The sequence below is a fragment of the Mangifera indica genome, chromosome 19 (assembly GCF_011075055.1).
Source record: "Mangifera indica cultivar Alphonso chromosome 19, CATAS_Mindica_2.1, whole genome shotgun sequence".
Classification (NCBI taxonomy): domain Eukaryota; kingdom Viridiplantae; phylum Streptophyta; class Magnoliopsida; order Sapindales; family Anacardiaceae; genus Mangifera; species Mangifera indica.
Window position 1 is genome coordinate 7,018,006 of NC_058155.1, and position 144,179 is coordinate 7,162,184.

Genomic DNA, 144,179 nt, shown 5'->3' on the forward strand with positions numbered 1-144,179 from the left:
TTTTAAGGTGTAGTTTTCATAAGGTTCGTATCATTTAGTATCAAAACTAATATCACATCTTTCAATTGCAATTGTGCAGTGCAAGTGGTATGTCAACGCATGGGTGCAGACACCGGAACTGTGAAGGGCGATGGTATGTTACATTTCCAAAAGCAAAGTATGAGACTTAGATCTCATATCGGAAAATATGCGCTTCCGGTGTGGGCAAGAAGCTAGTGCAGAACCAACTCGCATGAGTGCCAACATTGTGACTAGAGAGTATAATGGTATGTTACAATCTCAAGAACAAAGTTTGAGACTTGGATTTCACATAAAAAAAGTATACGCTTCTGGTGTGAAGTTTATATGAAAATTTCAATAAATAACTTTTAGGGTGTGGTTCTTCCTAGGTACGTATCACAATTCTGAAGGATGAAAAACTTGTTGAGTAATGAGCCAAAGAGTGAAGGAAACATCTTTGAGCCTATCTAGGTAACTCCAATGGAACTTGAAAAGGTTGCTGAGGAAGTTGCAAGTCGAGAAGAATATCTTGAGATGAAACATGAGCAAAGCAACTTCAAGCCTCTTGTGAATTCATTGTGGATTTTTCCATAGTCTATAGATCTTATATAAGTTTTTTGTTACATAAACATTGTTGTCTTAGCCCCATGCTGCTATGTAGAATAATCTCGATACTATGAATCAGCTATGGTGTTATTTTATTTGTTGGAAACATCCACTAGGTTCTTTTCTTTTCAGCTCTTTTAAGAAAGGGGTTGATGCAGGGGAAATAGGATTAGATTTTAGGAGTGGTAATTTTTAGTATTATTTCAATAATGCTCTCATTCAATGTTTCATTGTTTAAATAGGATTAGACTATTTCATATGAAATTTTTTCTATATTGTTGTTGTTTTCCAATTCTACTAGTCTAACTTCTCCCTGTTCCTCTATATTTCTTTATCTATTTTTTAATTCTTGATTATCTCTCTGTCTTATTCGTCTATCTCCTCCATTCTCCCCCACTATGACTTACACTGCCTGAAAAATTTTAAGTGCTATAAATAACTCAATAGAATTCACATACGATTTAAATACAATGAATATATAGGTATGGAACATGTTAACAATTCACATATCTTTAAAGTTACTTTGCACACAAAATTCTTGAATAAGCTTATGATTGGGTTATGTGATTGTTTACTTTTTCTCTCCCTTCAAAAACACCTAATTATATGTTACCACATCAAGTTGTACAAATTTGTTTATACATATAGTATTATTCAAAATTCTTCTTCAGTAAAAGTGACAAATCCTTTCAACTCCAGATGCATTTTCTGGTAGTATATTATATTGTAAATTGTGTTACAACATGGTGACATGCCGGTGACTTGGAATTATCAGATAATGGAGAACCATTCAGATACCAGAAACCACACAGAATATCTCTAAATTTTGAGCGAGAAAATTTTAATTCAATTTAACATTGTATTCAACATGTAAAATCCTTAAAACATAGATAAAAGGGAAGGCAGAAATTGGTCAGATTTTAAGGCAATACCTTGGTGGACTCATTGGTGTATAAGGATTCCATGCCCGGTCACGCATTGGTGTCCTCATGCCATCATGAATTGGTGTTGCTGCAAGATAAATTAATGAAATAATTAAAGAAAATTTTACAGAAAAACGAAAGATCAAGAAGATTTAGAAGATAATACCTGCAGCATCTCTCATTGGAGTATTGTATGGATGCAGTGGAGTTCGCGAAGGATGCATTGGAGTTTCACTTCCCATAACATAACGAGGAGCATCACTGGCAAAGCACAATCAGACATAGAATCAGACTGAGAAAATTACAACAATGTAAAACAGCATGAGACATAACTCTACATACCGGTACGGTGTTGAAACAACCACATTGTCAGAGATATAACTCCGATCAACTGCAAATAATAAGTTGTTAATTGTCCATACAGAGAAGCAGGAAAAAGAAATGAGATCATTTAGCAGAAACTTGCCTGTAACAATCTTCATTTGTGACTCCAACTCAACACGAACTGATTGTCCCTTAATTTCCACAACCCGACCACGGTAGCCCTTGAAAGGACCTTGGCGAATTTTTACCGTAGTTCCAATAAGAGGATCATGCCCTCCTCTTCCACCTCTATGCCTTCCTCCATCTGAAACATTCAAGCAGAAGGTGAAAAACTATTTCCACAGTTCTTCGGCCACAAGGTATCAACTTAGAAAAAAAAAGTCCACTGATGATATAATTAGTTAAACAAGCAAGTTATTAGCGTCAAGAACGATACAATCATTTTGATGGCCTCCTCTAGGAAACCTCCTTGGAGACTGGGGCACACGAGGTGGAGGTCTATGATTATTAAATCTAAAGGCATCAACCTGAAAGATTTTGAAACTCAAGTGAGCTAAAAATTGCCTATAAAATAGTAACCAAGACAATACTTTCAACATTCATAGTAAGAGCATAAAAGGCTTACATTTCTATCACCATTGCCACGTGATCCACCCACAATAGTACAAGAACTGGCTTTAGCACATATAAAGCCAGCATGTTCAAGATGATGTCGATCATAGATGAACAGAACTCCTCTAAATATGTGTTCTACAGGACCTTGCTTGCCCTAACAAGGTGAAATGGGGAAACATGTTAACTACATGCTCTACAGTAATACTAATACAAATCAAATGAGACAAGAATCCTACTTTGCATGGACCCTCAAGAATCCTAACAACATCTTTCACTGAGACAGTATTCTTATTCTTATCTTGCACGTTAGATTTCTTTTCAATCTTGTATTTTATTTCTCTCAATTTAACAAGAGCAACCTCTGGTCTATCAGGAACTCCCTTCAAAACCTGGAATAAATATAACATGCTTAGAAAGTTCAAAAGAGAGTCGCCAACTAGCTTTTAAGTATAATCACTGACCTGAAACGCTTCACTTTCCACACGTATGATAACACCGAAGCTATTGTTACTGCACCAAGATAAAATAAGCGCATTAAACACAGATGGAAAAGAAAAAAAACAAACATTTGATTCATCAACAAGCAAGAGCATACTCCAATAGCACAAGGTCATGAAGCTCAAAGTCCCCAATTTTCGTTACACCAGTAGTAACCTCAGAGCTCTCCACAACATCATCGGCAAATACACGGATCTGAAGAGAACAGATATATTATTATTATTATTCATTAAATACATCCATTTAAACAGTTATCCCTGAAGAAATGAGTTTGCCTCTCACATGTTCCTTGGTGGTATCAGACACAATTATCAGAACATGCTGTTCAACCTTTACAACCATGCCAGTAGCACCTTCCTGCGTCCCCGAGACAACTTTTACATGATTCCCAGGTTCAAAATACTTGCATAGTTCTTTTTGATTGAGAGCAAGAGTTTTCTGCACAAACCCAGCCAAAAAATAATCAATCAATGTCCAATATGAAGAAAATTATTTGCCCACATATAGTAGACAACTAATTTTGAAATATAACCAGAAAATCATATACTGGGCATCTAACAAGTTCTTACAGGAAGTCCTCTCATTTCTGGTCTGATATGCACATTTTCTTCATCAACCTTCTCAACCCATCCTTTCAAATTTTTTAGATCTCCCTTGATGACAATAACTGCATCACCCTTCATAAAATGCCCTTTTTTTCTGTTTGCAAATAAAGTTGAAAGACTAGCTATATCACTTTCTCCATTCTCTCCAGGTGTTTGAAATTTTTCAAGTTCATCAAAAGTTGGTTTTATGTTCGCTGCACTAATGGATTTTGTTGACATTGTTTTGTACAAAAATCCATCTTTGAACAGCATGCCACCAATATTCTCAAAATAATCACCAGTGATTGGATCTCGTCTACGCTCTACGCGTATATGCAATTCCCTAGAAAAAAGCAGAAAACAACGGGCTCAATAAGTAACAAATTATGCTACAAAACATTTGAAAGTTGATGATTAGAAGGGACACAATTAATAATACCTAGCTTCATCAACATTCATAAAACGTGGAGGAGGGACAAATGCCTTTTTCTTTGGAGCATCTCTACCTTCCTGTGCCCAAAATAAGCTTGTCATTATAACCAGCATAAACCAACAACTATTGCCAGAAAATTCCAGATAAACCAAATAAAATGAAGATCAATGATACCTAGAATATATACGTAAACATTATGAGAATTTTTTTTATTTTCCCTTCTTTGTTTTTTTTAAAGAAACTATGAACATTGTATTAAGTTAGTAGAAGGTGAAAAGATACCATTATTGACCATGTTCCCACTAAGAATAGAAAAACAACCAGATGGGCAAAATTCACTGTCATACCTAAGGCCATTATGGGACAAAATTCTGATTTTGTTGATTCACTCATATGCAAGAAGGACCCAGATCGGGTACAATACCAATAAAATGGAAACAGTGCAAAATAGGTAACAAATTTCATACCAACTTATTTGCAAGAGCTTGCAAATCTATTCTTGGAATTAATTTCACTGTTACTCGCTGTCGAACATTGTCCACATCAACAACCTATAAAGCACAAAATTCAAAGATTAGAGAAATCTAATTGAGCAAGAATGTCACAAGGACTATAGGGTACTTATCATACTTTGGCAAGGTCTCCCTTGTAACTTCCAAGCTTCATTCTGACCCAAGTATCCCTAGAAAGATCAATTGCTTTGCTTTCAACTGAAAGAACATCAGTCATTTCTCTTATAGGAACGAGCATTACTTTCTGGGAATATATATTTCGCAGACCTTTGCATGCCTGATGCAGAAGCCAATCAACAATAGATCAAACATCAATAACATCACACCTTTAAACCAAAACAAGCCCACAAGCACCAAAGCCATACCTCCTTCACATGGGCTTCTTTATCTGCTTCAACATATATGTAGTTTTTCAGGTGATCAAGTGCAATAGCAGACCTAATTTGCAGCTCAGCTCCTTTATCTATAAACTTTTGCATTAGACAGACAGCAGCCTCTCGTTCACGGCCAATCTAACATAAATTAACACAGTTAAATGAACATATACATGATATATGTCCCCAACCCAAACCTTCGACATTAATAAGAAAAAAATTACAGAAATGAAACATTCATATACTTAAACCTCAACAGAATTATAATCATACCGCACATTTAACCATCCAAAGCTTTGGATCCCTAACAGATGGCAAAAGTGCTTGCTGCTCCACATCTGTGGTTTCCTCGTCATATTCCGTATGGCTTGACCTCGCATATCTTGCCTGAATTCTTCTCTCAAGATCTTCAACATCTTCTGCCTCATCCTCCCGAGGCAGCAGTGGACGACGATGAATCCCTCGACCATCAACATCATCAGGTAGGTCAGCTCCACCATCAACTATGAAGTCTGCATTTTCCATGATAAATAAATCAGAAATTTCAGAAAAAAGCAGGAATAAGCAGATTGAAAACTAGAATCAACAGAAAAGTCAAACTTCAGCAGATGCATAAGATAAGCAAAACTATAATTATTAATGTCTAGTAGTGAGACAAACAAAATTGCTTTAAGTGAGTGAAATAGACACGTCTTCTAATTTCATTTTCAAAATATAAAAAACTAATGGAGTACTTACACAGCTGCCATCTACAAAATCAAAATGGAACCAAACAGCAGAAATGTCAGAACCATAAAAGTACTTATCAATGATTCTAGTGAAAACTTTCAACAAGAAATGAAAGCAGGTAAACATCAAGAAAACACATGCAAAAGGGCATTAGGCATCGTGAACAATTTCAAGGACCAAATAGCTTCTTAATGATAAAAGAATCTGCAGATATAGAATCAAGAGTCCAAGCTATGGCTACCATGGTAGTCAAACCGTATATCAAAAATCTAATTTTCCGTATCACATATCGTAGGATACATCTTTTAAAAAAATAATAATAAAAATTATAATTGACACATCATCATTTCGAAAAATATAATAAATACCTCTAAAAATTTAAAATTTTTCATATATACCTTTGCTACATCATCATTTTCTCTAAAAAGAGGTATTAATCAATATCGGTAATATGTATTATATCATAATATACGTATCGTATTGTACGATACATCCACTATACATATTAATTCGATACATCTTATGATACATAACGTTTTCCAACTATATTATATCGTATCATAATATACATATCGTGTATTGTGGAATACTAATAAACATGATGACTACAACAACATGCAGCTATAATCAATAATCAATACAAAACTTAAGCAAATTAACATAAATATCAAGGCTAATGAAAAATAAACAAGTCAATTGTAGTTGTAAGGGGACAAACCCTAAGAAAAACATTCAAATTAGAAATCCACCACTTTACAAGTAAATGAGGATTCCCCCATTCAAATTGTAAGTCAAATGATAGAGCTTAAACCCTGTCTATACAAACAAATCTTTCTCTAATTCTACACAACATTTAGGGGTACGTTCGAGCTAAGCTTAAGCTCGGGCTAATTCAAGTTCAGCTCAACTTGAAAGAGTAGAGCTCAAGCTTGACGAACTCCTCTCAAACTAGCTAGATCTCGACTTGACTTAAAGGTATCAAGCTCAAGTTCAACTATAATACTAAGTCGAGCTTTAGTTTGGTTAAAGTACCAAGTCAAGTCATTTCAACATATATTGATCAAAACGACATTGTTTTGGCTCATTCAAATTGAAATCTTTCAGCCTCACAATCTTAGCAAGTCAAATACCCCTAAGCTCGAACTTGACAATACAAAACCCCTTAGACTTGAGCTCGGCTTAAGCTTAATCGAGCCAATGCTCAAGCTTGCTAAATTGAGTTAGTTTCAAGTTCGATCGAGCTCTAACTGACAATCAAGCTCAAGCCAGCTCAGCGTGAATACACTCTTAGTGACATTACACTACTTGGCACAAAGATTCTATACGGCATTATAAGGAAAATTTCTACAGCTTCTTAGCAAATTATCAGTCACCCAATGGAATCCCCATATTCCAACCAATCTATCCATATCACTAATTCACAAAAAAAAAAAAAAAAAAAAAGAATCACTTAAGAATCTCTTAATCTGAAAAAAAAAAAAATTAAACATTACTGCCTGTACGTAATGACAGTTATCAAACCATAACCTCCTAAATTCTAATTTTTTTTTTTTTTTTAACAAGCAGGAACATCGTTCACAATTGCAGAACAAAACCACAAACATCAACATCCACTCAACACACCTTCTTCAGCGCAATTTTATCCCATTTACAACAAATTGTCATTTATAAATACTCTTTAAAGCATAGCCTTTATCCTAATCAATAAAGAATAATTAAAAAATGCTCTATCTTCGTTTCATTTCTACTTACTACTCCATCATGAAGTTTCCCATAATCAATTCTCATCACTTAACCCTACTTCAACACAAAATTCACAAACCAATCCATTTCCGCGCAATTTTTCACTATCTCTAACCTAATTTCAATCACTAAACCTTCTCTCCACTAAATTTCAAATGCCATAGACCAAAAAACCCAAATTTAACCAGAAAAAGAACACATCCAAATTTTCCCGCACCAAATTCAATTCAGTCAAATTCAAGAACACATACCGTCCTCTCCTTCTTCTTCCTCCTCGTCTTCGTCACTATCAACTTGAGCCTCCAGATCGAAAAACTCCGACCCAGTCCGTCTCTTGGCCTTAGGCTTTCTCCCACCGACGTAATCTTCATCATCATCGTCATAATCTTCCTCGTCCTCGTCCTCCTCAGCCACGTCATCAATGAATTCAGATCTCCTGCGTTTCTTATTGGAACGATCGTCTTCCTCCTCTTCGTCTTCCAAGTCGTCCAAGGCCTGCTCGTCATCATACTCGTCATCCACATCGTCTTCGTCTTCCTCTCTTCGACGAGGCATGGGTGATAAATTTGGCGAGTAAGTAGAGTTGATTATGGAGGATTATGTGAAATGAAGAAGAAAGGAAAAAACCCTACGGTGGTTGTAAATTTTAAGAGGGTTAGTATTTTTGGCTCTAACAGACAATTTTGTTAACTTAATTTTAATTTAAAAATAAAATAAAATCTTTAGGTTGAAGAAAGGATATGGGCTTTAGGTCTTCCGTTCCTCCTACTTTCTTCTATATATATATATATATATATATATATATATATATATATATATATATATATATATATAAAATCATAACACTTCTATTGAAGAAAAACAATATTCAAATTTGACAAGATTAAGATCGTTTGATTCAAATTTAAATGAGAAGGAATATTGTATGCATTAGTAATATCTCAGTTAAGAAGGTTATTAATATCTCATTTTTGTATGAGCATTTAGGGCATACGTTTTGTCTAAGATTTTGGATTGATTCATTTTCTGACAAGGGCATATTTTGAGAGCCTTCTTTTGCCTTGCAAAATAGCCGGTAGGAGTTATCTAGTTGTTTGTTGCTCGTTGAGACCATTATGCCTTGATTAGGATTTTTACAAGTTATTTTCAATAAGTTTGTCCTAGACATAACAAGCAATGAGGGAAAATATCACTATTATAAGGTGGATTTAAACTGAATCAAACTCGAATAAAGAATCACTCAAACTCGACTTAAATCCAAAATGGTTAGCATAAGAGTAAGTTTGGTTTGCTTGATTGGTGAACAATATCGTTGGTGAAGAAAACAAAAGTCACCAGAGAAAAAGAAGAATAATTAAAAAAAAAAAGATTCATGAAAAAAAAAAAATCATTCAAATCCAAATGAATCGTTAGTGAATTAGATAAAGAATCCTTGAAAAGATAAGTTATGATATGACAACACCGATAAGAAAAGAGGGTTTGAGTTCAGTCCAATTCAAACTAAAATATCTTTCGCTTAAATTCGCTCATTTGAGTCAAGCAAGAATTCGAGTTCAAGATCCACCTCCATTACTTATTTTATTAGAATTCTAATATGGATATGACTCTATCTTTTTATTAAATTTATTTATCATGAAACATTCAAATTGGGTTTAAAAGCCCATTAAATAAATTCAGCCCATGAGGCTCAAGTTGAGCTTGAATCCTATTACTTACTTTAAACTCAAAATCTTTTAAAGTTTTCGTATCATAATACTGAATATCGAATTATATATCAAAATCTTTATATTTTGAATCATATACTACGTATTGTAATATATAATTTTTTCAATTACCTTATACAATGTAATTTTAACTTCTCTATCCAAATTGAAGTTAGGATCATAATAGTATGTAATATATAATGAAACATATTAGATTTCTAAATTCAAATTTTCAAGCAATTATATTATGAATTTAAAACAAAAATGATCAACACTTAGGCTTAAGATAGTATGTTACCATATGAAATGACCTATAGAGTCAAAAATTCCAAAAAATGTCAATGATCTTTCATATTTATTTTCAAAGCGGCAAAACCTTGAAAGACTTTTGTATTGATGCTCCAGAAAATAAAAATTCTTTGTAATTTGATTTTTTACCCTATTCGTGGCTTTATCTATGTATCCTATTGGTAATTTCACATCATCCTCTACAAGTCTCAAAACATCTATCAATGAATTCACACATTTGAAGTCAAATTGTATTGAATTCCAAAATCTTCAATCATTCAAGATATCATCCACAATTTTTCTCCCTTAACCATCTAAGTATGTCTTCTACTTCCTTGTGCTTCCAATGCAAGCATGGATATAAGAGGTGTTTTTGTGTTCACAATGCAACTCAATGTAAGAAAAGAGGTTGCAAATTGTGTTATTGTCAATTTCGCTAGGCCATTATCTTTTGCAAATTTTCTATATAAATTAAGCATCTATGTATGTCTATAAATGAAGGTTGTGACTTGCTTAGCTTTTTGCAAAAGTATCATAAAATACATATTTCCAATATTCTCAAGAATCAAGTTAAGACAATGAGTCGCACAAAGAGATCAAAATAGTTTTCTCGTCTTTTTTAACATTCTACTACCGTCTACATAATTAGATGCCCCATTTGTTGTCACTTGTATAACATGTTCTTCACCTATCTTCTTCATAATACTATTAAGTAACTCAAACATTTTAAAATATTTTTGAAAAATTCAAAGATATCAATAAATTTAAAAAAAAAAAATTGTCCCTTACACTGTTAACAAGAAAGTTATTCAATTATCCACCCTTTAGATATGTCCACCCATTTGACATTAATGCAAAACCATTATTTTTCTACTCATTTTTACACTTTTCTAGTGTTTTTTCCCACAAGATCAATCTCTTTCTTCAAGCAAGAAACTTTTGTTTTAAGATAAAAAAGGAGATTTCAATCCCCTTCCACAACCACCCACTAACTTTTACATGTGAAAAAAAAAAAAAGAAAAGGACTTTTCCCTAAATTAAATGGCAATGCAATGTCATAAAGACATCTTCATATACCTTCGAATACATTTCCCAGTATTGTACATTTTTTTAAAGAAAATTATCAATTTAATCCTTTTTAGATTTGTATTTTGCCCTTTAAAAATATCATCATTATCATTATTAAATTTTTCACTGCTCCCAACATCTCTTGAAATTTCATCTTAACATCTCTAAGGATTTGACTATACAAATTAACTTGATTATGGGTTCCATGAAAATGGTTTTTCATTCTTATGAATACACCACCCCAATATGTTGTACCACAATAGTGACATGAAAGTTGCAACCTATTTCCTCATTCGCTTGTTTATAATGCTCCAATGTTTGACATTCTAAGGTTTAGACAAACAATTACACCAGTTTTACTATGTTAGGTTAGGTGATCATCTCCTACCTAATTTATTATAAAAAGTTATATTAGTTTATATCGATAAAATTATTAATATTGACTAATACATATTATATAATGTGATACGTTCACTGATACATACTAATTTCTAATATACATTAAGGTATACATCATTTTTTACTAACATCATATTATTTCATACAATAGCCTGATTTTTCAATTATTCCGTATCCGAAAATTTATGACACAGTTATCTACAAGTGTACTGGAAATCTGAGTCATTGATTAGTTCACACCATCTACTTGGACTGATGTACCTCGGACAAAAATTAACAACTTCCTACAACCTAACAGAATAAATGGAGTTTGAAGAATATTTGAATGAACATGTCATCTTCCATTAAGAAGGATGCCCAGTTGCCATAATTTGCAGATAATGATACCAACATGAGCTTTACTATGAACTATTTTAGCCACTTAGCTAACTTCAGCTACTCCATATTCTAAAGATAGTAAGCTATTTACTACAAAATGCCAATTTCCAGCTAAATATTAGCCTGCAATTTCATAACATGACGACTTCTAACGACTTTGTAAAGAATACCAGAAAACAGCAGTAGATTGTTTCTCCTAGTAAGACCCAGAAATAGACATTTCATTTTCACATGTATAACTCAGCTCTATATGAAGATAGAGCACTCAGTTTCTTTGGTCACCATCATCTTTCAATATGTTGAATTGCAATTCGATGCATCTGCTTTTTGCTCTCTTTATCATTCATATCCTATTTTGTTCTTCACGAGGACAACTTCTAGTGGGTTTCTATTCCCAGACATGCCCCACTGCTGAGTCCATTGTGCGCTCTGTTGTTGATGAAACCATTAAACAGGACCCTGGAAACGCTGCTGTTTTATTAAGGCTTCAATTTCATGACTGCTTTGTTGAGGTCATCATCTCTTCATCTCTTTCTCCATCTCAATCTTTCTCTCATACACAGTCGATTGACTCTCTTATTTCAGGGCTGTGACGGGTCAATTCTTATTAATAATGGTGCTGAAGGCGAGGGAGGAGCAGGAGGAAATTTAGGAGTCGGCGGTTTTGATATTATAGAAGATGCCAAATCAAAGCTGGAAAGCGTTTGCCCTGGAGTTGTTTCTTGTGCGGACATTGTGGCTTTGGCTGCTAGAGATGCCGTGTCTTCGGTAAAATTAAAATATATATAATTCATTTCAGGCTTTTGAGTTTTGTCTTCTTATAAATTACACATTACAAGCTTTATTTTCAGGCGAATGGACAATTTTATGAAGTTCCAACTGGTCGAAGGGATGGACGAGTTTCAAGTAAAACTCTGGCAGCAAATCTTCCCGACGTTGATGACTCAATTCAGCTTCTCAAATCCAAATTCTGGCAAAAGGGTCTTTCCGATAAAGACTTGGTTCTTCTTAGCGCTGGTATATATGACATGTGCATGCTTCATTCTTTGTAAGTCCTAGAGCGGGCCGAGTTGTGCAAGGTTGATCTCGGTATGATCCACCAAACCCATGTCCCAGGCTGCGCCAACACCCACCACTGGCAAGCTTTCATGTTGGGGCAACCTAACAAATTTGATGGCCTGAGGCAAGGCTCAGGTGCCCTAGATTGTGCCCTCATGGACCTTTAACGGGATAACTCAAGAATCAGTTTAAAAAATAAAAATTTTATTTATTTAATTATATAAAATTAAGTTTTATAATTATTTTGGTTTGATACAAAAACAACATATCAAATGAGTCAACCCATTCAAAAATTTAATTAAAAAATAAGTCATTATTGTACTCGATTGGCCTACGAGTCTTATCTCACGGTCTAAGGTTTTCCATACCATGCATAAGCAGGCCAGGCCAAAAAAATCATGTCTGGTTGGGCTATGAGCCGCTCGATCCATTTAACACCTCTATTTGTATCTAATAGATCTTGCTTGTAATGTTGTGCATGGTTTCAGGTGCGCATACAATTGGCCTCACAGCCTGCTTCTTCATGCAAAAACGACTCTACAACTTCACCACGACCGGTGGCTCTGATCCCTCGATCAATCCTGGCTTCCTCAAATTACTTAAGGCAACATGCCCTTTCAATGGCGACCCGAATGTGAAAATACCTCTTGACCCGGTGAGTGAATTTACGTTAGATGATCAGATTTTTCTCAACATTAAAAATGGTTTGGCAGTGATTGCGTCTGATGCGAGGCTCTATGATGACAACAACACAAGGCGGATTCTGGAGTCTTATATTGGCTCTGAACGATCTTTCCAGGCAGATTTCGCTGAAGCAATGGTGAAGATGGGGAAAATTGACGTCAAAACTGGTTCACAAGGAGAGATTAGGCGAGTCTGTAGCGTTGTTAATTAAGTGGTTTAGTGATAATTAGTGTTTGTTAAAAGTGATGTCTATGAGTCGATCCATTAAGAAAATAAAATAAGGTGTTTTTAATATTTGAGCTTAACAGATTTAAAATTATTGGACTAAATCCCATGATGCAGGTTATATTTGTTGTTGAACTAATTAAAACTCTTTGTTCTTTATTATGTTTAAGTTGTTTATTTGTTTCCGTCGTACTTTAAATATTTTGTGTGAAAGGGGATTTTTTAATTCAAACAATTTACTTATACATTAATTGGGCTCCCATATTATGTTCACAACCACCCAGTATCAGATTCGATCCCACAAAGAAATGGAGAATTCGTTGGAATTTGACAATGTGAGGTCTAATAGTTTATTGCTTCTGCTTTTGCTTCTTTCACCTGAGTGAAGAGAGTCTCTGCAGTTGGATTAAGAAAGAGAAAAGGCCTGAGGAATGTATACCACTTGGTTTTCTTGGGTAGACGTTTTTGGTTTCTCATATTCTCTTTGCAATGCACCTTAACATGAAAAGAGTTTCGGAGATTAGAAAGAAAGATGATCTCTCATGTGAATATAATTTTGCAGTTTTAGAAAAAAATAGCAGTTGTTGACAATAAATATGCCTTCCTAATTACTGAAAAGAGGAAACTGTCAGCCTTATAAGTTAAAGAGCTATGGCCATGTTGCAAGGGTTTTCTACATCAAAAGAATTTTTACCAGTCTTCACTCAACCATGTGTTTTTATGAAATTTTGAATTTTTTTTTTAGTAACGAGGAACTCTCACCAAGCTGAATCACTCCTTCGAAGTCAAACCAACCACATTGAGTAAAACCCTAGTTCCATGTATCGACCTTATAACTATTAAACTAAATAAGTCGAAAGTTTATTCTTGGAATATTATCGGGGGATTTGAACTCATGCATTTTTTTATATGAAATCCCCTCCATTTTCACTTAAACTACCCTCAAGGCGAAAATTTGAAGTGGTAGCAGAGAGATGGTAATATCTCCAATGCTGGGAAAGGAAGATGTAAAGGGTACATTTTTTAACTTCCAATTTGGTTTTTCAAAATTAGTGTCATGTAATAACTTGTCATGAAATGGTACCATATGGTTTTCTTGTTGCTAGTCTGATTACTTGGCATTTTGGTTCTTTTTATAGTCAACATAGAAGCTTTATGGTATCACAGGATTCTTCACGTATCAACATTGCTTCCCCATGGTTAGGGTTGCATTTGAGCCAAACTTCAAAGCAAGCTCAGCTCAAAAAAACTCGAACTTGAGTCAAAGAGTTAAATATTTTCGAGCTTAAGCTCGTACCTGTTCAGCTTGCCAAGCTCGTGAGCCTGAAAAATCTAATACGATTCAACTAAAATAATGTCGTTTTGACTAATATATATCATAAAAAACGTTATTGTTGTAATTTTTTGCTTGAATATTCAAACTCAAGCTCAACTTTACTCAAGCGAGCAAAACTTAAATAACTTTGAAAGGAGCTCGATGAGTTCAAGTTCAAACTCAACACCATTCAAACCAAGCCGAGCTCAAACTCAAGGCTTGAATTTAGCCCTATCCATGGCTAAAAGGCAAAGAATTCCGTTCTTGTTGGTAATGGAATGTTAAATGGGCTGTCATTTTTAATGTTTCAAGTTCTGGATTGGAAAATTTGGGTGACGGATGAATCCAATATAGTTGGGCTCCCACTTGTTTTTGAGTAAAGTTCATGTGCTGCGTTTGATGCTAAATAAAGTAAAATTTATATCACAAATTTTATTCTTTAATGACTTGGTTGGTACAAGTATCACATCAGTTTGATGCATAGTTTTATTCATAAATCAATCATTCACAAAGAATATTTTGCATTTTACAAATAAAGGTGAGATGGTGGGGAGGGCCGGCAAAAATGGCAAACCCTCCAGCACTTTGAAGAGTGATGAACAACTTGTTTTGGTAAAAAGGGGTGGATGTGAAAACAACTTACAAAGTTTTTTTCGTTCGCATGACATTTGTTATAATTTCAAAGAACCTACCAACCTTCAAAACTAGCTTTCGGTGAAGAGGCCAAAAGATTTTGCTGATAAAGTTTGGCAAAATCTGTCTTGTTAATTGATTTATACTTACCAAACTTACATTAGAGAATTGGGTTCTTCGTATGCTCTAGAATTTGATCAAGTCCAAAGGCCAGCCTCCTCTTTCTTTTCGCTTTGTTCCCATGGCCATAAAGATATCTTTGGTGCCAAATGATAAGTATGCATATCTTTTGTATTTTTTGTTTAGGAATTCTTGCAGAAGGGAATGTTACAGGGACTGCAAAATTGGAAAGTGAAGAAGATTAAGATAACTGGAGTCCTTCTGTTGGTTAAAGTATAACATATCTGCTTTAATGGGTATGTCAAAATTTAAAAAATTCAATCATAACCTCCATTAATAAATGAAAATAAATAATGGTTCTAGTTAATGCAATCCAGAAGCATTCAAAACAATCCCCCTTTGCCTTCATCTTGATAGGATTAGATTATGGTCCACCATCTGTTGAGCTCTTAGCTCAGCTAGCTTTGAGAAGAAGAAATAGAACAATTTTATACAAAGAAGAAATCCTATCCTGTTTCAGAAGTGCCGCCCATATTGATAAATTTTGTTGATTTTCATAGAAAAGGAAGTCATTGACAAGATGTATGATCCTGAATTAATTGCGGGAAAGACTTACCTAGCTCGTAAGATACCAAAAGGAAATAATGATAGTGATGAGAATAATCATTGATGCAAAATGAACTTGCGTCCACGAATTGAATTCTTATGTTTTTCTTGAGTATTTGTATACGCATTTTAGTATATAAATACATATATAAATAATGTTTCGTCTTATGATTGGGTATTATTTTGTTATTAATTTGAAACTATTTAATCATATAAAAACGTATCATCTTTGTATCTAATTATATGTGCACGTCGTTTAATGGCTAAGTTGAATTATTGAATTACATGTTTTTGGCCATGAATTTTTTGTCTATCCCAAGTATACTTGAATGATAAATGCAATGGCTTGTAGCCACTATGTGGAGCACTTTCAACCTGAAGAACTTTGGCAGAAGCCCTATCTTTCAAGGCAATCTAACGTTGTTTTTTGAGCTTTAAGTACCAGCTCTTAATTATAAAATGACCCACATGAAAACAATGGAACTATATTTGTTTTTTTTTTTTGGGGCTTCGTGAATAATTTCTGATATGGTTTGGAAAATATTTTGGCTTATATATGATGGAAACAATGTTCCTTTCTTTTTTTTTTTTCGGTTGAGTTGAAAGTGTTGCAAAAACACGTCAAATCAAATAATAACCATTAGCACTAATTCTAACTCGATCAAAGATAATGGGTTCCAAATACAAGCAACTGGCAAGAGAACACAAAATATTTACGTGGAAATACCTTTTCAATGTAAGGAGTTGAAAACCCATGTAAAAATATGTTTACAATAAAAAAGAGTACTCGTCAATAAATTAGAGTCTACAACATCGTCAATATAATATTTGGTGAAATATTAAAATTTTTAAGAAAAAGATATGAGTTTGAGTCTTTCTCATATATACAAAACTCTTTAATTAATTATTTACAAAACAGAAAAATGATAACTAATTTACAATAAGAGCATAAAGAGAAAATTTTTTATTTTTCCTCTCATACAAAGTTCAGTTTTTGTTCATTATTTCTTGCTTGAAGACTGTTCTTGCTTTTAGCTGACACCCCCGAAGAGAAAGTAACAAAAAAACTTTCTTTTGGTTCAGTTTTCACTCCTCATAAAGGTTGTAAAAGGAGACAGAGGAAGAACACACACAGAGGACGATGCAAGAGTGTATGCAAGAAGAAGACAAAGAAAGCAAAATTTATTTAAGTTGTTTCGGCCAAGTTTTTTTTTTTTTTTCAGCCAACATTTTCTCTCTTCTCTTACGGCTTAAAGCCCTCACTTCCTTTTCTCTCTCTCTCTCTCTCTCTCTCTCTCTCATATGTGTTGTAAAGCTTCCAAAGGAAGCCTTCTATATTAAAGATTTCCTTTATTTTCCTATTATTTGTTGGGATTCTACCACTCAACAAAAAGAATCAAGAAAAAAGAATACAAGAATGCAACTTAATATGATGGGAAACGTGTTTTTGAAAAATATGTTTCATGTTATGAAGTCAAAACTCCTGTTTGATTAAATTCAGAAAAATAATATGGAAGAAGCAATTAGTCACTATATAACACCCAACTATGCAAACAACACACAACAACCAGTCAATCTACCCGTAGGTCAACACTAAGTGTAAAAGAAACTCTTTTACCCAAAAACAATAAGAAGGAAAAAAATTGGCAATCTTGTGATACACTTAATTGTTTTCCATCCTCATATATGATAGATTTGAGATGATAGATTTGAGATAATGGTCATGACATCATTATCTCTCATTTCATTGAGATAATGTGATTAATAGATTCCTTCTAAATAACCAGATTTGATGAAATAGTGTCTAAGGTAATTATCTTATGTAATTTTCTATTTAAAAAATTGTTCGGAGATAGGAGATGAAGATTTAAATAATTTGGGAACACTTCTTGTAAACCATTCTGAGAGCTCAGTTGTAACACTTTATAGTCATTCTATTGAACTCTGGCCACCCTACTCAATAACGTAACGCATATAGGCTTTTGAGCAATAAGTCAAACTACTTTAAAAATGACTATATTTCATACTTCTTTTTTTTTTCTTACAAACGAACATACATATAATTACACAATCAATCCCCCTCATTTTCATCCTTGCATGAGATCACACCCTCTCAATGGTATAGAATTCCTTATCGACAAGTACATAGTGTGGAAATAACTTTTCTCAAATTTTGAATTTTGTTACCTCTATCAAAGCATCATGTAACTAAAGACCAAAATACAATAAAACTATGTGACTAAAGCCCAAACTTTTCAATGTGGGATCAACAGTCCCGACACCTAACCCCGAGCGAACACTACAGTGTTGGTATCACCACTTGCATTGCACGACTACAACTGGAAGACATAATGTTAACTTTGATATCAAATTATATGAATTTTGAGAAAACCATACCTCAAAAGTTAATTATTGAGATTGAAGAACTCAAAGTCATATAAATATCATACTAGAAGTTCATACTTTTTAATACGAGATCCAAGTTTCATACCTTATATTTGGAATTTTAACATATAATTATTTGTATACAAAGTTGTACATATTATTTGTATATATAGCACTACTCGTATTAAGAGAGTTGTTGGACTTAAATTAAATCTTTGTCTATCTACAGAAACTAATTGCACATTATAAAACAATATTAAATATTTGCAAAATATTAACACTAACATCTCACCATTGCAATAGTTGAATTCGGAGCAAAAACCACTTAAATGTCCTTCGAATACATAGTCTTTCAGGTGATACGAATTTAACAGCAAATTGTGACTGTCTCAATTTAAAAATTTGTCACCCAGGGTCGTTCAAATAACAACTTAAATCCATCCTCCCATTAAAGATGGAGACTGAAGAAGTGTAAATGTGAGGAGTTAGGGACCAATAAGTGTAAAGATAACAGTAAATAACATGTTATCTTTAATTCAAAATCGTATAATCATATAATAATACATATTAAATATATTTTGATTTATATAATAAAAATAGATACCCATAATTTTGTTGTTAATAAGTTGTGTTTGTTTTTTATCTATCAAGTTGGGGAAGGACTAAGACATGCATGACAATACATGTAGCGTGCTGAACAAGATGACGAATGAGTTGCTAACTTCAATACAATGGAATTGGAATGGAGTCACATGGGGTGAATTTACATCACAGTGGCTGTTTAATTGCTTCGGTCATAACTAACGAGGCATGTTAGGATGGTTTGATTGGCCTGAATGTTGACAACTTTGAGCACAGAGAAGCCTTTCAGCACTAGGCTGATTGTTAAAAATTGTTTCATGGCATGTGATCGAATGAGACTGAAGCAGAAAGGCCAACCATGTATATCTGCAATTTCATTTCTACGTATGTTTGGGAAGTTGCATATTAAATTTTGTAGTCAATAATAATTAATAGGCCAAAAGACTTATGCCCACCCAAGCTTTAGGGCATCTGCAAACTCCCACCCGTTAAGTTTTAAAATTTTAAATACATACCCATCTGTTAATCTTTACATTACTATTAAAAGTAAAATCGTTATATAGAGATTTTATTTAAAGAAAAAAATTATCTCTTTTGTCCCACCTAAGTTTTGAAAATTAATCATTCCTCTTAATTTTTATTTTTCAGATTTAAAAACTGACCTCCCTCCCCCCAAAAGTCTAGTTTTAGCCTCCCATATTTTTCTCATTTTCATCTGCCCCCAGCCTTCTGAAAAATTTTAGTTTCACCCCCTTTTCAGTTTCAACTTCTAGATATTTTTTTTTCTTTAAATTAAATCTGTAAATGATGATTTTATCCCTGATATTAACAACACAAATTAACAGATGGATGGATATTTGGATTTTCGAAACTTAACAAGTGAAAGTTTAAGATGTACTAAACCTTGGGTGGGAATAAGTCTTTTGGCCTAATTGATAATTGTCACGACATTTTATGTGGATCATCGTATCAATAGGTTGCTTAATTCAAATGTATACATATCATTCATGTTAGGTATGATTTGGAGATACTTAGCAAGAATTAAGTAACTTTCAAACCTTGATTTATTAGTAATCATTCATCTCTTTGACCTCTAATTAAGCAAGAGATTTGGCCTTTTCTCCTACCTAAATTTTTTGCACAAAACTAGCTAGTTGCTTCTCAGCAACAAAAAAATCCCATACGATTCCAGTTGTTGTCTGATTATTAGCTATTTTACAATTAATATTGAGGGCAGTTTGATGCAACTCTGAACCATGTTTATCATAATCTTATGGTACACAATACGTATCATAAAATATATTATAATATAAATAAAAAATAATACATATCATAAATTGTATCAGTATTAATTAACTCTTCCAAGTTTTATCGGCAAATTTCTGATATCTAACTAGGAGCATCAGGTTTAAAAATATAAGTGTTTTCTCACAACAGAAACAATAAAAATGATTTCGAAATGTTTTCCTTATTCTTACCTCCTTCAAGTTTTTCACCGATCACACTTCTTTGGACGGACACATCAAAGATTTTGAAATCAAGGATCTTAAATCCAATTATTCATAGTTTCTTTTTTTTTTATATTATCTTTTGTTTTATTTGTTTGATGCTTTCTTCCTCATCTCATGCCAATCACTTCTCCTTATTCGTGTCAGTATGCAACAGTTTCAGTTCTTCGGAATTGACAATTTTTCCTTTTGCCTTTTCAGTGGATAATGGATATTGGATAGGCCACTTTTTTATTTTTATAAAATTAATAATTACAGAAAATAATTAAGGGATAACATTATCATGCCATCACATTATGTTTATGCAAATTTTAAGACTGGGCAAGAGCAAGAAAATAATAATAACAATCGAAATTAGTACTGTAATTTTATGTCCGTTATATGAGATGATGAGTGGAGTTCATGATGAGCAAATGAGGCTGCGTCAGTGAATTGTACAAACAAGATATTGTGACATGATTTGATTCACTGTTCAAGAGTTTATGTCTACAATTTTGTTATTTATATATCTTGATGTTTATTGTGATACAGTATCAATAAGTAATACTAGAGAAATATTGATGAAGCCCTTTATCTTTGTTTAATCTTTTATATTTATAGGATAAAAATGTAGAGTTAACATGCAAATACGTTTCATTGCTTTGCTAATACCACGATAAATCTAGAGACTTGTTTCTTGTATAATTCTGTGAAAATAAGATAATTACATTATCTCAATTTGATAGTGAAAGTTTTTCTATGTAGACATGAGAGGGAATTGGAAAAATAATCTTGTAGATGTTGAGATGAATTAAACTATCAAGTTGTGTCCTCCTCATTGAATATGGGTGAAGAGACTTTTATCTACAATTTGAGTTGTTGTGTGAGTAGATGATATATTTGGTCGCTAATCCAGTGGCTAGGTGTTGGCTAGTAACTAGTCACATCTTTGCCTTTTTGCACGAATTGGTGGAACGTGGAGACTTAAGGTAGGCTTGCAACACATTGTGATGATAATGTTTGTATCTTTTATTTAATGCGTTGCACGCTTCATGTCATGCACTCATTATGATGTTTCAATCGATGTTGATGTCTTGTTTGAGTATGTCTTGTGTTCTGTCGGAAATATATATTAGAGTTACAAGTGTGAAGATTGAAACTCATATTACACAATTTGTGTTAAGGTTCAATCTATACACTTATATACCAGTCATTTTACTCAAGTTTATTAGATGTGAGACTCTCTTTCTTTCTTTTTTATTTAAGTCTGGTTTTGTGTAATATAAGTTTTAATCTTCACACTTGTATACCACTCATTTTACTTATGTTTATTAGATGTGGAACTCTCTTTCTTTCTTTTTTATTTAAGTCTTCAATACCCCCGCTTAAGTGCAATCACTTAGACTGTTAGACTTATCTTTCGGCTTAGCCGATTTTTGTTTAGGTGTGTTGTTACTTGTATCTAGGAACACTTAGATTGTTAGGTTTGTCATTTGGCTCGTGCTCTGATATCATATTGAAAATATATATTGGGCTTACAAATGTGAAGATTGAAACTCATATTACACAAAACCAATTAGCTTGTGTTCTTTCTTAATGGATTGGCGCGTGTTACTAACTTGACTTGAACAATAGAGGTTATTTCTAGCTTAATATCAATTTGCCTATAAAAAATTTGTAAATGATTATAGTCGAGCTTCTTTACCCTAGAATTCTTCAAAGCTCTCAATATCCTTCAATCTCCCTAAAACTATAGCATCCTCTATCAAATTGACCTTTTTATAATATAGTATCAGTGCATTTTCTACACTTGTTATTTTGAAGGTGAGTTTTTGCCAACTCTATTTGGTTTTGCTCCCATTTTTGTATTGATTGAGTTTAATTTCTAGGGTTTGTTGTGTTTACTAGAATATAAACACATTGTTAGGAAATTTGAGTTGTAATTTTGTCTAGGTTAGATGCCACAAAAATTTGTAAATTGACGTTGATGTTTATGTAGATCTTGCTACTCTTTTTGTATAGATGAGGACACTAGTTTGACGCCTTCTTAAACTAACTAGAGAGCAAACTCGAGGAGACCAACCTAGGGTTATTAACCATGTCACCCACCTCAATTTCAACAATGTGGATGGGCATCTCAGTCCTATTGTAATTATATAGAAGGCAACAAACAAAAATGATTCTACATTGGAATTTGACAAAACTGAATGACTTTTCCTTTAAAATAGTGCATCTAACTTTCAATATGTCAAAAGATCTCTCAACGTGATTTCTTGTTTAAGAGTGTTTCTTATTGAGTATTTCTTCTAATATGATTATTTTTTTACCTTGCCACCAGTCATCTCAATGGTATCCTTACATTCTCTATAGTGACAAAAAAACCTTTTCCGTGGGTGTATCTGGCATGACATAAATAGTTTTACTCCAATTAAATTGTCTAAAAAAAAAAAAAATCATCTAATCCCTTAGTCTACCATTACATGTATTAATTTTATTGAAGTTTTACCTTGTGGAACCTTTAAACTATTTCTCCAACTAATGGTATTTTCAAGTACTTTATTCTTATTTTTTTTTCTCTTTTTTTATTTTTTTGATAACGAGAAATCCTTTTCAAGTTAGACCTCTCTTTCGAGACTGTATCAACCATAATAAATAGGTCAAATATCGGATTTAATAACTAACTCCACAACCTGTATCAAATAAGTTAAGATTTGATATTGATATAAGCTCGTCAAGTTTAATACCCAAAACCTCCTTCTTGGGGATCCCAAACTACGGTCTAATTTATCCTAACATGTGAATCCATCATTATCTCTTTGATTTGTAGCATCCTATGCGTTTGATGTTGGCATGTCAGCTACAATATTTAATCGGAAAATGGCTTTGATGGGACCTGGCTTCATGTATTGCTTGTGTACGCAAATTTTATGATTTGGAATTTTGCACATGGACCACTTATTTTTCATACCATCATGTACATTTCAACAAAAACTTGCAGGTGCTTCACAATTTCCTTCGTTTTCAACAGAGACAGATAAAGAGAGTTCTAATGACTGACCAACACAAGAAATCTAAATCGCTCATTGTCTTTTGTTCAAATAAATACTGATCAACTTTCCTTCTCAATTTCTATGAAACCAAACAGATGTACAAGGCAACAAATGTGAATATATTTTAAAAATTGAATTAACAAAGAATTTGATTGACAATCAAAACAGAAATAAAAGCTGTAGGCGAAAAGGGTTGTGCTTACCGTGATTTGATGGGTTGAATGTATGATGTTCAAATCGTATATCATATTATGCATTAAAACCCTAATTTTTTGTATCATGTATTAAAACTCTAATTTTTCGTATCATATATTGTATATCGTATCAAAAGATGTGCCTTTTAAAAAAACAAAATAATAAAAATTGTAAATGATATATTATTATTTTAAAAAATATTATAAAAACCCCTAAATTTTTTAAAATTTTTTATATACATCCTTATTATATCATCATTTTTTTTTTAAAATATATTGCGTCATATCGATAATATATATTATATTATAGGATAAATATCATATCATACAATACATCTATTATATTATATTATATTAATTTAATATATCTTAGAATGCGTATTATTTTTTACTTATATCAGATCATATCGTAAGACATGCATCGCGTATCATAACATACTAATAACCATGAATGAATGGAGAGAGTGACACGTCAGGTTTTGATTTGGAGACAAAACCTAGTGACGTTGAGGTAAGTTATTTTAATTTTTTTTTTTAGAATAAATAAGGCTAAAATAATCATATTTTATCAAAAATTAACTAAGTAAAAAAATTTTGATTAGGTAGAGACATCCTTCTAATACAAAATTTTTCCCTCTTCCAATAAAACAACAATTTTACCGTTTAGAATTTAGTTACTTCCAAATAAAATCTCTTTCACTCCATTTTTCTTTTTCTATTTAAACCGCTTGCTTCTTGTCTGTTCCTCACCAGTCATATCCATCTGCAAAGAAACTTGTGCCTGTGTTTTACAATAATTTGCCTCTGCAAAACATTTTCTTATTTTGGGTAGTAAGATTCTTAGAAGAAGAAGACGAAGAAAATTACAATGCATATTGCTCATTTCATATTCGGTATTTTTGGTGAGTTTCCCAAGTTCTTTGTGAAATTTGTTTATGTGGTTAATTTCTTTTTCTTTTGCCTTGTGTTTAATTTATGGTTTTCTCTCTGTTTCTTAATTTGCCTGTTTACTTCAGGAAATGCCGCTGCTTTGTTCCTCTTCCTGGCTCCAGCGTAAGATTCAAAACTTTCTCTCATACTTACACGATCAAAGATTGATTTTGTATTGTTTTTTTTTTTTTTTTAATGTTTAGTTATAAAGTAAACTGCATATGAGTTCTTGTTGATGAAAATTTATTTGGGTTGTTCAATTCAATTTGTTGCCTTTCTTGGTAATGTTTGTTTGGACACTTGGCGGATAGTATTTACCACTCGTTTGATCTTTTCTCCAAAAGGGTAACCATTATCAAGATTCAAGAACAAGAAAAAGTTGTTTAACTTTCCTTCTTTTTGGTACAATTTGCGTGTGAATGCTGTTCTGAAGAAGTGTAAATTTGAAACAGGATCACATTCAAGAGGATCATAAGAAGCAAATCCACAGAGCAGTTTTCTGGAATCCCCTACGTCATGACTATGCTTAACTGCCTCCTTTCGGCTTGGTAGGCTTCTCGTTTCTTCTTCAATTGCATTTTCTTTTTGCTTGCTCAACTTCACCCGCTTACCCCTTCAATGATGCAGTTTTTTAACCTACATCAGACAGTTTTTTATCATTTTATGTGGGTATTCATTCAATCCTAATCACCTACAATAAATTATAAAATACTAAATTGAAACTTTTTAAAGTTATAGGAATACTAGTAAAGTCAATATGAATGATTAATTTTTTGCTCCGAAAACATTCCTTTAAATGGATAAAATTATAATGTATTTCAGAGTTAAGACTTAGCCAATATATAATAGATTATTGGACCATATCAAAGATTCTATAAACATTAAGATCCGCACTAATATTGTTTACTTATATCAAGTACATTAAATTTATTTTTATTGATTTTTTAATCACATTTCTAAACTTTTATTCGACTATTCAACTATCAGTTTTATTAAATCAAAATCACAATTAATGTTATTTTACGTTAAAGAAATTTTTTAACATATTTATGTGAAGTTAATAGTAGAATCAGATTTCTTGATGTTGCTTATAATGTTATGCATGCTTTGTCACTAATTTTAATTATTGCTAATGTTTTACTTGCCAACAACATTTTCCTGTTGTTGATACTAATTAATTGACCTTTTTTTTTTTTTTGCAGGTATGGTCTTCCTTTCATATCTGAAGACAACCTTTTGGTTTCAACAATCAATGGTGCAGGTTCTGCAATAGAGTTGGTTTATGTGATAATCTTTCTAATCTTTGCACCTAGGAAGGAAAAGGCCAAAATTTTTGGCCTCTTGGTATCCATTCTCACAGTATTTGCAACTGTAGCTTTAGTGTCCCTTTTGGCCCTCCATGGAAACGCCAGGAAAAACTTCTGCGGTTTTGCCGCAACAATTTTCTCCGTTATCATGTATGCCTCACCTCTGTCTGTCATTGTAAGTAAGATTAATTTACTAGTTAATATCGGTCGCCTTTGGTTTTCATTATTGATTGATGACCAATTGATGGAATATTTGCAGAGAATGGTGATTAAGACCAAGAGTGTGGAGTTTATGCCATTCTTCTTGTCACTGTTTGTGTTCCTTTGTGGCACTTCATTTTTTGTTTATGGGCTGGTTGGTAAAGACCCCTTTGTGGCTGTAAGTAATCTTGACTTATACTTGTTGAATAAAACTATATATCAGGTTGTATCAATAAATTTGTAAATTTGTATGTACATGTAATATTACTCATACTTTTTAACTTCTGAATGATAGAAGAGGAATAGGATCTGTGTTCTTAATTTGGTTACTTAATTTGATGTTGCAGGTTCCCAATGGCTTTGGTTGTGGGCTAGGAGCAGTGCAGCTGATCTTGTATTTCATCTACCACAAGAAGGAGGATGAGCAAAAGAAGCCTGAGGCCGCAAATGTGTGTGTTGAGATGAGCCAAGAGACAAAAGCTGCGGTCAATGGGGCTAAAGTTGAAGAAGTTTAGGCCTTGTGCTGTTGAAGGATTGTAAAAACTTGAATCATAATTTCCGTATCTCATAAGTATGTGACTATGTCTGTAATTTCATTTCTTGTATGTTCTCCGTTTGTGTAATTTTGAATGATGCCAGAAATTGGAACGCCGAATTAGATGAATGAATTGAGAATATGAATGAACAAAGGCAATATGCATGTGGGTAAATGAATCATTTGGTTCTGTGCTTACATATGTACAAGTTGAAATAGTAGTATCTGATCGGATGATTTTAAAATAAGAGAAAAAATAAATAATGATGTTATCCAATCATAAATTGTTACCTCGATTTGTATAAATAAGTTTGTATAACTTGTTTATATGTATATTTTTGTTTGGAATAATAATCTTACAAGTAGCATATTGAAATTGAATAAGTTACGACAGTGATGTGGATCAAACGTATGGGAAAGGTCAAAAAAAATCTCACCCTTCAACTTTTAAAAACTCAAATACCCACTTATGAGTTAAATTCTATTAAAATTCTCAATTAAAATTAAAAATAAAACTATTATTTAACAAAAAATTTAAAACTAAAGTTTTATTATATTTTCTTTCTCAATTTGAAAATATAACAACTTACCCCATTCCTAAAATTTGAAAAGTAGCAATTTTCCCCATAAAGTTTTCTCTTTTCTCCGATGACCAATTTTTTCTTGATCGTCGACTGACCTTCTCTCCTTCCTTTCCCTTGGCATAGCCTCTTAATTCTCTCCTTCGTCAAAAACAAACACTGTCGTCTCTGTCTCATAAAAAGACTCTTCGTCTTCGTCTGACATGAAAATGTTCAAGATGTTCTATTTTTATCTAAGATGGAAACAACGATCTTTATCTCCAATGAATGAGAGAAGAAGGAGGCAACATTGAGAGAGAAGAAGTAGGGAAGGTCAGTTGACAATTGGGAAGAAATCGGTTGTCGGATAAAAAGAGAGAAAACCCTAGAAAAATTTGTCATTTTTCAAACTTTAGATAGAGGGTAAATTGTTGATTTTCAAATTGAGGGTAAAACTATAATAAAACTTTAATTTTTTGTATTTTGTGTTAAATGATAATTTTACCCTTAATTTTAATTAAAAAATTTTACAAAAATTAGTTCATGAGTAAGTACTTAAATTTTCAAGGTTAGAGAGACAAGTCTTTCAACCTATTAGAAATATATATAAATATGTTCAATAATAGATGATCTTGCGATTTGTTGAAAAAGACGTAACATTAAGTGCTCTAGCTGCCATGGGTCAATTTTAGTTAGTACCTCAATGGTCATGTAATGTCGCATATATTAGAGTAATGAACATTTTCCCACCCAAGGCTTGGCCCTAAATTGAAATACATTTATAATGTATTTAGTTTGGATGATATTTTATTAATATATTTAATAAAATTTGATATATTAATAAAAAATTATTTTAAAATTTAATTAATTAAAAGATTGTCTAGAATAAATTGTTAATATGTTTAATAAAATTTGATAAAAATGTATACGTATAAATAATTATTATATTTGATTAAAATAATAAAATAATACTAATATATTATTTTATCTAAATACTTTTTAATATAATTATTATAAAATATATTTCATGTTATTAGTTATGTTAATTGAAAATAACAGTATTTCTATATAAATAAATTAATAAGTAAAAATATAATAGTAATAAAATCAAAATTATCTTGATAATATTTAAACAATAAAATTATGTATATTTATTTTGGGTACGTAAATATGCACACACTTACATATGTCATCATATGATTGAGTGATTTTGAATTAATGATAAAACAATACTCAATCATATGATGACATGTGTAAATATATATTTATATACTCAAAATAAATACGTATAATAATGTTCATATTTAAATACTTAAGGTAGAGATAGTAATAAGATTACTTTCTATATTACTTGTCACATTATCATTAATAATAAAATATTATTAAAATATTTTATTATTAATAAATTAAACAAAATATTCATAATAATAAAAATTAAATTACCGAAATAACCTTTATATAGGGTAGACCAAACCCTCTTTTAACCGTAAGGGGTGTTTGATTTTGATTTTTTTAAGATTACCTTGGTAATCAATCTTTTATTTTTTTGTTTGGTTTGTCAGTAATAAAATATTACAGTAATCTTCTATTACCAATGCTGACATGACAGATAATATAAGTGATAATCTGATTATCACTTTCACCTTAAATATTTAAATATTATCGAGGTAATCTTGATTTTATTATAATTATATTATTATTTATTAATTTTTTGAGACAAAAATAAATTTATTTTTAATTAATATGACAAATAATATAAAAAAATATTTAAAAATAATTATATTAAAGGGTATTTAAGTAAAATAATTTACTAGTAATCTTTTATTATCTTTAACTAAACACAATAATTATTTATACCTATCAAATTTTATCAAACATAGTAATCATTTATACTCAATAATATTTTAAGTAATTTATCTTCAAGATAATCTTTATATTTTAGTAATAAAATATTACTTAAATCAAAATTCCCCCTAATGATTATGAAGCACGCTAATACTGGCCTGGCGATGGCAGAAGAATTTTATAATTTTCTGGCAAAACTAGGACCATTTTCAAAAATGGACCGAGAGCCCAATGAAACAAGTGCTCGTGGTTGCTTCCTCTGATCATTAATATGATGCCGATGCCCCTTTACTTTCTCGTCAAACTAAAGGTGCCTTTGAGTTGCCTTTTTCTTTTTTATTTAAAATCTGTGGCTATATTATAATGCTCGTGGATGGAAGCACTATAAATTATGCTTTCAATTTTCGAACAAGCAAATATATGTTTTATGTTTATTCTTTTGTTTGAAATATATAAAATGTTTTGTAAGATGAAAAGAGGGCATTAACCGGAAATTTTTTTTTTAGATTGAAATATCTAACTTATTAATTTCGGCAAAATTATAGTTTAACAAAGAAAATATATAAAGTAATATAATATGTAGCTATTTTAAGTATACAAATAAATATATATTTGTGTGTCACTATATAATTGAATATTACTTTTAATTTTAATTTAAAATCACTCAATCACGTGATAACATATATTAATGTATACATATTTATATATTCAAAATAGATATACATAGTTTTATTGAAATATATAATATCTAGAATTTTAGATGATACTGTAATGGTCGAATCACTATTTTCACCCAAATGAAAAGGCAATTTTCCATTTTTAAGTTTATAAAGTTTATTTATTTATCCTTTATTTTTTTTATTAATGAAAATTATTATATAAAAGATGGGAAAAATCATTTTGTACGAAGAAGGGCTTTTTAAAATTACTAAACATTGAGAACCCCAAGCCTCTTGCCATTACAATTTCTCCATCATACTCTCCGTGCACCCTCCCCACATCTCCCAATCACCTCAGCTTTGTAAGTTTGTATTCAACCGATATCCACATTATCACACTTTTGGGTTTCTTGCTTGCTATTCTTGGCAACTTTTAGTGGTTCTTGCTTTGTTTATTTTCATAAATCACAATGGTTTTAGGGTGGCTTCTTAATGAATTTTTTGCTCAAATCAATTGACAAAGTTGTTGGGTTAGGCTCAATTAGTTATGGAGCGTGTGGCAGGTTATTGGATGTCTATCTTAAGTGACTTTTTCAATCTAGCTTCAGACTTGATGAGGCAAGCAACTTTCTTGTGTTTCCCATCGAGAAGAAGTTGAACCTAGAATTAAGACATGAATCAACGTAAAAACCAATCTCATGACTATGAAGGTTTATAGAGAAATGATGACATACTCATGTATGGAAAGTCATCATGGCAAATTTTACATCATCATACAAGAGGAGGTGCATAATAACAACAAATATGACATCATATAGACATGAGCCACTTGGCAAAAAATACGATAAATTATCATGGTAACCACGCTTTATATCTTTTATATCTTCTTATTCCATAAAACCTTTAGACTCCTCATAAAACTCAAAAAAAAAAATCGGTTAAAGATAACTTTTGAAGCATTAAAAAAGAGAGAAAAACCTTGTGAAAATTTGCACATTTAGTTCTTTTATAGTAAAAAAAAAAAACATTCATTATGATCGTTCAATCTACTCGTGAACTTATACTAATAATTCTATGATGTAAATAGTGCATATTCAATCGTACTCCATAAAAATAGTGTAGCGATAATATGGATACATTGTAAAAAATTGTGATAACACCAACTTATGTAATCCAAAAAGATATAACAATATCTCTATGTAGCAAAAGATTCTCAAAGTTCTTAAAATCTTTCTCACACTCCATTTAGAGGCAAATGTTATGCAATCAAATTGAGCACTCTAAAGTCAACCCTCAAAGTAAAACCAGACACAATGACTAACGAATAACAACTAAATAATTTTTCAACCTAAAGCTCACAATGGATTTGAGATTCAAATATCATGATAAGCGACTAGTGACTTGATAACACCAAATCTACAATTTATATTAAAGAATGATCTTTTGCAAACAAATTCTATGGCACAAAATTTTCATAAGATGTTTACTTTCTCATAAATAAAGATATCGTTGATGCAAACATTACTTTTTTCCATTTAACTTAAAATCATGGGTCAAGACCCTAAATTAAGGGAGTTTAAAAGGTACATTTCCCTCCAAAAACTTGTATATAAGGAGAAAGAAGAGAGGAGAGGGGAGAGAGACAACACATATAATTTTATATCATTCTTGGACTATACTTAAACTAGTGAGAATATAATTGACAAAGGCACTCCGATCATAAGGCCAAACCATATAAAAACTCATGTGTTATATTTAATTCTTTTACCTTTTTCAATTCATCTTTTCACATACCTATAGCAAACTGACTTAAGTATTTTCAAATTTTAATTATTGTTATCATGGTTACTCTTGCGTAAAACTCTAAATAGCGTATCTCAAGTGGTAATCTACTATCAGCTGATCTAGGTTTGTTACTGGTTAATAGGTTATGAGCTATACAATATTGAGAATAGGTAACTATGTCAAATCTTATGCATGCTACTTCTTTTGAATAATCTTCTCATGTAAGTGATTGTAGAAATTGATTCACAAAACAAAAGTGTTGTAGAGAAAAAAATATTATTCCTCAACCATTGTTATGATGATCCAATGGAGTATGATACTTAATTTAAGAATAGTGTTATATATATAATTTTTGTATAAATAATAAGGTATCATTATATAATTAGATATTTAACAATTAAATATAAAATAATATTTAATCATATAATGATACATTATTATTTATATATAAAATTTTACATATAATTTTATTATTAATTTAATTTGTCATTTCATAATGAAGACAATAATTGTGTGACCAAATTTTTTTTTTAATGTGCAACAAAAATATCTGTCTTGAAAATATCTTAGCAATAGGATACGATAATGTTTGATTATTGTGATATTTTCGTTCTAAATGATATGACTGAAATATTCATTATAAATTTTTTATATAAAAAAATAATAATAAAAGTTTTGATCAATATGGTATTTTTCTAGAGATAATGGAACAAGAAATATTTGCTTGACAAAATTTTCTTTATGAAATCTACAACTCAATAGTCAATCACTATTATGAATTTTATTTATGTTAAAATTGTTGTACATAAATAATACATATAATTTTATATATAAATAATAATATATTATTATATAATTAAATATTATTTTATTTTTAATTTAAAAATATATAATGGTATAATAATATATTATTATTTATTTATAAAATTATATATATTATTTATAGACATAATACTATTCTATTGTGATAAAATCATACATTCAGAAAATATCAAATTACTGTGATAAATTTATCTGAATATAGTAGGAAAAAAATATTTAATATGCGACAACAGAATGTTCATATGATAATTTTTTTGAAAAGATAATGTAATTTCTTTCTAGTATTTATGACAACAAAATCTTCAATCAATATTATAAACAAAATTTTATGTTCAATTTGTCAAACGTTTTTGTTACCAAACTTTATAATAAAAATAACAATAAAACTATGTATATTTATTTTTGATACATAATTTATATACACAGATGAAGTATTATCATATGAGTGAATATTTTTTTATCATATTATGATACATGTTTTAAAATCATCTAATTATATGATGACACATAACTGTGTATATGAATTATGTACCAAAAATAGGTACACATAGCATTGCTCTAAAAATAAAATTATATGTATAAATAATGATGTATCATTATATAAATAGTTATTATTTTATCTCTAATTTAAAAATACATAATCACATAATGGCATGTTAGTATTTGTGTATAAAATTATATATATTATTTGTACACGTAATATCACTCAATAATAATTAATATGCAAATTTGATAATAGTTGGTCATTGATAAGAAAGAACATCATTAATAAAATAAAATGAGCAAAAATAATTTTTTAAATCTCGATTCAATTAACTATTAATTTTGACAAAATAACAAAAGTTACTCTCACTTCAATGATACGGGGGAAATTTAATAAGCTTTTTGTATATTTAAATTATAAATAATTTACAATTTTGATAAGCTAAGAATTTGACCTTAAAATATTATTAAAAGATATTTGAAACTTTGATCTTAAATTTGGAATCTTTTACTTTGTCACTCAAACCACCGAATAAGACCCAATAGATATACTGGAGTCTCTTTGATCTTCAACTTGCAGAATTGGACTCCTCAAACCATTCAATCTTCCTGAAAGTCGCTATCCTTGAACTCCCAAGCTCGCTTCACTGCTCCATGGATGGGTTGCAGACCCTAAACCATCAAAATTATATCCTTCAAACATTATACAACGAAAGATTAAATTTAGATGAATTAAATTTGATACCTCCAGAAATATCTTCAATGCTTCCTCTGGCGTGTTACTATTAATCACTTTCAGAGCTGCTTCCTGTATTTAACATAAATTTTAATCCAAAATGCAAAAGCAATGAAGCAATAATATTTGTATATATAATTCTGCAGACCCTTGCGGAGTCCAACTCCTTCTCAAACAATGTCTTGGGTTCAGTGTCGATGGATGATTTCCTCTCTAGTTTTGTTTCAGAAGACGCAGCAGGCTTCTCTTTTTCCATTCGTTCTCGTTTCAAACTGAATGGTTTTGTTTATATAAAAATAAAAGAGAACGTGAAATTTCATGGTTAGGTGGTGAGGATGCAAAAACGTGGCAACCATGGTGGAAAAAGACAAGAAAAGACAATCAGATGGCAGAAGCATCGATTGTTGAATGTATAACCGTCGTCTTTACAGCCAATAAAGGAGGCGTTTCTTTCAGAATTTCTAGAGAGGATGAGAGGTTTGTGCAGTAGCAGTGCCAATCAGTAACATCTATTCGCTCCACGCTGTCTGCTTCTGATTCAAAGTGTAACTCCACACAAGGCTATATTGTCTCTATATTAGATATACCCACACGCATAGTTACCAGAGATCCATAAGGAACGCATTCCTTAATCCCGTCTCCGTCCCTGCAAGAAAAACTTTTCTATCCTCATCCTGTCTTGATATGGGGATAACAAGACTTCTCATCCTCTTTCTATAGGAAAAATTTTTCTACCATTTTCCTCCTGTCATTGTTGGAAAAATTCTCCTCCCCTCTCATCCCCATTCCTACTAAAAATATAATAAAATATTTATTAAAAATAAAAATATATTTATAATAATTCAAAACTTTCAAAGGTAATTCAATATGTAAAGGTTTAAAAGATATGTAAAGAAAGAGACAAACTGAATAGGGTATAAAATATATTTATCATCGTACCTATCCTTATTCTTATCAGGAAATCCTCTCTTCATTTGAGTTAAGACAGGCTAAAGACTTGATTTGAATGTTTGAATTGTCATCTCTACTTGTACAACATTACCTTATGTAAGGTCTGTCATTGCAAGTTTATTTATTAGCTAATAATATTTTATAAATTTAACTTGATATATTGATCTAGAAGTGATAAATAAATACTAGACAGAACTTTCACATTTTTCAAACTAAACAATTTTTTTTTTGCATAAAAATTAAATTTTTATAAACTATGCTCTAGTAAGCATTTCTTATATAAACTTTACTCAAATAAGTAGTACCAATTAAAGCCCCAAAAGATCAAATTTTACATTATTTAGTAAAAAAATATATCACTTAACATCACTCATATGGTCATTTTTTAAACTTAACTGGCCAGAGTAATGGTCATTGGATATTCTTATTGGAAGAATTATATGCCAACCTTCCTATAAAGTATGAGTTATGGGATGTAGTGAAGGAAGAACCCTCTTGTGGCTACGAATGAAGTTGATGCGAGACAAGTGCCTAAAACTGTGGAACAATTAACCCCTCAAGATGAAAGTAACATTGTTATTAATGCTTGGGTCATAAATGTCTTGTATTATTCCCTTTATGAATACAATGCAAGCTTGCAACTTCAAAAAAAAAAAATTAGGAACTATTGATGGTGTCAAATGAGGAAACCTCACAAGTAGAAACACGAAAATTAGCCTACGACCTACTTATATAAATTATTCAAAATGGAAAAAAAAAAAAAAGGTGAAACTATTAGTGACATTTTGGTAGATTTATTGCAATGGTTAATCAATTAAAATTTTCTTGTAAGGTTTACATAAATTAAGAAAATGTCAAAGAACTTCTTAAGTGTTTGCCTTATTTTTTGAATCCCAAAGTGATGGTAATTGAAGAGGCAAAAGTTGTCAAGACCCTACCACTTAAAGAACACTTACGACATTTGAGCTTACCATGAAATAATGAAAAATTAAAGTAAAAAGATAAAAAGAACATCGCCTTCAAATCATCTATTAGAGAGAATGAAGAATTCTTAAAGAAAAAGAGATATTTGAAATGATGAAAATAAGGAAATTTCAAATGATGAAAATGAGGATATTAGCTTATTGACTAGAAATATTGGAAAGTTATTAGGAAATAGACAGTCAAAAAGAAATAAGATCTTCATCAACAAAGAAATTATTAGAATTGAAATGGAAAATTAAAGTAAGAAAAAAAAAAGAGCATCACCTTCAAATCATCTATTAAAAAGAACGAAGAATTCTTTAAAAAATAAGAAGAGATTTCAAATAATGAAAATGAAGATACTGTTTTATTGACTAGAAATATTAGAAAGTTTTTACAACATAGAAAGTCAAAAAGAAATGAAATCTTCATGAACAAAGAAGCTACTAGAATTGAAATATAAAAGAGGCAAAGAATGTGACAAGTGGTGTGTTATTAATACGAGAAATTGAGACACATCATATATGATTACCTATTTCTCAAAATGGAATATTCAAGAAGAAAACAATGAAGACTATATAAAATAATAGCAATGAGAGTGAGTTCGATGATAAGGAAAATTAAGTAACCAACATGTGTTTCATGCTAAGTACAAACGACAAGGTAACTATATCTAGCTTGTCTTATACTTTTAATTATTTAAATAATATAAATGATGAGAAAGATGAAAGTCCCACCTATGATAGCTGTGTGATGCACTTAAAGAAATAAACAAAGAACTTAGTCTTTATATGACTAAATATGCAACTCTTGAAAGGAAATTTTCAAACTTGACCAAAGAAAATGAACCATTGAAAAAAAATGACAAATCATTAAAGAAAGAAAATGAATTACTTATCAAAACTCTAGACTTAGAAGAAATGATATTAAAGAAGGCAGGTTACCCTTTTCGAAAAAGAAAAACAAATGTTCGAAAATAATCTTAGTATAGCGTAAAAGAAAAAATAAAATGTTGAAAATGAAACTATGTCTGTAAAGATAAATGTAAAGAATTTTAGTGAAATAACTTTGAAATTCTTCGTAAAATTATCAAAAATACCATTACATCAGGTAAGTCAAGAGTTTAATTTTGAAATATCATCGAAGAAATTTGGACTCTGACTTTCTTATACATTAAATCTTCTTTATTGGTAACTTCACCATGACTAGGTGACCTGTTTCCTTTATTTATTTGGGTCTGGCTTGTCTTCTTTTGGACCTCCAAATCCTCACTGTTCTCTTCTCAAGCCCAGCTATCATCCACCGTTCATTAACATCTAATCGTCGTCGCATCATACTAATCTACACCACTTTACATCTTAACACACCACACTAATCACTATTAAAATATAACTCTTTATCTATCCTGCATCGCGAGCCACACAATTAACTAATCCAGCGATTTTCCCATGTATTTCTCTCAATCTACACTCATTTTTATAGCCTATGGATATCAAGTCAAACAAAAGTAATGAAATCGCACGCTTTCACAGGAAAGTTGCAATGTTATTAAAAGAGATGTGACGCAGTTGATTGGACCTCAAAAAAAATTATTTTAAGAGAGAGAATCTTCTTTTGAAGCACTTGAGGTCAGTGTCCAACTGTCAGCTGCTGCGCAAGCTGATATCAAGCTTCGAAACGGCCGTTATGCCGTTTTATCTGAACAACCCAACGGTGTTCTTTCCGTTAATTCCAAGTAGCACGTGACTCTATGTGTATCACACACATGATACATCAAAAACATATCATGTCATGTCATTTCATGTCATTTATCATTTCAACTCATCATATCATATTCAATTACATGTATGTATATACATCTATGCGCATTTGCATGTACACGGCATATATATATGTATATATATATATATTGATGTGATAATGTAATTTCAATTTTTAAGTGCAGGATGTTGTATTTTTAATTCATTCAGGTTAGGATTTCTTCCGGTCCATCTCTACATGGCGTCACATAGGTTAATTTTGGAAAGTGTTTGAAGTTACTATTTTAACCTTATTATGTGTTTATAATTGCTATACCAATTGTTAACATGAGATTATATTCATGTTATTATACCAAACAATTTTTAACCTAACTTATTGATCTGGTACGATACGAAACAAAAAAAAAAGTTAGTTAAAATTGAGTTCTTTGAACAAAGAAATTTATTTTAGATATTTTTAATACAATTCAAATTTAAATTGAATAATATTTAAGTTACATGAAAGTAATTCGAATTCGGAAATACTTAAAGTAATATTACTTTATTAAAATTTGTTAGAAATAAATTATAGAATTGTTGAAAGATAATATCGATAATAATTGAAATCCTTATAAATTATATAAGTTATTGTTTTATCCGAACCCTTTTAGATTTAAAAATAATATATTGTTTTTATATATGTAAATATAAATAGATTAGTGTTATGTACACAATTTTTATGTATAATTTTAAACGCAAACAACGATATATTGTTATGTGATTGAATAATTAAAAAATAAAGATAAAATAATATCTAATTATATAATGACATATTATTATTTAAGTATATAATTTTATCGAAATAAATAATAACAACATCCCTACAAAACCTTTCAATATATAGTGTGGTTCTCTTAACATTGATTTCCTTCTATTTAAATTATTTTTAATTAATTCAATGCATTTATCCTAATGTCTATTTTTAAAGCATAATTTTATCACATTTTAAACATGATTGATAACAATTAATTCTACATTCTTACTACAAGTAGTAAGGGACAGTGATTGATATAATGTTTTAAAAAAATATGAATCCAACATATTGTAACTAAATTGAGATTAATCTTTAATTATACCCATATTGCATTTGTATTATATATTACTAATTGTGTTGGAATGGAAAGAGCATTAACTTGATAAAGACATGATTAATTAATTGAAATTAATTTAATTAATAGTTAAATAATTATTCAACATGAATGTAACTCACCACCCAATTTATTTTAAAAATAACATATATTATAAATGTATCACCCATTTAATAATAATTTCTTATGTGGGAAGCATCACCAACTCAAGTATTGGCAAATCTATCTTGCTGAGAGATGGATATGGTTTAGGTTGAGCCTGAACTTCTTTTGATTTGAATAAAAAATAATCTTATTTCAATTTGATTTAAGTTTATTGAGCTAAAATTAAAAGTAACTTTTAGCTTTAAAAAAAAATAATTCGATTTAGTTCAAATCAAGTTTAGCTGGAATTTATAACTCAAATAAATGATTTGCATTTATGCCTTGGTTCAGTTTGAATTCATGATTCATTAATTAAATAAATTTTTATTCAAACAATATACAAAATTACTGATTCTAACTAAACCAAACTGAACTATGAATTCGAACTGAACATTTATTAGCTCAAGTTCAATTTGATTTAAAAAATAAGTTAAATTTTTTTACTCAAATTCAAATAAAACGAATTTAAACCTATTCAGTTTAAGTCTAATCCTAATCTTGCTACCCTAATATCAATATAATATTAAGATGGTCAAATGACTATTTCTCACCCAAGGTTTGATGCAAACCTAACTTTCTATCCGTTAATTATCAAAAATTTAAATAGCCACCCGTATGTTAAATTTCATTGTTACTGTTATGAGTAAAATTGTTATTTAGAAATTTTATTTAAACTTATATTTTAGGATTATCCCTAAGTTTTTAAATTTTTATTTTTACTCTATAAACTCATATTTTTCAGATTTAAAAATTAATTTCCCCGCCCCCTCTAAGCCTAGGGTTGCAAAACTCTATCCTTTTGTCATATATGTCACCCTCCCAGATTTTCAAAAAATTTCAGTTACACCCTAGTCTTCCTTTCTCCTTCTCTCTGGCAATCAGTCTCTCCATCCCACCTTGTTGATTGCTCTTCTTTCTCTCTCTAGTTGTCTTTGCCTTTGACAAAGATGAAGTCATTTTCATTTATATAGTTGCCCCCCAGATTTTTAAAAAATTTCAATTACATCCCAATCTTCCTTTCTCCTTTTCTCCAGTGATAATTCATCGCCATTAGCCGTCAGTCTCTCCCTCCTGCCTTGTTGCCGCTCTCTCTTCCCTCTCCGATTATCTTCCTTTCGATAAAGATGAAATATTTTTTGTCTTAGACGATGATGACGAAGACTCTCAGATGAATTTGTCTTTGTTTTAGACGAAGACTGCTAAAGGGGGAAGATCAGTCAAATAGAAAGGTGGGAGGGAGAGAGTTGACTTCTGGTGATAACGGTTGGTCACTAAAGACGAAAATCTAGAAACTGAAGTTGAATAGGGGTTAAACAACATTTTTTAAAACTCTAGGGGTGGTTGTTTATGACAAAAAGATGAGAGTTTTACAACCTTAGAGTTGGGAGATAAACAAAGTTAGTTTTTAAATATGAAAAATATGAGGTTATGAGATAAAAATAAAAATTCTAAAATTTGAGAGTAATTTAAAATATGAATTTAAATAAAAATTTTAATTGATAACTTTATCCTTATAATTATAATAAATTTTAATAGATAAATAAATATTTAAAATTTTAAAATTGAATAAATATGAGTTTAGGTTTACAATAAAATTTGAGTGGGAATGACTCTTTTGGCCTATTAGGATTATGCAATACGGTGAAAAGGAGAGATCAGTGCAATAGAACGCTCCACGTGGCATTAAAAAATGGTTATTAATCAGATGGTCCAGAAGCCGTTAGATGCATGGTGATTTGGGACTGGGTGCGGCTCTTGATTTCTCGTTATCACAGATACTGTGTCTAAGAATGTTCTTGCTCTCCCAAATAAAACCTTGACACTCTCCACCCGCCACTTTGCCGTACTTCGCAAAACCTTGCCACAATTTCCAACTTTAAAAATCGTTTCAAACGTCACCGTTTTGGCGAACAAAAGTTAGTGTATGTTCAAACTCAGAAAAATTCTATCATATTCAAAGTCAACGAAACGTTGACTTGTTTTAAGTCTTGGTTGACTGTATATTAGTCTGGGTCAGACTGAAGTCTTGAATTTATATTATAATATCTGGAGCCAAAAATAAAAAGTATATATTAAAAGTAAAATAAGAAATTAATGATGGCTTCTCTCTTTGTTTATTAACAGTGGCCGACCTTATAGTTATAATTGAGTCGGTTTCTGCGCATGATCTGTAGGACTTTATTGTGCACCCAATTCCTTTTATTTCTGATCAATTTATTTTGAATATATATATAAAAGTATATGTTTATATATATTATTAAATATATATATTTATATAATCAAAATAAATATATATAATTTTATTATCTATTTATATATTTTTTATAAGCTCCTCTAAAGTTTAGATAATTTTATTTTCACCCTTGAATTGCAAACAAACAAAAGAGTTAGATCATGTATACTAAAATTTTTTTGTAACTTTAACCAAAAAATTTCCTGGTCATGAAAAAAAAATTAAAAACTCTCTTGAAAAAAAAAACATACGATCGTATATCATTATAATATAATTAGATAATTTTGAATTAAAAATAAAATAATATTTAATTATATTATGATATATTATCGTTTATATATAAATTTATACATATTATTTACGTATATAATGTTATACAAAGTATATATGTATATCATACCATCTTCCAATTCTTGGTAGAGAAGCCCCATTTATTATTATCAATTAAAGAATTATAGGGGTAATTCCTTATTTTCTTGAAACCTAAATGCTCCAAGGGTAATTTGCCAAAAGTTGAAGCCATGTCGTAAACGTTAACACAATAATTTATTCATCTACTTGGCTGACTCTGTTTAGGGGTATATATGTAATTTCGCATAGTGAGTTGAGATATGGAGATATGTGGGCGATATCATGATTGGAAATGATTCAGTTGATAGCAGCTAATATACAGTGGATTTAGTGTCTGTATGTGCACATGAGGCCATTATCGTCATTCCAAAATTTTAAGACGTGTTCTTCGGCAATTGCTTATGCACAAGGATAGTGAATTTTGTTTATCTCTAGAGCCTGTGTGGCCAATAAAATTACGTATATTTATAATAAATATATATTTAATTTATATGATAAAATAATTAAGAAATTTTTAAATATTATTTTTAAAGTGTGTATTATATACACATATTATTACTTATTTATATAATACAAATTATATGATAATATTTAATTAAATAAATTTAAAATAAAAAAATAAATAATAACACCAGTCAATTATAAACTATCATATCGGTTTATACAGATGAGTTGGTATAATTTTTTTATAATAAAAAATCTTATTTAAATTAAACTTTTATATTAAATTATTATTAACTATATTAAATAAAATAAACTTATAAATCTATATTTTTTTATATATAATTTTTTTAATTATTTATTAATAATTTATTTTTGAGTAGGAGGTTTTATTCCACTTTTAAATAGCATCTTTCTTGGGTCTACTTTCTGTTTTTGGTTATATGTCATTTAGTGGAGGGGATTTCTGTGTGTGTAATCTGCTTACACTTTCAAATCAACTCGTTGACACGTGGCTAACGTTTCACACATGACCTCTAAATTGGAGATCAATGGTTGTCTTAACTTAAAGCTTAAGTTGGTAATTCAATTTTGATGATAATCAAACGGTTGGCAATGAAGAATATTTTTTTTTCTTATTTTAAAAATTGTAACATTAAATTTCTCATAAGATAGTACATTTTAAATTTAATTATTATTTAAACATATCAAAATTATATGATAATAACAAAACTCATCAAATTGTATAATATCACATTTTATTTATCAGTTATACAGAGAACCCCAATCTATACTAGCATAAAATGAAACTCTCTATCCAAAAGTATATACTCTTAGGAGAATTCGTGTCTGAAGATAAAGTGTTAGTTTACTTTAAAATCATATATTTAAATTCAAACTTACAACTATATGTAACACCCACAAGTTCATCTTGAGGACATTCTGATCATTTTCTACTATTTCAGTTTATTTAATTTTATTTTTAAGAAAACATATGATGATAGTCATTTGCTTTGGATGAACATCCAAACCATAACATTAATATCCTTCAAGGTTGATGAATGATTGCTCAAAGTTACAAAAGTAATTTTATCATAAGAATGCCCCATAATGTAACTCCCCATGGTGTCATCTCTCTGGTTGATATAAATTAAAAGTATATAAAAACCATCTAGAATGAGCATTTCAATCACTTTTCCTAGTAAATGAGTAATATTATGCATATTTATTTTAGGTATATAAGTAAGTATATATTTCTATGTGTCATCACGTAATTGAGTATTATTTTATCTTTAATTTAAAATTATCTAATTATATGATGACACACATAAAATATATGCCCATAGATACACGTAGTTTTATTGCCCCAGTAAACAATCCACTTTGGTGAATGATATTCATGTTATAGAACTAGTGTTCATCCAAAGCGGAAGACCATTCATCCACTTTTTTCCGTTTTTAATAAAATTAACTTATCTTAAATAATAAAAAATTACCAAAATATTTTTAGAACGTACATGCGGGTGTTACAAACACTTGCAACTTCTAACACTATAATTCTGTCATATCTTAAGGTATTTAAAAAATAACATCTCTATAATATATATTCTTAATTTATCAACAAAATCATATTTAAAATCTTATTGTTTTTTTTATTATTTTACATTAGATTCCATATTTATTTAGTATATTTCTCGTTGGTGCTAACCTTATTGTCAACAAGTTCAATACAATTTAAAATGATTTGTCATCAGGGTTTGAATCAGATAATTAATGTTTTTAATTATATAATAATAAAATTATGTGTATCTATTTTATATATATAAATAGATACATATTAATATGTATTATTAAATAATTAAGTGATTTTAAATTTATAAAAAATAATATTCAATTATATAGTAATATATTTTATATAAAAAAATAAATATCTATAATATTGTTTCTTATATAATTATGGAAATGGTATAATTTTGATTCTTGAAGCTTAAGTAGAAATAAAAAACAAAAAGCCAAAAACTGGAAAAAACAGGAAGTGACCCTTCAACGGCCATGATGGATACGCCCAAACAAATAATGAGTGATTGAACGTTCGATTTTACATTATGAAATGATATGATATGAGTCATTAAAATAAGTGTTAATATGTACATGCTAAATTTTGAAATATGAAAACACATTTGATCATTAATTTATTTTCAACATGATCATTTGGGGTGTCGTCACTTTAAGGCATAGATTATAACTTAATTTCCAAATAAGCGAAAAGGACTATTTCCCACCCAACTTTTGATGCGTTTTTAAAGTGTCACCCACAACAGATGAAAATCCACTTTTTCCACCCATGAGCCGTTAATATGGATGATATCTATTTGCATAGGGATAAAATATGAAATGACAAAAATACCTTTCAATTTAATCTACCAAATTGGTCCCAGGGTTTTACCATTCACCCCTTTAGGTTTTAGAAACTAACATTTCACCTTACTTAAAGTTTTTAAACTTTGAAAACTAACATTTTCACCCCAAAACCTAGGGTTTCCATATTTTTCAAAATGTAGTTGCCCCCCGTAACTTTCAAAACTAGCAGTTTCACCCCCATTTGTCATCTCCCGACGTCGTCACTGGCCTCCTCCTTTTCCTGGTGCGACGACGATGGTGCGATGAATAGATCTTCATCTCCTCGTCGCACGGTGCGACGAAGAGACGGAGATCTCTTCATCGCACAATGCGACAAAGAGACAAAGATCTCTTCGTCGCACCGCCGTGTGACGAAGAGGTCTCTGTTTCTTCGTCGCTCCACCCAGACGACGAAGGACGACGCTTTGCTGTCCTTTGTCGCTCGTCGCGTCTGGACGACGCGACGACGAAGGACGATGAAGCGTCGTCCTTCGTCTGTTCTTTCAGATCTGGACAACGCTTCATCGTTCAGATCTAGGCTACGAAAGGTCATCCTTCGTCGTCCTTTGTAGTTAGAGATGGGAGATCGGTCGAAGGAGTAGGCCATCGGTGGTGGCCAGAGAAGGAAGCAAATCCTAGAGGTGAAATCTAAACTTTTCAAACTTTGAGGATGGGTTAGTTATTAATTTTTAAAACCTGGAGGGGGGAAATGGTAAAATTTTAAAGTTTTAAGTAAAATAACTATTTTGCCCCTGTTCCTAACTGAAAAATTGGATAACAGTTTGCTCATAGATGGGAAAAGTGGATTTTCATCTGTCGTGGGTGACACTTTGAAAACGCATCAAAAGTTGGGTGGGAAATAGTCCTTTTCCCTCCAAATCATTAATAAAGTAATTGCCTAGTATTTGAAAAAAATTATACGTATAAATAAATTATACAAATTTTTTTATACAAAATTAGCAATTTATGATTATCTGATGAAATACATTAGATTGCGTACAAAAGTATGTACAATTTGTTTATACACGTAGTATTAATTTTAAGATGTGCCAATATCTAACTGAAAATCAATGTTTGATATAAAAAAGCGTTTGTTATCTTTTGATGAGACAAATCTTACTCATTATCCAAAATCAACTTTGATAATAGAACAAATTCTAACATGGTGTTATAAAGTTAAATGACTATATTATCCTCGTATCACCCTTTCATATATCAAATTTACACCATCACATTTATTCTTCCCACCACCGTGATTGCCACCACTCTTTTACCTTTTACGGTCTCACCTCTCTAACACAAACTTAATTACCCTTGCATTTTTTTCCTTCTTCCATTATCGAACACTCAATTGGCACGACACCATCATTGTCTCCTTCTCCTACCATCTCTCACTTCTCTATCGCCTTCTTTTTTGCACGTGACTTTATTAATACTAGAATTAATAACCAATGGGTTGTAAGAGATAAGGAGTACGTGCTAACAACCCATTTCAACTATTTTGTCGATTTTGGAAAGTGTTAACAAAATATTTTTGCTATTAATGAGGTCACTATATGTGGTCATCATAGATCGCTATCAATCGTTGACATGTTATGGTTATTTAAAATGACAAGTAAAGTTTCCAAAATTATAAGGATTGAATTTTAGGTTTTTTAATTTGTAAAAGAGTCAAATTATCATATTTAAAACATGAATGTGAAATCTATTAAGGGGTCATTATTTTTAATTTTTTTCAAAATTTTGAATGATAAAATTACTATATTATCCTTATAATGCTTTTTTTTTTTAAATAAAGGTTGATTTTAAGTGAAAAAGTATGATTTATGCCTAATAATATTTTTTTTAGCCAAACCATGAGAGGGAAAATATAATTAACTCAAATATAAAAAATGTATGTACATAACATTGCCCTTTCTTTTATGGCTTGATATCACACCATAAATTTGTATGAATAAAATACACGCAAAGCTTTTCTACCCCACGCCAAAATCATATTATTAATGCATGATGGATGATGACAATAAGATATTTATACATACATGATATGACAGACATACATAAGATGACATGGAAATACAGGCAGCACAAACAACACAAGGGAACAAAGAGAAAGAATAGCATTTGACTTCGTTTGAGGGGAGAGAGAGAAAGAAGAAGAGAAAAAAGGTGAACAAAAGAAAGAATGAAGAAAATTCAATCAGATCGAATACAATTTTGACGTCCGCAAGGACAGACACATAACACATTCCCTTCATCCCCCTCTCTCTTTTTTCTTTCTCACTCTAGCGCTTTCTCTCTCTAGATTATACACCAGCTAAGAACCGGGCACACTTGAAAAAACAAAACAAAAGAGAGTTTTTTGAGTAGAGTTAACCAGTTTTGTTTAGGTGATTGTGTTCTGAAGAAGAAGAAGAAGAATAATAAGGAGGAGTTAGGAGTAAAAGGGAACTGATTGTCGTGATTTTAGTTGTTGTTGTCATGTTGTTTTGGAGATTCTTGAAGACTATTAAATATTTGTTATTGTTCATTCTCAACTTTTGGTAAGTTTATTTAAAGTCTTTAGCTTTAAACCTTTTGGTATTTTTCTCATTTAATGCAATACCATTATTTTTTGTCAGTCGTTTGTGCTTCCGGATCGTTGATTTATTCCCTTTAGGACTCGATCGAGCTGTTATAGTTTTGTTTTAGCTGTTTGGTGGTTGTTTTTGCAGTAATTATGTTTTGTGTGGTTAAAGTTTGTGTTTTGGAGTTGTGTTAAGGGGTTCTTGGGGTTGGAAATTTGAGCTTTTGGTGGTGAGTTAGAGAGTTTATTTTGTGGGTTTGGTTTAATTTTGATAAATCTTTTGTGGGTTCCTGAGTTTTTGTGATTTGGGTTTTGTTATACATTTGATTGAAGTCGATTTGTTTATATGAACCGAGATGTTGATAGTGTGGTCATGTTGGGATTCAGAAGCTGTATTTTGTACTGAAAGTTAAGATTTTTCTTTTAATCGTCTGTTCACTTGGAATTTTTTGGTTATGGTGGATCTAAGAGTTCTTGTATTACGCAGAGAGTCATGCCAGAGCCTTTCATTTACTGCTTGCCTGGGGGAGATTGTACAACTTTAGAATGTTCAGAATCAAAGCTTGTTCCTTGGTTTTGGTTCTTTTTAGTTTGTGGCTTGTCTATGGTAAAACTCAACACCATATGCTCAGGCACAAAACATACCCTTTTCTTTGTGTGCACAATGAGGACTTAGAAGCCTATAATCTTGGATGCTTGGATGAAATGCTAATTGAGTTGAGCTCTTTGACCAGTATTTCTCATTTGTTTGTGTAATTTCTTTTTTGAATTCATGTCACTTTAGATAAAGTTGTAGTTTTCACGAGTGTTTGTAGATTATTGTTATTCTCGAAAAATGGTACTACCAGGCCAGGCTCCAATTGGTGGTGCCCAGTCTGTTACTCCTTCTCTCTTGCGCTCAAACTCAGGAATGTTGGGAGGTCAGGGTGGCCCTTTGCCTTCTCAAGCAGCATTCCCATCACTTATGTCACCAAGAGCACAGTACAATAACATGAATATGCTTGGAAATGTACCCAATGTAACTTCACTACTAAATCAGTCTTTTGGAAATGGTTGTCCAAATCCAGGGCTTTCTGGCCCTGGGAATAATCAGCGTGGAGGTATGGATACTGGGGCTGAGTCAGATCCACTTTCAGGTGTTGGTAACGGAATGGGGTTTAATGCACCTTCATTGTCGTTTGTACCATCGAACTTGGTGAGTTCTGGTTCTTCTGGTCAAGTTCAGGGACAGCAGTTCTCAAACCCTTCTGGTAATCAGTTGCCTGATCAGCAGCAGTCGCAGCAGCTCGAACCTCAAAATTTTCAACTTGGCCAGCAACCATTGCAACAATTTTCTGCTGCTCACAACACCCAACAGGTGCAGCAGCAACAACAATATCAATCGATTCGAGGATTAGCTGGTGTTGGATCAGTTAAGTTGGAGCCACAGGTGGGTAATGATCAACTTGGGCCGCAACAGCAGCAGCAGCAACAATTGCAACCCTTGAGGAACCTTGGTCCAGTGAAATTGGAACCACAACAAATTCCCACAATGAGAAATATGGCACCAGTTAAAATGGAGCCACAACATTCAGAGTCGCTGTTTTTGCATCATCAACAGCAACAGCAGCAGCAGCAACAACAACAGCAGCAACAGCAATTCCTTAATATGTCGAGGCACTCCTCTCATCAGGCTGTTGCCCAACTTAGCCTTTTACAGCAACAAAGATTCTTGCAACTACAACAGCAGCAACAACTCTTAAAGGCAATGCCTCAACAACGGCCCCAAATGCCACAGCCATTTCAACAGCAGAATTTGCCTATGAGATCTGTGAAACCTGTATATGAACCTGGGATGTGTGCCCGGCGTCTGACACATTACATGTATCATCAACAACATAGACCTGAAGTAAGATCTTATATACATGATGAGTATATTTTTATCTTATCGTGCATGGCTATAATGGTTGCTAATTTGTTCAATCATTTATGTGCAGGACAACAACATTGATTTTTGGAGAAAATTTGTTGCTGAGTACTTTGCTCCTAATGCCAAGAAAAAGTGGTGTGTGTCTATGTATGGAAATGGCCGGCAAACAACTGGAGTATTTCCTCAGGTCTGCTGCTTGAGAAATCTAGGGGATTGGACTCTTGCTGTGTAGGATAACTAGATACTGTTGACCTCATCTTAGCTGGATTCTTTAGTATAAATGATTGAATGAATATAATTTAACTTACATGGTTATTCCTTTTACTATCTTCTTAATGTTTTATTTGAACTATTTTGTTCTGTTTAAGCACTTCTATCGTTTTAACTTTTCCTGTCACATGGATCAAATTTATCTTACTACCTGTTTTTTACTTGCTTAAAAATGTCAACCGCAGGAGTATCCTTTAAAATGATAATCACACTCGCTAATTTTGCAGGATGTATGGCATTGTGAGATATGTAATCGCAAGCCGGGCCGTGGTTTTGGTATGTCTTCGTCACCAAATTTTCAATATTTTTCTTTTTCTCTGCATTTTTTTTGGAGTCCTGGGGCTTGAGAGCTTAACTTGCCACTAGTTTCTACTGTTTTCCTTATATGTGTTTTGTGTTTAACAGAAGCAACTGTCGAGGTTCTTCCAAGGCTCTTTAAAATCAAGTACGAGAGTGGTACTTTGGAGGAGCTTCTTTATGTTGATATGCCCCGCGAATCTCAGAATTCATCTGGTCAAATTGTCCTGGACTATGCAAAAGCAATACAAGAAAGTGTTTTTGAGCATCTTCGTGTTGTTCGTGATGGTCAACTTCGGATAGTTTTTTCTCCGGATCTGAAGGTACAGGGTGAACTAATGACTTTTTGTTTTTTATGATTCCTTGTGGGCCTTTGTTACTAAAATTACTTTCTTCCATTTCTTATCATATCATGCTTTCTGCTAGATATGTTCTTGGGAGTTTTGTGCTCGGCGTCATGAAGAGCTTATCCCGCGAAGATTACTGATTCCACAGGTTATTGCTCAAGCTAGTCCATTTTTCAAAATTTCACTTGTATCAACAAGAAAATTTTTAGTGTTGCTTGATTGTTGAGTGAAATATTATTTTATTGGAGACATATTATAGTTGGCTAATAAGCTGGGTTAAAGTGCTGATTATTTCTTTCAAAATTTATATCGATCAAACGATTGTTTCCATATGAAGCTTGGGAGGCATGCTCCCCTACAAATATATTATTCGGGCCTAGTGTGCTGAAACAGTTTAATATTATTACATTGAAGTCTATGCGTGCATTGTACCAAACCCACTTCAGTGGTTTCTATAAGTTAGGCACTTTCTTCATGGCTACTTGATCACCTTTACTTGGGAACAATGACAGTGGTATTGATACAATGATATGTGGAACATCTCATGTATGTATATATAGACTGGAGAATTATTAATCACCCATGTTCTACTCTGGTTTTAATGGAATGGATGTGAAATGCTCGTAGTGTACATTGGATGGTTAGTGAAATGAATTAAATCTCTATTTCATTGCTTTTGGAATCAGTTGATTAGGAATTATATGTCTAGTAAGTTCTAGGATTTAAAAAATATAATGCTTAATGTCATTAATCTTTTATTTGATCATATGATTAAAACACCAACCCTTGCTATAACTTCATTTCTGTAACACCTGCTTGTGTGGATTGTGTAAATGGATTGGGTTATTTCAGAGAAAAAGGGCGTGGATGTACTACTGGTCCAATAATTAAGGTTTCAATCTTTTCATTTAGGGATTGTAAAGAAAGCTTTTAATGAGCTGCAAAGCAAGATGCTCCATTAATGATTTCTTTTTTGGATAATTTAAACTACTTTTCCTTTTATATTGTGATGCTTTGTTGTTTCACTTTTTCAGGTTTTCGTATTTGTATTGGATCATACCTAATACTGGCAGTAATTGTTAATAATTGTTATATTTGTTGATTTTGTATTGGATTCTGTGGATAGCATTGATATACATCTTTCCTGAGTCTGGACCTATATTATTTTAACAACTTGATTGCATTTGCGTTTAAAGCATGCTCAATTTCTGTTCACTATTTGAAGTTTAAAGGTTTTTACCGGATGCTATGATGCAAGAGGGTGTGGTTCATATCTGATCAGTTATTGAATGTGTGCAGGTTAGTCAGCTCGGGTATGCAGCTCAAAAATACCAGGCTGCTACTCAAAATGCATCATCAAGTTTATCTGTGCCAGAATTACAGAGTAATTGTAATATGTAAGTCTATTGGTGCTTTATATACTTGTTTCTATAATTTATCCAAACCTCTGTGCTGTTACTGCTGTTTTTAAGTTGAAAGTTGGAAGTTTGATCACACATGAAACTGTCGTTGTTATGTAATTTTTTGGACACTTTGACTAGACTAGTATAGTATGACTACACAATTGAAATTGAACAATCAAATTACATGTTTGCTAACTCCATATAATTGATCAAGTTAACCTTGTTTTGTCTGGACTTCTCTGAGCATGTGCCAGAATCATTGGGGAATAATTGTCATTTCTCTTCATTAATGGCATATATTTTTATTTGCAAACACTGTGCTTGATAACTTGTCAGATTTAAGAGCGATTAAATATTTGGGAATGGGTCATGTTTTTAATGCACATAGATGATGTCGCATGCTAGGAATATAGGTGGGATTCAGTGCAGGAAAGGCGCACCCCCGTGGTTACTGTCTATTGTATGTTGGAAGAGAAGTTTCTTGTTAAGGACATTATGATATATTAAAGGCCTGTTGCTCATAAGTAATGGCTGTTTGAATTTATTTATTTTTTTTGTAATAATGTCTGATCTGTAATGCTTTACTATGATTATGATGAGTTTTTCTGCTTAGGTTTGTTGCATCGGCTCGACAATTGGCAAAAGCATTAGAAGTTCCACTGGTTAATGATTTAGGGTATACAAAGAGATATGTTCGATGTCTTCAGGTGATGTCCTTTATCTTTTATAGTCAATATTGGCATTATGATACCTATATTGGTCCTTATCTATTAATTTGGGTATTTTCCTCATTTAACAATACCCAGTTGCTGAGTAACAGGAGATGTTTAACTTCAGTGCTATTTTTGTGAAACATAAGTATCTTTAGTTTTTACTCATTACTTAAGTTCAGTGAATCTGGGTTGAATATTTGCTTTTCTGCCGCTTAGGGAGAAAATTACTCAATGTTTGCTTGAGACTTACTGCTTATTATTTGTAAATATTTATGATATAGTCAATTTAATAAACCTTTTTTATATTGATGAAAAAGAAAATGTTCTTACCAGTATCAACTTTTCATGTCTGATTGTATCAGTTGATTATTTATTTAGCTCAGTTTCACTGCATCATGGTTTTTTCTTAATTTTTATTTTTGGTTAGTCATGGATGTGATATAAATGATTGGCCACTAGAATTGTTGTAAATTTACTTTATGTCAAGAACTATATTATCAAAGTCTGTTTGCTGCCTCATTGATTGTTTTGTCATTTCATGGGCGTGTTACAGATATCTGAAGTGGTTAATAGTATGAAAGATTTGATTGACTACAGTCGACAGACGGGGACTGGACCTATGGGTAAGAATTGAGAAAACATTATCATTATCCTATTTTTAATCTGTTTACTTTTTTTCGCTTGACGAGAAGTAGTGAGAAGGTAGTTAGATAATCTCTAAAGCCTCTTCATTCTCCTAGCCTTGATTCATATACTAATTATGATTTGTTGGATTTAGCTTCACTTCTTTAAGTGCTAGTAAGATGCTACAGAAAGGATTGCTTTCTCCTAGTTGTTTTGTGAAACAACTTTCCACACCATCCATCATGGTTTTTTTCTGTAATATAAAGAAATAAATAATTCTGTGACTTCTAAACTGGATAAGTTTTAGTTTTACACTACATGTCTCAAGGCAATTTCAGGATTTATTAAGCATCATGTGGTTTGATTCTTTGCAGAAAGCTTGGCTAAGTTCCCCCGACGAACAAGTGCTTCTTCTGGGTTTAACAGTCAAACACAACAGCCTGAGGATCAATTACAGCAACAGCAGCAACAGCTATCAGTGGCTCCTAACTCAAATGAAGATCAGAGCTGTGTCCAGGCCAACGCAATGCAACTTGCTGCTAGCAATAGTGTGGCTGGTGTAAATAACTCACTCAACCCTGCATCTGCATCTGCATCCACCTCGGCCAGCACTATTGTTGGACTTCTTCACCAGAATTCAATGAACTCTAGACAGCAAAATACTATGAATAATGCAAGCAGTCCTTATGGTGGAAGTTCATTACAGATTCCGTCTCCGGGATCTTCTAATGCTATTCCTCAGGCACAAAACCATTCACCGTTTCAATCACCAACACCCTGCTCTTCTAACAATCCCCCACAAACATCTCACAGTACCTTAACGTCTGCCAATCACATGAGTTCTACAAATTCACCAGCCAATATCTCAGTGCAACAACCAGCTCTATCTACTGAAGCTGACCCAAGTGACTCTCAAAGTCATGTCCAGAAAATTATACAAGAAATGATAATGTGCAGTCAACTTAATGGTGGGGGTGGCATGGTTGGTGTTGGTTCTATGGGAAATGACGTAAAAAATGTTAATGGAATTTTGCCAACAGGTAACAATACAGTTCTTAACGGTGGTAATGGCCTGGTGGGAAATGGGACAGTCAACAATAATTCAGGTATTGGGAGTGCAGGATTTGGCAACACGAGTGGCGGACTTGGCCAGTCTGCAATGGTTAATGGAATCAGACATGCAATGGGTAGTAACTCCATGATGAACGGAAGGGTAGGCATGACAACAATACCTCCTCGAGATCAAAGCATGAATCATCAACAGCAGGATTTGGGGAGCCAGCTACTGGGTTTTGGGGCTGTCAATGGTTTTAATAATCTTCAATTTGATTGGAAACCATCCCCATAAAAGGATATAACAGTCAAATGATGTTCTGGGGTTTTTGATTATGGCTGCTTATGCAGCAGCAACAGCAGGCATGTGAAAGAGAATCAGAATCGGCAAATTTGCTTGGGTGGTGGCCCTCCAGATATCGTCACGGGTACATGATATAATAGTTAAGGGCATCCATTCCCTCCCACTCTGTACTAATTCCAATAGTATAACATATAGCATAGTGTTTTATCAATGAAATGTTAAGTCATCCTGAGTTGCTTCATTTCTTCTAATTGTTTTTCCTGATTTATGATTCAATATAGTCACATAATTCCACTAACAATCTTTGGGACGGGAATTCAAGAAAGAAGGTCATCTATGTTTTTGGTAGTGGTGGAGCTTGCGCTTTTCTTCTTCAATTATTTCTATGTAGTCTTTTGTAATCTAGGGAGTGTATTTTCTGGCTTTGTCTGGGATCACTATCAGGATACAACTACTTTTCTCATCTCTGCTTTAGTGCTATAATATTTTATAGATTTCTTCCCCTTTTCGCTGTATCACTACTCTTTTCAATCCCATTATCAATATTCATTCGGTTGCTTCATAAATGTCTTTAAACTGTTAATTCATGATGTGTATGCTTTAATAGAACTGTAGCCTTCATGAGAGTTTATTTTTGTGACTCTCTTTTGGCCTTTGGCACTATGTCCAAACATCAAACCTTAGGTCAAATTGAGAAGATTGACATGACTATCTCCTATTTATAATTTTAAGTTTAAATATTATTGTAATTAATTATAATCTTATAACAACATTAGAAGTCCAAATAATTGTGGATTTTTCAAAGAGAATGCTTGTCACTGCCACTATCAAAACTAACAATACTCTTATTGTCACCAATCCAAAACTGCATCAATGATTATGGACAAGGAGAAGATTTTGAAGGTTAGTACAATTGATTGGTGTTGTTGAGTTTGTTTGAGCGGTATATCATCACGATCTCAAATGGGAGAATCTCTGTCTTCATGAAAACAGTGATGTGAAAATTTAGAATTTGGGGTTGGATGCATTGGTTGATTCTAATGATGGTTTGGTGATTGTGATGGTGGTGATGGGTGGAGATGAGATGGACTTAGATTGAGTCATCAGATGATTGGTGACTTGATAGAGTGGGTCTAGGTCGAGAGGCTCATCCTTTATAATGTTGTCTTTAACAGTGAGACCATTGAACTGGGAATCTTGCCGTGGCCAAACTTGAGATTAGATACAATAACATTGTTAAACTCATGATTGGAGACAACAACATTGCCAATCCTGCGGTTGGAGATGCTGTTGCCAAACTTGTGGTTGGAGATAACGATGTCATCACCAAACTTATCGATAGAGATGATGGCATTGCCAGTCTAATTCACGACTAGAGATGATGATATTACCAATCTTGTTTAGCTTAAGGGTGAGAATTGTTTGAAAAAATATTCAATTGAGTATTAAGATAATCTATTATTATAATAATATTTCATAACATTATAATATATTATTTGAATGCGTAATCGAATTATGTGTAGTTCTACCGTAGAAATTTTAAAATCGGACCCATGTCACTTGAACTACATAGATATTGGGTGTTGGCTTGCTGCTGCTTCATAATTTCTTCTACGAAAACAAATTCTAGTGAAAATATAAACATAATCCCACTAAATACACAAAAATTATATCAAGAAAATGAAGTCAAAAAGAGAGAAACTCCTGCACTTGGGAATGATTGATAACTAGCATTAATGTCATTGATACAAACTTAAAAAAGATTTTGATATATATTTTTCAATTCTGTAGATATTTTTCTACAGTTGCAGACAAAGTAGACTTGGGCACAGCTCCAATAACACTCTCCTTCTTCTCTCCATTTTTGAAGAAGAGCACTGTAGGAATGCTTCTGATGCCATATTGAGTGGCAATGTTTGGGCAGTCATCGGTGTTGAGCTTGAAACAAGAGATCTTCCCTGCATATTCTTTGGCTAATTCATCAATCACTGGCGCTATCATTCTGCATGGTCCACACCAGGGCGCCCAAAACTCCACCAGCACTGGATTTTCACTTGCTATCACACTGTTTTCCCAGCTTGAATCTGTCACCACTTGAACTGCACACATAGAAAAGCATATATATGTGATGTTGGTTCATTTTTTTCAAAGAATGATAGGGGAAAATAATATTTTACCTTCATCCACAGCTTCGCGAGCTTTGCAAACAATTAAGGGGTGTCTGCCTGTGGGTCTGAGGGAAAAAGTGAGAGATGAGGATGGTGAAGTAAATAATAAATTGGGTTTATTGAATCCTTTATTGGGTGGAAAATGAAGCTTTTGTAAGGATGAAAATGGCTGGCAGCATTGGATAACACCGGCTCTAGTGGTATACATTGTGTTAAGTTGAAAACAAGTCTCCAAAGCCATTCTTGCCTTTCTTTATTTCTCCTCTTGTAGAGAGTAGCGGGAAGATGTGGCCTTGGCGTTTTGGTTTTTTTAATCTTCTTTCTTTCAGATTCATGTGTGGATTTTCTGATTCTGGGAAGTGGATATGGTTACAGAATTGTGAGGTGCTGAAAGTGCACAAATTCATGTGGTTCATAATTTATTAGTGAACTCTCATTTGGAGAAATCTTAAAAGTAACAAATGCAGTCGTGGGATTGGCAGAAATATTTTCTTTGCTGCAAAACATTGGCTTCTAATCTATGATGCATCTTCTGCCCCGTCGCTTGTGATCCAATTTGTGGCCCCTATATTGCTTACTTCAAGCCATGACTTTTCTATTGTTTCTCCACTATTATATACAAATTCAATAAAATTAAGTGTATAAATAATGATTTGTCACTTTGTGATTGAATATTATTTTGTCTTTAATTTTTAACAATCTAATTATGTAGCAATATATTGTTGTTTGTATATAAAAATTGTGCATATAGAGTTGCTCATACAAATTATTATAAATTTGATATGGAATAGAAAGACCGTAAGAAGGAGATCTACAAAGGAAGAACACAAGAAATAAAGTGTATAAAAATTTCTGTTATATTTTCTCTGTTAGAAAAAACCTCTATTTATAGGGTAACAAATAGGAAAAGTTTAAGGGTAAAATAAATTTATAACAGAGAGAACAAATTATTATTATAACAAAAAAAGTTATAGAATGTAAATGGTTGGAGGATATAAAATGCAAAGAAATTGAAAGTTATGGAATACAACGATGTTGAGGATTAAAAACATTTATTGTGTTTATAACACTTCCCCTTGGATACTTATATTTTTTTTTTTTTGTAAATAAAAGAAGGGTACAACATGAGGATATCCTAAGAGCTCATCCGGGGCATTAGTGTTGATATAGTTGTGCTTGCCAAAAAAACCCAAGCATGTTAACTTCAGAGTTTTGATGAGATCCCCTGGATACTCACTTTGTAAAAAAATTTGAATCATTAGAAACTTTGCTAGAAGAACCAAATAATGGTCAAGGAAAAAACGAGTTTTCGGTTGTTGGAAACATCATTGATTGCCTCTATGATGACAAATTCCAATATTATGTATCAACTTTTCAAATGTTGCATAAGACAATGCCTTTATAAATAAATTTGTCAAATTATCACTTAGATGAATTTGCTAAACTTCAATATCACAATCCTTTTGATGATCATACACGAAAAAGAATTTTGGTGAAATGCGTTTTGCTCTGTCTCATTTTATACATCCTTTTAGTTGAGTTATGCATGTTGTATTGTTTTCATATAATATCATTGGAGTAACATTATTTGATAAATAAAGTCTTTTAGATATGTTGAGTCAGTGATCTTATCCAAACACTCCGTTGACTTGCCTTGCTAGTATTTTAGCATGATTAGATGAAGTAGCAACTATTATTTGTTTGTAGGCCTCCATGAAATAGTTGTTAATTATGTGGACTAGATAAATATTTGGCATTTATATAAACAATTAGTTGATCTAGATTTATTTGAATAAAATAAACTCATATCATTTATACCCGGAAGATATCTAAATATATATTTAACTTCATTTTAATATCTGCATGTTAGAGAAGAACTATATCTTGCTAATAAGTTAATAGTAAATGTTATATCAGGTTTTGTATTATTGGCAAGATATATGAATATCCCAATTGTACTAAGATATGACACTTCAAGATCAAGTAGTATTTTACTATACTTACGAGACTAAAAATGATCTTTATTCATATTGAGTGTTCAAACAATTATTGGGATACTCAAAAGGCTAAGCTTTCTTTATCCATGTAAAATTGTTTTATGACCATTTTGTATAATTTAATTGACAAATATGAATTCAATTTACTAAATGTTTAATTTGCAAGCTAATGCAAAACTTTGCTTTTAAAAGATCTTTCATTTCAAATTATTTCTTCAATAAATCAGTTGTTTTTGGGAGGTCTTCAAGACCTTTAATAATGTTCAAATCATTAATATAAACAACAATGATAACAAATTTTTATCCATATTTTTTACAAAAACACATGGACATCTTGGTTTTTTTTTAATAACATTATCTCAATATATAATCACTAAGACGCTTATACCACATATTTCCAGATTTCTTAAATTCATACAAAATTTTTTGTAATTTAACTGAATAGGTTTATAGGAAAACTGAGTCAGATACTTGATGCACCTTACATATTTTAGAAATTTTCATATAAATATCGTAATCAAATGATCTATACAAATATATTGTAACAATATCCATTAGACGCGTATCGAAATTTTTTTGTACTATCAGATTAATAAGATATCGAAATCTAATTGCATCTATCATAATATATTAATTCATAATCACTACTAGGTCTCTGGGTAAAACTTGTGCTATAAATTGTTCTTTACATCTCACAACTTCATTTTTTTATTTCTTTTTTTGTACAAATACCTATTTGTATTCTCAAGATTTCACACCTTCAAGTTTTTAGACTGAGTCTTAAAACCTCACATTTTGCAAGTGAGTTTAATTCTGTCTTAATTGCATATTTTCATTTTGACAATCATTTCTATTACGACATTCTTGGAAGGTTTTGGCTTCAAAATCCTCGCTTTCATTTATAATATTAAGCACCACAATATATTGTTGCCATTTTTGTCCTATCATAACATAACTTGTTGAGATATCTTCAATTTTTTTAGGTATCTAATCCTCCTTTGGAGTTTTGTTGGTCTCTTCATGAGTACCAACCTCCCCAATTTGGGTATCTTGATCATTTGTTTTTTTTTCTTTTTTGCGGATTTTTATCTTTAAAATAACTGGTCTATTATGTTTCGAACGTGCCTTGGACCCATTGTGATAGTATTAATAGATTGTTCTACAGTAGAGATAACAGTTTCACCCCAAATTTAAGATCTCCAACCCATTTCAATCTTAATTAGGAAGAGATTTCCTATTATAAATGAAGATCAGGATGAAAAATATTTTTACAATCGAGAATAAAAAGGAAACATGGATATATATAACCAACCTGTATGTATTTCTTTGTTCTCTCTCTCTGTCAAATGTCTTCATTTTTTTGGTTCAATGTTTTTGACTTGTCTACTGCTACCAGTGAAGCACAAATCGTTCTTCTTTTGTGTCACTGGTGATGCTGAAGTCTTTGTTCCTCGCTGTCCTCACCAGTATTTCATCGTTTTACCTTTTTTATTTTTTCTGTTTATTTTTTGCTCTTTGTGTGATCTTCTGATTTATTAATCTGCTGTTTTTGTTCTTATAATATCCTCATATTTTATATATATATATATATATGAACTCTAAAAGTTTTTAAACCCAGATTTTATGAAGATTTTGGATTAGCAAATAGTAAGTATTCAAAATTTCAAAGTTTGAATATTATTTTCAACATCTCAACCGCATTGCATCAGTCGTTTTCAAACTAATTAATCATTCCATATTTTAAATCAATATAGAATTATTTTCGTTTTCATATATACTTGTTTATATCCTGCCGAAATGATTTGTGCTTGTTAGTATCAGAGCCAAGGAGGAGGCAATGACTTAGATTTGTGTTTTATTATTGATTTAATTAATTATTTTTAGTATCGAATTTTATTTCGATTGTTGTAGGACAGTAAGTAGAAACGTTGTAAGACCTTTGAAACAACTACTGTAAAGAACAAAATAATCAATTAATCAATATGAAATACTTAAATAAGTTAACGTCAACTTCAAATTTTAATACTAATAATAAACAAGTCTTTTGGTAAGAAGAAATAAGTATAAATGAAAAATGAAACCCATAATGAATTAAACCAATGCATTAATTTATACAAAAATAAACAAATAATCAAATCAGAAAATCTCTAAGTTAGTTTTGATAAATGGAATATACCTAAAATAAATTTAGCAAACGTATACAAAAAAATCGAAATAATATACTTTGAATAGAGTTAATTCTCTAAGACATTCAATATATATAATTAGAATAGATGAGAAAACAATTAAAATAAAAAATTGGTTTCAAATAACAAAATTAATAACAAATGAAATGGTCATGAAACACAAAAAAAGTTATAATTCTGTTCATATAAAACTAGTATAAATCGGAATCAAACCATTAAGCATAGAAGAAATAAATATTGCAATTTTAGCGTATCTAAGAGACTGTAGATTTAATAATTTTAAGGATTCACTTTTATGAACGGTTAAATTTAGTCTATGCAATAAAACAATCTATTTCAACTGTTATCCAAATTATATAACCTGTTTTGATGACCAAAACATATTAGATGTTTTAACCTAAATATCAAAACATTTAATTATGACATTAAACCTGGATCAATACCCATAACATGTATTTATAAAGTTCAATACAAAGCAATACAATCTGCTTTTAAGTTTGGAACAATTAGGTATGACCAAAAGGTATACACAATTTTATTCCAAACAGATCTATGTCAAATATTATAGTTAAAAAAAACCATTAGTCGAGATCAAATTACTCCACCTGAAGATGGGGGATTTGATACAGTTGTTACACCTTTCAACCAAAGAACAATACAAGAAGCTCTCAAACCAATTAAAAATACAAAAATAGATAGTATTATTGAGAAATCAAATAGAAGTGTAACAATTAGATTTAACGAAGAATACATATTGATGATACCCAAATTTCATTTTTACGAGTAAAAATAAAACAAACTTATGAATTACAAAAGTTTTTTTGTTCTTTAATCCCAAAATGTAGCTCAATGAGAACAATTTTTTTTTCTTGTGGAGCCAAATCTTTTAAATTTCATTGCCGAGCAGATTTGTGAACTGGAACCTGGTCTTTATCGAGATTGTGACGCTTCACTGAGAAGTCTGCAGGGAAGATTGGAAATCCTCGCAGTCTCGGTGCATGCAGAAGGGGATACAGGTGTGGATCAGTACAATGATCATGAGGACGTTCCATCACTCAAACCCAAGGCACCTGCTGATGGTGTGCAACAAGTGAGTGAGAAAATTGAGAAACCGTCTACCGGAAACGAGAATACCGAGGGGGCTGTAAAGCAAAACAAATCCAATGCTTATGTGGGCGATGCTAAGCAGTATAGAGATCACTTTAAGAGTAAATGGCACAAGCACAACCTTAAACGCAAGACCCGGCAACTCCCTCCCTTCACTGCAGAGGAGTGCTTGCTGACATGGAAACGGATGACTCAAAATCAGATTTGAAGGATTATTCAGAATGAATAATCCATCAACCCATAAACCTCATACGAGCACTCTGTGTGTAAACCCATAAACCTTTACTAAAGTTATTAAAGTTACAGATGAAAAATTAAAACCCATGAACCTTTATTTATCCCACATGAAATTCTAATTTTTTTTTTTCAAAAGATCTTTCAAAGAAAGATGAATTTGTACAAAATAAATAAATAAAAAACTTGACCAAATGAGATTATGAATTTCAAGTTCAAATCTGATTGCTCCTAATACTCCTCAATCTATCATGTTCAAAATAGTTGGGTTTATGGGACAAACAACTCCTCAATCTATCACGTGCCAAATAATTAGATCTATAGGACGATCAAATTCATTGGGAGACATGCCAAATAACCAATCAACTTTATACAAAGACAACTCATTATAAATAAACAAAGTTAATTGAAGAAAATCCTAAAAACAAGTATTATCCAAGAGTTTCGGCATCTAATCTCATGTTAAAAAAATAACTACTAGTTCAACATAAAAAATATAATATCAATTCAATTTATGAATATAACGTAGATGAAATGTCCAATTACAAAATAATAACAATATTACAACAAACGACAATAGTAAACAATACATATAAAACAAAGCGCAATGTATATAAAACAATACATCTACTAATTGGTGGTTTTAATGGCCCTTAAATTACACTAAAAAATAAAAATTGTAACAAATAATGAATTCACTCGGGACACAATCACTCTTTTTTATATAAGAGCTTATTTAAATTTTATTTAAAAATAATTAATTCCTAAAAAATATTTCATTATTTTCATTTTCCTATATACTTAAAAATGAAAATAATATTATATTGATTTAAAATAAGGAATGATTGATTTAAAATAATACAAAGCTTCTAAAGAGCCAATAAATCCACACCCACACAAGCCCAATCGCTATCACTATATCCAACCAAATTCTATAGCCAATAGCCCCCTGCAAGTCTTCTACGTCTTTTTGCTGCTCCAAAATTCATTTGGCTTGGGCTTTGCATAAATCTGGATAAGAAACTTGCTGCAAAACATGATGTCGGGCCCCGTAGCAGTTAGGTACAAAAGACTTCCAACCAAACTTCGATATAAAGAGGCATTCACCTTCTTTTCTACACACACACACACACACACACACACACACACACACACAATGAATGCCAATAATTTCTATGTATCAAATTTTATATTTATAATATTTGCCAGTCTATATCTCCGAGCAACTACATCACGTCCCAAATAAAACCACCTCAAAGAAGTGTACAGAAAAATCTGTGCAGACAGTGCTCACCCGTATAAAGCCAAAATACTGTAATTCCATATCAAAATGAATAATCCTTCAAATCTGATTTTGAGTCATCCGTTCCAATGTCAGCCAAGCACTCCTCTGCAGTGAGGGGAGGGAGTTGCCGGGTCTTGCGTTTAAGGTTGTGCTTGTGCCATTCACTCTTAAAGTGATCTCTATACTGCTTAGCATCGCCCACATAAGCATTGCACGTGCTACATTTGTTTTGCTTTACAGCCCCCTCAGCATTCTCCATTCTGGTTGAGAGTTTCTCCATTTTCTCACTCACTTGCTGCACACCATCAGCAGGTGCCTTGGGTTTGAGTGATGGAACGTCCTTGTGATCATCGTACTGATCCATGCTTGTATCCCCTTCTGCATGCACTGAGACTGCAAGGATTTCCAATCTTCCCTGCAGACTCCTCAGTAAAGCATCACAGTCTCGATAAAGACCAGGCTCCAGTTCACAAATCTGCACAGCAATGAAATTTAAAAGATTTAACTCCACAAGGGAAATACACTGAGCTTCAAAGCTAGGCCTCACTGTTGAGGAGACAATATAACCATCATGAGTGTTTTTGGCAACACAAAGCTTATTAAAGGAGCATCAAAAACATAATATCTTGGAAAATTGGAGGAAAGTAAAAGAAGCACAATACACAATAGAGACAACAATAGGGTGAACAATTGTTTACTACATCAAGTAGCCAACAGATCAACCTTCCCAATTTGATTTTAAAAAAACATAAGAAGCCAAAACTAGACAATTGCCCACTAATCATCTAGCCAGCTATATTCCTTAGTCTGTCTGAACAAAATCTAGTAAAAACATCTAGCGTGTCTCAGGGCAGATTTTTATCTTCATGTGTCATCACTAGGTCTCCTTCAATGTGTATTTATGACCATGTCCTTTGACGTTGATAGAGAACAATAAGGTTGAACACATGACATAACCTCAGAAGCTACACCACTTGTCATGAGAAAAATTATCTGATTTTCCAATTTCAAATTTATGACAATAAAAAACATGTTATACATATATATTTAGCATCATCTCATTTTTACTCAAAACAGTTTGTGAGAGTCAAGTACACTGTAATATCAAGTAGATGCAGCACAAGAGCAGAGTAGTTCTGGAAATTTGGTCTCCAATCATATCACAAGTCCTAACCTACCTCCAGTAGGATAACATGCATTCTAGAAGATGGGATTCAAACTGTCATGTTCATAGTCTATTCTTTGCACGTCTAGATAATTTATTCAAACCACTATAAGATAAACTGATTTCAAAAATTAAACAAGCACCTTGCTTCAAGCAAATTAGAATAACAGTTCACATGAGAGGTGAAATTGATTAAATAAAAACTGTCACCATTGGCAACACAATGTACTTCATAAAAATGGAAATTACTTACAATGGACAGCTGACTTCCAGATTCATCTTTCGAGACAATGCTAGCATTCCACACATTTAACTTCTCCAAAAGAGAAGAAGAATTTTGTCCTGGGAGCGTGAGTCGTATTCTCATCGGAGATCGTTTTATAGGATAATGTTTCTGAAGCTCACGAATGACTTCTAATGCCTGCATAAGACATACTATTAACTTGAGAACTAAATTCATGAAGTATATCTTCCACATCAATTACCATGGAAATTGTAATACCACTTTTGCCAAGAATGCGTTAACCCACAGTTGCACAGATAAACCAGCCATTCATGATCCATTTAAATTAGGCTTGTCTAGTTAACTCAACTCATTCATTTGTATCATTACCCCAAGCTCAAACTTTCCTAATAAAAATTCGGTAGCCTGGCTTATGTTTAATATATGAATGTCACAGACATTACTTGCTAAATTATATGGCTATATCTTTAGAATGATAAAGTATAAGCAGTCAAGTGTATGCATGCAATCTACCACACACTAGACTGTTGGAATTGACAAAAGAAGCTATAAAATGCACAAATTAATTTATAAAAATGAGGACACATTAACAAAACCTACCCGGAAATCCCCAAAATTTCCTGTCAGGAAACTTGTGGGATATAACCTGCCAAGCAGGTGGCCTCAAAAAGACATGAACAATTGATCACATGGTTTAAACCAACGACTCTGACTACTCAGCACAACCCATAGGGTTGCTAAACCCTAATTCACAATAAATTGACAGCTGCAATATAATTTCCTAAATCACAGCCAATAATAAAAGAATAAACCTTTCTACAAGTACGAAAGAACTCCAACAAGAAAATGAAAATTTCACAAGATTTAAAAAGAATACATCAAATCTCAGACAAATATATAGGCAAACGAACCGCTTACCTGCTTCTTTGAACTGCTACTAGGATCAACAGCAAAATGAATTTCATGCATAAGCCGCTCAATCATACTGATAGTGTAAGGGCGATTAGTTTCAGAATTAATGGTCTTCTGCATAACAATTGTTGCAATATCCCGAAACTGATTCGAAAACTGAGAGTCCCTCTCTTTCCCAGCAACTTGAAGCTCTCCTTTGTCCAAAATCTACAATCAGAAAGCATTATTTCACTTACAGTCAAATACAACGTACTAAAGATATCTATTCAATTCACTAACCTCCAAACAGATTTTGCTCTGATCATTAGTACCGAAGGCGTCAATCAAATCTTTAGACTTGGCAAGAATTCCTTTAGAAACATTTGAATAAACAGTCTGTGACTGCAACACTTCATCCAAATCTTTCTCCCTATTTTAATACGAAATCTCTTAAAACATTTACGTTGGATAAAGAAGAAACAATCAATTAAAGAAAGAAAGAAGACAGAATTGAGAGAAATTACACGCCGGAACGCCAAGAGAGGACTTTGTTCTTGTAGCAAGCAATTTCGAAGCGAATCCCATGCTTCTTGAGACGAACGACGGCCACGTTCGTCAATCTCTTTTGCCCTATCGGCTGTAGTATCTTCGACATTTTTCTTTAACCTTCTCTTTCGGAGACGATAAACTTTGTACTTTTATTTTTGAAACGGCCAATCCTTATTTATTCATCCCTTTTTTTTTTTATTAAATTGAAATATAACCATTTTATATTTTGAAAGACCGTAATACCCCCACCGTCATTTAACTAGATTTCAATTTTTAATCATTACTTTGATTATAATATATCTTAATGTTTGTTCTTCATGTTTTGTTTATAAAATTATGTTAATTCTAAAGTTGGGATATACAAATTGAATTATTTTTTAAATCATATGAACTTCACCAAATAGTCTAATTTTAATAGGATTATAATAAAGTAAGTTTTTAATTTCATAAATAATTTAACCACTTTATGTATGTTATATACATGTGTCTATTTTAGATAATATTTTATTATAAAAAATAAATATTATAAATGACCTAGGTAAACCATAAAACCAGAACCATGGGGTATATTAGTCTTTTCACTTCAAAGGTTATTTTCTTAGACTTGTGTGGTTAAATAAGTATTTTCATGGTTGTTTGTATTTGTATAATGGCCGAGCCCAAGAGTTGGACCGGCCCATTCCAAGCCCAATATCATATGACAGCCTCCTCATACACAAAAAGGGTTTTCTCAATTTTAATTTTCCAACTCCTTCTGAGGCTCCTTTGTTTCTCTCTCTACTCTGTCCCAACCAGAAACAAAATTCTTGACAAAAAAAGAGAGAAAAAAATGCCGTCTCCAAAGCATAAGAGTGAAGCTGAAGGTGAAGCTAAAGAGCAAGATGGTTTAAACAACGGTCGTGCCGGTTTCTTCAATATATATGGACCTCAAGTACTCTCTCTTGTTCTCTTAATTCTTATCATCATTTTAATTAAAACTTACACAAACGAAAGCGAATTGATACGACCACATGCTATCATTGGCAGGCGAAAGCAGAAGTTATTTTCAAGATGCCAGAAGCTAATTCTACTCTAAACTTGCAAGTAAGTGCTTTTGTTTTTCCTAAATTTAATAATTTGCGGCTAATGCATTTTATTTTATATGGTTGGTTGGTTGTTTATTTATTTATTATTATCAGGACGTTCAAGGCCTTGTAACTTGGGTTCTTGCTGAAGGATTCATGCCTTCCTGGGTATTCATTAAGGTGAACCTGATTAATAGAGAATAAAAAATAATCTCTTATTATTTCTCTTTTAGTACGCTGTTTATTTATTTTGCAGAACAAGCCATTGATTGTTTATTTGTTTTGCAGAACAAGCCATTGATTCCAAAAGTGGTTTTGCTTTATCTGCCTGGCCTGGATGCCTCTTTGTACTTATCACAATCCAAACTACTTTCGGGTTTTAAAGAATTCTGTGGCAATCCCAGGGCACTTTTAGCCCTAAGGTTAGTTATTGGTTTCTTTGCTTTATCCACTGTGGGGCAATATTCTTATTCTTATTATTATTATTATTATTATTATTTTTGGTTTTCTGTCTAGTTGTGTGGCAGATAGCATGCAGACAATAGACTCACTGCTAACTTGCAAGTTGAAAAGAAAGAGAAATGAGCTTGATTCAATGAAGAAATCTACCCAGACATCTGAACAAGGTTTTATTGTCTGTTTTAAGAACTTAATTCACTCTGAAGAATGCTTTAAATATTAACTAGTCTGATATTATATCCAAAAGCACCCAAAAGATTTTCCTCTGTGTTTAGATTAGTCTGAACATCTTTTAGTCATTATAATATTTTTCATTATGCAAAAGGAGGATCTACATGTTGTTGCTTACTCAATAAGAGTGTTGTAGTTTGTATCCTTTAAATGGCTAGAATCCTCCTGTTGATAAAGGATCTGGTAGCCTTTTCTATTTGAATTGAAATCCATGACATAGAACACACACACAGTGATTATGGTCTATATAGTGTTCTTTTTCATGAATTTTTCTGCATTTTATTTAGAAATCTTGATAAGTATTTACTTCTCTAAGTGGTTTGTACATTTATAATATTTTTGTTATAGATGTTGTTTTGGACTGCGAATTAACAATCTTGAATTTTTTCTTCTCATAATTTTCAACCTTTAGTATAGGGTTTTATTCCCTTTTTAAACCTTTTGTAATTTCCATTACAAGCCTGCATGGGCTTGTGGAGTTTTTTATATGAAGTTTTCCTTGGTGTTAAATATGTTTGTTTCACCATTTGGGGAAGCAATATTATGGATTTTTAAAAATGGCCTACAATAATACTCTTTACCATAGTTATCTAACAGCGTCTTCATTATGTAGAAAATGATACTACACTTATGGATAATCCATCTTCTGTGGAACTCTTGAAAGATCTACCATTCCCTATTACATATTATACACTTACAGCAAAAGAATTGGAAGAGAATGGATATTGTCTCAATCAACCAGGTGAGAAGAACTATTCTGTGTTGATATGTTGCTTAAAGATTTCATGTTAGATTTTGTTTAAATTCGTTTTTTATGTTTAATTTTGTGCAGGCTTTCTATCTACTATTCCTGCTCCTTTGGGATCTTCTCCCTATGAAATGTTGGCGCTTGACTGTGAGATGGTAAGTCCATCAATGTTATTAACTTATAAATTATGTTTAATGTTTTATTAGATATTAAAAAAATGTTGAAATGCATATATATGTGAAATTTGAATAATTGACCTGAACTCCTCACTTCCCCTCTTCCCAAAAAAAGAAAACAGAAACTACGCATCAAGATGTATCTTTTCAAAGTAGAAGAATCTTTACTCGATGTAGTGAGTTTTAACTTCTGATAGATGAACACTTCAGTAAAATGCAATTTGGTCTCCTCGGGATAATGCATTATGCTCATCAAGGTGTTCTTAGTGTCTTCTATAATCAGTTTGGTTATCATTTGGAAGTTAGCTTTAGAATTTGCTTTCTTTTCTACCTTTAGAGTGGCTATTAAGTTGTCATTGATATTACTCTATATGAATAATGAGGAGGAATCTACATCAAGCCCAGGGTTTCAATTTTTTTAATTGAAATATTTCTTTAGTTTCTAATTGTTTCTTTTTTCTGATTATTGATGTTTGGTCCAATGACAAGCTTTCTTGCTTAGCTTATACTTCAGTTGTATGCTCATGTCATTTAGGTCATCTATTTATTGCTGTTAACCCTTATTATTTTTGGGGTTTTTCAGTGTGTCACAAATGAGGGTTTTGAGCTCACAAGACTAACCCTAGTGGATATGAAAGGCCAGGTATGTACTTCTTTCTTTTTAACTTATTTTGCTGAATATAATATCACTTAGGTGGTTATTTTTTTTTTTTAATATTAACTTCTCTTTTTGCAATGTAAAGTGTATATTGGAACCTGTATGATTATTTAACTTTAGCTCTATGTATATGTTTTTGCAACTGATCCAGCATGGTTTTTCGCAGGTTGTGTTAGACAAATTGGTTAAACCTTCAAACACCATTGTAGATTACAACACCAGGTAAATATTGGTTACATGTATTGTTAGACCAGTGCTGGGAAATTTCTCATTGGATCTTGAAAATGAATTTATGAAAATTTCTTAGTTTTCAATGTTATATTTAAATCCAAAATTGCAGCTCAAGGTAATATGTTAATGATTATGGTTGGGCTGAAGTGTTAGGTTTTGTCTAATATCAATACTTTATAACATTGTTATCCTTATATATAAGTTATGTCAATGTTCTCTCCTCTTTCTCTTTTCCTGTCAGATAAGTTACTGTGCTATTTTCTATTAATGAAATAGTTAACAATCATCATCATGGGTTTCGCAGGTTTAGTGGAATTACATGCGAGATGTTGAGTGGAGTAACTACAAGCCTTAAAGATATTCAGGTTCATTACTAACATGTTTCTTGCACTTTTATGCTCATTGGTTATCCATGTTTGAGTACTTTAGCTGCTTCAGTGCTTCATGGATCATCGACCATTTCATGTGGTAATATTCCTATGTCATTTATTTACAGTTGCTTCCTATATTCAGGAAGAATTTCTAAAGCTGGTTTACAAAGAGACCATTCTAGTTGGGCATTCCTTGGAGAATGACTTGTTAGCTTTGAAGATTTCCCATGGTTTGGTGGTTGATACTGCACTTCTATACAAACACCCAAGGGGTGGATCTTTTAAAACTGCTCTTAGAGTTCTTGCCAAGAGATTTCTTTCTAGGGAGATACAACAGTCAGGAACTGGACATGACAGTATTGAAGATGCAAGAGCTACTATGGAGCTGGCACTTCTGAAAATTAGAAATGGCAAGTGACTTCTTGAGTTTATATTAAAACACATCAGTTGTGGTATGTTGGCCCAGATATCTTAAAATCATACGAACTTATAAAAAACAATTAATATTAGATGTTATCATGGGTGTAACACAGACATGCTTGTCAATTATTTTAGACAAATGATAGCTTCCTGTTATAGTTAGTACTTTTGGTGGCAATCTTGGCTGGCAATTTTATTGCCCTTTAACAGTGAGAGACAGAATTAGATTTAAAAGGCACAGATAGAATTTGAAACTTTTTTTGAAATATATGGCTAAGAAATGTGTCATTTGACTTTTGTGTTTCTCTATACTGGTTCTTGATTTATATATAATTTTAATTGTCATGTATGCATTTGGCCCCTTTTTAGGACCTGATTTTGGTTCTCCTCCATCATTTATTCGGAGAAAACTTCTTACGGTTTTGAGTGAGTGTGGAAAGACCTCCTCTCTCATTGATGATGTTTCAGTAGTCAAGAGATACGCCTCTGAGTTATCCCATGCAATGGCAGTGTCTTCTGATGATGAAGCTCTTTCAAAGGCTAGAAAGGAGGTAAAATTACATTATTTGAAGTATATTTTTACCTTCCCCCTGTTCAATAACTGTCATTTACATAATAGTTTAATTGTCTGAATTTATAATTTTTAGGTGAAGAATGATCGGGTACACTTTGTCTGGACTCAGTTCTCAGAGCTATATTCGTATTTCAGGAAACAAGTAGAGGATGAAGCAAAGCTGAATGGAAAACTTGCAGAGATGATGTCATTGGTTACATGTGATAAAAAGTGTACCAACAGGAAAGGCCATAAAAACAGTGTTTCATCTGAACTAAAGGAAATTCTGACCCGTATGGATACTAGGGTTCGTAGTCTCTGTGCCGCATTACCCACCAATACCATGATTATAATTTGCTCTGGACATGGAGACACAGCTATCGTCCATAGGTACATTTCTCTTCATGAACTATGCTATATCTCCTTGCCTGCCTCTATCCTTGTGTATATATTTCACAAGATGATAGCTTAGCTGATAAATATGCGTATGATGAAATTTTATGTTACCTTGATATGGTGGCCAACTAAGTAGTCACAAGTTGAACTAGAAATCCGTCTATTTATTAAGCCTTTCAATGCAATTGAAGCAGCTTCATTTTTTTCTGTGTATTCCTTTTGTGCATGGATGAAGAGTAAGGAAAATGCTCAGAGAGCAGACTGAAACATTGATGTGCCGTGAGAAGATTGTGAAGGTCTTGGAAGAGCTTCAGGCTCAAGCTGAAGTTGCATTGTGTTTTGTCGGCGTGAAGCATTGAATACAGTTGTAAAACATAGTGCGGATACAATTTCAAGCGATTACAGTTTTGATGTATAACAGTTCTTATTTAATTTTCAGTAATCTTTGTAATTAAATGTAACAATTTGATTAAGTATTGTTAATCAATGAAATTTTCTGCAGTTCCATTAAGTTATGTTCATTTTCTTCTCTCTGGAGAGACAAATATCTGTAGTCCAGCTTTTAAAGCATTAATGATTGAAACCCAGAAAAGGTGATTAGGTGAATAAGAGGATTAACATGAATAACATGAAGTTAGATAATTAGCAAACTCTAATCATCCTTAAGATTTTACACTAGATAACATTAAAAAAGTTGTTTATCACACAAAATTTATAGGTACAACTACCAAACAGCATATCGTTTTGCCAAATGCAGCAACAATACTATTAAACCAGCATGTGTTTGTTACCTCCAAGCAGAAGCAACAATCAAGCTTTTGTCTTCCCACCCGAAATGAAGCAGATCCATTTCCTCCTTCACCTTGTACCTGTTGCAGTATTGCTTTATTAGATTCTGAATCATTTCCATCACATTTGGACTCATTGGGCATGAAGTAAAGCCAGCCATTGTCATCCTTGCTCTCCATTTCCCAGCAACCTCATACCGCTCTATTCGCTCCTCTCCCTCGCAGGCTACAATGTTTACTATATCGCGTGCCAGGCATTGTCGTTCAACATTCATCCTATCCTGACTCTCCCTTGGGAGAGTTGCATCAAGAGACTCGAACACAGCAGAGTAGTAGTTGTAGGCTTCCAAAAACCTTGGGAAAAAGGGGGCAGTGTTTGTATTTACATCTTGTTCAACAACAGTTACAAGTTTCGGGTTCAAGCTCTTGACCATCTGGAGAAGCTGGTCACGCTGATTTACCGTTGAAACGCTCTCATCAGGCATGTGGTGAAGCTGAAAAGCAAAGTTTACTACAAGTGCTTCACCAGGCATACAGCCAAGCCCTGATGGAGTGACTAGTGAAGTCTTTGAGGGCACTGCATGAAACTTGAATGGTACTCCCAATGCTTCTGCTAGCTTCTCGAGTCTTAGTCCAATAATTTGAAGGCCCCCAATAGAACGTTGAACTGATTCTGGGTCATCAACCCCAGTTAATCTCAAAAGGGGTCGCTTACCAGGCCAAGAAGCAATAGATTGTATCAATGTTATGTATTGGCTACCTTGATTAATGTCAAAATCTATTATATGAACTCTCTTTTCATCTTTAAAGGCCTCAATTATCGCACCATTTGCAGCCATAAATCCAAATTTAAAACAAGGGCACACCTCAAAGAGGATTTGCATGGCTGCAAGCCTGTCAGAAGAAGGGGGCTCTTTGCATTTTAGAGCTTTATAGAGAAACTTGCCAGAAGCAGCCATGCGAGCTGCAAGACCTTCCACCATGTAGGCTGCGATTCTCTGAGGAGGATCTCCTTGAATTGAGACCATCTGCCGGAGCTCATTTATCATGGCTGTTGCTTCCTCAATGTTTCCTTCCGAAAGTGTAGCAGCACAATCTATAAGCAGCTGTTTGGGTGTCCGAGGAGACATTTGTGATACTTCTTTGCTGGTGCTGATGCTGCTAAGGTTAGAATCTGTGGATGAAGACTCCTTTGGTGAGTTGTGGAAGGGCACATTCTGGATGGGGTCAGACCATTCACCATCAATTTCCATGCTTTGATCAGCAGCAAACATTTCATTATCGTCAAGTAGTGCTCTCTCCAGTTCTTCAAGCTTTAATCTCAATGTGTCCTCATCATGTTCTACTGGAACTGGGCTTTGGCTGTCCAAGCAATCTAATTCAAAATTGGATTGATGTCACATCTCACAGACATACAGGACGTGCTCAAAGGTTTTCGAATGGCATTGAAAAAACTTGGGCCAACTATTAGCTGGTAAGAAGAGGCACCTTGTGGGTTTGAGGAATTACCTGACACAGCCGAACTTGATGGATGAGTTAGTTCTTCTGTTGGGGAGTCAAGGATGTACTTCTCATAACTCTCACCACAATAAGAATCTGTTGTGTGCATCATCTTATGATTATCAGGACTGAATTCTGGTGCAGACAAGGCATTGTTGCCACTGCTTCCCTTCAGCAAGTATAACTTTCTATATGATGTGGCAGATGGCTCAGCAGAACTAATTAAAGACATGGTTTTGTCCTTCAACTTGTTCAGCTTTCAATGTTACACCATAAAATTTAAGTCCTGCCACACAAGCTAACACATAAGATTGACTATACATAATCACATAATCTATTTCAACTGTGGATAGCATCAACCACTTGTAAGAGCTTTTTTTTTTTTTGGGTTTGTGAAGCATTAAAAATACATCAAGGATTAGCTAAATGCCAACATGCAGCCAGAGCGGTCGAAGATGAAAAAAGTTCTGCCGACCTGAATGGCTGGAATAATATAAAAAAAATGACGGCTATGTAATTGCGTGTGTCTGTCTGGTGGGGTGGGTGGTATGAGGCAGGGAGAGAGTTTTCATCTAAAAGCCATCAATGAAGTTGTGAACTTAAGAAAAATTTCAACTTTTGTCACTTGTCAAAAAACAGGAAAATGCAAGAACTATAAGCATCTAACTATAGAGATTTAAATTCAAGAATTAAGCTTCAAAAAGAAAACCAGTGATGAACATTAACAGCTTGAAAATAGTATGAAAAATTTAAGTATTGATTAATCATGAATTAATTGATGAGATAAAGCATTTGGAAGCATCCATTAGAAACCCCATGAATGATAACAACAGATCTTCTCAGAAAACACCATGGTACAGAAAAATTCAAACAAAATTTAAACCTTTCTAAGCTTACAACAGAAGGAAAACATTCACTAGCAAGGAGATCCATCCCAATGCCAACCCAAGGATCACATGATACGGTTTCAACACAATTAAAGCTCATCATGAAAGGAGAAAAACAACGACCAGAAAAAAATCATTTAACAAAGATAAGAATTGAAGAAGCCAACGTTCAAACCTGCTGCAGAAGAATAAAAGACCTCAAAAAGAAACAGCAAAGATCTTTAATTGGTGAAACCCTGCAATAACAGTAGAACCCCAATATGAAGATGAACCTAAGAAGTCTTTGACCTTTGTATTAAAGTTATTAAAGACAATCTCATCACAAAGCCACAAAGATTACTTTTTGGTATCATTCCATTAAAAAAACCCATTTAGATTTAGGTATGGTTGAAAAACAACAAACCAAATAGCCAAAACAAAAAACAAAGGAAGAAAGCAGCCTCCCTTAATATCACACAAGACCAATTACTTAAGCCAACCAAATAATAAGCAAGTAGATAAAGCAACATGACCCAGATAAGAAAACAACCATTTTTATGATATTAAAGTATTAGTTAGTTCAGATTACTTGAGCTACCCAATTGGAAGAATCTGACCGGATCAATATTCCAGATACTTGATAACAAAAGAAAAGACCATTAACAACTACAAAACCTAAACTTGTGGAATCTGACAAACCTGAGAAACTTAGCAAGCAATTTCATTTTAATGTGAAATTTCCTCAGCTTAGCTTCTTCAACAAATCATGTTTGAGTTGAAGTTGGTTTTACATGTTTGTTTGTGTTCATACCAACTTGTCTGACCAGAGCTTGTTTGACGCTGAAATGTCATTACATGATAGGGTGTGATCCAGGTGTACTTTTTATGGTGTAGTGTCACTACGAAAACTGCATCATGACCACGGATTTTGTTGACCATAAGACCTAATGAGAGTAAAACGAGGACTTTTTTTCTTTACAGCCCTGAATTTTAGTAAAGTAACACTGAGATCCATAAGTTTCAAAACGAAACATTTACATTTTTGTAATCTGTGAAAAGTAACCATTTTTAAGGGCAAACCATACAGCACAATAAAAAAGTTGTTTACTATCAAATGCCAAAATTATACATCTAGCATTTCAATTGCGTGACAAACATTATATATCAAATGTCTTTTTATTGTAAGATAAAATAAGAATATATTTGTTAGGTTTAAGTCCACCTATAATAAGTCGATTTGACCTACATTATAAATAATTGACAGTCAATAGTTAGAGATAATTAAAAAGTAATTGGACATATATATATAATCTCGTTATTTTTTTAAGTTAATGTATATACGAAAAAACAACGTCAAAAACTTACTCCTCTCAAAATATAAAATACGATAAAATTTCACAGATCTACGTTAATAAAGTGCAAGATAAACTGTGCTATAAAAATTAATTGGTCACACTTCGGATAGCTTTCAATATGCAACAAGAAAATCCGGGTATGTGTTTATGTAATATTGATTCGATTACAGAATTGGTGGATTATCCAACAGTATTATATGTAAATTTTTGTGTAATAATTGACTTTGCACAGATGCTTAGGGTGTAATTGATGTTTTATATTTCTGAATTTAAAACCTCATGCGTGTACAAAAACAAGGGGTTTAAGAGAATAAATGAAGGGTGGTGATTGGAAGCTGTGTAAGAGTCGTGATTGTGATCAGTGACGCAGATCCACGTAAGAGAATGGAGGCGGGACCAAATTTAGTTGTGAGAAAGTCAAAAGTCATCCATATATATATATATATATATATATATATATATATATATATATATACATTTAACTTCATTTCATTTTTTAAATATATGTCATTTTAAATAATAAATAAGGTGAAAAATTTTATGTAAAATAATTTTTTGCCCTTTCTTCTTAACAACTCTTTAACGAGGTAGATGATGGGTGAGAATATAAATTTTTAAAATTTAAAATATAAGAATTTATCACTTTACAGACTTTGAATGAAAATAGTTTTTTTGTCAAAAATAATTATTAATATTATGACAGTATAATTTTTTTCCCAACCTTTTTCACTTGGGAACTTTTTTCATTTTTTAAGGTTAAGTATTTTTCAATGTTTTGTTCAAATTTTTAGGTATATTTTTAGCGAACCTAAGGATATTAAGGTAATTAACTAAATAAAAAAATTCTATTAAAATTCTTTTTAATATGCTCAACAAGTGAGTGGAGGATAATTAGCCACTCGTTGAATATTTTAGCTAGACCTTTTTCTTCCACCACCGTCCCATTTTCCCTCCCCATTAAGCCTGCCATCACCCTACCCTTCCTCTCCCTTTGCCTGTTCCTTTCTTGTTAAAAAAAAAATGCTAGATTTGAAAATCCGATGTGGTGGTGATAACAACGGTGACCTTTTTCCCCATCATTATATCGGAAAATGTTTGGGTAAGTGGGCTTAGGTATTTTACGAAAATTTGAGAAACTAAAACTAATATTGAAATTCTTAGAAATAGAAACCAGAACTGGAACCTATAATGTCGATTCCTACCGAAAATTGACTTTGTAAATTTTGAATAGGATTTGGTTCTTTCTCAAAACTTGTACTTTATCAAATAATGTAAAATAATTCAAAAAATGATAAACATGTTTTCAGTTCCAGGCAACATGCTAGGTTGAAAAAAGAACAAACTACCTATTACAAATGACACCAATCCTAACGTTGTAGGCATATCTTGAGTCTTATCTGCAGCTGTTAGGTAGAAGTAGTCTACAACATTCTGGTCAACTAGTGCAAGAACTACAAATACCAATATTGACATGAAGACATGCATTAAATCTATACAACAAAGTTGGTATTTTTTTGGCAAATTCGAGTGGAATTGTAGTTGAACCATCAATGACCCACGAGCCTATTACTGTGGTAAATCCATGCAATTGCACTTTTTTTGCATTATGTTTATTTGTTGGTTCCGGGTTTGATTCTTTATGAGGAGGAATCGGAACTAAGACTAAAACTGATTGATTTCATAAATTAGGAACCGAAACCTACCCAAGGTAAGCTCATTATGGATGGGAATAGAAATTGAGTACCCATAGTTCTAATTTTGGTTCGGTTTTTTTCTCACCCCTAGCAAAATGTACTCTTCCGCTCTCTCTCTCTTCATTGACATCAATAGCAATAACACGAGATGATGAGGTTCAGTGGTGGATCTAGAAATAAAACTTAGAGGATTGATGTTACAATAATATAAATATATTTTAAATTGAAATAAACACAAATATTTGTATTAATAAAAAATTCATTAACTAATACATTTACAATTGTCTTTGACGTGATTTCATCTTTTGAAAGTATTATATAATGACTTTATTATTAATATTATCAAATATATCTTTTTATATACACACAACTAAATTATCATTTAACCATTGATCACTCATTCTATATCACAAATGATTCTTTACAAAATTAAAGATTACATCAATATTAATATGTTTTTTGTTTAAAATATTTGCTCAGTCTTTGTCCCATCTTTTGTCACAATTTCAAGAACATCAATAATAGATGAAAACGAAAACATTATACTTATTAAAGAACCATAATGCGAGCCCTAACAAGTATTATTGACACATTTCAAATTTATCTCTTGATTAAGACATTTTCCACTTGAAAGTTCACTAGTGGAAAAAGCTTCAATATCATTTATAAACTTGTTTATTATTAAGAATATCATAACATTTTGATGAAACACCAACAATATTAACTATAACTGCCATAATATTAAAGAGATCATTAACATTATCTTGATTCTTTGCTAAAGTAACAACTCACACGAGCCAACTGAAGTTAATGTGCAAAACAATGAATATAATAAGCATATCTATGTTCTTTCAAAATTAATGTTTTCAAACCATTGAATTCTCTTTGTATATTACTAGCTTCATCATAAATTTGTCCTTGCACTATAGAAAAACTCAACTCATGCCTTAAAAAAAAATTATCAAGTGTTGTCTTGAGTGAGAGAACTGTAGTACTGATAACGTGTTCAACATTTAGAAAAATGCTCCATAACAAATCCATTCTTATTAACATAACGCAAAACAATAGTCATTTATTTCTTTGTAGAGATATCGTGAAATTCATTAATCATTATAAAAAATAACAAATTCCTAAATCTTTAATAATAACACTTACAATTTTATTTGAAGTAGTACTTACAATATCTTTCTAAATTATAGGTGATGTTAATTTGAAATTATTAAGAATATTATTGAAAGCAATATCATATACATCTTCATTATGATCAGTAAGAAATTGTAGAAGCTCGAGAAAAATTCGTTTGGTTGTTTGAATTATTGGATTCATTATGACCATGAAATGCTAGTCATTGTCTTAGAAGAAAACGAACACAATTAATTATAGCATTTAAATGAGATTGATACTCAGTTCTTGCTTTAGAAGAGAGTATGTCAAAAAAATCTGAATATGTTGTTCTTAATTCAATAATGATTTACATATTTTTTGAGCTTGGTTATGAAAACTATTAACACTTCCAAAATAAACATTCAATTTTTCTTTCTTTTTCCAATTTGAAAACCCTAGATCAACAAAGTGATCATCACCTTCTTTATCACCAATGTCTAACTTAAAAAGATAACAATAAAGACAAAAAATTGCATCTTTTACTATATTATATTCTAACTATTGATCAAATTCATTAAACCAAGAAACAACAAATCGCCTTGAAAGTCCATCAAAATCTCTAAAAGGAAACTTATCGCTTTTTAAGTTGACAAAGACCCATTTTCAAATATATTATTCTTATTTGCTCTTGAATATTAGAATTATAATATGAAATTCATAATCATAACCTTGGATTCATAAGAAGATTTTTGTAAATCGATATTCATATTTTTACTTAAATCATCATTATTATCCTTTTGTTCAAACGATAAAATATTGTTGACTTTCTTTTGAAAAATCTTTTCATACTATTTTAAAACAACAACATATTATTACTCAATAAATAAAAAGCAATACAAACAAATTATAAATATAACAAGGAATTGATTTTTCCTAATGAAACAATGAAATAAAACTCAAATTTAATTGAAATTCACACAAGCAAAATCATAAACACCAATTACCATAACTTCAAACAAGTTTTTTTTCGCAAATGCAATGGGATATTTTATAAATAACATCTCTAAAATTCAATCTCAATAAATTATTCTTCCAAATTTTCAATAAAAGAAAAACATAATTGAAGCTATATATCCAGTAATAAATAAATTTAATGATTAGAATGTTTGCTCGGTTGATAAAATATGAAACATCTAAGAAATATCAAATCCAATAACAATCATATAAAACAAAAACAAACATATAAATACGCTAAAAGGAGAATACAACAAATGTTTTAGACAATGATTCAGTATTTCAGAATGAGAATAAGAATCATAAACACAACTTCAAACAAGACTTTCTTTAAACATCTTACAAACAACCAAGAAATAACCCACAATAGACAAGTCTTCATTGAAATAATCACTCTTAAAATAACCTAAACCATCAAATAAGCTTCAGAAATAATCCGAAAACCAAATTCAAATAAAACTTCATTAACCCATTATAATTTAAACTCTAATTTAATTCAATCAAAGAGTTAAAAATAACAAGAGGGGATGTAATTGATACATAAATGAATATATGTATAACAATATAAAATGAAAGTGGAAGAGAGTTGATAATCTCGTGGAAAAAGAAATGAGCATCAGACAAAAGAGAAGCAAAAGCACAAATGATGCTTGTTTAAAAGAGTGAAATGCATTCTATATTATGTAGAATAAAAATGTAATATAATGTCAATATTATAAATAAAAATTGTTTATATAACTAATGGTATAATTGTAAATATATACATATTTATGGACTTTTTTTTTTAATTCAAGAAGGATCAATTGATCCTCTTTGACCCCTTTCCTTTGGCCCCTAGGGAGGAATGAATCAATATATCAGCCCATATCGAATTGCCACAACCACCCCCACCCACAACATACTACACCATATTGCCATAGCCACCCCTACCCATACCATAATATGACAACCATCAACACCCATATCACATTGTCGTTGCCTTTTGCCATCACCACCATTAGCATAATCCTTACACCACCATTGACACCACCTACACACCATTACCGCCACCGTTATCAACCCAATCAATGTTTTCATAAGATTAAATAGATAAAATATGAGAAGTCAAAACAAATGAATCAATGAGAGGCGGTTGTTGTAGGGAGGATTGCATAAGTTACAACCATTGCAAGGGAATTGTGTCATATGATAGATTACAAGATAATTGCAATGCTTATATAACAAAATAAAAAAAAAAAACTATAAAAAATATAAATTTTTATTTTTTCAATAAATTAGATGAAATGCGAAAAGTCATTTCAAATTTTAGAGAGTAAAGGAAGGGTGAAAGAGTCAAACCGGATTGAGAATCAGTGGTGCTACCTTACTTAATTTAATCTAATGATTAAAAAGAATGAAAATGACAAATGATAATGAATAATAAATTCAAATTGTTAGATTGACTTTTTTCTAATTACTTAAATATAATCTAATAAAATAAGGTTTCCTTTTTACAAATTGCAATTAATAAATTTTCAAAAAGAGTAAAGAGGCAAAGAGAGAAGCAAAATTGGTAATGGGAAATGAATCATTTGATTATAAAATGAGATAAGAATTAGTGTTTGAATTTGACTGCAAGATCCACACATAAAACTTGTATGAATTATTTATTATTAAAGTCATAATCATTCTCTGCCTTATCTTATCCAAATCACATCATCCCTCATCAGGGTTCTCTTATAGTATGATATTTGAAAATATTTTAAATTTTCAATATGAACAAAAATGATTCTAAGTCATTTTATTCAATAGGATGTATAATTCTAATCACAAAGTCTTGTGTTTTTAAATGGATTTGAAACAATGTTTAACATCCACATCTATTGGCAAGAGATGATTCGAACAACAAAGAAGAATGTAAAATATTTGAAAGAAAGGGTTTGAATTAGATATTATTTTTATTATATCAAGATTAGACCATTGAATTATCCAGTATAATCATTATAGAATCAATAATTTAGATACGAAATTTTATTAATTTGATACGATTAATTTATCTTAGAAAAATAATCTAAATCGAATAAGATTTCCGTTAAAAAAAAAAAAAACTTTCTATCACAAAGTTTTGATTTCAATGACTTAGAAAGAAGTCCGACTCCAAATAATGGGCCTTGAAAAGGGAAATTGGGCTTTCTGGGTTGCAAGTCCCTTTGTTTCTGAGACATATTCAATAATTTACGGCAGACATAGATTTCTCATTTATTTATTTATTTATTTATTATCTTTTAAGTTTGGACTGATTGTAAATTAAAAATAATACTTAATTATATAATAATATATAATTTATATATTTATTTTATGTAATCAAAATATGTTTTTAATTTTTGAATAACATTTGGAATTGGTAGGTGGAATGTCAAAATAGAAATAGGTGTGATAACTGTCTCAACTGCCCAATTAATCCAAAATTAGCATAGTAGTAATAAATTAATAATAAAATTCAGTCAACATACCATTTCTCAATAGGAAAAATTCTCACCAACTTTAATTTTTAAATACACCAAAAGACTATTACCCACCCAAGGTATACTAAAATGATAAAATTTCACCTTTTTGATGTTTCAGAAAGCTTTTCATCTGCCATCGACTTTCGTTAATGAATTTTATTAAATAAAAGGACAAGAAGATTAGTTTATATATAATTATTCTATTTTATATATTTTTCTCTATTTTCTCCTTTTCCCCCCTTTATCTCTATGTTTTTTTTTTGTCAAAACATTAGGGGGCAAACGACACTTTTTAAAAATATTTCAGATGTTAAAGAAAATTTTTAGGAGGTTTGGAAATTCAAAAGAATTTCAACGGTGTTTTAAATTTTTTAAATTTGCAATATGCCACGCCATAGTTTTAAAAAGACAGCCATACCCATTGTAATTTTTTAAAGTTGGTTATAGTTTTGATATTTTTAATAGTCTTAGTGATCAATTTTAAATTGATAGAGATATATTGATAAGTTGACATTTATATTAAATATTAATGATAGTTCTATAATTTTCATTAAAATGGTAAAATCATCATTTCTGATAAACGTAACAGATTCACTAACAGAATTGGATAACTGGTGAAATTTGATATTTCGAAACTTAAAGAGTGGGAATGTTAATTGGACATTTGGACTTCATATACTACACAAAACAGCTATCTGCCTTGCATTTTCGCTTAAGAGGTATTAATAACGTGGTTTTAGAAATATTAAGATTAAGATTAAGATTAAGATTAATTACCCAATTAGTGGTTAATGAGGTAAATCAATTTGACTAATGAAAAGGGATGTGTTGTGACAGAAATTAATAAGAAACGTTATAGACACTTCAAAACCTAAATTTATGTCTTAGTTGAACCGAGAATAATGCATTCAACACTTTTGTGTCATGTTAAATGTTGATTAGAATAATTAATCAAAGATTAAATTGATTAATCAAGATGATCGAATTAAGAGGAAACCACATGGGTAGCTAAACTGTCATTATCTTTGAATGTAATAATTTTTTGTTTGATGAAATAAGAGGTAAAATATATTATGGCAAACCCAACTAATTGTACTTTGGACCTATTGAAAATTACAATAGAATAATCATTTTATATTAGGGTTAGTTTTAACAAAAATTAAACATGACATCAATAACTACAAAACGTCCAACTTTATATAATTAACAACATGAATATCCTTGTGGGATACTTCACTTCACCTCTGTGTTGGACAATACGTCATCGACTCTTTCGAAATATATAAGACTACTCATAACTATATGTATATATTTTGAGTATACAAAATAAATATATAGATTATGTATTATTATATGATTGATTGATTTTGAATTAATAATAAAATAATATTCAATCACATAATGACACATTATCTCTATACTTATTTTATGTACATATAGTATTTGTTAGGGATGGTAATTTGGACTCGACTTGAGGGCCCCGACCCTCCCTGACCCTAACAGGGAGGGGATTCTTGGATAAAAACGGGGAAAGGGGCAGGGATGGGGACGAAAAAAATCTCCTTAATCGAGGACGGGGATACATGTGTCCCTGCCCCGCCCCACCCCACCCCACCCCACCCCCTAAACCTAATATATTAATATAATAATTTCTAAATTATTAAGTTTTAGAAATTTTTACATTATGATTTATTAAAACTATAACTTTAATTTTACTAATTTTTGAATTATCAATTATTGGCTTTTACTAATTTCTAAATTATTAATCTAATATATTAAAAAAATCTCAGAACCTCATTATCATAAAATACAAATGCACCAAATTAAATTTATTTCAACTTCAAAACTTAGTTAGTCAATCCACCAGGTTTTACACAAAAAAAATAAATTATAAACTTGATAAAATCAATTGAAGTGAATGAAAAGTGTTAAATTTAATGTTATTATAAAATTACTCTAAATCATATATATGAAGAGCTACTAATGAAGAGATTGGTTATTGCATATTGTTAGATTTTATGAAAACTTTATATTTGAACTAAAATAATAAAGAATATTTTGTAGCTCTTGTAGCAAGTGATATTTCGGGAGAATATGATTTATTTTATTTATTGAAATACATAAAAGAATTAAAATTTATATTTATGGGTATGAGGAGGGGATTTTTCCCTGCGGGAACGGGGCGGGGATGGGGAGGGGATTTTTCTCCGCGGGGACGGGGAGGGGATGGAAAGGGGATTTTCCTTCGTGGGGAGGGGACGAGGATTATTTTTTATCCCAGCAACAGGGACGGGGCGGGGACGGGGATTGATATCCCCTCCCCATTGCCATAAATACTATTTGCTCATAACTTAATAACTTAGTGTGTTTTGTTTATGTAATATATTATTACAAAAAAATAAAATTTTATTATAAAATTAGATTACGTGGAAGATTATTGAACATAAAATACTTCTACGTTTATAAAAATTGGTAGATATAAATAATTATTATATTTGGTTAGAGAAAATAAAAGAATACTAAGATGTTACTTTATTTAAATGTTTTTGGATAAAAATATTTTAAAATATCATTCATATTACTTACTATATTTATTAAGAGTCATAGTCTTTTAGTTATATAAAATTAAAAAGTAAGGATAAATGGTAATAAAATTAAAATTATTTTGATAATTTTTTAATACTTAAGGTAAAACTAGTAATTAGATTATCACTTATATTATCTGTTGTATCAGTATTGATGGTAAAATATTACTGAAATATTTTTTATACAAATAATATAATATTGATAATAAAAGATAAATTATTAAAGAAATATTTCATTACTTTCATACAACCATTCCCTAATTATTAGATGAAAATAACGATGGGTTTAAATGAAAAACATGTTTGATGAATATGGCAGAGCATATGAAGGGAGAATCATTATCAACTACCATGTAGCAAAGTGCATTAATAGAAAATAACAAAAAGGGTAAATTTTCAAAAGTAAAAACTAGGGTTTCAAGAAGGTTGGAAAGACAGTCAAAGTGACTTGTCGAAAAAATTTTGAAGATGTTTTTGATGTTAAAATTAGCAGTGGTTGACAAAAGTGGTTGACAAGATAAGAGAGAAATGGATGTTGCTTACATGGGTTAGCTCGGGGAAGAAGAAAGAAAAAGGTATATCATAGTTTTCATATTAAAAATGTCATCTGAAGAAATTAATGGATGTTTACCTGTGCAAGCAACTGAAACGCTCGGCATTTACTGTTTGAAAGCCATTTCAAACCCTTCTATATATATATATATATATATATATATATATATATATATATATATGTAGAGAGAGAGAAAGAGAGCTGAAATGTCTTGTAATATGATTTGTAAAAATATAATTCCGTAAGGCTATTGAGATTACTTGTATAAGAGTGATTGATTTTCTACTGTCAAACTCTTATTGAATAACAATTTTTAATCGGTAAAATTATATTGTTTAATTTTGGAGTGATAACTTAATCAATATATATTAAGTTAATAGATCTTATCAAATGTTTAATAAACTTTAAGATTCATACTAATATTATCTACCCATATTTTTATTGATAATTTAAGTTCATTTGTAAACTGTTATTAAAACATTTAATTATTTGATTTTATTAAATTAAAATCATAATTAATATTATCCCATATCAAGAAATTTTCTAATAATATATGCTTCATGTATACATATATACATATATAATTATATCATCTTGATCTTCTTCTTTTTAACGGTCTATTCTGCGTGAAAGATACATTCATGGTAGCAATGGAAGTTGGTATGTGCATTTCAACACATCATATTTTTGACATTCAATTCTAACAATAACAATACTTCTCCTGCCAATAACCTAAGCTCCATTCAACGAAAATTGACTCCCAATATTGCTGTTTGGTAGCCAGCTATATACTCTGAAACGATTTATTACACTTAATTTATATCTATAAAAGAAGGGAATTTCATAAAAGATTAATGTCTTATATGTTTTCTTGTCTCTAAACTTTTTTATTTATAATTCAGAAACCTTCAGATTTCTTATTAATATGTAGTTCAATTTCTAACCCATCAATCAAAGTTAGATGTTAGTTTTAATATTCAAAGAATATTTTATTACTTTGTATAATATTTAATAAGGTTAACATTAGTTACACCCCACCCTATTAGTTAAACAAATTATATTTTTATCTCAACTATATTATATATATTTTTTCGTTTTCTTATTTAATGGCTACTTGAAAACACTTAAAGGAAGCCAATGGATATAGAAGTAGAGTTGTGAGGAGGACGAAACAAAGTCAGTATAACCCAAAACTCCTTATTCAATCCAAATAATTCAAGAATTTCACGATAGACTACTAAACAGTCCATAAAAAGCTGCAATAAACACAATCTACTATAACGCAATGCAAACATGTGTGACTAAACTTGATCGGGGAGAAATTTCAATGACGACAATGGAATGTTTGGCCGGGCGATTGTAAAGTAGTGGTTGATTGCTGGTGGGAGGTTGTGGGTGCCAATGGTTGGGCAAATGGCAATGACAGGTAGCCGCATGCAATAGTGGATTTTGGGTGACAACTATTTGGGTGGCAGCAATAGGCGATGGCGATGGCAATGGCTAGACGGTGGATGTGATTCATGCTCCAATTCCCTACTCTTCAACTCTTCCACATGTCCACCACCACACATATTCTATTTTTACAAAACGAAACAATAGAAACATTACTCTTCATTCAATCTTTTATTATCTCTTATTATGTAATTAAATAATTTTGAATTAGAGATAAAATAACACTTAATTATATAATGATATATCCTCGTTTATAAAGTTACTTTTATTAATAGAACTGGATGATAGGTGAGTAAATGAATTTTCATACTTAAAAAAATGTAAGAGTAGCGTAGATTCGATAATCCTTGGGTGGGAAATATATAGTCATTGGGAAAAATTAATTGTAATTACATTCACTAAGCTTCTGACACTAAAACTTCCCACAAGAACTTTTGGAAACCTTGGGCATTAATATTATTATGGTGTAACAGGAGGATGACATATTCCTTTCCTCTAAAGAACATTTTGTTTTTTACCTCTTGAAGAAAATTATTAATATTGTATAGACACATTTCAACTACCAAAGAGATTTAACTTGGTAGCTAGTTCTGTTGAGGTCATTTTCCAATTTGAGGTATCACCTCAACTTGGCCATTTCTTCTTCAGAAATTTTTTATTTAAAGTTATCCCCCTTAATTACATCCATTAATTTAGACACTCTATCTTTACTTTTTGAATTTGAATGGGATTAATTTCATGATCTTGACTCCAGGTTTTCTATAATATTAAGAGAGATACTCTTGTGAAAGAAATTTGAATCAATTAGTTTGAGGTTAAATCACTACCATGTAAGACGAACCCTTGATGGATTCGGTGTACTGGTTGTGGATCTAATCACTATATCTTGGGTTTACTAGTCTGACAAACTAGATTAAGTTCCCTGATCACTCAAAAAAAAATTGTTTTTTTCTTAAAATTTTAGTTAACCACTGCATGAACCTATATAAAAAAAAATTGATTAGTTGATATTAATTAAGCAAATATATGAATTTCAAATTACTCATGGATATATAACAAATAAATATATTAGCAATAGATATGTATAAAAAGACTAAAAACAAACTTAAATGAGCAAGAGAAAAATAAAGAACAAATAAATATTCTATTGTTATAAGTTTTATTTTCATAATTTTAATAATTAATTATTTGTATTTTTGTTAAAACTAAATAAAATTATGATTTTAATAAATAAAAAAATATTATTAAAAATTTATATTTCATTATTAAAAAATTTTAATAATAAAAAATACCTTGTTTTTAGTTACCGTTATAACTTTTTTTTTTGTTAATAGTATTAACCATGGAAATAAGAGCATTTTTTTTCTTGATGAAGTCTTTCTTTTTTTTTAAGTGAAATTAAGAAAATATAGATATTTTTATCTTATTTATAATATATGGTTAAATTTCAGTTCACCAATCAACAATTTTTGGTAAATCAATCAAAAGATGTCACGATGGTCAAATAACAGGAATATTTAAATTAACGTTAGGAAATCAGAAACGAATGAAAAGAAAATACAATAATTAGGATGACCAAATAAATTGAAACATCCACCAATTACAACCAGACACCCAAATTTATATTAGACCCACCCAATTTTATTATTATTATTATTATTATTTCAGGTGTTTAATTTCGTGGGGTATAAAATCTTAATCAGTTAAGAAAAGTAAAATTTATATAATCAATTTACCATTAATTATATAAATAAATATATTCAACAAAAATGTTTATTTCAACATTTTGTATTTTGACTTGCCATCTGCATGCAAGTCTGGAAAAAGGGAGACGGTTTAACTATAGTTTTCTTGATGCTGCCCTTGCACGGCATATGAAATTGAATATAATTAACCCTTAAGATTGAATTGATATACCAGTTAAAAGGTCTGCTTTCCATCTCATTATAACTATACCCAGTAATTAATTAAATTAATTAAACTTAATTATCTATAATTATTTGCACTAATTGTGAATAGCTGGGTTGAAGCATCATCCAGCTGAACTGTCATTTCTCATTTATAAATGTCTTTGTTCTGCAACTACCATATAGTTGATGGATATTATTTTTGGCTCTGCATTTATTCATATTACTGTCATTACTTTTAAAAGCATGCACACATAAGTTCCCATTTGTTTCTTGGGGGTCATCAAATTAGAGAAGCTTTTCAGCATCAGACGTTTCTCTTTAACTGGAAAAAAAACTTTGGCTCAAAGCTAATAAACTAAGATCCTTTTCCCTTTTTTGCCATTATGCTGTATTGCTTGGAGTTTAAATCATGCCTTTTCGTTGGAAATGGTAAATTTATATGGTGTTAGAAGAAGAATAATGCATGGCTTACCTTAATATATAGCTAATTAAAGTTAAATATCTCTGCACAAATGACTCTAACTATATAGCTTTATTAGCTTCTCCATATGTCAATTGTGATGATGGTGCATGTGGGTGCTTTAATGCTTCAAAAATTATAACATTATTTTCTTTCTACTTTAGGATGTGATAACTTTGAATTTACCGACTCTTTTTGAGACTAACGTATGGAAAATATGGCTTATATTTTCTATTCTATTATGCATCGGCTATGCAGTCTTTATCCCATAAGAAGCAAATGCACTAAATAGAGCAAAGTTTGATTAATGAAATATTATTTTCTATATTGACCTCTGTTTAATTCTCTTTCATTTTTATTTACTAGCAACATATACTGACACAAAAAAAAAAAAAAAAAGAACATTAACAAAGGGAAAAATACTTTATTCTCGTTGATAATTTTTAATGAGAAAAACTATAACAATAAATGATAATATAATTTTTTTTATAATTAAAACTTTTTAATGAGTAAAAATAAATTTTTAATGATCAGTTTTTCTTTATTAAAATTATAAATTTATTTGATTTTATTGATAATATAAATAATTAGTCGCTAAAATCATAAAAAAAATACTTATAACGATTAAATATTATCTGCTCATTTTTTTTTTCTCGTTAACGTCTTTTTTTTTTTTGTAGTGATATATTTGATGAGCCAAGTCCAAATTAATTTTGCATATAGAAATTATTTATTTGATAATTAATTAATGAGATTAACACAAATATTAATTAATGAAAGCTAGGTACGTTGTTAATTAAAGGAATTAGGAAGGAAGTAAGCTTTGCAATAGGAGAGCTGTCCCTTTAATGGTAATCTTGAGGTACCCAAATCTCTATAGTTTGGAGTTAACGTAATTCCAATATGGCTTGAAAAGGCAAAGCTATATAGAAGAAAAGCTAAAAAGAATATTAAGAATGAACAGTTGGGAGCTAAGAATGTGATAGAGAAGTTGATTCATGGGGCAATTGTATAACAAGAAAGAAAGGTTAGTGGATATACAAATTATATATATGAAATAGGGTTAATGTGTCGTGTAAAACCAACAAAAGTGACTTGCCATCCACAACCCTAAACCAACCCCACTTTCTTATTCTGGTGGTGCTCATTTTCTTCTTCTTCTTCTTCTTCTATATATCTCTTCTTAGGGACTACTTCTCCTTTTGTGTTAATTACTTGATGACAAATAATTCACTGCTGCTCAGCTAGCTGCGCTGGTTGTTTCAATCTCCATGGACGATTCTGGAGCTGCTTCTGGTGATGATGCCACCAAGACTTGCCCTAGAGGCCACTGGAGACCCGCTGAAGATGAAAAACTCCGCCAACTTGTTGAACAATACGGTGCTCAAAACTGGAATTCTATTGCTGAGAAGCTCCAAGGAAGATCAGGTAGATTTCATATATTCATATGCACCATCTCGATCTATTTCTCTTGTTATCAGTAATTTTGTTTTCTTCATAAAAGAAAAAGATAACAAGGATAAAATTTCTCTATTTATTAAGAATTCTAAGTGTTGGATTGGGTTTTTGTTTATTAATTGCAGGGAAGAGTTGTAGATTAAGGTGGTTTAATCAGCTTGACCCCAGAATCAACAGAAGACCATTTACAGAAGAGGAAGAAGAAAGACTTCTAGCTGCTCATCGAATTCATGGAAACAAATGGGCATTAATCGCCAGATTATTTCCAGGAAGAACCGATAATGCTGTGAAGAATCACTGGCATGTTATAATGGCAAGAAAGCAAAGAGAACAATCAAAGCTATGCGGAAAGAGAACTTATTCAGAAAGTCTTAGCAGCTCCAACGATATCAATTTCGATCATTTTAGCAATAATCATATTTCAAGAAAATTAAGACCCCAGGACATGTTTATTAGCTCAAGAAATATCGGGTTTGCAGCCTCACCTGCTGTTTCTCAGCTTTCTTGGACTTTCGCCCCGCCAATGGTTGCAACTTCAAACAGTAATATTTCATCTTCAGCAGTGGAGTTTAAAAAAAAAGAAGGAAGAGATTATTTAACTTCTACTTCTAATTACTATTCAAGTTCTTCAGTTCGTAGTTCTAGTTCTATAATTGGATTCACAAACAACAGGAGAATCGTTAGTCCATTTGGTTCTTTTAGTGTTGGTGATCATCTTGATTATGAAAGCCATGGGAAAAAGAAGGAGCTCATTAAATTTTCAGATAACTCCATGAGAGTGAGTGCAGTTCAGCAAGCTCAAGGAGACGAATCTATTCATCACAAGACTGTTCCTTTCATAGATTTTCTCGGTGTGGGTATCCCTTCTTGATCACAAAAACATCCATCGTTTTATTTAACTAATTTCTCTCATATAAATTAATATTAAAGTAGTTTCATTTAGCTTCAATTTTGTCTTGTTCAACGTCTAGAATATTACTCATTTCGAAGCCTAAGTTTCAGATTTCTTATCAATGCCTTAAATGAATTGCAGAAGAGAAATCATTAACTGTCATGAATGTTTTACCAGTAAATGTGTGTGAAGAGAAGTACTGTCAGAAGTGTGATGACTCTTCTTTGAATTTTGTTCCCATGGCGGTCTTAACTCTCCACCTATGGTTGGTTGCTGGAACAAAATTGAAAACGATCAGTAATTAATATGGGGTCGAATTTATCTTTCATTTTCTCATAGTAATATACACGAATTCCAACATAGTACAGCAGGAAAGTCTTATTCTTGTCTATTGAAGCTCTATACTCATTTGCTTGTGAACAATATTTCTATGTTTAATAGCTTGAAATGAGGTAATTACTTTGAATTATAATCCTAATTATACCGTGCAAGAAATATGGTAGGAATTACGATGTGAGATACATTCTAAAACTGTTAGGGCATTTAAATTATTCTCTGAATATGTTTGAAAATTACTGTGTGACAAGAATTCAACAAAGACTTTATTTGTCTTTGGAACAGTCAATTCTGGATGGCCTTCTATTCAGACATGACGCTTCATGTTGTTAGATTATATTTGTATCGTATTAGTTTGAGTCTAACCCAGTATTTTAATTTTCTTGTTAACCCGATATAACCTAAATTGATCCAAAATTGTGTATTATTTTCACTTTCATAGGTGATTTCAACATTTTAATTAATTCATCAAATTATCTCAAGTTAATATTAATAAAACACACTATGTAATATTTTATCTTATTTATAAAAGGTCTAAAAATTACATACAAAGACTTTTAAAACATGATAATAATCTTATTAATCAAATCATATTCACACTATTGAATAATAAAATAAAATGTTTAAATAAAAATAAAGAATAATAAAAATAATTACAATTATATAAAAATACAACTTTATACAATGGGTAAAGATTTTAATAACTGTTGATATTATTCTACAACATTTCTATAGTTTATTTCTAATAAATTCTATAAAGTAACAAATCTCTAAACATTCCACTCAGTTTGGGTTATTTTCGAGTTAACCCTAACACTTTTTAACTTAGTTTTAAATAATATTGGATTGACTCAAAATAAATATTTTATAAAAAAAAAACTCAATCCCCGTATAACTTTTTTCTTATCATATTATATCAGATTAACAGATCGTATTAAAAATTGTCAGCTCTAATTACATTGATGTACATTCAAGTTCTTGAAATCGAGCACATGAACATGGAAACCAAATGAAATAAGAAAAAAAAGGTTAAATAATTCAACTTTTTGGTCGATGATGTGAGCGGTATCATTTTAATATATCGTCCCTGATATAATAACATAAAATACTAGAAACTGACTCTCAATTTCTTCAATAATTTGTGAAGTTTTTGTTATTCTATATTGTAAATATTATTATGAGTATCATCTGAGGAGGAACATGGATTGTGTAAGAAATGTATTTTCTCACCTGATATTCATTGAATGATAGCCACCACGTTTGAAATTTCAAGTTTGAGTGAGAGTTAACTTGTGAATAATTAAGTAACTTGCATGACCTGCGATTAGTTAAAATGTTTTCAAATTAAAAATACAATGAGTTTTTGACATTTGGTAAAACAGACCTGGCTACCAACCTAACCTTTCTTGTCGCCCCTGAGATTTTGTTGCTTGTACCCTTCATCAAACCCATGTGTCGTGCTATATATATATATTGCCATGCGGAAAAGCTTCGGCTAGACCAAACTTGTCAAGGCATCTAATAAATTGATACAGCAATGTTACATGTATATATTTTGATCATACAAAATAAGTATACAGACAATGTGTTATTATATGATTGAGTATTTTTTTATTTTTAATTTAAAATCATCTAATCACATTATGATATATTAATTATACACCTATTTTGTGTATTCAAAATAGATCATTTAATTTTACTGAAATTAATAATATATAAGAGTAGCGACAAATAACTTGGCATGTGGATTGATATTTGTAGACTAGAGGTGATGATCGACTGTTCAATTATTTTCCATCCTAGTCTCATTTCTATATTGAAAAAGGATAACTTTCTATTAAATTGAACTAATAAGTTATCTGTTAGTTAAAATATCTCTAGTTATAAGTAAAAATAAAAATATAACAAAGTCAAGATTACTTTGATAATTTTTTAATACTTAAGGTGAAATAGGTAATTAGATTACTCTTTATATTACCTACCACATTATCATAAGTAATAAAAAATCACTGAAATATTTTATTATTTATGAACTAATAAAATATTATAAATAATAAAAAATAGATTAACAGAAAAATTTTTTATCCTTTCAACTAAACCCTCCTATAGATTAATATTAAAATTCCCTATCAAACGTTACTACAAGTGTGTTTGGTTTACGTTTTTTTTTTAAATGAAAGAAACTAAAAAGATTTATTATTTAAGATATTACTAGATATAAATTATTATTATATTTGATAAAATCTGAAAAAATAAATAACTATAAATAATTATTATATTTGGTTAAATATAATAAAAAATATTAAAATATTATCTTACTTAAGTATCTTTAGATATAATTACTTTAAAATATTTTTATATTATTTATTAAATTAATTCAAAATAAGATTATTTTTGCCATAAAAATTAATAAATAAATATATAATTGTAACATAATTAAAATTAATTTAATAATATTTTAATATCTAATATGAATGTAATAATTAGATTATTTTTTATATTATCTACTATATTATTAAATTTTTTATTATCTAACTAATAAAACAAATTAATGACAATAATAAAAAATACATTACATAGTAATGTTTTAATGCATAAACCAAAAGCCTTACTCATTTTTTTCTTGATTTAATATAAAATTATTTATAATAAAATTATGTCTATTAATAATATATAAAATTTTATATATAAATAATTATTTATTATAATTAAATATTATTTTATTTTTAATTTAAAATTAATTAAGATAGACTATTGATTATAAAAAAAATGGTTTAAATTATTCAAATATTTAAACCCTCTTTCTTATCCAAAACGGCACGATCTTGGTAAACATAAAAGTACTTTCACAGCACACAGGTGCCTTCGTGGCGCGTAATCTCCCAACGACTTCTAGTTTAAAGTCACAAAACCCCTGAAAGGACTCTCCGCTATTCTCCGTTTCTCCCTTGCTCGCTAGCTCATCGCAATGGCGATGATGATGATGCTACTCAAACCTCCTTCACTTCTTTACAACTTATGCACCGTCCTCCAATTTCCGGTCAAACTCCTGTCACGGAAGTAACACCAAGTCAGCTTATCCGACGGTTAGAATGCAAACGCGCATACACAGTCTGATCGAGGATGAAGAGATTGCATTGATGCCAGGTTGTTACGACGCGCTCTCCGCTGCTATTGTGGAGACATCGGGATTCCACGCCGGTTTTATTTCCGGCTACGCTTTCTTCGTCTCTCCCCTCGGCAAACCTGAATTTTTCTTGCTAACGTGCGCATCTTTTTTCTATTTTACTGTATTTCAAAACTGAAAATTAAAATCGTGTATTTTGGTGTCTAGGCCTCCGGAAATTGCAGCGACGGCTAGCTGTGTGTGTGTGCTACTGCTCCGATGATCCCCGATTGTTGCTGATGCTGGTAAATTTTTGTAAATTCTGCAAAAAATTATCGTTTTTGTTACTGTTACATTTTTTTTTTACATGGTCTATTCTTAGTATCAGAAATTAGGATTATTTAATTTGAAGGTAGTCGATTTGATTGTGAGCTGTGGAAGCATTGATGCCTAAATTGTGTTATGGAAGGAACTTGGCTTAATGAGTTTTGGAAGGGCAAAAATCTAGCTACATTTGATTATTAAAACGTATATTAATGTGCTGAAAATTGCACATTGCTAATGATGAGAATATATAAATAGACATGTAAAGCTCAAACAATGCTAGAAGGACTGAGAATCTTATTCCTTTGATATAATAAATGTGCATCAGTATAAAAAATTGGATTGTTGCATGATAAGCTAGGAGTCTACCTTAACCTGTGTCATTAGGGGAACCTTTTATATTTGTTGATTAGCCCATGGATTTTTGTGGTTGATAAATATGGAAGTGTCTTTTTCACGTTCGGTTCAAGCATTAGCTGATTAGTGTAAGAGGTTTTGATGGATGGAACTATAAGCTGATACGTGAATGAGTACAGTTATAACTATTGCCTGTGCTGGGATGCACTTTCAAGACTTCACTGGTTGTATTATTTTTTGCTTCAGATAATGGTGGTGGCAATGCTCTTTAATGTTCAGAGTTCCATCAAGGACTTGATTGCAGCTGGTGCTGCTGACTGCTTTCTTGAGGTACTGCTCTGCTATTTGGCATCAGTCCTGGCTGTCCAAATTAACCCTTATAATTGAAGATGACCTTGCTTCATAGCTATGTTTCTACTAATGAATGCCTTGTGCAGTCTTACCCTTGTGGGAGGAATAATTTTGTTCTCAGTGTAATAGCCCAACTCTGTCTAAGAAAAATTCCATCATAAATGAAATGCGGATCATGAAATTAGTGATATTGCTACAGACATTCATTTAGAAGGGCAGTAGCATAGTTTTGCCAACTTGACAGCTATTAAAAGCTCGCCCTGAAATTATGATGAAATTTTGGATGGTTCTGGCTAATTTCCAGTGAGATATCAGCTTAGTTAGATAGTGTTTCGAAAGATGCAAGCCATGGAGTTTAGGGTGCTAGACTTCCACTCCCTCAAAAAATTGACCAGATACTTGGTATAAAGAGTTATGGATATTATGGTAGAATTTGATCCTCATACTTTCCAAAACAATAGTAACTTACTCTAGTGATTGCTTATTGTCTGTCGCTAATATGCTAGTGATGGAGTTTAGGGTTTACACTTAGCTCCTAGATGGGAAGAGCTAAGCTCAAGGAACTGCCATGTGTATGAAACAGCAGAATGCAAGGAGTTTGACAGCTCAAATTAGACTCCTCTTAATTGTCACCTGTGTGGAAGACTAAATCAAAGAATCAACTGTGTACTCAGATCTAAGTGATCTAACACCTGACTGCTCTGATGGGGTGACAATAGCAGCCAAAGGTGACTAGATTCTATGAACCATAAAGTTGGACAATATTAGAAATTTGGAACCTAGTTCCACTATTGCTCTGCATTTCACCAACTTCTCTTCCCAATATCGTACTAGCACTGCTAAGCAACTCCAAATAGGACCATTTTCTCTCTCTATCCATCATCATGTAAATAGCTGCCAAAATGGAATCTGATGTGCCAGTTTACAGTACCCATATTAAGTACCTCATTGGGATACCCATCATGCAAACTGTTTAAATAGGGGTTAGAGATAACCAGTTCAAATTAATGAAATTTCTATTGATTTTGCTAAAGCAAATCTTGGATAAGATATTAGTAATGAAGTCAATTCTGAATGCATGCCTAGTTGTGTGATGTGCCAAGAATCAAAGTTTGTGTGTGTGGTTAATTACGGTAATGTTTGTAAGGATTTAGGGATAGTTATAGGGTTTGGATCTATGATCAAACAAAAACCAAGAAGAAGAAGAACTAGTAACCATTGTTTGATAAGTTTTTCGCCACAAACAAGAAGAAGGTAGGTCGATTCATCACACTCTATTTAAAAAAAAAAAAAAAAAAAGAAGAAGAGTGATAGGATCATGGGTGCACAAGAATAAAGATCAGGCTCAAACTGCAGAATCAAGGCTATGTAGTGAGGTGGAAAAGTTGTTATTGAAGCATAATCAGGGGCCACATGGGAAGTTGATGAAAAGGGGTGAAATGGGGACTATGTAGCAGTATAAAAAGGAGTCTACAATAGAGAAGAGGGGATGATATTTTTCTGGAAAATTCTTGGCAGCTCTGCATGAATTAGGGAGAGGATCTAGCCTCTTGAAAGTTAGGAATTTCAGGGAGAGATTCAACCTCTTGGATAGCCTGATTAATGAGTGTTTTGTTATTCCATTTCAATGTAGCCATACTTTTGTTGATTTTTACTGTTCCATTGTAATGGAAAATTGATCTAGAGATTGTAGTTGGAAATGGATTAATGAAGGCTATTGAGTTTACTTGTTAATCTGTGTATTTGTGTTGTGGAAACTGATTATTATCATAATAACATTTGTGTTGCTGGTTGTGGTTGAGAAAAAAAGATACTGCAGGGTGGGTTTTCTGAACTAGTAATTCTCCTAATTAAAATAGAAACCTAACTCTACTAATAGAAAACTCAAATTTGACTAAGATTAAAACTCTAGGGAGTTATCCTTTAAGAAAACAACTCTTAATAGAACTAGGATTCTAAAGTATAAACTTTTAATTAAAATTAACTTTCCTAAACATTAAATAGGTCTAAATACATTATGACTCTTTAAAAACTTAAAAAATTCCATAACAACTAGGAAACTAGACTCCAAATGAATTCTCTTGCTCTCTTCACAAGAATTTCCACTTAATCAAGTCTCCTCATCATGTTTTATCAAGCAAACACATCACCAAGCATGTGTCATATCATCTTTGGCTGCCACGCCATATGACATATTATCATTGGTTGCTACATCATTCCTATTACCTTTAGCTTGTGTCTTCAACGTTGCAATGCTTTCCTCCCTATCACCCTCATGTCATTTTCCTGCAATATTATGACATTCTTAGGCCTTTTTTTGTTTCTTTTCTTGAAAATTTATCAACTGGTTTATCCAGTAAAGTAAATTTATCAACTAATTTTGTTTTACTTTCTTTCTAATAGCAGGCATGGCCAAAGAAGTGTTGTAAGTTTAATCCTTTTCATATTAGATTAAGCTGGGAACAAATAATGATTTCTTTGTAATCTCTGTTTAGCATATTACTTACTGTGCTTGTTTTTTCCTGCTTGGCTTGCACAACTAGGACACATGCGTGGCAAACAGGTACTTATTTAACTCCTTGAATGTGATTTCAACCGATCTTACCAAAATACTTTAGTTTCTTAGTTGAAACCTCCAAAGCCTGTTGGAGTAGTTAAAATAGCCATTCTCCTAGATTTTCTGGATTGTTAGATATGGTTCATTCTTGTCAATTAAGGGGTCTGAAAATACATGACTTCTTCACTACTGTGCTCACGCATCCTACATCAGGTTATACCTACAGAGGAGCATGCTGCAAAGTAGCATCTGCTAGGCGTGCTATTGGTGACTGACCCTTTTCTTGTGGCTAGGACTAATGCACGAGCTACATTTTTTACTTAAATTCAGTTGGTTATTATTATATTTGATAAAATTAAGTAAATATATATAATTATTGTATTTGATTAGAAGTAATAAAAAAATATTAATATATTTTTTTATTTAAATTCTCTTAAAAATAATTATTCTAAAATTTTTTTATGTTATTTATTATATTAATTAAAAATTATATTATTTTTGTCTTAAAAAATTAATAAATTGAGATATAATTATAATAAAATTAAAATTATCTTATTAACGTTTTGATACCTAAGATGATTATATTTTATATTATATATTACATCATCATTAGTAATAGAAGAGTATCGAAATATTTTATTATTAGTGATAAAAATAATAAAAGATAAATTATCAAAATAATTTTTAAATCTTTCAACCAAATACTCCCTAATATAAATATAAATAATAAAAAATAAATTACTAAAATAATTTTTAAACCTTTCAACCAAATGCTCCCCTAGTGTAGTGTATCGTTTGGTCCTTCATGTTAAAAATAAAAAGAAAATAAAATTCAATGTCATCGGAAAATTTTTACAAAGACAGGGAAGCTTAGAAATTATGTTGTGATTATGTTATTCCTGACAATAAAAAATATAGATCTAGATCTAAATAACAGAAAAGGAACAGGGGACCCGTTTGCAGTTGCAGTTTGTCGGGATGAAATTGAACTTGTTTGTCTTGGTCTGGCTACAGGATAAAAACAATGATTTTAAAATTGGATTGGTTCGATTGATTCAATTTGATGAACTTGAAACCGATTTTAAATTCAATTTGGTTAATATAAAAAAGTGGGTTTTTTATTGATGTAATCAAATTTGATCAAAATCAGATTTAATTGGATGAATTGGTTAAAATTAGATTTGATCAAAATTTTGAAATTTTAATTAGTTTTTATTAGATTGGATGAATTTTTAAAGGTTCATAAAAAAAAATAAATTCCAAAATAAAATAAAATAAAATAAAGAAAAAAATCTCATGTTTATTAAAATATCTTTTATAAATGATAATTTACAGAATTATAATTTTTTTTAATATCATGAGGTTGAAATTTTTTTTATTTTAATTGTTTCATTAAAATTAAATGAATAATTATTCTTTTAAAAGGATGTGTTATAACCTTTACAAGTATAAGTATTTTGATTGATTTTATTTTTTATAAATTTTTAAATAAAATTTATTTATTATAATTAAATAATAAATTTAATTAATTAATTTTTAAATCAAATTGATCGAATTATAAATCAGTAAGAAAATTTATTCACGGGACGGTTCTTCCATTATTGGCCTAAAAACTATGAGACAATACAATCAAATGAAATTCACGGGTGGGCTAACTATGGCGTGCGTGAGCGTGAGCTATGATTACTTACTGTGCACCACTTTTTAGATAATGCTATCAGTACACTTTAGATAAGCATAGCTCCAACTTTCCCTGGATTATCCACATACCCATTACGATATTACGCAATCACATTCCACTTTCATCTGCACAGAACTCGGCTCTTTTAAAGCGCACTATCATTTTTATCCCTGTCTAGTCAATTTAAGATCACCTCATCGTGTATTTGTGGGTTGTTGGCCTAAAATGAATCAATTAAATATCCATTAAAGTCACCGTCTTGTCCTTGGGTTGGGTTTGTCCATGTTTCAATTTTTATCAGCTTAAGTTGCTTCTTTCCCCACTATAAAAGCACATATGGGTTTGCAGATCTTTACCAAGTAGAGCTGTCCTGAAAGTTCTCTTAGTTAAAAAACCAAGCTCAGCTAAGAAAATGTCTCAGGGAAGAGACAGTGCAAATCTTGCCATGTTTTATGCAGCAGTGGTGCTATGCCTGCTGCTGGTTTCTGTTGAAGACGTTCATGCCGCTACCTACACTGTGGGAGGCGCCGGTGGTTGGAGTTTTAACGTGGTTAACTGGCCCAAAGGAAAGAGCTTTAAAGCTGGAGATATTCTTGGTAAGTTTAGTCAGTGATAATTAATTAAGAAAAAATTTTATGATATTTACGAGCATGATTTGAATGTTTTTACAGTGTTCAACTACAATCCAACAAGCCACAATGTGGTGGCTGTCAACAGAGGAAGTTACACCAGCTGCACCGCTCCGGCGGGTGCCAAAGTGTTTCAATCAGGCAAGGATCGGATCAAGTTGGTGAAGGGACAAAACTTCTTCTTATGCAGCTTCTCTGGACACTGTCAATCTGGGATGAAGATTGCTGTTAATGCCGCATAATCCGATGATGGGCTTACACATATCTCTAGTTTACTTGCTTTTAATTAGAGTGTTTTTGTTATGTTTTGACTCCAAAATATGTAGTTTTGAGTGTTACTCTGTTTCATCTTCTTCATATCATCTTTGTGGTGGATTTGGGTTATGAAATGCAACCGTATCTTCTTGTTTAGATCTTTAGGTGCCTTTGGTCCACTGTATGATTATTTATCTTTATTATTAAGGCCGAAGGACTAGGACTATTTCCCCACCCCCTCCCCCGCCCCAAACGCCCAAATCACACCCACACAATTTGAAAAAATAGAAGTCTTAGTTATGAACTAACTTTTACTAAAAGTGATAAGAGTGAAATCGTTATTTCATTAATAATATTAAAAAATATAAAATTTATTATGTTTTTCCTCTACAGTTTTAAAAACTAACAAATTTATTATTGTCTAAAGTTTTCTAACTTTTAAAAGTAATATTTTTCTTCTTAAAATTTAGGATTTATTTTTCAAAGACTCTCTGATCACCATCTTTGACCACCGGAGACAGTGTTTCAACCCACCATCTCATCGATCACTCTTCATCTCTTCGAAACTTCTAGATGACTCACTAAAAACGCATCTTCGTCAATTTGTTTGAAATCGATGAAGATTTCATCAATTCAAGCGAATCAATGCGTCTTCATCGATTAGTCTAAAATTGACGAAGATCTAGTGGTAGATGAGATAATAGGTTGAAGTGTTGTCGTCTGTTGAAAAATAATCTTTAGGTTTTGGAGAGAAAAATGTTATTTATGAAAGTTAGAAAACTTTAGGTAAGGGTGAAATTGTTAATTTTTAAAAACTATAGGGGAAAAACATAATTAATTTTATATATTTTTTAATATTATTAATAAAATAACGATTTTACTTTTACCTCTTTTAACATAAATTAGCATATAGTTGGGACTTCTAGTTTTTTAAATTTTGTCGGTGTGAGTTTAAAACACACACTAAATCTTTAGGGAAGGGAGGGGAATAGCCATTTGGCCTTATTTTTGATATTATTTTGTTTGTTTTGACAATAATAAAAAATTATTATCAATAGTGATATTATAATAAAAATAAAAAATAATCTTGATTTTGTTATTATTAAATTTATATTAACTTTTTATAACAACAATATCATATTTTCAGTTAATATATCAATTAAATATAATAATTATTTATAATCAATAATATTTGAAATAATTTATTTTTTTAATAATAAAAATTACCCATCAATTAATTTGTTCATTTTTTTAAAATGTATGATCCCACTCATAATCTCAAAATCAACTATAAAAAAAAAAAACGTGTTAAAAGATTTAGAATAACATATATATATATATATATAAATAATAAATATAAATTTATATACAAATAATAATATATTATCGTATAATTAAATATTATTTAATAATATAATAATATATTATTATTTACCCACATATTTACACCCATTGTTTTGGGCACATAATTTTGTTGAAAGATTTAAGTCTTTATCCCACTGCGGCCTGGTCCATTTGTTTCTCTTTCTGGGTAATATTTTTAATCAGGGATTTAGTCCAAGGGACTTAATTTTCTACAAAGTAAAAAGAAAAATCAATCTCTACGAGTTTTGAATTAATGTAAATATTTCAACAATTTTGTATAAAAATAGCAATTATAAATTTATTTATAAATAATAATATATTATTACATTGTTAAATAATTTTTATTTAAAAAAATATTTAATTATATATTATTTGTATATAAATTTATATTTATTAGTTTTATATATAATATTATTTATATTATGGTTTTAAAAATAAAATTAGATTGATTGGTCTGATCGATTAAATTGCCAATCACTAACTAAACCAAATTTTGATTCTTTTAAAAACTAAGTTTGACTGGTTTAATATAAAAAAAATTAATTTTTTTTCAAAAATTTATTATAAAAACATAAACCCAAAACCAGATTTATTATATTTAAATATATATATGTGAATTGTACATAATTTTTTTTAAATATTATTATTAAATAATTAATCAATCTAACTATTAATTAATCGGTCTAATTATTGATTAAATTAAATCATCATTTTTATCAAATTATTATTCAATCCAGTTTTACAAACATCATCTCATATATAAAAAAATTGGGTTAGGGTATAAATCATTATCATCATCATATGTGGTAGAACATTTTGGAGCGTATGGATCGGTTCGATTCCAACGAAGACTTAGAAATATAGGAAAAATTGCCCCATGAAGTCTTTATTTTGAATATCGACGTGAACGACCCGACGAAAAATGACTTAGTCTTTGACGTACATCTTGATCAAGCACAACATGTCATTTTCTTAATCTTCCCCATAATTTTATTTAATTTCGATCAAATTATTCATTGGCTTCCTTCTTCTATAGCTTATCTGATCATTTTCATCCATCTTCTTCGCAAAAGAATTTTGCAGAGAGAAGAGTTGAATCTGATTTCAAGCATGGATGTTGAGCAAGAAGAGATGCAATTTCTGGGGCTCTTTGGCATCTGTAAAGAAGCCTATAAGCTGATCTTCAGATGGAGAAAAATCTTCAGCCAAATTACGCTTTCCTTAATCCTTCCTCTGTCTTTCATCTTCTTAGCCCACATGGAGATCTCCAATCTCCTCAAAAGAAAAATCATCCACAGCGAGATTCAGCTAGACGAAACTCGAGCGGGGACTTCGAGATACAACAAGCTTTCTCAGGTGATTTCCTCTGAGAGATCGTATTGGTGGCTTTTCCGAGTTGCATACTTTACTTTCTTTCTCATCTTGTCGCTCCTGTCGACGGCGGCCGTCGTTTATACCATCGCCTGTATTTACACCGGCAAAGAAGTGAGTTTCAAGAAGGTTTTGAGCGTCGTCCCCAAGGTTTGGAAGCGACTTATGGTCACTTTTATCTGCAGTTACGTTGCTTTCTTCGCATACAACTTTTTAGCAGGTTTAGTTTTCATTCTTTGGTGGGTTTTAATCGGCGATACAAGCTTCGGCATGCCAATTTTCTGGGTTATTTTCATCTTGTACTTGGTGGGTTCTTGTTATTTGATCATAATTTGGCATTTGGCCAGCGTTGTGTCTGTTTTAGAAGAGTCCTGCGGATTTGCTGCCGTGGTGAAGAGCCAAGCTTTGATTAAAGGAAAAATGGTGGTGACTTCGGTGATCTTCTTCGTGCTGATTGTTTCTTCTTGCATCATTCAATTAGTTTTTCAGCTTCTGGTTGTCCACGGATGGAGAGTGGCCATGGTGAGCAGGATTTCATATGGGATCCTTTGTTTTTTGTTACTTTTCAAGCTGATTTTGTTCGGACTTGTCATTCAAACGGTGATTTACTTCGTCTGCAAATCGTATCACCATGAGAATATTGACAAATCGGCTCTATCGAATCACCTGGAAGTTTATCTGGGAGAATATGTTCCTTTGAAATCCAAGGATGTCCAGCTTGAACAATTTGAAGTATAAGTCAAGAATCATATTATTGCCTGTAATAATATTTGTCTTATCATCACAACGTGGGGGGAACTATCCACTATGCCTGTAAGTTTTGTCAGTGACAATTAATTAAGGAAAGATTTTATGATATTTACGAGAATGATTTGAATGTTTTTTACACTGTTTCAACCACGATCCAACAAACCACAATGTGGTGGCTGTCAACAGAGGAAGTTACAGCAGCTGCTCCGCTCCGGCGGGTGCCAAAGTGTTTAAACCAGGCAAGGATCGGATCAAGTTGGTGAAGGGACAAAACTTCTTCTTATGCAGCTTCTCTGGACACTGTCAATCTGGGATGAAGAATGCTGTTAATGCCGCATAATCTGATGATGGGCTTTTATATATCTCTAGTTTACTTGCTTTTAATAATGTTTTGTTTATGTTGTGACTGCAAAATATGTGGCTTTCATCATCTTCATATTATCTTTGTGCTGGATTTGGGTTATGTAATGCAACCATATCTTCTTGTTTAGATCTTTAGGTGCCTCTGGTCGTCTCTATGGGTATCTATCTTTATTATTAACATTATTTTATTTATTTTGATAATAAAAAAAAATTATTATCAATATAATATTATAATAAATATGAAAAATAACCTTGATATTATTTATATATTAATTTTTTATGACAATGATATTTTTATTTTTAATTAATATATCAATCAAATATAATAATTATTTATAATTAATAAAAATTACCAGTTAATTAATTTTAACGATAAGACTTAAACTTGATTTAGAATTTTAGAGGCTGAAAGATGAAATCTGAGGAAAGGAATTGTAAGATTTAAAAACAAACAAACAAACAGTACAGGGTGGACTGTGCTACTAAAGAAAACTAAACCTTCGTCTTCCCCTTCTCCATTTTTTAGCTTGCTTACGACACTGAGGGATTGAGATTGTGGTTAGAGAAGAGGCTGAGAAGGGCATAAAGGTGCCCAAATAGAAATAGAGGTTATAATTTCAATTCTTCTAAAATGAGCATACCTCCTTTTACATTTGTTCATTTATTTCACTTGAAGGTTGAGTCACTTATAAAGAAATGGCCAAAAGACTTATTCCCAACGAACGCATAGTAAAATTTCAAACTCTCGCCTTCTAACTTTTAAAAACTTAAATAAGTACTCATGAACTAAAATCTGTTAAATTTCTCAGTTAAAGTTAAAGGTAAAATCATTATTTAACAATAACATTTAAAAAATAAAAATTTATATCATTTTACCCTCTTAATTTAGAAAACTAACGATTTTTCTCTAAAATTAAGTTTTGAAAAGTGACATTTTTCCCCTACCTAGGGTTTTTGAATTTCGCCAATGAATTTTTGGCCAATGATGATCGATCTCTCTCTCTCCCGGTGTTATCTCTTCCTTTGGTGCTCAATATCCAACCAATGACATCTGGATTTAACAAAATTCAGAGAAAGAGTCGAAACTCTTTATCATTCAAACAAAATTGATTTCGTCTGGACGACGATGATGGTCCAGATAAGGAGATCAGCCTCGTCTAGAGAAGAATGACTCCTCATATGGACCGTCTTCATTTGGACAACAAAAATCAAGACAAAAAGTTTTGACTCTTCATTTGTATTTTATCGAATCCAAACATTATCGATCAGATATTGAACATCGGAGGGAGAGACAATATCGAGAGGGAGAGAGATCTACTATCTTGGCTGAAAATTCGCCTGCAAAATTGGAAATCCTAAGTAGGGGGAAAATGTCACTTTTCAAAACTTAATTTTGAGGGAAATTGTTAGTTTTCCAAATTAAGAGGGTAAAATGATATAAACTATAAATATTGTTGTTAAATGATGATTTTACATTTAACCTTAATTAAAAAATTTAACATATTTTAGTTTATTAGTAAGTATTTGGGTTTTCGAAAGTTTGAGAGTGGAAATTTAACATTTCACTATACCTTGGGTGGGAATAAGTCTTTTGGCCTCAAGAAAGTAATCAGGTTTTCCAATGTTTAAAATGAACACATAATTTTAATCAATAAAATTATGTGTATCCAAAGTTATGTGTATTCATTTTGAGTATACAATTGTGTACTCATTTACATATGTCATCACATGATTGAATAATTTTGAATTAAAAATAAAATAATATTCAATCATATGATGACACATATTAGTATATATATATTTATGTTCTCGAAGTGGATACTTTGTAGTAATACTCAATTTTAATTATTGGATATTTAATAAATTAATAGCAAACTGTCATGCAAATGTTAATTACTCCTTCTTGGAAATTCCATAAAATTTCTTCACTTTTGACCTAATTTCCTTTCAAGAGGCTTTTCATGAATCCTAAAGTAGACTTATGACATTTTTAGAATAAAGTTTGAATAACTTTAAAAATGTATGATCTCATTCATAATCTCAAAATCAACTAAAAAAAAGTGTTAAAAAATTTAAGTAGCATTCCATATATAAAAATTTGTATATAAATAATGATATATTATTATATGATTAAATATTATTTAATTATTCATTTAAAATTATTTAATTATATAATAATATATTATTATTTTTACGCAAATTTGGACTCATTGTTTTGGACAAAGTAGAAGGAAAAATCAACCATTATGAGTTTTCAATTCATGTAAATATATCGGTAATAAAATTGTGTACATAAATAACCGTAAATTTATATATAAATAATAATATATTATTATATGATTAAATAATATTTAATTACATTATAATATGTTATTATTTGTATATAAATTTATGTCTGTTGATTATATACATAATATTACTTATATCATGGTTTTAAAAATCAAATCAGACTTATTAGTCTAATTGATTGAATTATCAATCGTTAATCAAACTGTTTTTGATTCTTTTAAAACTTAGGTTTGACTAGTTCAAAATAAAAAAATTAATTTTTTTTAAATTTATTATAAAAACATAAACCCAAATCCATATTTATCACATTTGAATATATATACATACAATCAAACTAAACTTTTTTTAAAATTAAATAAATCAAATTATATCATTAATGATAAATTATAAAAAGAATTTATAAATATTTTTTATTAAATAATTAATCGATTTAATTATTAATTAACCAATCTAACTATTAATTGAATCAAATCACCCTTTTTATTAAATTGTTATTTGATCCAATTTAAAAAACTATCGACTCATATATAAAAAATTAAAGTTTGCGGTTCAATCGTGATCATTATCATATATGTGGTTAGAAAAATTTGGAGTGTATTGACCCGGTTCGATTCCAACGAAGACTTAGAAATATAGAAAAAATTGCCCATCAAGTCTTTAATTTGTTTTTGAATATCGACGTGAACGACCCGACGAAAAATGACTTTGCTCTTTGCCGTCCATTTTGATCAAACACAACATGTCATTTTCTTAATCTTCCCTATAATTTTATTTATTTAATTACGATAAAATTATTCATTGACTTCCTCCTTCTATAGCTTATCTGATCATTTTCTTCCATCTTCTTCGCAACAGAAATTTGCAGAGAGAAGAGTTGAATCTGATTTCTAGAATGGATATAGAGCAAGAAGAGATGCAATTTCTTGGGCTCTTTGGCATCTACAAAGAAGCCTACAAGGTGATCTTCAGATGGAGAAAAATCTTCAGCCAAATTACGCTTTCCTTAATCCTCCCTCTGTCTTTCATCTTCTTAGCCCACATGGAGATCTCCAATCTCCTCTACAGAAACATCATCCACACCGAGATTCAGCTCGACGAAACTCGAGCCGGGACTTCGAGATACAACAAGCTTTCCCAGGTGATTTCCGCTGAGAGAACGTATTTCTGGCTTTTCCAAGCTGCATACATGACTTTCTTTCTCATCTTATCGCTCCTGTCGACGGCGGCCGTCGTTTATACCATTGCCTCTGTTTACACCGGCAAAGAATTGAGTTTCAAGAAGGTTTTGAGCGTCGTCCCCAAGGTTTGGAAGCGACTTATGGTCACTTTTATCTGCACTTTTGTTGCTTTCTTCGCATACAACGTTTTCGCAGTTTTAGTTGTCATTCTTTGGGGGGTCTCAATCGGCGATACAAGCTTCGGCATGCCAATTCTCTGGGTTATTTTCATCTTGTACTTGGTGGGTTCTTGTTATTTGACCATAATTTGGCATTTGGCCAGCGTTGTGTCTGTTTTAGAAGAGTCCTGCGGATTTGCTGCCATGGTGAAGAGCCAAGCTTTGATTAAAGGAAAATTGGTGGTGACTTCGGTGATCTTCTTCAAGCTGAATGCTTCTCTTTACATCATTCGAAGAGTTTTTCAGCATCTGGTTGTCCACGGATGGAGAGTGGCCATGGTGAACAGGATTTCATATGGGATCCTTTGTTTTTTGTTACTCTTCAAGCTGATTTTGTTCTGGCTTGTCATCCAAACGGTGATTTACTTCGTCTGCAAATCGTATCACCATGAGAATATTGACAAATCGGCTCTATCGAATCACCTGGAAGTTTATCTGGGAGAATATGTTCCTTTGAAATCCAAGGATGTCCAGCTTGAACAATTTGAAGTATAAGTCAAGAATCATATTATTGCCTGTGATAATATTTGTCTCATCATCACAACGTGGTGGGAACTATCCACTATGCCTGTAAGTTTTGTCAGTGACAATTAATTAAGGAAAGATTTTATGATATTTACGAGCATGATTTGAACCTTTTTACACTGTTCAACTACGATCCAACAATCCACAATGTGGTGGCTGTCAACAGAGGAAGTTACAGCAGCTGCTCCGCTCCGGCGGGTGCCAAAGTGTTTAAATCAGGCAAGGATCGGATCAAGTTGGTGAAGGGACAAAACTTCATCTTATGCAGCTTCTCTGGACACTGTCAATCTGGGATGAAGATTGCTGTTAATGCCGCATAATCTGATGATGGGCTTACACATATCTCTAGTTTACTTGCTTTTAATTAGAGTGTTTTTGTTATGTTGTGACTGCAAAATATCAAGTTTTTTGAGTGTTACTCTGTTTCATTTTCTCCATATTATCTTTGTGGTGGATTTGGGTTATGTAATGCAACCATATCTTCTTGTTTAGATCTTTAGGTGCCTGCCTTTGGTCCACTGTGTGATTATCTATCTTTATTAGTAATATTATTTTGTTTATTTTGACAGTAATAAAAATTATTATCAATAGTATTATTATAGAGTATATAAAAAATAATTTTGATTTTATTATTATTATTATATCCATATTAATTTTTTATGATAATAATATGCTATTTTTAATTAATATGTAGATGAAATATAATAATTATTTATAATTAGTAATTTTTGAAATAATCTATTTTTTTAATAATAAAAATTACCCATCAATTAATTTTAACGTCAAGACTCAAACTTGATTTAGAATTTGAGAGGCTGAAAGATGAAATCCGAGAAAAGGAATTGTAAGATTTAAAAACAAACAAACAGTACAGGGTGGACTCTGTTACGACATGGATGGATTGAGATTGTGGTTAGAGAAGAGGCTGAGAAGGGCATAAAGGTGCCCAAATAGAAGTAGGGGTTATAATTTCAACTCTTCTAAAATGGGCATACCTCCTTTTACATTTGTTCATTTATTTCACTTGAAAGACGAGCCAATTATAAAGAAATGGTCAAAAGACTTATTCTCGCCCAACGTATTGTAAAATCTCAAATTCTTATTTTTTAATTTTTAAAAACTTAAACACTTACTCATTAACTAAAATCTATTAAATTTTTCAGTTAGGGTTAAGAGTAAAATTATTATTTAACAATAATATTTAAAAAATAAAAAAAATTTATATCATTTTATCACCTTAATTTATAAAACTAATAATTTTTTTTGAAAATTATGTTTTGAAAAATGATATTTCCCCCCTACCTAGGGTTTTCGAATTTTACCAATGAATTTTCAATCAATGATGACTAATCTCTCTCTCTCCCAGTGTCGTCTCTCCCTTTGGTGTTCAATATCTGATCGATGACATCTAAATTTGGTGGAATCTAAACAAAGAGTCAAAACTATTCATCTGGATCTTCGTCATCCAGACAAAGTCAATTTTGTCTGGACGATGATGACGTCTAGATAAGGAGATCAACCTCGTTTGGAGGAGGATGACTCGTTGTATTGACCATTTTTGTCTAGATAATGAAAATCCGGACAAAGAGTTTTTACTTTTCATCTGAATTTTATCGAATTCAAACATCGTCGGTTAGATATTGAGCATTGAAGGGAGAGACAACACCGGGAGGGAGAGAGATCGACTATCGTTGGCTGGAAATTTGCTGGCAAAATTGGTAACCCTAGGTAGGGGGAAAATGTCTTTTTTCAAAACTTAATTTTGGGGATAAATTATTAGTTTTTCAAATTAAAGGGGTAAAATGATATAAAATTTAAATATTTTTGTTAAATGATGATTTTACCCTTAATCCTAACTTAACAATTTAACAGATATTAGTTTATGGGTGAGTGTTTGAATTTTTGAAAGTTAGAGGATGAGAATTTGAGATTTCACTATACCTTGGGTGGAAATAAGTCTTTTAGCCTAAAGAAAGTAATAAGGTTTTCCAATGTTTAAAATGAATAAGTAATTTTAATGAGTAAAATTATATGTTTCCTAAAGTTATGTGTACTTATTTTAAATATACAAATGTGCATTCACTTATGTATGTTATTACATAATTAAATGATTTTAAATTAAAAATAAAATAACATCTAATAATGTGATAATATATTATTTAATTTTAATTATTGGTATTTAATAAATTAATAGCAAATTGTCATGCAAACGTTGATTACTCTTTCTTCTTGGAAATTCCATAAAATTTCTTCACTTTTGACTAATTACCTTTAATCTAAAGTACACTCATGACATTTTCATAATAAAGTTGGAATAACTTTTAAAATTTATGACCTCATTCATTATCTCAAAATCAACTGTAAAAAAAATGTTCAAAGATTTAGAGTAGCATTAGTTAAATAAATAATAGATATAAATTTATATATAAATAATAATATATTATTATATAATTAAATATTATTTTATTATTGATTTAAAATTATTTAATTATATAATAATATATTATTATTTTTACACAAATTTACGCTCAATTTGTCGGGAAATTTAATCAGGGATTTTGTCCAAGAGACTTTTAATTTTGTACCAAGTTATCATCTTTACCTTGGACAAAGTAAAAGGAAAAATCAACCTTTATGAGTTTTCAATTAGTGTAAATATATCAATAATAGAATTATGCAGATAAATACTAACCATAAATTTATATATAAATAATAATATATTATTATATAATTAAATAGTTTTTAATTAAAAAAATAATATTTAATCACGTTATGACATATTATCATTTGTATATAAATTTATATCTATTGGTTATATAAATAATACTATTTATATCATGATTTTAAAAATCAAATCGGATTGATTGATCTAATCATTAGCCAAACCAGTTTGATTCTCTTAAAAACTGGGTTTAACTGTTTGAATATAAAAAAATTAATTTTTTTTCAAAAATTTATTGTAAAAACATAAACCCAAGACCATATTAATCACATTTGAATATATATATAAAATCAATCTAAACTTATTTTTAAGTTAAATAAGTCTAATTATATATAAAATTGTTTTAAATATTATTATTAAATAATTAATCGATCTGGTCACTTATTAATCTATATAAACATTGGTTAAATCAAACCACCCATACTATCAAATTGTTATTTGATGCAACTTTAAAAACATCAACTCATGTATAAAAAAGTTGGGATTATGGTATAAATCATGATCATTATCATATGCGGCAGAAAATTTTGGCGCGTATTGACTCGGTTCGATTCCAACGAAGACTTTGAAATATAGAAACAATTGGTCCCCATCAAGTCTTTAATTTATTTGAATATCGACGTGAACGACCTGACGAAAAATGACTTAGTCTTCGCCGTCCATTTTGATCAAACCCAACATGTCATTTTCTTAGTCTTCCCTTTAATTTTATTTAATTACGATCGAATTATTCATTGACTTCCTTCTTCTATAGCTTATCTGATCATTTTCATCCATCTTATTCGCAACAGAATTTTGCAGAGAGAAGAGTTGAATCTGATTTCAAGAATGGATACAGAGCAAGAAGAGATGCAATTTCTGGGGCTCTTTGGCATCTGCAAAGAAGCCTACAAACTGATCTTCAGATGGAGAAAAATCTTCAGCCAAATTACGCTTTCCTTAATCCTTCCTCTGTCTTTCATCGTCTTAGCCCACATGGAGATCTCCAATCTCCTCAAAAGAAAAATCATCCGCACCGAGATTCAGCTAATCGAAACTCAAGCGGGGACTTCGAGATACAACAAGCTTTCTCAGGTGATTTCCTCTGAGATAATGTATTTCCGGCTTTTCCAAGCTGCATACTTTACTTTCTCTCTCATCTTGTCGCTCCTGTCGACGGCGGCCGTCGTTTATACCGTCGCCTCTATTTACACCGGCAAAGAAGTGAGTTTCAAGAAGGTTTTGAGCGTCGTCCCCAAGGTTTGGAAGCGACTTATGGTCACTTTTATCTGCAGTTTCGTCGCTTTATTCTTATACTTCATTTTCCTAGTCACCGATTTTGCAGTTATAGCTGCCATTCTTTGGTGGGTATCAAACGGCGATGCAAGCTTCGTCATGCCAATTCTCTGGGTTGTTATCATCTTGTGGTTGGTGGGTCTTTTTTATTTGACCATAATTTGGGATTTGGCCAGCGTTGTGTCTGTTTTAGAAGACTCCTGCGGATTTGCTGCCATGATGAAGAGCCGAGCTTTGATTAAAGGAAAAATGGTGGTAACTTCGTTGATCTTCTTCTTGTTGATTGTTTCTCTCTCCATCATTCAATTTGTTTTTCAGCTTATGGTTGTCCACGGAGGGAGAGTGGCCATGGTGAGCAGGATTTCATATGGGATCCTTTGTTTTTTGTTGCTTTTTATGCTGATTGTGCTCAGATTGGTCATCCAAACGGTGATTTACTTCGTCTGCAAATCGTATCACCATGAGAATATTGACAAATCGGCTCTATCGAATCACCTGGATGTTTATCTGGGAGAATATGTTCCTTTGAAATCCAAGGATGTCCAGCTTGAACAAGTTGAAGTATAAGTCAAGAATCATATTATGGCCTGTAATAATATTAGTCTCATCATCACAACGTGGGGGGAACTATCATATATGTTATGGTTATGTTTATGTTTATGTATTATTTTGATTATCATATATGTTATGGTTAATCAATTTCCTTGTTTCAGTGCTCGTTGCAGCCCTTCTAATTATATAGCCCCGGTCAATTATAATTTTAATATCCTCAAAGAGAGCTTGGATTGAATGATACTTTAAATAAAAGGAAAAATATGACAAAAGTCAATCACCGAAGCATACACTGAATTTACACGGTTCGACAATGTGTCTACGTCTATGGAGTAGTTGTTTTTATTACTCTGTATAGAAAAGTCTGTAAATTTAAGATTCAATGCATAGCCCAAGTTTTCTTTCATATGAGGGAACTCAAAAATATAAGTTTATCCAAGCTAAAACTTTTCAGTCTTGTTTGATGAAACAAGTATTCCAAGTGCCGAAACACTCGTTTCAACCTCCAACTAGCTTGTTTTGTATGGAACGAACTCATTTTCCTTCTCGTTCTGTTTTTAACAAATCGTTATCTTTGGAACGACCTCATTCTTTCCAAAATGGCTATGTTCTTCCCTCAAAAGGTTTGAATGTTTCCGGAACAGGCAATGACAAAACTTCTGGAATTATTGTTTCTTGCTGTAAACAACGTATGGAATGGTTGTTCAGCAATGATGGAACGCTTTTCCATCGACTTTGGAACTTTAAGTGAATTGTTTTCAAATATAAGCCATATTTTATTTAACAATCTCCACCTTAACAAATATTAGCTCCCTTATAAGACTGTTCAATCTTGAAAACATGAGTCTCCACTTAGAGCCCGAACCTCTTTCTAGCATGGCAATGGAATCGTATATCAAATTATGTATCAAAATCTAATTTTTTTTTGTATAATAAGATACATTTTTTTAAAAAATAAAATAATAAAAAATCAATTAACATACATTATTTTATAAAATATTATAAATACTCTTAAAAATTTAATATTTATTTAAAAATTATATTAATTTGTATCAATAATATGTATCGTATTATATAATATATCTATTATATCACATTAATCTAATATATATTATTTTCTATTTATATTACATCATATTATAAATATTTATAGTATGTTCTAAATTACTAATACCCATATTTAGTTCTTAACACTCCTTCCAAAGACTTTTTTTCCCCCTCATACTGGTGGCGTATAGCCACCATCACCGATAAAATAGGTTACTTTAGGCCAAAAGACTTATTGCCACCTAAGACTTAGTTTATTGTTAAATTTTTATCCATTAAATTTTAAAAATTTAAATACAAATTCATCCATTGTTAAAGTTTTTAAATTCTGTTAATTCTTTCAAAATTTATTAATTATAAGAATATAATTGTTATATAACGGTAACATTAAAAAAAATAAAATTTTATTTTCTCATTTTATTTCTGAATATTAATAATTTTTTTATTTAAATTTTAAAAAATTATATTTTTCGCTTATGATTTTCTTTTTTTTGTCTTTCTTTTAACGACCATTTTGATCTCTAGGCGATTTCATCCTCCCATCCCATCCATCTTCTTTCTCTATCATTGACAACGAAGGTTGAAGACAAAGGGGGACAACGAATCTACCTTTATCTCTGGATCTCAAAGATCAGCCGGATGGGCACAACGAAGGCATGATTTGAGCCGAAGATCAGCTGGGTGGGCACAATAGAGTCACAATCGGAGAAAGAGATAGCCGCCAATCGGTTGGGCATTTAATTTTTTTTCTTTTGGTTCTTCCACCCTAGGTTAACTGGATTTTAGCCCTAGGAGGAAGTTAGTGGCTGTCGCTCAACGTTTATTCGCAAGAAATTTGTGAACCAGTAAACGGTAAGAGTCGTTGCTGTGATTTTGTTTCACAACAACGACTCTTCTCAGTCCAGCCGCCACCATTCCTGTGCAACATAAGGTTACCCCATCATCTCTTACTGCATTATTGAACGATTTCAAAGATTCATTAATTGCGGAAGCCAGCTGGACTACGTTGACCTATTTTGCACTTCGCTTGGTCATTAAATGTTAACTGTGTTGAGTTGAATTAAATCGGGACCTGTATTTTTTTTTCTCTATTTAATTAGATTGATTTTGATGGTAAGTTACTGTTTGTTTGCTTTTGATTCGAGATTGAGAATTATGCTGAAGTTTGAATTTTTGAAGGGGCATTTTCTTGTAATCAAAGAGTATTCTTACGTGTCGTTTGATTTGTGTTATATAAAAATTTTCTTGTGTTATATTTGACGGATTTTTCTTTCACGTGGAAGAGACTTTGGCCAAATGATAATGTGAAAAATTTAAATGCATTTGGAAATTTGCTTTGGAAAATAATCATCTCATTGACGGAGGGACGGTACGAGTTTCTGTAAATATACCCTCCTCTCTTCATTTGTAATATACACCTAATAAAATTTTCATTCAAGCCTTCCAAGTTCTACTTTCATTATTCAGCCTTTATTCTTTAGCTTTTCATTTTTATTCTGCTTACATCTACTTTATTTATCCTCTTCTTCTACTACTTAAAGTTTATAACATTCTTTACCCATAATTTTTTCAGCATATTTATAATATGTTATCAGCATAATCAGTTCAAGTATATTTTACTATTAGTTATCTGTCAATTATATTATTATTATTTTATTTGTCTATTACAGATACAAATAGTATTAGATTCGAGTAGAGCCAAACTTAAGTTTGATTTGGTTTGGTTTGTATAAGTAGAGCTTGAGTTTGAGCTCGTGGAAGCCAAACTTGAACTCGATTAGAATTCGATTTGACTCGATTGAGCTCGAATTTTTAATTATTTCATTATTAAAATGACGTTGTTTTAATATATATTGGTCAAAATGACGTCGTTTTGTATCAAAATTTTTAATTGAAAATTTTGGTAAATAGCTCGAGCTCGAGCTTGACTAAGCTTGTATAGAGCTGATTCAAGCTCGGCTCGAACGAGCTTGGTTCAAATTCAGCCCTAGAAACAAATATCTCAGTTATGATATTGTCCTATTTGCAAAATATAAACTATTGATGTTTTAATTATTACTATCTCCTATTTAATTTTTTATTTATAATTATATTATATTTGCAATTTGAAGTTTGTAAAATTATGAATTTGCGTCTGAAGTCTTGAATATCATAAATCTGGACCTGAAGTCCTAAATATCACTTGTAACCCAAATTTTACAAAAACATGAATCTAGGTCAGAAGTCTTGAATATTATTTGAATATTTATTTTTATTATAATAATTGGATCTGATTTGGTATCTAAAGTTTACAAAATCGTGAGAATATATATATGTAAAGCCTGAAGTTCAAGGTTTCATCAAAGTATTTATTTTATAATAATTATATCACATTTGCAATCTGAAGTATGCATAAATTATGAAAAATATGGACTTGAAGTCCGAAATATCATCATAATTAAAGTTTTAAATATTAGAATATTCTGAATACTAATTAGAAAACCAAATGTTTTTTAAATATGAGATAATATATGAACATGAAGTTTCGAAAAATTAATCCTAATATTTTCCCTACGAAACCATTTATTTTATGAGATAATATTTAAACCTGAAGTTTCAAAAATTAATCTCAATATATTCTTTACAAAACCAGAAGTTGCAATATTTGAATCTGAAGTTTTTAAAATTGAATGAATACTATTAAATGAACCTTTTACACAATTCTCCACCTAGAATTTATGAGTATTAAAAAAGTGAATAAATAAAATATCCTACAAAGACATATCCAAGGCCACTATTTTACCAGCAACATATCCCTGAAGAATTGTAAGTCAAATATATGAGTATAATGATAGATCAATTCAATTCATGGATAAATTTGAAATATACATTTGAACATCAGATTCAATAATAATCTCAATGACACTGTAATTTAGTACAACTTTGTTATATTTAAAATCTTTCCCTGATTAAGATAATGTGGAAGAAAAAAATATTTTTCACATGTTATTTTTTATATAATATGCTCCTATAATACAACTATGTTATATTTAGAATTTTTCCCTGATTAAAATAATGTAGAAGAAAAAATATTTTTCACCTTTTATTGTTTATATAATATGCTCCTACAGTAGTAATATCGGAAAAAAAAATTTGAATTAATATTTTCTAGTTAATGAAAAATCATCAAACTCGCCCCACAAGTATTGCATCATTCTCTTAAGTATATGCAATTACCAGAAATAATTATCGTAAGTGTGAGTAAGATCATGAATGAAATAATTTTCAATCTGAAGATAATTATAATAGAAAATATTAGTCATACCACCAGAAGTGCACTAAAACTGAAACAAAATAAATAATAGTGCAGAGTAAACCACAAAACAATGGGTGTAGTTGTAAATGTCATTGGTTGTGTACCTGTAGTACACATAAACATTGGGTGGACTTACATTAAACATCCATAAAAATTAAATTTTTGATGATTTAGATTTTGTAGATCTAACGAATCTTGATTTTTTTAAACTTCTTTTAAGAATAAAATATGTGTTACTTAAATAGTGATAAATGCCTAAGATTTTTATAAGTAAAATCCATCATATATAATTATTTTATAGTTATGAATATTATTTTATATCTTTTTATCATGTTTTCCTTTCTTTCAATATTTTGTGTATATTATAATTAACAAAATTTTTAAATAAAACGTTGACTTTAAAAGTTGATGATGAAAACATGTGTTTGATAGATAGTGTAACAATACACACAATTCTCAAGGAAAAGAAATTTACCTTAACTTTAGTACTGATTGAAGCTAAAGTAAATACTATATCAAAATTAATAAATCTAATTGATGGCTCTAGAAGAGTTATAATTTTATTGAAAAATATGACCAAATTAAGCATAAATGATATATTATATTCAAGTAGATTCAGAAAAAATTAACTTAGTTTTAAAAATATAAGAAATAATGGTTATCACATTAAAATTATGAGTGAAAATGGTGTAGAATTCATCAGTATAACTAGTAATATCTCTAAAAGAATGCTTGTACTAGAAAAATTGTCCATTTTATCATTTAGATTGTATTTTACAATTATAAAGACAATTGAAACCTATGTAATATCGAACTAGAAGTTTTCTAATTCAAAAGTCTTTATGTTTTGGCATGTCGTCTAGGTCACCCATAATCTATAATGATATGCAAAATTATTGAAAATTCATATAAACATACATTAAATAATCATAAAATTTTATTGTCCAGTGCAAAATTATATATCACCCGTTTTTAAGGTAAATTAGTAATAAAACCATCTCCTTTCAAAATTGGAGTTGAATCTTCATCATTTCTACAAAGAATTCAAGGAGACATATGTGAACCTATTCATCCATCAAGTGAACTATTTTGTTATTTTATGGTTTTAATTTATACATCTACACATGGTCTCATATTTGTTTATTATCTACTTGAAATGTTATCTTTACTAAACTGTTTACACAAATTATCAAATTAAACACATATTTTATAGATTATTTGATCAAGTCAATACGACTAAATCATGCTGGTGAATTTACATCTAAGACATTTGATAATTATTGCATGTCTATAGGGATTGATGTTGAACATCCTGTCTCGCATGTCTATACTCATAATAGATTAACTCACTCTCTTATCAAATGACTCCAGATAATTACACGTACTTTATTACTAAGAACTCAATTACCAATTTCTATGTGAGAAACGCTATATTACATGTTGTAGTATTAACTTGCTTGCTACCTTTTTCTTATCATTAATATTCTCCCCTATGATTAGTTCTTGATTACCAACTTGATATATCTCATTTGAGAATATTTGGTTATGCTATATGTGTCCCTATTGAGTTTCCTCAACGCACAAAAATGAAACCCCAATGTTGTTTGAAAATATTTATTGGATATCATTTATTATCTATTATCAGATATGTGAACCATTAACAGATGATTTGTTTACTATACGATTTACATATTGTCACTTTGGTGAGACAACATTTATACTTTTAGGAAAAAAGAAAACGTCTCTTGAAGTTAGATATGAACTTACTTGGTATGTACCTATCATATCTCATATCGATCTTTGCATATTCTAAAGTGAAACTGAAGTGCAGAGAATTGTGTGTTTACAAATTATTGTCAATCAAATACTTAATGTATTTGTAGATACGACAAAAGTGACAAGATCACATGTTTCAGTTGTCAACACACTAGCAAAAATTAATATGACAATTGAGCAGTCCATTTGAGCTATGATTATTAATCTATTGTATATCAAAAACATGGTAGACTTATTAGATCGAAAAACATTGTCTCTTAAAAAAAAAAACAAACAATCAAACAAGTAACAATCATGATGATCATAAAATGAATAAAAAATCTACACTTTCTAATATTTCTCCAAAAGAGATAATGATCCTTGAAGAGACTCAAGCCCTTGAAGTGGCACAAACTCCTGAAGTGGTACAAAATCCTGAAGAATTCAAAAATAAAAATATTGAAATATCTTTAAACTATGCTTATACATGAGAGATATGAAACCATTAAACGGTTAATATCGATGATATAATCTCATTTGTAGTAGCTACTGGAATTATGAATGATGATAATTTTGAATCACATACTATGGATAAGTATATACAAAGACATGATTAACCTAAATGAAAAAAAACCATTCGAGTATAATTAGTTTCTCTAGCAAAACGTCAAGTGTTTAGGCCTATAGTTCCAACACCTAAGGATGTATAATCTGTTGGATATAAATGAATATTTGTTAGAAAAAATGAGAAAAATAAGATTACTAGATATAAAATTAGACTTGTAGCGCAACGCTTTTTCCAAAGGTAAGGTATAGACTTTAATGAAAAATATGCACTTATAATAGATATAATCACATTCAGATATTTAATCAGTTTAATAGTTTTTGAATGACTAGATATGCATCTAATGGACATAGTTACTACTTATTTGTATGAAAACTTGGATACTAAAATATATATGAAACTCCTTGAAGGATATGAATTGTCTGAAACAAAAATGGTCAAGTCAAGAGATATGTATTCAATTAAATTACAAAGATTATTGTATGGATTAAATTTACAACCTGGACGAATGTGATATAATCAAAAGGTTAAAATAAAAATTTATCATTATATTAGTTTATATTGGTGACATGAATTTAATTAAGACTCCTGAAGAACTTTAAAAAATTATTAAATATCTGAAAAAAATTCTGAAATGAAGGATTTGAGGAAAACAAAATATTGTCTCGACCTACAAATCAAGCACAGTTCAAATGGACTACTTATCCATCAAGCAGCGTATATTGAAAAATTATTAAAATATTTTAATATGGATAAAACTTATTCTTTAAGCACCCTAATGGTTGTTCAGTCTTTTAATCCGAAAAAGGACGTATTTCATCCTAAAGAAGAAGATGAAAAGATATTATATCATGAAATACCGTATCTTAATATCTTTAAAGTCTTATTATACTTGACTTAATCCATTATACCAGATATATCTTTTATAGTCAATTTATTGGTCTGATTTAACTCTACACTAACCGAAATCAAATATCTACCTTATTACTTATGTGCGACTAGAGATTTAGGATTATTCTATTCTATCAAATCTTCTAAAAATCGTAGTTTGGCTAGATATGCAGATATTGATTATTTTTGTGACCCTCATAAGACCCACTCGCAAACGAGATTTTTATTTATTTATAATGACATAACGATATCCTGATGTTCTATTAAACAGGCTTTGGTTGCAATGTCTTCAAATCATTTAAAGATTCAACTCTTCATGAAACCAGTTGAGAATGTATATGGTTATGGTCTATCATCCATTATATCCAGAATATATGCAGTCTTCCTTTTACAACAGACACTCTTTCCATATTATATGAAGATAATGCAATATGTATTGTCCAAATTAAAGGTGAATACATTAAAGGAGACAGAATCAAACATATCTCACCAAAGTTTTTTTACACATAAGTTGCAGCAAAGCAAAAGAATTGATTTCAAACAAACACGATCCAGTGAGAATCTTGTAAATTTGTTCACCAAAACATTACTGATATTAACATGTAAAAGTTACTGTATAACATCTGTATATAACGGCTCAACAAATAATTAAATTAATCTTATTACAAAGAGGGATAACATTCATTAAAGAGAGTATATTTTTTAAGTTTGTCACATATTAGATAAAATATTCGCTATATTTTTTTTTCTTCACTAGATTTTGTCTTACTGAGTTTTTTTAGTTAAGTTTTTAATAAGACAGTTTAAATATATCTAACTCTACTTTTTAGAAAATTAAATAATTATGTTATTTTGTTTTGGTTTTTATCCCTTTAAATTTTTTCTTAATAGTGTTAATATAATTATTTATAAGTGGTAAAAATAAAAAAAAGAGTATTATATTTGGTGGATTTTTCCACCATGTGGAAGAGACTTTGACCAAAAGATAATGTGAAAACTTTAAATGCACTTGAAAATTTGCTTTGGAAAATGGCCATCTCATTGACAGGAGAGGCAACAAGAGTTTCTATAAATACACCCGTCTCTCTTCATTTGTAATAGACACCTAATAAAATTTTCATTCAAGCCTCCCAAGTTTTGCTTTCAATATTCAGCTTTTATTCTTCAGCTTTTCATTTTTATTCTGCTTACATTTATTTCATTTATCTTCTTCTTCTATTTAAAGTTTATTTTAATCATAACATCCTTTACTCATAATTTTTTGTAATCATATTTATAACACCTTAGTAATATATATATTATTATTTATATTAATTTATAAAATATTATAATAATCTTATATTACTAATGATGATGTATTATATAATATAGATGATAATTTGATTATCACCATAAATATTAAAAGATTAACCGAATAATCTTGATTTTATAATTATTTTATTTTTATTTATTAATCTTTTAGGACTAAAATGCTCTCACTTTTAATTAATATAACAAATAATATAAAATATATTTTAAAAATAATTATACTCAAAGACATTTAAGTAAAATAATATCTTAATATTTTTTTATTACCTCTAAACAAATACAATCATTATTTATATTTATCAATTTTTACTAAATTTTATCAAACATAATAATTATTTATCCTCAATAATCTTCTAGGTAATATTTTATTTTTGGTAATAAAATATTATCCAAACCAAACGCCCATTTTTCATTTTTACATTAGGTATTAAAATAATTTTTGTTTTATTATAATTATGTTATTATTTATTAATTTTTAAGTCATAATTAATCTAATTTTAATTAATATAACAAGTAACATAAAAAATATTTTAAAATAATTATATCAAGGTATTTAAATAAAATAATATATTAGTATTTTTCTATTATCTCTAATTAAACACGATAATTATTTATATTTACTAAATTTTATAAAAATGATTAATAATGTATATCTAATAATCTTTTAACTAATTTATTTTTAAGATAATATTTTAATTTTGATAATAAAATATTACCAAACCAACCAAACAGGACCTAACAGTACTTGTAATTTGCATTCATATTTTTAATTCATTTGTAATTTGCATTCGTATTTTTAATTCATCTGTAATTTGCTTCTCAGAAAATGGAGTGGAATTAGGGCTGGATGAGCTCAGCTCGGTTTGTATATAGCAGAGCTCGAGCTCATGGAAGTTGAGTTCGAACTCGGCTTAGCTTGTTTTGAGCTCGAGTTTTGAACTATTTCGTTATCAAAATAACATCGTTTTAACACATATTGATCAAAATGATGTCATTTTGTATCAAAATTTTTAATTAAAAAATTTGGCTCGAGCTTAAGCTCGATCGAACCTATATAGGGTTGGCTCGTTTCAAACTAATTCGAGTCAAACTCAAACTCGAGCTTAAATAAGCTTGACTAGAATCTAACCCTAAGTGGAATGAATCCGTCCAAACTATTTTTGGTGTTATTTTCCGCAGGTTAGCTGCTCGAAAATATCTTTTTTTTTTTTTTTCTCTTTATTATTATGTGGCAATGCGAGGATGGGATTTTAGGTTTGCTATTAGAAGGTTATATAGATTTTAATTGAGCTTTATTGCTGGTCAGTTGCTGCAAATATGTCTCCGTGATAATGAAGCCATATTGATCTTTGATAAATTCAGGAGAAGTTGTTAGTTTTTAAAATTTTATAATAAAATTTTATTTTTTTAATATTATATATAAACTGACAATTATACACTTAAAATTAACAGATTTTATTAATTATAAAAATTGATGAGTAAATATTTAGATTTTTAAAACTAAAAAAAAATGAAAGTTTGATAATAGTTAAACCTTGGTTGGAAATAAGCCTTTTGGCCATTACTTTTATCTCATATAATATAGGCTAAAAGACTTATTCCAACCCAATGTATAGTTTATTCTCAAACTTTCATCTATTTAATTTCAAAAACTTAATAAAATCTCTTAATATTAATAGTATAATTATCATTTAATAGATAATATTAAAAAAATAAAAATTTCAAATCATTGCTATATAAAATCCATTGGGATATTAATTAAAATAATCTCATTTTTTTTTATATATATATGTAGTATTTTTTTCTGTTATAATATATAATTCAAAACATAAAATATCCAAAAAGCTTTTGAATTTTCTATTTATCTGATCAAAACTCACTCAATCAAGTCATAAAATAATATATTTGATTGATCGACTGATCAACCTATCCAATTAACCATTTAATCAACCTTAAATCCCAAAAATTTTTATTTTTAGAGATAGAATCAAATTAAAAAATGGTATATTTATATGTTGGTCAACCATTCGATTAATTTCAAATTTTAAAATCTTCTTATTTTAAAATTAGAATCAAACTAAAAAATAACTATATTTGTGAGTGTGGTGGAAAAAAATAAAATTAAAAAAAAAGTGTTATTTTAATTAATATTCCATATCCGGGTATCCCTCCGTCTGTCCTCATCCAAACAAGAACTTTTCAAAGTCTTAGCAATGGTTTTTCGTCCCTTAAACTCAACATACTCTCCCAAAAGACTTTAAGGGTGCGTTTGATTGGGGAAATTTATTATTACCTTGGTAATCTATCTTTTATTCCCTTATTTGGTTTGTTAGTAATAAAAGATTACAGTAATCTTCTATTACTAATGCTGACGTGGCAGGTCATATAGGTGGTAATCTGATTACCACATTCACCTTAGGTATTTAAAGATGAGTAATGCTATGTGTACCCATTTTTAATACACAATTCATGTACACAGTGATGTGTCATCATACAATTATATGATTTTAAAACATGTGTCACCATATGATGAAGAAATATTCAATCACATGATGACACCTTATCTGTGTACACAAATTGTGTACCAAAAATAGGTACACAGTTTTATTGTTTAAAGATTACTGGGATAATTTTGAGTTTATTATAGAAAAATTATTATTTATTAATTTTTTGAGATAAAAATAAATTTATTTTTAATTAATATGACAAATAATATAAAAAAATATTTAAAAATAATTATATTCAAGGGTATTTAAGTAAAATAATTTACTAGTAATCTTTTATTACCTTAAACCAAACACAATAATTATTTATACCTATCAAATTTTATCAAACATAGTAATCATTTATATCCAGTAATCTTATAAGTAATCTATCTTCAAGGTAATCTTTCTATTTTAGTAATCAAACATTATCCAAACCAAACGCCCTCTAAAGATGTCAATCTCATCTCCAAGATGGACTTCTACGTTGTCGTTTCACTGTCGGCGCTAACTCAAAGAAGAAACAGAAGGGGATCATGACTGTGGCCCAAATCCCACCTGGAACTTCCCCATGAAGTTCACCATCGACGAGTCGTTGGCCCAGCAGAATCGCCGGGGGCTCGAGTTCAAGGTCAAGTCCGACAGAAGGGGATCATGACTGTGGCCCAAATCCCACCTGGAACTTCCCCATGAAGTTCACCATCGACGAGTCGTTCGCCCAGCAGAATTGCCGGGGGCTCGAGTTCAAGGTCAAGTCCAACAGAAGGGGATCATGACTGTGGCCCAAATCGCACCTGGAACTTCCCCATGAAGTTCACCGTCGACGAGTCGTTTGCCCAGCAGAATCACCTGGGGCTCGAGTACAAGATCAAGTCCGAAGATATCCTCGGTGACAAAGATGTCGGCGAAGTCAACGTCCGGGAGAAGGATCTATTGGACGCCCCGGGAGATCTAAAATATTTCAAGTCTCAGACTTACCGAGTCATGAAGCCTTCTGGAAAACCTAAGGCTGAGTTAACTTTTTCCTTACAAGTTCGGTGATTTAATCTCAGCACCTACCACCGGATCCGCCCCCGCCTAAGAAGAACAAATTTGGGATGGGGAAGAAGGATTGGGAGCTGGGTTGATTGGAGAAATGCTAGGTGGTCTTTTGCTTGGAGAAGTAGTTCTAGTGTCCTGGAATGTTACTTGGACCCAATTTTTTCACTGGGACTGTACCTTTAAAATGACGGAAGATAGTTTGCAAAAGACATTTTGTCGGCGGATTCTGGTAACTGGAAAAGTGAGGAAAGGAACGTAACCTTGAGAGAAAAAGTTAAAGTTTTCAAAAGTTAAGGTCAAAAAAAAATTATTACTTTTTAAAAACTAAAATATGAAAATAAAATAAAATTTTATTATTTTTAATATTATTAGATAAATAATAATTATATTTTTAATTTTAATAATTGATAAATAAACATTTGTATTTTTGAATTTTAAAAATAGATTAAATCTTGGATGAGCATAAATCTTTTGGCCTATAATATAAATTGATTCCACCACCACCTGGCCCACCATTTATCCATTCAACGGCCAAATCTGACATACCCACCTCTGACGGGGATGCCCTATCATCACCGCTTATGATTTCGAGTCCGGATCCAGCTGCCCTCTTCAGTGGTGGCGGCATGAGGTTTCTTTATTTTTTTTCATTTCCCCTGTTTTTTGGTTTTGTCAAGTAGTTTATTAAACCTAATGTTGTATGTTGAATTAGATTTGTTCTTTGTCAAGGATTTGATTGATTAATTAGTTACACGGCCGTTAATCAATCAAATCTATGTATAAAGCATATGTTTAATGTCAAAAATGCCTTTAAATGAAAGGAAAAAGGTCTGCTTGTCGTGTTCTAGCTTCCAAGCTAGCATTTTTTTGTTGTTTGTACTCATGAACGATCTTATTAGTAATCATAAATGATCATTAATAATCTTATTACTAAAAAAAATTATAAATTTAAGTCTCTGTCATACTTATAATTATGAACGATCTTATTAATAATTACAGATCTATGTTAATTCGATTATTAATAATTATGATCATGAACTATCTTATGTTAATTAAATACATTACTAATGTCTTAATTCGTTATTTATATTCATATTAACTGCATCGATAATTATGATGTTATTTATTTTTGAACTATTTTATTTTCTTAAAATGGTAAAATGTTGGTTAACCGGGAGTAAAATTTTTTTTTATTTTCTTAAAAATTAAATAAAAAATAATTAATATTATCCAAGTGAAAAAATTTTAGAAAATTTTCTCATATGGGTTTACATTAATTATAATATTGGTTTTAATAAAACCAGATATTTGAATATTCTAATGGTAATTTACAAATATACTTAAGTGATCAATAAAAATAAGTTTAATACAGATAAAAGTTATTATTTAAATAAACTGTATCAATATAGGCTTTAAAGTTAATTAAATTTTTTATGAAACTTAATAACCTGTTATATATTTGTTAGATTTTTTATTTGTTAGAACAACTTTACCTATTCAAAATTATCATTCAATGAGGTTTCAAAAGCAAAAAATCAATTACTCTAATCCAAATAATTGAGGCAACTCTATGAATCTATATTATATGGTGTACTTAGTACCTTTCTAACCTTAAAATGTTAATTCAATATTTAATATCTTATACAATGATCTGCATATGAAGTATGATTAATTGAATGAATATATTTTGATTATGTAAAATTAAATCTTGCATGTGCCACCCTTCTTGTCATGAAACTAGAACTAAAGGTGTGCATAATTCTGTTATGTATAGTTTAAGAGTTCTTTCAAACCAAACTGAAAAAAATAGTTTAAAAAATTTTCAAATCAAGTCAAACTTTTTTGGGTTTCAAACCACACTGAAAAATAATGTTTGATTCGGTTTTGATTGTAGTTTAAACCAATTAAAATAAGTCACTTCTAAATATATAATATTTAATAAAATTAATAAAATTATAGTTTTCCAAAACATAATATAAACATGTAAAATATATATGAAATATATATATAATATATATGTAAAAAAATGATAAAATAATATTAAAAAATAAATTTTACATCTAATTGCTTATTAAAAAATTTTGTCAAATATAATTATATATATGTATTTTAAAAAATATAATTTGTGATTTGACTTCAAACCGTAATACAAATTGAAAATTATATTTTAAAATTTTACCAAATTAAGCTAAACCAAACCTTAATTTTTAAACCACTAATGAAAACTCAAAAGGAAACTCACGCAACGATTTTCTTCAAAAACCGCAAAAATTATTGTTTCGACAAATCAAGGCATGCTCAAATAGCATCTGGTTCCTGGATTAACCAGGTTTTTCACGTGCTCGGTTGAGGGCCGCCTACGCTACGGTCCTATCCAGAATTCATATTTTAAATTCTGAACACATGTAAAAAATGTGCCCCAAATTGTGTTTGTAGGCTTTCCCACAAAATAAAAATTTTTTGCATGTTCTAGAGTCAATATTCTTCAATTGGAATTCTTAACAAAATCAATCTTCATCTTCAATGAATATACCAAATCCACAAGAAAAAAATTGCTATTCCTGTCCGATGGGGCAGCAACGTTTTATTTTATTTTTTCTATAACGAGGAATATCAAGATAGAGACAATGCAACAACAACTTACGTGTGTAAAAAATGTTGAGCCGCAAATTTTTACCAGTATTCCAACCCTTATCTCCCACACATTAATTATAAAGGGAACACTTGAGTGGCAGTTATTGTGCATTCAAGAACTTGACAAATTTGTAGTTCGTACTAAATTGATTCAACTGTGATGGCTTCAATGCAGAGTCCACGAAAATTCCCACAACATCAGGATTGGGTTATAGACATAATTCGAAGCCTTGAAGAAGAATTCGAGAGTAACGTTGATGAAACTAGCGTTGCTGTGAGCATCTTCAACATGCCAAAAACCCTTCTTTTGTCCAAACCTGAAGCCTACGTTCCCCACATGGTTGCCATCGGTCCTTACCATCACGGCCGCTTAGAGCTCTTCGAGATGGAGCGTTACAAGCTCATATCTGTGAAAAGAACGCAGAAAAAACTCCAGAGACCCTGCGCCAAGTTCCACGATTTGGTGAACCAATTCGCCGAACAAGACACCATAATCCGTGCTTGTTTTCACAGGTTCTTGGATTTTGACCGCCGAACACTGTCATGGATGTTGGCAATCGATGCCACCTTTTTATTGGAGTATCTTCAACCTTATGCACGCAGAAAAGGAGGAGGTCCGCAGTTCACTCGAGTGTCATCTTTGACGGCTCATTTAATCGATTACACTCGAAGAAAATCGGCGCACCAAGCAATACTTAGAGATATTACTATGATGGAGAACCAGATTCCTCTCTTTTTGGTTAAAAAGGTGCATGTGTTTTACAAACATGAAAGTGATGAGAGGGATTCTGACGAAGAATTTGTCATGATGTTGATGGGGTTTTGCAAAGATTTGTCTCCGTTGAAAATCAGAGATAACCAACGTCTCAGAGACGAATGTTTGAGCCATTCTCACCTTCTGGAGCTTCTCTACATCGCCGTTACGCCGGAAGTAGTTCAAACTGGAGCCGGTATTGAAGAAATTGGTTACCAGAAGGCAAAAGGTGAAAATCATGATGATCTTCACAAAGAGAAGAGCTACTTAATCAAATGTTTTAAGGCAATATTAGCCTTTATGTTTTTTATTTATTCATCCATTATCATCTTGCTGGGACGAATTTGCAAGTCAAAATTATTTGACATAATCTGTACCATATTGAAAAAGTTGTTTCGTAACAAAACGAAAGCCATTGAAGCATTCATGGAATCAACACAAGACGCCACCGAAGAAGCCGAAAATGTTTCCAGTATAAAAAACGAAACTCCATCGATCGAAGAAATCGAAATTCCAAGTGTCACAGAACTCTCCAAAATCGGCGTCAGGTTTTCTCCATCAGAAGGTGGGTTAGAGAGCATCAAGTTCGACAAAAATAATGGCAAATTCTATCTTCCTGTAGTGGATTTGGACGATAACTCCGACGTCGTTTTAAGGAATCTGGTGGCATACGAGGCATCAGTTGCACCAGAAACAATGATATTTACGCGTTACGTTGAACTGATGAACGGGCTGGTTGATACGGCGGAGGATGTGAAGAGATTGAGGGAGGCGGGTATAATATTGAATCGACTGAAGAGTGATGAAGAGGTAGCGAATCTTTGGAATGGAATGACTTTGAGCGTGAAGATGACCAAGGTTCCGGTTCTCGATAAGGCGATCGACAGTATAAAAAAATATTATTCAGGGTTGTGGAAAGTGAAGATGAAGATGACGATGAAGAAATACTTGTTTAATTCATGGCCAGTGTTTACTTTTCTTGGAGCTTATCTTCTGATATCGCTGTCAGCTGTGGAGGCTTTTTGTTCGGTTTATAAATGTTCCAATTGGATGAATCATTTATGATCACAAGTGACATGGTCGAGTATTATCTTATTGTTTATTTAAATTTTTTTAAATATATGATATGATTATGTGTGTATTCGTTTATACATTGCTTTATTATTTATGATTTATCTTGTAATGTAATTAATATTAAAATTATCGAACCTGTTTTTAAGCTGAAATTAAATGTTGCATGCAGGGACATGGTTTTCTTTTCTGCAAATATAATAATTAAATAAATAATAAAATTATATATATCTACTTTTGAATATAAAAATATATATAGATTTGGATATTATTTTATTTGAATATTGTGTTATTGGTTAACCCATATTAAGCCTGCCGTAGTTTGCTAAATCCATGTTTTCGACAAGCTACTTTCGTTCAATATTTTTGGTTTTGTTATATTGAACTGTTTTACATGAATGTTGTGTTCTTGGGTAATTTGTGTTGAAATAGATGTTAAATATCCTCGGTGTAAATAAATTCATTTAAGGTTTCTAGTTTGATAATATTTGATTAATTTACTTAAATGTTGTGTTGTATGAAAGTTGTTTGAATGTTTGTCAAATATTGTGTGTATAAAACCAGATAAGCGTGTGAGTATGGAAATACTAAGTAAATAACCCAACGGAGAAACCACAATATATAATAATAAAACTCATCTTGACGTTCCTTTACTATAATTGTATTATCAATGTTTCTAATGTTTATTCATGAATATTTTTCAGTATTTTTAATGTTTATTTGAATTAAGCTATAACATTGGTTAGCATTTCTTTAGAGGATACTATATCATTCTGGATGATTGACTCTCAGCCTACAGTATCAATTGAATACCCAACTTATAATTCAAACTATATGTTCAATTTAAGATTTTTGGTTTGCTATATTTGACTATTTTGCATGAATATTGTAGTGTTAAGTAATATGTGTTAAAATAGATATCAAATATGAACCCTATTTGGTTACTTTACTTCAATGTTGTGTTATGTGAAAGTTGTTTGAATAAATGTCAAATATTGTGTATAAAACTTGAGGAGCATGTGAGTATGAAAACACTCAATAAGTAATTAATTCATTGGGAAAACCATATTATATATTAATATAACTCATTCTGACATTCTTCTATTATAATTGTATTATCAACATTTTTAATGTTTATTCACAAATATTTTTCAATAATTTTTATGCTTATTTGAGTAGAACTGTGACACTCCTTATGTCTTTCCTTAGAGGTTACTATATCGTCCAGGATGACTAGCCTTCAACCTACAGAATCAATTGAATGCTCAACTCATGATTCGAACATCCCTAATGTCTTGTTCAAGCAAAACTAATTCGACATCCGAAGTATTTAACTTCTACTAGTGCATAAAAACTCAATCCTAACTTGATTTTTTTGTATTGTGTTGGTTTAATGAGTCGTATTCATGGTAGTCGAATTCTATACTATATCATGTATCGAAAATATAATATTACATATCATGTATCATATATTTGATCATATTATAGGATACATATTTTTAAAAATAATAATATTTTTAAAATCAAACCGATTATCTTACTAGTTCATGATTAAAATAGTTAAACCAGTCAATTTAACTTGTTATCAAATTATAATAAATTTTTTAAATAATATCAATCATATAACACATTTTAAACGCAACTATATAATGTTCATTAAAAACAAATTTGAACAGTCATTAATAACAACAAAACATATTTGCTTCTTTAATTCATAAATTTAAACTCATTGAAACAAAAAAACTCAATGCAGTTGAAACTAGCAATTTTTTAGAGACATTTTAAATTTATATGTGTGTGTGTATATTGTTATACCTCCTATATTATCTTAAACATTCAATAAAACAGGTTATTTAGTTTCTATTTCGTTTTCACTTATTCTCTCTACAACCAAACGTGGCTTCCAGCTTGAGGATTTGAAATCTTTATATTGTCTTTTTAATTTCTTAACAATTGAATTTTAGGATTTGTCCCAACAACATACATTATAAAATATAAAATTATAATTAACCAATAAACCAAATTAGAATACAACATACAAGTGAAAGAGAAAATTGCAAAAACAGCTACGGCTATTTGATTTCATTACAATTAAAGCTTACCAGGAAAACCCAAGAGAGATTGCATGTGTTGTGTAAGCTTTCTATGTGAAAGAGAAAGCTTCAGCGGTGGGCTATTTTGAGAACAAGTTTTTTAACTTTTAATTTAACCTAGTTAGGACATTGACTTGGTCCAAGCCAGGTTCTTAGAGTTCAGCCAGTTCGTTAGTTTTGATTGAGTCAATAAGTAAATTATATTCTAGTATTAACTAGATCAAATTTTGAGTTGATTTGTGATTAAACCAACTGATCCAGTCTAGTTTTAAAAATCTTAAAGGATAATAATAAAAATATTAAAAATTATACACACACTTTATGAGAACCCCAAACGAAACTCACATAACAGTTTTCTTCAAAAAAGGCAAAAACTATGGATTTAAACTAAGTCCTCTTAGTTTTGGATTCTTCAGACTAAAATTATTCTTCCGGCAAATCACAGCCTGCTCAAATAGCTTCTGTTTCCTGGGTTAACCACGTTTTTCACATGCTCAGTTGAGAGCCACCTACGCTATGGTGCCATCCAGAATTCATGATTCTTCCAGGAAAAAGAAGAAAAAAAGAGTGTTCTCTAAGGTCACTTACGTTTTGCCTTCCTTGTCATCTTTGAAAACATTTCTTGACCATTGATAGCGTAAATTCTGAATGCATGTGAAAAATGTGCCCCAAATTGTGTTTACACGCTTTCCCGAAAAAAACAAAAATTTACATGATCTATAGTCAATATTCTTCAATTCTGCAATGAATATACAAACCCCGCAAGGAAAAAATTGCTATTCCTATCCGTTATATACAGCATCCGATGGGACAACAACATTTTATTTTTTTATAACGGGGGATATCGTCTGAATCGGTCTTTTTTTTTCCGAAACGATTAACTTCACCAAATAACTAAAACTCTAATGATATATCAAGAGTTTTATCTTGACCTAACACTAACGAATTTCAAATCTGAACCCTTTTAGGGATTCCACCAAGCTACCCATGGGGTGACATTTGGTTTTGCATTGAAGAGAAATTGAATTTTCTGTCATGGAATGACACTTATCGTGTGAAGAGTCTGTCTTGATTTATGATAGAGACAGTGCGTCCACAACTTACATGTGTAAAAAATTGTGAGCCGCAAATTTTTACCATTATTCCATCCCTTATCTCCTGCACATTAATTATAAAGGGAACACTTGAGTGGCAGTTGTTGTGCATCCAAGAACTAGACATACTTGGAGTTCGTACTAAATTGATTCAACTGTGATGGCTTCAGTGCAGAGTCCGCGAAAATTCCCACAACATAAGGATTGGGTTATAGACATAATTCGAAGCCTTGAAGAAGAGTTCGAGAGTAACGTTGACGAAACTAGCGTTGCTGTGAGCATCTTCAACGTGCCAAAAACCCTTCTTTTGTCCAAACCGGAAGCCTACGTTCCCCACATGGTTGCCATCGGTCCTTACCATCACGGCCGCTTAGAGCTCTTCGAGATGGAGCGTTACAAGCTCATATCCGTGAAAAGAACGCAGGGAAAACTCCAGAGCGCCTGCGCCAAGTTCCACGATTTGGTGAACCAATTCGCCGAACAAGACACCATAATCCGTGCTTGTTTTCACAGGTTCTTGGATTTTGACCGCCGAACACTGTCATGGATGTTGGCAATCGACGCCGCCTTTTTATTGGAGTATCTTCAACCGTATGCACGCAGAAAAGGAGGAGGTCCGCAGGTCACTCGAGTGTCATCTTTGACGACTCATTTAATCGATTACACTCGAAGAAAATCGGCGCACCAAGCAATACTTAGAGATATTATTATGATGGAGAACCAGATTCCTCTCTTTTTGATTAAAAAGGTGCATGTGTTTTACAAACATGAAAGTGATGAGAGGGATTCTGACGAAGAATTTGTCATGATGTTGATGGGGTTTTGTAAAGATTTGTCTCCGTTGAAAATCAGAGATAACCAACGTCTCAGAGACGAATGTTTGAGCCAATCTCACCTTCTGGAGCTTCTCTACATCGCCGTTACGCCGGACGTAGTTCAAACTGGAGCCGGAATTGAAGAAATTGGTCACCAGAAGGGAAAAGGTGAAAATTATGATGATCTTCACAAACAAAAGAGCTGCTTAATCAAATGTTTTAAGGCAATATTAGCCTTTATGTTTTTTATTTATTCATCCATTATCAACTTGCTAGGACGAATTTGCAAGTCAAAATTGTTTGACGTAATCTGTGCCATATTGAAAAAGTTGTTTCATGACAAAACGAAAGCCATTGAAGCATTCATGGAATCAACACAAGACGCCAACGAAGAAGCCGAAAATGTTTCCAGCATCAAAAACGAAACTCCATCGATCGAAGAAATCGAAATTCCGAGTGTCACAGAACTCTCAAAAATCGGCGTCAGGTTTTCTCCATCAGAAGGCGGGTTAGACAGCATCAAGTTCGACAAAAATAATGGCAAATTCTATCTTCCTGTTGTGGATTTGGACGATAATTCCGACGTCGTTTTAAGGAATGTGGTAGCATACGAGGCATCAGTTGCACCAGAAACAATGATATTTACGCGTTACGTTGAGCTGATGAACGGACTAGTTGATACAGCGGAGGATGTGAAGAGATTGAGGGAGGCGGGGATAATATTGAATCGACTGAAGAGCGATGAAGAGGTAGCGAACCTTTGGAATGGAATGACTTTGAGCGTTAAGATGACCAAGGTTCCTGTTATTGATAAGGCGATCGACAGTATAAAAAAATATTATTCAGGTCTGTGGAAAGTGAAGATGATAATGTTGATGAAGAAATACGTGTTTAATTCATGGCCAGCGTTTACTTTTCTCGGAGCTAATCTTCTGATATTGCTGTCAGCTGTGGAGGCTTTTTGTTCGGTTTATAGCTGTTCCAAATGGTTTAATCATTTCTGACCACACGTGACATGATAAAGCGTTTATTTTATCAACATTTTTAAATAATTTAATTGTAAGTGCCCGTAATTAATGTGAGTGCCCGTAAATGCTTTTCTTTATTATTTATGTTTATCTTGTTATGTAATTAATATTAAAATGTTGCCCGTAATTAATGTTGCATGCATGGACGTGGTTTTCATTTATGCAATGATAATAATTAAAGGCTAAAAGACTTATTCCTATCCAAGGTTGGGTCTAAATCTAAACTTCTGCTTTTTGAGTTTTAGGAATTAAATAATTATCCTTCCATATAATTATTTATTAAGGTTAAAAATAAATTACATCATATAAAAAAATTAAAATTTTATTTTATTTTTTTCTCTTAATATAAAAATGTAATATTTTTCTTTAGTCTCAAATTTTCTAGTTTTGAAAAATTATTTTTTTGTCTTAAAGTTTAATTTCTTATTTTTTCAAGCACTGTCTTTAGCCCAACTACTCTCCCTCTCACTCCCAATTCGTTCATCTTTTGTTGTAGACGTTTGAGTTTGGTTTCACTCGTTAAGAGTAAATTAAATCGTTTGGTTTTATCTTTCTTTCTTTGTCAATTGTTTGATGTCGTTAGAAATTATTATATCTTAAATGAAATTGATGCTCTTTATTCTTGGATTTTGTTCAATATCAAACGACGAATGACCTGAAGATGATGAACTTGAGAGAGAACGAAGTCATACAACCGGATTTCAAATGACGGACAAATCAGGAATGAGAATAGTTGTTAGCTATCATTCAAGTTGGAAAATTTTTTATTGGAAAATTGAAATTTTTAGCCTTATTTTAATGTGTGTATACATATATGTCACTCATTTCAAAACTTAAACAAATATATCACAAAAGTAATCTATTTTCCCAAAATACTCCTCTTGAAATGACCTATATAGAAATTCTCTCTTTTTCTCTACAATTTCTTCTCTCTTCTTCCTCAACTTTCAAGTGAGGAAGAAATCCTTGCAGTATGAAAAAAATAAATTATTAATGGAAGAAAACTAAATTGATTCAACTGTGATGGCTTCAGTGCAGAGTCTGTGAAAATTCCCACAACATCAGGATTGGGTTATAAGCATAATTCGAAGCCTTGAAGAAGAGTTCGAGAGTAACGTTGACAAAACTAGCGTTGTTGTGAGCATCTTCAAATAAACAATAAAATTATATATATCAACTTTTGAATATACAAATAAGTACATATTTTATGTATATTATTATGTAATTGAGTGTTTTGTTGTTTGAATGTTGTGATATTGGTTAACCCATATTAAAAAACAATTTCAAACATGGTTCGTTTAAACCCTACATGAACCCTATGGTAACCTGCTAAATCCATATTTCGACAAGCAACTGCATATTCTATTTAAGATTTTTGGTTTGCTATATTTGACTATTTTGCATGAATATTGTGGTGTTAAATAATATGCATTAAAATGGATGTCAAATATAGTCAGTGTAGATAAACTTTAAATGAAGGACATTATAGTAGCTTGTTGATCTACTACAGGCTTCGTTTAAAGATTCTAGTTTGATAATATTTGATTACTTTACTTCAATGTTATGTTGTATGAAAGTTGTTTAAATAAATGTCAAATATTGTGTATATAAAACCTGAGGAGCGTATGAGTATACAAATATTTAATAAATGACCTATCGAGGAAACCACAATATATGATAACAAAATTTATCGTGATGTTCCTCTACTATAATTATATTATCAACATTTCTAATATGTATTTATGAAAATTTTTTAATATCTTTTATACCTATTTAAATTGAACTATAACATTCCTTATGTCTTTCCTTAGAAGATACTTTATTATCCCAAATGACATGATTGGTCCTCTCCCTATCAATCGAATACTCAATTCATGATTTGGACATTCTTAATGTCTCGTTAAAGCATAATTGATTTGACATCTCAAGGGTCTAGCTTCTACTAGTGCATAAAAACTTAGTCTTAACCCAATTTCTTTGTATCATATTGGTTTAATGAGTTATGTTCATGATAATCGAATTATATATTGTATCGTATATTATGTATTGTATCATATTATAGAATATGTGTTTCTAAAAATAATATTAAAAATTTTAATTGTCATGTCATCATCCTTAAAAAATATCACAAATGTCTTTTAAAATTTTTTATATACATCTCTGCATTTTGTGAAATATTATATACATCTCCACTATATTATATAATTTCAATATATTTTAAAATATTTATCATTTTTTATCTTATCATATTATAAAATATAATACATATCATATATTGTAAGATATTAATAGTGATGATTGTAGTGAAATTGTAAGCTCAACTTCAAACTATAACTATTTTTGTAAAAACATTGCGTGCTCAAACAATTTATTTTAATTTGGCTTGAAATCTTCCTGATAGATTATTTTCAGTTAGACTTAAAAAATTGCTTAAATGAGAACAAAACGGTGGCGCATAGTGTCCATCGCCATTTTAACAAAATAAACTAACATTATTCCACAAAAATATATAATTTTATATCTTATAATATAAATAGTTTCCGCCACCACCTCCGCCATCATTCATTCAGTCAATGGCCAACTTGACAGAACCATCCCCAACCGGGATGCCCCATCATCAGCGCTTTTAATTTCGCGTCTGGATCTAGTTGCCCTCTTCAGTGGTGGCGGCATGAGGTTTTTTCACTTCTTCTTTTCATTTCCCTTCTTTTTTTAGGTTTTTTTAAGCTGTTAATTAAATCTAATGTTGTATGTTGATTTAGATGTGTTCCGTTTTTACTTTGTGAGGATTTGATTGATAATAAATCAAATGTATGTATAAAGCAGATGTTTAATGTGAAAAATATGCAGCTTGTGGGATGTGAGTATGCCTTTACAAAAAAAGAAAGTCCGCTTTTCGTGTTCTAGCTTCTAAGCTAGCAGCTTTTGGGATGTGAATTGATTGAAGATAAGCAAGACAACAAGAATAACGGAATGCTATATGAATGATTGAAGATAAGCGAGACAACCAGAATCGACCATTCTGTTATTGTGGTTCTTTTGCTTATCTTCAATCAATTCATCCCATATGCGGGTATCTCTCGCATACAATTCCCAACATTCCTCGCCCACTGCCCAAACAAACAAATATCAATTTATCAGGAATCAAAAGAATCAAGAATCTTTGTTGAAATGATGAACAGGCTGGTTGATACCTTGGAGTAGACATGTCAATTTGGTCGGGTCTCCATTTGGCTTTGCTCGAAAGGGCTCGTCTTAGTACTATAGTATCATAGGCCCAACCTATGAGCCTTTCAGATCATGTTGTAGGTTTTAATATTAGGCTTATGAGTTAATATGATCCGATCTAATATTGTTTAAACAAAAAAAAAAGCAGAAGCAAAGCTTAATTTTTTAATTTTTTTCTATATAAAATATACCAATCCAAATCATTTTTATTTCCAATTTTATTTACAAATCTCTCAATCTTAATTCTTTTCTTATATTTTCAATCTCATTTTCTCTCATCCACTCTTTTTTGAAAACTGTCTGAATTTACAAATAATAATTCTTTGTGATTATAATTTCATTCTCATTTCAATTTTATCATTACAAAATATTACAGATGGATTTAATGTCAAATGAATTCAAAAATTTAGATGTTAAGGACAAGTAGATAAATGGTAACTACGATAATATGTTATAAACTTATAATATTTTTTATCATATAACCACGGTATTTTTTCGTTACAAATGAGAGATTATAAATAAAATGTTTGGAGTACTATTTTCGATTTTAATAATTATAAAATAATTTGTATTTAAAAGCTTTAATTAAAATTTAAAAAAAAAATTAAATGGGCCGAACATATATATATATATATAGGGAAAGTCTTGGGGCTTCTAAAATCTATGGGTCGATCTAGTTTAAAATCTTTTTACTTACAAGCTTAAGGTTTAGCTTGACCCATGAGCTTGATGAGCTGAGCCAGAGCTAGCCCAACCTATTGACGTGTTTGTAGCGGAGGATGTGAAGAGATTGAGGTTGGCAGGGATAATATTGAATCTATTGAAGAGTGATAAAGAGGTGGCGAATCTTTGGAGTGGAATGACTTTGAGCGTGAAGATGACCAAGGTTCCGATTGTCGATAAGGCGATCGACTGTAAAAAAATATTATTCGGGGTTGTGGAAAGTCAAGATGAAAATGACGTTGAAGAAATACGTGTTTAATTCATGACCAGTGTTTACTTTTCTTGGAGCTAATCTTCTGATATTGCTGTGAGCTGTGGAGGTTTATAGATGCTCAAATTGGTTGAATAATTTATGATAAATGGAGATATGGCCATTGAATGTTTAACCATTAATTTAAAATTTTGTAATTATATAATAATTATATGAATATTTATTTATGTATTAATTTATTATTTATGATTTTCCCTTAATGTAATTAATATTAAAGTTTTGGCTTAGCTAATTATAGATCATGTTTTTATGTTGGTATTAAATCTTGCATGCATAGACATGATTTAATTACTATAATAATAATAATTAAATAGGTATATATTTTATATGTGTTATTATATAATTTAGTAATATTTTATTTGAATATTATGTTATTGGCTAACCCATTTTAAAAATAATTCCAAATATGGTTGGTATAAACCCTAAATGAACCCTACGGTAGCTTGCTAAATCCATGTTTCAGCAACCAACTACATATTCCATTTAAGATTTTTGGTTTGCTATATTTGACTATTTTGCATGAATATTGTGGTGTTAAGTAATATTTGTTAAAATAGATATCAGATATGAATCCTATTTGGTTACTTTACGTCAATGTTGAGTTGTGTGAAAGTTGTTTAAATAAATGTCAAATGTTGTGTGTACAAAACCCAAGGAGTGTGCGTGTATGAAAACACTAAGTAAATAAATAATTCATTGGGGAAACCGTAATATATAATAATAAAACTCATTCTGACGTTCTTTTACTATAATTGTATTATCAACATTTTTAATATTTATTCACAGATGTTGTTCAATATATTTATGTTTATTCAAATTGAACTATGACATTCCTTATGCCTTTTCTTAGAGGATATTATATCATTCCGTATGTCTTTTCTTAGATGATATTATATCATTCCATATGATTGACCCTTAACCTACAGTATCAATCGAATACCTAACTCAACTCATGATTTGGACGTCCCTAATGTCTCCCTCAAGCATAATTGATTCGACATCACAAGTATCTAACTTCTACTGGTGCATAAAAACTCAGTCTTAACCCAATTTTTTTGTATCGTGTTGGTTTAATAAGTTATGTTCATGGTAGTCAAATTATATAATGCATCATGAATCAAAAATATAATATTTTGTATCATGTATCGTATATTGCATTATATTATAGGATACATTTTTTAAAAATAACAATATTTTTAAAATCAAATCGGCTATCTTACTAGGTCATGGTTATTATCAAATTATAATTAATTTCTTAAATAACATCAATCATCTAACAGATATTTTAAATACAAACCATATAAAGTTCTTCAAAAGCAAATTTATACAATTATTAATAACAATAAAGTATATTTGCTTCTTTAATCATAAATTTCAATTCATTAAAACAAAAAAAACTCAATGCAGTTGAAACTAGTAATTTTTTGGAGACATTTATATTGTTATATTTAATGTATTATCTTGAATATTCAATAAAACAAATTGTTTAGTTTCTATTTCATTTTCGCTCATTTTCTCTACAACCAAACATGGCTTCGGGTTTTAGGATTTTAAATCTTTGTATTATCTCTTTAATTTCTCAACAATTGAATTTTAAGGTTTGTCCCAATAATATACATTATAAAATATAAAATTATAGTTAACCAATAAACCAAATTAGGATACAACATACCAGTGAAAGAGAAAATTACAAAAATGGCCACAAGTATTTGATTGAATTAAAATTAAAGCTCACCAGGAAACCCAAAAGAGATTGTGTGAGTTGTGTAAGCTTTTTGGGTGAAAGAGAAAGCTTCAACGCTAGCTATTTTGAGAATAACTTTTTGACTTTTAATTTAACCTAATTAATTGGGTTCTTCTGGTTTTAGTTGGTTCACTGGTTTTGATTGAATTTGACCGAATTAATAAACAAACAATATTTTAGTGTTAACTGAACTAGACTTAGAACTAGTTCCTCGTTCAGTTGGTAATTGGTCGATCCAGTCCCATTTTAAAAACCTTAAAAAAAATTAATAAAAACATTAAAAATTGTAATTGTCATGTCATCATCCTTAAAAAATATCACAAATGTTGCTTAAAATTTTAAAATTTTTTCATATACACCTCTACCATTTTGTGAAATATTGGATACACTTCCATTGTATTGTATAATTTCGATATATTTTAGAATATGTATACTTTTTTTACCTACATTATATTATATAGTATGACACATATCATATATTATAGAATATTAATAATTATAGTCATAGTAAAAATTGTCTGCTCAAGTTCAAACTATAACCATTTTTGTAAAAACATTATGTGCTCAAACACTTTAATTTGAAAAAATTAGTTCATTCGGTTTGAAATTTTCCTGATTAATTCTTTTTGGTTAGATTTAAAAAATTGCCTAAATGAGACCAAAACGGTGGCTCACAGTGTCCATCACCCTTTTAACAAATTAAACTAATAGGAGCAAGGACTATTTTCCACCAAAATTTTAATATAAAAACGGATGCACACTTACAAGATTTTAAAAATTTAAACATCCACCGATAATTGAACTGTTATTAAAATTTTTTGTTAGGCCTAAGGGTAAAATCATTATTTTACCAATAATATTAAAAAACATATAATTTTATCTCATTTCCCCTCTAGATTTTGAAAACTTGCTTTTCACCCCCAACATCAACTTTGAAAAGTAACTTTTACCCCCTAAATCCCTAGGGTTTGCTGCAAACTCGAATGATGCCGGTGATCGGTTTTGATGTTGACTGGCTTTTTGTGTGTCTCCCTTTGTTGCTATTGATGATGTCAGATGAAGCCCTAACGATGTCAAAGCCAAAGATGACGAGGCTTTGTTAAATCAACTTTAGACAGTGAGAGTTTATCATATTGTTTGTCGGTTCAACTTAAGATCTAGATGAGTGTTGACAAAGACCCATTCTTTGGCCATAAACGCGATGACGAAGCAGCCACGAACACATTCATCACGTGTCAGATCTGGACGACACATGATAATCTATCATGTTTGTGGCCAGAGAATGATAGTCGTGTCTTCATCCAAGATGCAGGAGGGAGTACCAATAGATGAGAGGTTGGTCGGAGAAGGAAGGGAAGGAATGAAACCCTAGGGGAAAAAAGGGTAGCTTTCCAAATTTTTTAGATAAGGAGAAAATGTTAAAGTTCTAAACTAAAGGAGGAAGAATGAGTGTTGACAAAGACCCATTCTTTGGCCACAAACGCGATGACGAAGCAGCCACGAACACATTCATCACGTGTCAGATCTGGACGACACATGATAATCTATCATGTTTGTGGCCAGAGAATGATAGTCGTGTCTTCATCCAAGATGCAGGAGGGAGTACCAATAGATGAGAGGTTGGTCGGAGAAGGAAGGGAAGAAATGAAACCCTAGGGGAAAAAAGGGTAGCTTTTCAAATTTTTTAGATAAGGAGAAAATGTTAAAGTTCTAAACTAAAGGAAGAAGAATGAGATAAAATTGTAATTGTTTTAATATTATTGTGTAATGATAAATAAGTTTTAACATAAATTTAATGATGGACAGATATTTAAAATTTTAAAATCTCATGGGTAGGAGTTTATCTTTACACTAAACCTTAGGTGAGAATAAGGTTTTTTTTTTGGCCTATATTAACATTATTCCACACAAATGTATAATATAAATGGGATTCCACCACCACTCCTCCACCATTTATTCATTCAAGGGCCAACCTGACAGACCCATCCCCAACGGGGATGGCCCATCATCAGCGCTTATGATTTCACGTTCGGACCCTGATGCCTTCTTCAGTGGTGGCGGCATCATTAGCTTTTTTTTTTTTTTTTTTAATTCTTTTTTTCTGTTAAGTTGTTTATTATATCTAGTGTTGTAAGTTGACTCAGGTTTGTTCCGTTTCGACTTTGTAAAAGATTTGATTAATTGATTAGATATATGGCTGTTAATCAATCAAATCTTTCACAAAGTCAAATCGGAATCAACATACAACACTAGATATAATAAACATCAAATCTATGTATTAAGCAGATGTTTAATGTAAAAAATATGCAGCTTTGGGATGTGATGCCTTAAAAAAAAAAAGGTCCGCTTTTCATGTTCTAACTTCTAAGCTAGCAGTAGGGCTGGATTCGAGCTAAATCGAGTTTAACTCGGTTTATATATAGCCAAGCTCGAGGTCGTTGAATTCCAGCTCAAACTCAATTCGAATTCAATTCGACTTGTTTCAAGCTCAAGTTTTTAACTATTTCGTTATTAAAACGGTCTCATTTTAATATATATTGGTCAAAATGATATTGTTTTGTATTAAAATTTTTAATTGAAAAATTTGACGAATAGCTTGAGTTCGACCGAGCCTATATAAGGCTGACTTATTTCAAGCTCGTTTGAGCCGAGCTCAAACTCGAATCCAATCCTAGCTAGCAGCAATTTTTTTTTTTCAAAACGCTTAGAGTCTAGAGGCAATAGTTGAATTTGATTTGTGAAGATCAAGTTATGACATGTTATTGAGGACAAAATTAATTTCGCCTCCTAAAATGACATTTATTTTTTTTATTTTTCATAATTTTAAGTGAATTTTAATAGAAGTATCATAACAAAACTACCACTAAATATTTTTTATATCATTAATTTTAATAATTATTATAATAACCTTTTATTATTTGTACTCTTTCACAAGTTTTTATTATAAGGGTATTTCAATAATTATGGTGATTGTTGAATGCATGAGTTTAGAGTTTTAAGTGAATGCATGTTCAATACGCTAAGTTAGTAATGTTGTCTTCTTAAGAGTAATATTTCTAAAGGTGATGTTACATTGCCAATGTAAATACATAGCTTGTAGTGAACTTCCTATAATTCATATCGCAGTCATAGTTTGTATCCACATCATTTACCATAAAGACTAAAGAATTACTTGTACCAAAACATATTCCATAATTTGTTAAACCCTTTAAATATTTGGGAACCCATTTGATTGCATGCTAATGTCCCTTGTCCATAAACTACTAATCTGTAACATCCATATGTGCGTCATAGGTTATTTTGGTTATTTCATTATATGTATTGATATTAAGTATTGAGAAATGGTTCAATGTTGAGAAAATGTGATATTTTGTCTATTAAACGGTTATGCACAGAGGGCACACGTTCATTCGTAAGTATGCCACAAGATCAATATGAATATCATGTTATGTAAGAAAATCTAATTAAGTGAACGATGGGTGCACAACCGTACTACCACATATCAGGCCTTAAGCAACACTTAACTTTGCTACAATTTTTAAACCGTTACCTAAAATAACATAACCTGTTGTTTTAGCAGTGTTGCAATAGAAAATTAATAATAAATAACTATTGCAAAAAATTTGTTGTGTTATAGTATATAAAACAA

General features: G+C 30.9%; 15 protein-coding genes across 22 annotated transcripts in view; 11 read left to right on the forward strand and 4 right to left on the reverse strand.

Annotated features, from left to right (window-relative positions):
- Positions 1-8,109, reverse strand: part of LOC123203384 (putative transcription elongation factor SPT5 homolog 1) — a 10,786-nt gene extending 2,677 nt beyond the window's left edge. Inside the window, exons 1-17 of one of the 5 annotated variants that reach the window (XM_044619737.1) lie at positions 7,593-8,106; positions 5,143-5,381; positions 4,861-5,007; positions 4,614-4,772; positions 4,451-4,534; positions 3,990-4,060; positions 3,536-3,893; positions 3,249-3,404; positions 3,064-3,161; positions 2,930-2,978; positions 2,705-2,857; positions 2,479-2,622; positions 2,290-2,380; positions 1,996-2,157; positions 1,872-1,920; positions 1,696-1,790; positions 1,539-1,617 (exon numbers count right to left, since the gene is read on the reverse strand). In XM_044619737.1, the coding sequence (XP_044475672.1) occupies positions 1,539-1,617; positions 1,696-1,790; positions 1,872-1,920; positions 1,996-2,157; positions 2,290-2,380; positions 2,479-2,622; positions 2,705-2,857; positions 2,930-2,978; positions 3,064-3,161; positions 3,249-3,404; positions 3,536-3,893; positions 3,990-4,060; positions 4,451-4,534; positions 4,614-4,772; positions 4,861-5,007; positions 5,143-5,381; positions 7,593-7,896 (2,438 nt within the window). In that variant the 5' untranslated portion in view covers positions 7,897-8,106. Of the gene's footprint in view, positions 1-1,538; positions 1,618-1,695; positions 1,791-1,871; positions 2,158-2,289; positions 2,381-2,478; positions 2,623-2,704; positions 2,858-2,929; positions 2,979-3,063; positions 3,162-3,248; positions 3,405-3,535; positions 3,894-3,989; positions 4,061-4,450; positions 4,535-4,613; positions 4,773-4,860; positions 5,008-5,142; positions 5,382-7,592 lie in introns of all 5 variants that reach the window. The other 4 variants (XM_044619736.1, XR_006499293.1, XR_006499292.1 and 1 more) reach the window with 4 other exon arrangements.
- Positions 8,110-11,452: 3,343 nt separating this feature from the next.
- Positions 11,453-13,214, forward strand: LOC123203600 (peroxidase 13-like). Its single transcript, XM_044620037.1, has 4 exons — positions 11,453-11,689; positions 11,763-11,945; positions 12,029-12,194; positions 12,725-13,214. Exons 1-4 carry the CDS (start codon positions 11,474-11,476, stop codon positions 13,129-13,131), a joined length of 972 nt encoding a protein of 323 aa, XP_044475972.1. The 5' UTR covers positions 11,453-11,473; the 3' UTR covers positions 13,132-13,214.
- An 11,032-nt stretch (positions 13,215-24,246) lies between these two features.
- On the forward strand, positions 24,247-26,619 carry LOC123202824 (bidirectional sugar transporter SWEET1-like). 2 transcript variants are annotated; one of them, XM_044618972.1, is made up of 7 exons: positions 24,247-24,419; positions 24,534-24,570; positions 24,900-24,995; positions 25,650-25,708; positions 25,823-25,929; positions 26,014-26,133; positions 26,303-26,619. In XM_044618972.1, the coding sequence occupies exons 1-7, from the start codon at positions 24,386-24,388 to the stop codon at positions 26,468-26,470; spliced, it is 621 nt and encodes a 206-aa protein (XP_044474907.1). In that variant the 5' UTR covers positions 24,247-24,385; the 3' UTR covers positions 26,471-26,619. The 2 variants fall into 2 exon arrangements, with proteins under 2 accessions (XP_044474907.1, XP_044474906.1); XM_044618971.1 differs by having other exon boundaries at positions 24,248-24,419; positions 25,650-25,929.
- Positions 26,620-45,840: 19,221 nt separating this feature from the next.
- On the forward strand, positions 45,841-53,751 carry LOC123203075 (transcriptional corepressor SEUSS-like). Its single transcript, XM_044619245.1, has 10 exons — positions 45,841-46,293; positions 46,804-48,204; positions 48,293-48,412; positions 48,723-48,771; positions 48,901-49,115; positions 49,219-49,287; positions 50,439-50,536; positions 51,156-51,249; positions 51,809-51,878; positions 52,254-53,751. Exons 2-10 carry the CDS (start codon positions 47,152-47,154, stop codon positions 53,225-53,227), a joined length of 2,742 nt encoding a protein of 913 aa, XP_044475180.1. The 5' UTR covers positions 45,841-46,293; positions 46,804-47,151; the 3' UTR covers positions 53,228-53,751.
- Positions 53,752-54,946: 1,195 nt separating this feature from the next.
- Positions 54,947-55,765, reverse strand: LOC123203036 (thioredoxin M-type, chloroplastic-like). The gene is made up of 2 exons (XM_044619192.1): positions 55,414-55,765; positions 54,947-55,335 (listed from the first exon to the last, which is right to left on the reverse strand). Exons 1-2 carry the CDS (start codon positions 55,643-55,645, stop codon positions 55,016-55,018), a joined length of 552 nt encoding a protein of 183 aa, XP_044475127.1. The 5' UTR covers positions 55,646-55,765; the 3' UTR covers positions 54,947-55,015.
- Positions 55,766-62,069: 6,304 nt separating this feature from the next.
- LOC123203724 (ribosome maturation protein SBDS) lies at positions 62,070-65,218 on the reverse strand. The gene is made up of 5 exons (XM_044620184.1): positions 65,038-65,218; positions 64,814-64,943; positions 64,541-64,741; positions 63,632-63,799; positions 62,070-62,688 (listed from the first exon to the last, which is right to left on the reverse strand). The coding sequence occupies exons 1-5, from the start codon at positions 65,166-65,168 to the stop codon at positions 62,254-62,256; spliced, it is 1,065 nt and encodes a 354-aa protein (XP_044476119.1). The 5' UTR covers positions 65,169-65,218; the 3' UTR covers positions 62,070-62,253.
- A 580-nt stretch (positions 65,219-65,798) lies between these two features.
- Positions 65,799-70,880, forward strand: LOC123203155 (small RNA degrading nuclease 5). The gene is made up of 14 exons (XM_044619349.1): positions 65,799-65,993; positions 66,089-66,145; positions 66,241-66,306; positions 66,415-66,548; positions 66,643-66,752; positions 67,430-67,558; positions 67,649-67,719; positions 68,324-68,383; positions 68,565-68,620; positions 68,934-68,994; positions 69,143-69,410; positions 69,790-69,971; positions 70,068-70,363; positions 70,605-70,880. The coding sequence occupies exons 1-14, from the start codon at positions 65,892-65,894 to the stop codon at positions 70,726-70,728; spliced, it is 1,716 nt and encodes a 571-aa protein (XP_044475284.1). The 5' UTR covers positions 65,799-65,891; the 3' UTR covers positions 70,729-70,880.
- A 109-nt stretch (positions 70,881-70,989) lies between these two features.
- On the reverse strand, positions 70,990-74,373 carry LOC123203156 (scarecrow-like protein 1). 2 transcript variants are annotated; one of them, XM_044619350.1, is made up of 4 exons: positions 74,223-74,373; positions 73,720-73,780; positions 72,667-72,943; positions 70,990-72,532 (listed from the first exon to the last, which is right to left on the reverse strand). In XM_044619350.1, exons 3-4 carry the CDS (start codon positions 72,887-72,889, stop codon positions 71,157-71,159), a joined length of 1,599 nt encoding a protein of 532 aa, XP_044475285.1. In that variant the 5' UTR covers positions 72,890-72,943; positions 73,720-73,780; positions 74,223-74,373; the 3' UTR covers positions 70,990-71,156. The 2 variants fall into 2 exon arrangements, with proteins under 2 accessions (XP_044475285.1, XP_044475286.1); XM_044619351.1 differs by lacking the exon at positions 73,720-73,780 and having other exon boundaries at positions 74,223-74,368.
- Positions 74,374-89,238: 14,865 nt separating this feature from the next.
- Positions 89,239-90,543, forward strand: LOC123203648 (transcription factor MYB117-like). Its single transcript, XM_044620090.1, has 2 exons — positions 89,239-89,564; positions 89,720-90,543. Exons 1-2 carry the CDS (start codon positions 89,408-89,410, stop codon positions 90,463-90,465), a joined length of 903 nt encoding a protein of 300 aa, XP_044476025.1. The 5' UTR covers positions 89,239-89,407; the 3' UTR covers positions 90,466-90,543.
- An 8,743-nt stretch (positions 90,544-99,286) lies between these two features.
- On the forward strand, positions 99,287-104,058 carry LOC123202724 (basic blue protein-like). 2 transcript variants are annotated; one of them, XM_044618795.1, is made up of 3 exons: positions 99,287-99,794; positions 99,870-99,878; positions 103,718-104,058. In XM_044618795.1, exons 1-3 carry the CDS (start codon positions 99,611-99,613, stop codon positions 103,906-103,908), a joined length of 384 nt encoding a protein of 127 aa, XP_044474730.1. In that variant the 5' UTR covers positions 99,287-99,610; the 3' UTR covers positions 103,909-104,058. The 2 variants fall into 2 exon arrangements, with proteins under 2 accessions (XP_044474730.1, XP_044474729.1); XM_044618794.1 differs by lacking the exon at positions 103,718-104,058 and having other exon boundaries at positions 99,358-99,794; positions 99,870-100,238.
- On the forward strand, positions 102,465-103,676 carry LOC123202723. Its single transcript, XM_044618793.1, has one exon. It carries the CDS (start codon positions 102,558-102,560, stop codon positions 103,554-103,556), a length of 999 nt encoding a protein of 332 aa, XP_044474728.1. The 5' UTR covers positions 102,465-102,557; the 3' UTR covers positions 103,557-103,676.
- Positions 104,059-107,112: 3,054 nt separating the features above from the next.
- On the forward strand, positions 107,113-108,461 carry LOC123202869. The gene is made up of 2 exons (XM_044619021.1): positions 107,113-108,105; positions 108,216-108,461. Exons 1-2 carry the CDS (start codon positions 107,113-107,115, stop codon positions 108,459-108,461), a joined length of 1,239 nt encoding a protein of 412 aa, XP_044474956.1.
- A 3,230-nt stretch (positions 108,462-111,691) lies between these two features.
- Positions 111,692-112,705, forward strand: LOC123202870. Its single transcript, XM_044619022.1, has one exon. It carries the CDS (start codon positions 111,692-111,694, stop codon positions 112,703-112,705), a length of 1,014 nt encoding a protein of 337 aa, XP_044474957.1.
- Positions 112,706-127,812: 15,107 nt separating this feature from the next.
- Positions 127,813-129,671, forward strand: LOC123203060 (putative UPF0481 protein At3g02645). The gene has a single exon (XM_044619226.1). The coding sequence runs from the start codon at positions 127,870-127,872 to the stop codon at positions 129,526-129,528; it is 1,659 nt and encodes a 552-aa protein (XP_044475161.1). The 5' UTR covers positions 127,813-127,869; the 3' UTR covers positions 129,529-129,671.
- Positions 129,672-132,881: 3,210 nt separating this feature from the next.
- On the forward strand, positions 132,882-134,540 carry LOC123202871 (putative UPF0481 protein At3g02645). The gene has a single exon (XM_044619023.1). The coding sequence runs from the start codon at positions 132,882-132,884 to the stop codon at positions 134,538-134,540; it is 1,659 nt and encodes a 552-aa protein (XP_044474958.1).
- The last annotated feature ends 9,639 nt before the right edge of the window (positions 134,541-144,179 follow it).

What these genes read in the sequence shown, in the direction of transcription:
- LOC123202723 (XM_044618793.1), top strand. Translation starts at nt 102,558, where the DNA reads ATGGATGTTGAGCAAGAAGAGATGCAATTTCTGGGGCTCTTTGGCATC.
- LOC123203075 (XM_044619245.1), top strand. Translation starts at nt 47,152, where the DNA reads ATGGTACTACCAGGCCAGGCTCCAATTGGTGGTGCCCAGTCTGTTACT. An exon ending in CAAGCCGGGCCGTGGTTTTG is followed by an intron (nt 48,772 to 48,900) that starts GTATGTCTTCGT and finishes TGTGTTTAACAG; the next exon opens with AAGCAACTGTCGAGGTTCTT. An exon ending in TTACAGAGTAATTGTAATAT is followed by an intron (nt 50,537 to 51,155) that starts GTAAGTCTATTG and finishes TTTTCTGCTTAG; the next exon opens with GTTTGTTGCATCGGCTCGAC.
- LOC123202724 (XM_044618795.1), top strand. Translation starts at nt 99,611, where the DNA reads ATGTCTCAGGGAAGAGACAGTGCAAATCTTGCCATGTTTTATGCAGCA.
- LOC123202869 (XM_044619021.1), top strand. Translation starts at nt 107,113, where the DNA reads ATGGATATAGAGCAAGAAGAGATGCAATTTCTTGGGCTCTTTGGCATC. An exon ending in TCCAGCTTGAACAATTTGAA is followed by an intron (nt 108,106 to 108,215) that starts GTATAAGTCAAG and finishes CAATTAATTAAG; the next exon opens with GAAAGATTTTATGATATTTA.
- LOC123203600 (XM_044620037.1), top strand. Translation starts at nt 11,474, where the DNA reads ATGTTGAATTGCAATTCGATGCATCTGCTTTTTGCTCTCTTTATCATT. An exon ending in TTCATGACTGCTTTGTTGAG is followed by an intron (nt 11,690 to 11,762) that starts GTCATCATCTCT and finishes CTCTTATTTCAG; the next exon opens with GGCTGTGACGGGTCAATTCT. An exon ending in CTTGGTTCTTCTTAGCGCTG is followed by an intron (nt 12,195 to 12,724) that starts GTATATATGACA and finishes GCATGGTTTCAG; the next exon opens with GTGCGCATACAATTGGCCTC.
- LOC123203036 (XM_044619192.1), bottom strand. Translation starts at nt 55,645, where the DNA reads ATGGCTTTGGAGACTTGTTTTCAACTTAACACAATGTATACCACTAGA. An exon ending in TCGCGAAGCTGTGGATGAAG is followed by an intron (nt 55,336 to 55,413) that starts GTAAAATATTAT and finishes CTATGTGTGCAG; the next exon opens with TTCAAGTGGTGACAGATTCA.
- LOC123203155 (XM_044619349.1), top strand. Translation starts at nt 65,892, where the DNA reads ATGCCGTCTCCAAAGCATAAGAGTGAAGCTGAAGGTGAAGCTAAAGAG. An exon ending in ACTTCTGAAAATTAGAAATG is followed by an intron (nt 69,411 to 69,789) that starts GCAAGTGACTTC and finishes GCCCCTTTTTAG; the next exon opens with GACCTGATTTTGGTTCTCCT. An exon ending in TTTCAAAGGCTAGAAAGGAG is followed by an intron (nt 69,972 to 70,067) that starts GTAAAATTACAT and finishes TATAATTTTTAG; the next exon opens with GTGAAGAATGATCGGGTACA.
- LOC123202824 (XM_044618971.1), top strand. Translation starts at nt 24,386, where the DNA reads ATGCATATTGCTCATTTCATATTCGGTATTTTTG. An exon ending in TTTCATATTCGGTATTTTTG is followed by an intron (nt 24,420 to 24,533) that starts GTGAGTTTCCCA and finishes TGTTTACTTCAG; the next exon opens with GAAATGCCGCTGCTTTGTTC. An exon ending in GTAAAGACCCCTTTGTGGCT is followed by an intron (nt 26,134 to 26,302) that starts GTAAGTAATCTT and finishes TTGATGTTGCAG; the next exon opens with GTTCCCAATGGCTTTGGTTG.
- LOC123203060 (XM_044619226.1), top strand. Translation starts at nt 127,870, where the DNA reads ATGGCTTCAATGCAGAGTCCACGAAAATTCCCACAACATCAGGATTGG.
- LOC123202870 (XM_044619022.1), top strand. Translation starts at nt 111,692, where the DNA reads ATGGATACAGAGCAAGAAGAGATGCAATTTCTGGGGCTCTTTGGCATC.
- LOC123203648 (XM_044620090.1), top strand. Translation starts at nt 89,408, where the DNA reads ATGGACGATTCTGGAGCTGCTTCTGGTGATGATGCCACCAAGACTTGC. An exon ending in GAAGCTCCAAGGAAGATCAG is followed by an intron (nt 89,565 to 89,719) that starts GTAGATTTCATA and finishes TATTAATTGCAG; the next exon opens with GGAAGAGTTGTAGATTAAGG.
- LOC123203724 (XM_044620184.1), bottom strand. Translation starts at nt 65,168, where the DNA reads ATGTCGAAGATACTACAGCCGATAGGGCAAAAGAGATTGACGAACGTG. An exon ending in CTCTCTTGGCGTTCCGGCGT is followed by an intron (nt 64,944 to 65,037) that starts GTAATTTCTCTC and finishes GTATTAAAATAG; the next exon opens with GGAGAAAGATTTGGATGAAG. An exon ending in GTAGCAGTTCAAAGAAGCAG is followed by an intron (nt 63,800 to 64,540) that starts GTAAGCGGTTCG and finishes TGTCTTATGCAG; the next exon opens with GCATTAGAAGTCATTCGTGA.
- LOC123203156 (XM_044619350.1), bottom strand. Translation starts at nt 72,889, where the DNA reads ATGTCTTTAATTAGTTCTGCTGAGCCATCTGCCACATCATATAGAAAG. An exon ending in ATCAAGTTCGGCTGTGTCAG is followed by an intron (nt 72,533 to 72,666) that starts GTAATTCCTCAA and finishes ATTTTGAATTAG; the next exon opens with ATTGCTTGGACAGCCAAAGC.
- LOC123202871 (XM_044619023.1), top strand. Translation starts at nt 132,882, where the DNA reads ATGGCTTCAGTGCAGAGTCCGCGAAAATTCCCACAACATAAGGATTGG.